The following is a 121,896-nucleotide window of genomic DNA, read 5'->3' on the forward strand; positions in this document are numbered from 1 at the left end:
GAATCAGGACAATACTCCATTGTTACATTGTAAAAATGAATTCCAGCTCACATAAAACTCGGTGTGATCTGGCGTGTCGGAATTGAAGTCACATGAGCCAGAAGATCAATGGAGCAGCCCTGGATACCAGAGAAGACAGCAATCAGTAAATAAATTACCGCACCTACACTATATTTACACAGGTTTAACCAATAAGAAGTTTCATGGAAGTGCTTCTCTAATAAATTAGGCAGATTTTTTACCAGCAGACTTTATATTAAGAACGGCACTAAAAAATATCGCTCTTAATAAATTGCACATCAATGTATACTTCATTTGGAAACAAAAAAGCAGATCCTCTCTCCTAAAACAAAGTATGAGGAAATGCATCATCCAAATAGAAAGCAGGAGTCGAGAAGCAAACCAATGTACTGAAGGAGGTTACTGGCAGAGGATCTGATCTACAGCCAGAGAAGGTGCATGTCAGGTGAAGGCAGTGGGGAGATGCAACACTGTACATCTAACATACAGGTGCTTCTCACTAAATTAGAATATCATCAAAAAGTTAATTTATTTCAGTTCTTCAATCCAAAGGGTGAAACTCATATTATATAGAGTCATTACACAGAGTGATCTATTTCAAGTGTTTATATCTGTTAATGTTGATGATTATGGCTTACAGCCAATGAAAACACAAAAGTCATTATCTCAGTAAATTAGATTAACAAAAACACCTGCAAAGGCTTCCGATGCGTTTAAAAAGGTCCCTTAGTCTGTTTCAGTAGGCTCCACAATCATGGGGAAGACTGCTGACTTGACAGATGTTTAGAAGGCAGTCATTGACACACTCCACAAGGAGGGTAATTCACAAAAGGTCTTTGCTAAAGAAGCTGGCTGCTCACAGAGTGCTGTATCCAAGCATATTAATGGAAAGTTGAGTGGAAGGAAAGTGTGGTGGAAAAAGGTGAACAAGCAACCGGGATAACCACAGCCTTGAAAGGATTGTTAAGAAAAGGCCATTCAAACATTTGGGGGAGATTCACAAGGAGTGGACTGCTGCTGGAGTCATTGCTTCAAGAGCCACCACACACAAACGTATCCAGAACATGGGCTACAAGTGTCACATTCCTTGTGTCAAGCCACTCATGACCAATAGACAACGCCAGAAGCATCTTACCTGGGCCAAGGAGAAAGACCTGGACTGTTGCTCAGTGGTCCAAGGTGTTGTTTTCAGATGAAAGTAAATTTTGCATTTCATTTGGAAATCAAGGTCCCAGAGTCTGGAGGAAGAGTGGAGAGGCCACAATCCAAGCTGCTGGAGGTCTAGTGTGAAGTTTCCACAATCAGTGATTGTTTGGGGAGCCATGTCACCTGCTGGTGTAGGTCCACTGTGTTTTATCAAGACCAAAGTCAGCGCAGCCATCTACCAGGAAATTTTAGAGCACTTCATGCTTCCCTCTGCCGACAAGCTTTTTGGAGATGGAAATTGCATTCTCCAGCAGGACTTGGCACCTGTCCACACTGCCAAAAGTACCAATACCTGGTTTACAAACAACAGTATCACTGTGCTTGATTGGCCAGCAAACTCGCCTGACCTTAACCCCATAGAGAATCTATGGGGTATTGTCAAGAAGAAGATGAGAGACACCAGACCCAACAATGCAGACGAGCTGAAGGCTGCTATCAAAGCAACCTGAGCTTCCATAACACCTCAGCAGTGCCACAGGTTGATCGCCTCCATGCCACGCCGCATTGATGCAATAATTGATGCAAAAGGAGCCCCGACCAAGTATTGAGTGCTTTTACTGAACATACATTTCAGTAGGCCAACATTTTGGATTTTAAAAACATTTTTCAAGCTGTTGCTATTAAGTATTCTAATTTACTGAGATAATGACTTTTGTGTTTTCATTGGCTGTAAGCCATAATCATCAACATTAATAGAAATAAACACTTGAAATAGACCACTCTGTTTGTAATGACTCTTTATAATATAGGAGTTTCACTTTTTGTATTGAAGAACTGAAATAAATTAACTTTTTGATGATATTCTAATTTAGTGAGAAGCACTTGTATGTCCAGTACATATTACCCAAATATTAGAGAAGAGCGTGAAAAGTTGTAAATCATGCAAGAAAAAGTGACATTTCCTTACCCATAAGGGTTGCCAGCAAACACAAGGAGTACATCTCCTTATCAATCTGGTCTTGAAGCTCCTTAGAAACAGACTTCACAGAGACAGTCGAATCCTCATCTGTGACAGAATGGACCGAGTGAGCAGACGTATGCTGGACTGCTTTTTCTTTGGCCTTTAAAATTTCTACAGTCACTCGGTCACCATGTTGTAGAGGCACAGGTTCGTTCGCCATGCCATCCTTTGGTGGTAGAAGCTCCTTCGGAGGAAATCCATAGCGAATACACTGTAAGTAAGGAGGGATATCCAACTCTTTATCTATTCCTTCCTGAAGCTCAGAGAACGTTGTTGAGAACTTCAGGGTAAGCATCGCCTGGCGGCCATCATTGGTGGTTATGCGGATTTTCTTTTCTTTGGAGGAGGTTGGGGAGTAAGGCGCTCTTGTAGGAGTTGAAGGCCCTGATGAAGGATCATCTCTGATTGTGCCAGGAGAGGACGATCTTACTTGTCCTTTCTGCTCCTGTTTAATCTTGTCGGATTTGCGTTTTTGCATTACAGACGCTTGCTCTGAAATGTTCTGCTGAATTTTCCTTTCGGTTTTGCTCATGTTTAACTCTTCTTTGTGCAAAGTTTTGGCCTTCTGGCCAGTAAGAATGATTTTTGTTGGTAACTGGGAGTCCGACTCCTGTTCTGGTTTGATATCTTCCACTCGTTGAATGTGAGCCCCGTCTATAGATACAGGGGTGTAGTCATCAGGATTCTTCTTGGCCGTCTGGTGTAATATGGTGTTCACCACCTTCTGTACAAGAATTTCGCTGCCAAACTCCCCTGGGAAGTGTTTAGTGACTAGTTTCATTGCAACATCATAGACATTACTATTCAGACTGGCGTCACTTTCATACTGGAACCAGTAGACGGTTTCGCGAACGACTCTTCCGCCCCACTCTAGTGTTATAGGGAAGGCTTCAGGCAAGTTGTCATATTCCTTACCATCCCAGTAATGTTTAAAGCCACAACCACATTTTCCCCCGTAAGACCTAGTGTTAGTTCTGTCTCCATCCAGATACACAATGGACGAATCGCTCCTCACTCTGCGCACGGAGTTCCCTCGACACCAATTGCAACTGGTTAAATTGCTCAAAGTAAAGTCAGGTACTAAAATATCATTCACGGCATCATAAGAGCAAACTATGTTATTCAGGGGAAAGCTGTAATTCTTATCCGGCTTCAAATGGCCATGCGTCGTCTTGGCCAGGTTATATAGCTTGCCACCCGGTGCCAGCCACTCTGGAGGAACCAGCAGTTCTGATAGTGCCCCACATATGAGGCATTTGTGAAGGCGATTTTCCAGCACTGCCTTCTTAGCGGCAGCGGTGACTTCTTCAGGTTGGATGCCAATGACTCCAGTCCGCCTGTAGAAATATTGGTGCACATCAGCTACCAAGCTGGGGTGGATGCCGTGCTTGTCCATGAACACCTCCTCCATAGCAGCAACCAGTCGCAGCAGATACTTGTCTTGTAGACTTCTGTCTCCTCCAATAACACAACCCCCATCCTCCTCCAACTTCACGTATTTTCGGATCAAATCCTGTGGTACCCCCCAGGCTTTGGGGAGCAATTTCAAGGGTAATTTTGGCAAAGGACCCCCTTTGATACCAACTAAGGGGATGTAATGATTGCGTCCGGAACTGCTCCAGGCGATGCAGATCGGCTTATTCAGATGCCCGTCTTTGCCTTTGCAATTCTCCACCGGGATTAATCCAGGAAGGAAAGTTGCCGAATAATCCCCAGAACTCCGCATGCCGCTCAGGGAGTCGAGCAATATAATGGGGCGATGAAGGACGTTGGCGAGCCCGAATATGTGAATGTTACGTAAACCTAGCGGGACACCTTCCGGGGGTACGAACCACGGGTCACATTCGTTGATGATGTCTTCCCACTCGGCCACGTCGATGAAGTCATGGAAGAGGGCTTTGTATCTGTCCAGGTTTTCTTTCAGGTGTTTCTTGAGATTCTCCCGTAACGCGTGCCAGAACAGTTCCCTGCCCACCAGCGCCCGGGACACGGCGTGCACCAGGCAGTGGCCATCGCCATCCACGTGCACCGGGATGAAGCACTCCAGGTTGCAGTTGGCCCTCTTGATATCCTCCAGCGTGTCATGCAGGTAGAGCAGGCTACCGGAGCGGTCCTTCCCGTAGCCCACCGTGTCCACGTGCTCCGGCTCGATCAGGAAGGCCCGGTCCCCCAGCAGGGAGCAGTCAAACACATCCCCCTGGTTCATGTCCCGCAGCAGCTTGGCCTTGCCCGTCTGCTTGTCCATCCCATAGCGGGCCAGGATGGGGGCCAGCAGCTTGCAGTGGTAGTTGGACAGCCCCATGACTTTCACCATGTCCGTGTTCCTCCGGGGGGTCCCCGCCACCCCGAGCAGGGCGTTCCTCAGCAAGTTGTGGAGCACCACGTCCGGCTCCGTCACCTCCTCCACCTCCAGCAGCTGCCTCTGCTCATGTCTCTGGCCGCAGTCGGTGCACTCGATACTGGCCGAGCCCTGAGCCGGGAAGAACAGCCGGGCCCTGCACTTCGGCTCCGGACAGGTCCCGGAAAAGATGCGGCGATCTCTCCTCCTCTGCTGCGCCTGCGCCGGGGACTGAGGAGGCTGCTGAGACATGGCTACACACCGCTCACCGCTGGCTCATCCTCCGGCGGCCCTGCTACCAGCAACGGTCTCCAATGCGGAAGCACAACCCCCGATCGCGGCCAGCTGCAGCTCCGCCCCTTCTGTGTCGGAGCCGTTGACAGACGTAACTGCCCCTTCTACAAGAAACCACGCCCATTGGACAGCCTAAGCATCACGGTTGTTGTAGTTTTAAGAGCGGCTTTACGCTATGTTCTGCGCAGTCGGGGAACTACAACATCCAGGATGCACTGCGAAGCACACCCGGAAGTGGAGCTGAAGCCTCTGCCCGTGGATGGGTAAGCAATGTGCTGCTTCTCATAGGCTGCGGAGGGGCTGGATGACAGCCGGTGGGAGGAGCCGAGGACTCTGTTATTGTTTCTGCTTGGTTAGGCTGTGTCATCTACAGGTGTCTCTGCCTGCGGCGGCCTCGGGCATGGTTCACACACTGCAAAGTGCAACGCTAGTAATGCTTTAGGGCGGATTTCCACCCTGCAGATTGTGTTGTAGAAATGTTTGCGACCCATTGATGTGAATGGGGTTGTTATAGAGGAAATGGTGCAGAGTCTGCTATAAAAGCGTATGAATTGACCTTGTAATAAGGGCTCAGCATTATATGACTGAAGTGGTGTAACTATCATCTGATGGGCCCGGTGCAAGAGTTTGACCAGGCCCCTCCATCCTGATTATATGTATGCCCTCCATACTGATTATGTATATGCCCTCCATCCTGATTATGTACATGCCCTCCATCCTGATTATGTATATGCCCCTCCCCATCCTGATTATGTATATGCCCTCCATCCTGATTATGTACATGCCCTCCATCCTGATTATGTATATGCCCCCCCCCATCCTGATTATATGTATGCCCTCCATACTGATTATGTATATGCCCTCCATCCTGATTATGTACATGCCCTCCATCCTGATTATGTATATGCCCCCCCCCATCCTGATTATGTATATGCCCTCCATCCTGATTATGTACATGCCCTCCATCCTGATTATGTATATGCCCCCCCCATCCTGATTATGTATATGCCCTCCATCCTGATTATGTATATGCCCCCCCATCCTGATTATGTATATGCCCTCCATCCTGATTATGTATATGCCCCCCCATCCTGATTATGTATATGCCCCCCCCATCCTGATTATATATATGCCCTCCATCCTGATTATGTACATGCCCTCCATCCTGATTATATATATGCCCTCCATCCTGATTATGTATATGCCCCCCCCATCCTGATTATGTATATGCCCTCCATCCTGATTATGTACATGCCCTCCATCCTGATTATATATATGCCCTCCATCCTGATTATGTATATGCCCCCCCCATCCTGATTATGTATATGCCCTCCACCCTGATTATGTATATGCCCTCCATCCTGATTATATATATGCCCTCCATCCTGATTATGTATATGCCCTCCATCCTGATTATGTACATGCCCTCCATCCTGATTATGTATATGCCCTCCATCCTGGTATATGCCCCTTATCCGGGGCCCCATCCTGGTATATACAATGGGGAAAATAAGTATTTGATGCGCTGTTGATTTTGCACGTTTTCCCTCCTACAAAGAATTGAGGGTTCTGTAATTTTTATCATAGGTACACTTCACCTGTGAGAGACAGAATCCTAAAAAGAAAACACAGAAAATCACATTGTATGATTTTTACATAATTAATTAGCATTTTATTGCATGAAATAAGTATTTGATACAATAGAGAAGCAGAACTTAATATTTGGTACAGAAAAATTTGTGTGCAATTACAGAGGTCAGACGTTTCCTGTAGTTCTTGACCAGGTTTGCACGCACTGCAGCAGGGATTTTGGCCCTCTCCTCCATACAGATCTGCTCCAGATCTTTCTGGTTTCGGGGCTGTCACTGGGCAACATTGAGTTTCAGCTCCCTCCAATGATTTTCTATTGGGTTGAGGTCTGGAAACTGGCTAGGCCACTCCAGGACCTTGAAATGTTTCTTACGGAACCACTTCTTAGTTGCTCTGGCTGTGTGTTTTGGGTCATTGTCATGCTGGAAGACCCAGCCATGACCCATCTTCAATGCTCTTACTGAGGGAAGGAGGTTGTTGGCCAAAATCCCGCGACACATGACCCCATCCATCCTCCCTTTAATACAGTGTAGTCGTCCTGTCTCCTTTGCAGAAAAGCACCCCCAAAGTATGAGTTTCCCCCACCATGCTTCATGGTTGGGACGGTGTTCTTGGGGTTGTACTCATCCTTCTTCTTCCTCCAAACACGTTGAGTGGAGTTGATACCAAAAAGTTCTATTTTGGTCTCATCTGACCACGTGACCTTCTCCCATGCCTCCTCTGGATCATCCAGATGGTCATTGGTGAACTTCAAACGTTCCTGGACATGTGCTGGCGTGAGTAGGGGGACCTTGGTGCCCTGCAGGATTTTAATCCATGATGGCATAGTGTGTTACTAACGGTAATGTTTGAGACTGTGGTCCCAGCTCTCTTCAGGTCATTGACCAGGTCCTCTCGTGTAGTTCTGGGCTGATTCCTGACCTTTCTCAGAATCATCCTTACCCCACGAGGCGAGACCTTGCATGGAGCCCCAAACCGAGGAAGATTGATAATCATCTTGTGTTTCTTCCATGTTCTAATAATTGCGCCAACAGTTGTTGCCTTCTCTCCAAGCTGTTTGCCTATTGTCCTGTAGCCCATCCCAGCCTTATGCAGGTCTACAATTTTGTCCCTGGTGTCCTTAGACAACTCTTTGGTCTTGGACATGGTGGAGAGGTTGGGGTGGGATTGATTGAGTGTGTGGACAGATGTCTTTTATACAGGTAACGAGTTCAAACATTTGCGATGAACACAAGTAATGAGGGCTTCTTAAAGAAAAACAAACAGGTCTGTGAGAGCCAGAATTTGTGCTGGTTGGTAGGTGATCAAATTCTTGTTTCATGCAATAAAATGCAAATTAATTATCTAATAATCATACAAAGTGATTTTCTGTTGTTTTTTTTTTATTTTTAGATTCTGTCTCTCACAGTTGAAGTGCACCTACGATAAAAATTACAGACCTCTCCATTCTTTGTAGGTGGGAAAACTTGCAAAATTGGCAGTGTATCAAATACTTATTTCTCTCACAGAAATTACAAATGGACAATGGGGGAAGGGGGGTGGAGGGGGAAAAGGGATCAATAGACCACCGAAGCAGAAATGCTTATTAGCCCTACTGAGGTCCCTAGAGCTGTCCCCCTCCCCTGCCTGATCTGCGCTGCCCCATAGAATAACATTCGCCCAAGTGCTATCCGACAAAACATCATATAGCCCTTGTCTGATGTACGCTCGTGTGAGCGAGGCCTAAGGGGCACACACAACTTGGACTGCCCGAGCACCACACACTGATATCTGCTCCAGCTATGAGATAATGTAGATTTCAGATAAATTTTAGGATCATTTCTGGCATAATTTTTAATTAATCTGTTTAGCTGTGCATCTTCCACTGAGCTGCACCAATTTTTTGTTAAAAAAGAGCCCAGGACAGGGCAAAATGAAAACATTGCAACCTTTTTGCACAAATGTGGTTTGCACAAGAAATAGTGACTTTTTTTCTCTTGAAAACTAATGCACATGTAATGATATCTATTCAACTAAGTGTACTTCAGAAAAATGCCACATTCTTTGCTTCCTTTATTCCTGGTTCTTTAAAGAATATTTATCACCTGCGAGCAGCTGCCCTTTATGTAAGAGAACAATTGTCAGCCGCACACAGGTGATTTTCGTAAGGGCTCATGCAGACATCCGATCACGGACTGCAATGCACAGGCTGGATGTGGCTCTCCCTAAGGCCACGGCCCCACTATCAGTATTTGTTCAGTATTTTCTCTCAGGAGTGGGAGCCAAAACCAGAAGTGGGTGATAAATGCAGAATTGGTGACTTGTTTCTATTATACATTTTCTCTGATTGTTTCTCATCTGGTTTTGGCTCCCACTCCTGAGAAATAATACTGACCAAACACTGATAGTGGGGCCGTGGCCTAACAGAGAATGACAGCATCAAAGAAATATATGAAGCGTTATGCTTGGATCAGGAGACCTGGGGCCAATCCAAGCATTGCGGGCCGTGCTCGGACCCAGATCCCCAGACGTCTGCATGAGCCCTAAGTATAAATCATACAAAAGTATCTATAACAGACCCTAATGACAGCGTAAAGGACCTAACTTTCTAGCAAGAGTCAGATGTGAACCTCTGGGCTGCAGGATCTGTACATGCTGAACAGGATCCCACAAACTCCACAGATGCCCTTAAGCAACATTCATCCGTGTGACACATCCTAGTGCCCTCTGTTTATTTCCCGGACAGCACACTGACCTATAGAGTTGCATTGATCTATACACCCATCTGTTTTAAAAATGGATCTGTGTCTCCGGTCCATGATGCTCAGGGCATGTCTTACTCTCTTCAGTTTTGTGTGTCAGACTTGCCCCTTAAAGTCTCTGGGGATACGGATAAAACACAGAAGACTTACTTTGTTACTTCAGGTCTTCATCTGTTCCATCCGTCTTTCATTGATCCATTCTTAAAGGGGTTATCCGGGACTATTTGACATTTTTTCTCATGGGGCTAAGAACTGACAAGCAGTTAGTTGCTAATTACCTGTCTGTTTTACCCAACTCTGGCTCAGAACAATCACAGACCGCTCTTCTGAGCTGCTCTGTTGACGGGACGTGACTACAGGCGTCATGCTAATTCATGCTCCTCTATACCTAACCTTGCAGTTAGGCAGTGGGGAGCCGGCTGTCAATCAGCATGACATCTGTAGTAACACCCCGTTAACAGAGTGGAGAAGAAGAGAAGCAGCTACTCTGCCGACGTAACGTCACTGGAAGAACTGCCGGCAGGAGCGGTCTGTGACTGTCCTGAGCTGGCAGAGATCAGCGCCGGGCACTACAGGCAGGTCATTAGCAACAACCTGCCTGTAACTTCTTAGGCCCATAAAAGAAAAATAAAATAGTCCTGGAAAACCCCTTTAAGAGTCAAGGTATAAAAAATATTGGATTCGCAGCTACACTGATCAGTACTGCTGTATAATATCCTCTATGCTGCTGCTTATTCTGAAATGTTACATACGGACAGGAGAGCAGGAACCCTTCATGTCTCTGTGTACTGTGTATCGCATTGAGAGAAGGCTGGGGGGACACAAATGTGCAATAGGGTGTTATCTGGACAATATCGTTAAATGAGGATGTGGAATTACTCACCTGGTATCATTGTGAGAAAACACAACACTTTATAGGCAGAAAATATAAATCCAGCTGCTGCTGCTCTGCAGGTGTGGAGGGTCCAACATAGAGATCAGTTGTCGGGATGTGGGTGTGCTGCTCTGCTGGTCAGTATGGAATAAAAGGCATCCAGAGAATCCAAGGTATAATGAAATGATAGCGGTTGTACTCTAAATCCGTTTTTAAGTATCTATAAATTCTTCATCAGTAGAAACCACAAGTTCTCCTACAACTGATCTCTACTGTATATCATAGCAGCTAGTCTCCACCTACTAGCTCAGAGATAACTGAAAATTAAAGATAGAACCTGCAGAAGGAAAAACGGGTGAAAATTGCAAGATACAAGTCACATAATGGCCAGAAATACTGCTATTCCTCATATACTCACGTGATTGCTTATTCTGAATCGTCACCTGAAATGACAGGTATGCTTGAAAGGGAATCTGTCAGCAGGTTTTTGCTACCTCATCTGAGAGCAGCCTGATGTAGGAAAAGAGACCCTGATTCCACTGATGTTTCACTTACTTTACTGGGTGCTGCAGTTGTGACACAATCAGAGATGTAGCAGAGCTGAGAAAGCTGCCCCCACCCACAATACAGCTCTCTATGTACATTGTCTATTGACAGTGAGCTGATTATCACAGAAAGGGGTGTGGTCGACCACTTGGTACAAGGGAGCTAGTCTGGGCAGTGATAATCTCCTGGTGATAAAACATTCACTGCATGGAAACAACAGCAAACAGCCTAATAAGTAACACATCCCTGAAATCAGTGTCTCAGCCCCTACCTCATGCTGTCCTCAAATTACATAGCAAAAACTTGCTGAACGATTCACTTTAAAGTATGTTTCTTCAATGTGAAATGTCAGTATAGGCAACACATCTTTAATAAATTATCCAGTGACCGAGAAGGTTAAAAGAAGCCGTCATTCATTATAATTTCCATTTATAGGAAAAGTGAGTCTGTAATGCGCTTTTTGCCTTTTAATATCATATTAGATTCCCTGATACCATCACCCGGTTGTCTCTAGCTAATGTTTGCAGTTTTAAGAATTGAAAGTTTTGATTGTCCATTAATAATTCATCCTTGTGAACATAAGTGCTGAATTGCTTTTTAGATTTTCTTTTAGAAACTCTTATTAAAAATGTAGGGGATGTAACCTGCCAATCGCACTGCTAGGATCATGTTTTTAAATACAGTAAATGGAATTGCTCATCAGACAGTTATTACAATACAGGGCTGTGGATCTGTGAGTATAATATGCTGTCATAGTTAAAGAGTAACTATCATTTTATTTACTTTTCATAAATCATTAGTAAACGTGAAAATAGGAAACCATGCAATGTAAAGTGGAGAAAATAAGTATTTGATACACTGCCGATTTTGCAAGTTTTCTCACCTATAAAGAATGGAGAGGTCTGTAATTTTTATTGCAGGTACACTTCAACTGTGAGAGACAGGATCTAAAAATAAAAACCAGAAAATCACATTGTTTGATTTTTAAATAATTAAATTGCATTTTATTGCATGAAATAAGTATTTGATCACCTAACAACCAGCAAGAATTCTGGCTCTCACAGACCAGTTAATTTTTCTTTAAGAAGCCCTCCTACTCTGCACTCATTACCTGTATTAATTGCACCTATTTGAACTTGTTACCTGTATAAAAAACACCTGTCCACACACTCAATCACACTACAACCTGTCCACCATGGCCAAGACCAAAGAACTGTCTAAGGACACCAGGGACAAAATTGTAGACCTGCACAAGGCTGGGATGGGCTACAGGACAATAGGCAAGCAGCTTGGTGAGCAGGCAACAACCAACTGTTGGCACAATTATTAGAAAATGGAAGAAACACAAGATGACTATCAGTCTTCCTCGGGCTAGGGCTCCATGCAAGATCTCGCCTCGTGGGGTAAGGATAATCCTGAGAAAGGTCAGGAACCAGCCCAGAACTACACGGGAAGACCTGGTCAATGACCTGAAGAAAGCTAGGACCACAGTCTCAAACATTACCATTAGTAACACACTATACCGTCATGTATTAACCCCTTTCTGACGTGTGACCTAATAGTACTTCACGGTGACCTGGGCCGATTGGACCAATGACATACTATTAGGTCATATGGCGATTGCGCCTGCACACAAGTGGTGCGGGGCGATCGCCGCCGGGTGTCAGCTGATTGTCACAGCTGACACCCGGTACTACATGCAGGGAGCGGTCCTGCACCACTTCCTGCACATTAACCCCCTCAATGCTGTGATCGAAGTCGATCGCAGCATTTCGGGGACAAGGGGAGGTGATCGCTGATACTCACCTCCCCTGCCGGCGTCCAACGCTGTCTGCCGCGGCTCCCGGATGTTGCCATGACGACCCGATGTCGTCATGACAACATCCGGGTCACCAGACAGCAGGAAGATACTTTGGTCATGCGCAGTGCATGACCAAAGTATCTTCTCCCTCTGCTGCAGTGACAGCCTGTATAGCACAGGGAGCTGCTGCTGCTCGCTATGCTATACAGGCGATCTGAAAATAAAATGTGAAAGTCCCATAGTGGGACAAGGTGTAAAAGTAAAAAAAAGAATCAGAATGTGAAAAAAAAAAATTGTAAAAATACTAAAAAAAAAAGAAAAAAAAATAATCCAAAAAAATAAAAATATATTGTACCCATAAATAAATATTATTGTGGAAAAAAAAACAGTAAAAGTACCCATATATGGTATCGCCGCGTCCGGAACGACCTGTCCTATAAAACTCTTCCACTAGTTAACCCCTTTAGTGAACACGGTAAAAAACAAACAAGAGAAACAAAGGAAAAAAGCATGCTTTATCATCATACCGCCAAACAAAAAATGCAATAAAGCGCAATTAAAAAGACGAATATAAATAAAAATGGTACCATTGAAAACGTCATCTTGTCCCGCAAAAAACAAGCCGCCATTCAGCTCCATCGGCCGAAAAATAAAAAAGTTATAGCTCTCAGAATAAAGCGATACAAAAAAAATATTTTTTCTATAAAATAGTTTTTATTGTGTAAAAGCGCCAAAACATAAAAAAATATATAAATGTAGTACCGCTGTAATCATACTGACCCGAAGAATAACGCTGCCTTATCAATTTTACCACACGCGGAACGATCTAAAAAAAAAAAAAAAAAAAAAAGACAATTCTGGAATTGTTCGTTTTTGTTAATTCTCCCACCCAAAAATCAGAATAGAAGGCGACGAAAAAATGTTACGTGCCCAAAAATGGTACCAATAAAAACGTCAACTTGTCCTGCAAAAAACAAGCCATCACATGACTCTGTCGGCCAAAATACAGAAAATTTATAGCTCTCAAAATTATGGCGATGCAAAAACTAGTCTTTGCAAAAAAAAAGCGTCTTTTAGTGTGTGACAGCTGTCAATCATAAAAACCCCATATGAATCTGGTATCTCTGTAATTGCACCGACCCGAAGAATAAAGTTGTCTAATCACTTATACCGCATGAGGAACGGCGTAAAAAATAAACTCTAGGGTTAGGGTTGTTCTAGGGTTAGGGTTGTATTAGGGTTGGGGTTAGGGTTGGGATTTTTTCAAAAGTTAAGAAAAAAAATGACGACAATATGGCGACTAATGTTGAGTGCAAGTGCTCGCTACTTGAGTTTGCATCGGGTGCTCAGGTATGCACCGAGTATAGCGGGTGCTCGGGTGACATGCTCAAGTCTCCTCCCCATATGTTTTGCAGCTGTTATACAGCCCAAAAAAACTTGCGGGGATTGCCTGCCATGCATGAGCGATCCCTGCATATTGTTTTTTTTTTGGGTGTCTAATAACTGTGAAACATGCGGGCAGGGACTCGAGCACTTCACTTGAGCACCCGTGATACATGGTGCATACCTGAGTACCCGATGCAAACTCAAGTAGCGAGCACTTGCGCTCATGACTAATGACAACTTATTCAATATGATGACCTAATGTTATCAAATTCTGTGTCGTACCTCTGGATTCAAAATGTTCACTATACCCCTTGATAAAATCCTTGAGGGGGCTAGTTTCCAAAATGGGGTCACTTGTGGGGGGTTTCCACTGTTTAGGTGCATCAGGGGCTCTCCAAAAGCAACATGGCGTCCGCTAATTATTCAAGCAAATTTTACATTCAAAAAGTCAAATGGCGCTCCTTCCCTTCCGAGCCCTGCTGTGCGCCCAAACAGTGGTTTTTCCCCACATATGGGGTATCGGCATGCTCAGGAGGAATTGCACAACAAATGGCATGGTGCAATTTCTCCTGTTACCCTTATGAAAATGCAAAATTGGAGGCTGAAAAACATTTTTGTTGCAAAAATGTGAAAATTTTATTTTTACGGCTCAATGTTCTAAACTTCTGTGAAGCACCTGGGGGTTCAAGGTGCTCACCACACATCTAGATAAGTTCCCTGAGGGGTCTAGTTTCCAAAATGGGGTCACTTGAGGGCGGTTTCCACTGTTTAGGCGCATCAGGGGCTCTCCAAAAGCAACATGGCGTCCGCTAATTATTCAAGCAAATTTTACATTCAAAAAGTCAAATGGCACTCCTTCCCTTCCGAGCCCTGCCGTGCGCCCAAACTTTGCTTTGCCCCCACATATGGGGTATTGGCGTGCTCAGGAGAAATTGCACAACAAATTTTGGGGTCCATTTTTTCCTGTTACCTTTGCAAAAATAAAAAAATTGGGGTCTAAATTAACATTTTTTGTGAAAAACGTTAAATATTAATTTTTTTTCTTCCACATTCCAAAAATTAATGTGAAGCACTTGAAGGTGTTAATAAACTTCTTGAATGTGGTTTTGAGCACCTTAAGGGGTGCAGTTTTTAGAATGGTGTCACTTTTGGGTATTTTCTGTCATAAAGGCCCCTCAAAGTCCCTAAAAAAATGGTTTTGTAAATTTTGTTGGAAAATTTAGAAATCGCTGGTCAACTTTTAACCCTTATAGCTCCCTATCAAAAAAAAATTTTGTTTCCAAAATTGTGCTGATGTAAAGTAGACGTGGGAAATGTTATTTATTAAATATTTTGTGTGACATATCTATCTGATTTAAGGGCATAAAAATTCAAATTTTGAAAAAAAAAATTTTTCCACAAATTTCCATTTTTTTCACAAATAAACGCAAGAGTTATCAAAGAAATTTTACCACCATCATGAAGTACAATATGTCACAAAAAACATTCTCAGAATCAGGGGGATCCGTTGAAGCGTTCCAGAGTAATTACCTCATAAAGTGACAGTGGTCAGAATTGTAAAAATTGGCCTGGTCATTAACGTGCAAACCACCCTCGGGGGTAAAGGGGTTAAAATCCTGCTGGACACGTAAGGTCCCCCTGCTCACGCCAGCACATGTCCAGGCCCGTTTGAAGTTTGCCAATTACCATCTGGATTATCCAGAGGAGGCATGGGAGAAGGTCATGTGGTCAGATGAGACCAAAATAGACCTTTTCGAATCAACTCCACTCACCGTGTTTGGAGGAAGAGGAAGGATGAGTACAACCCCAAGAACACCTCCCCAACTGTGAAGTATGGTGGAAGAAACATCATACTTTGGGTGTGCTTTTCTGCAAAGGGGACTGGATGACTGCACCGTATTGAAGGAGGATGAATGGGGTCATGTATCGCAAGATTTTGGCCAACAACCTCCTACCCTCCTTAAGAGCATTGAAGATGGGTCGTGGCTGGGTCTTCCAGCATGACAATGACCTGGAACACACAGCCAGGGCAACTAAGGAGTGACTCTGTAAGAAGCATTTCAAGGTCCTAGCCAGTCTCCAGACCTGAACCCAATAAAAAATCTTTGGAGGAAGCTGAAACTTAATGTTGCCCAGCTACAACACCAATACCTGAAAGATCTGGAGCAGATCTGTATGGAGGAGTGGGCCAAAATCCCTGCTGCAGTGTGTGCAAACTTGGTCAAGAACTACAAGAAACGTCTGACCTCTGTAATTGAAAACAAAGGTTTCTGTACCAAATATTAAAGGAGTTGTCCAGTACTTTTTACTATGGCCCAAATGTCCCCCAATGTATTTACCCTCTTCAGATAGGGGTTTTTGTAAATACCTCTCTTTGTCCTTCTTGCCTGTGAGCGGCGCTATTGCTGGCTGCTCACAGGCATCATGTGACTCCTGGCTGCAGCCTCCCCTGATCTCACGTCAAGTGAGGTGTGACATCAGTAAAGCGCTCCCCGCGGTGGATTCTGGGCTGTGGGTGGGGTTACCCCGCGCGTCACACCCAGCATCCACCGCGCTCTTTCCCAATGAATGGGGAGAGGGAAAGCGCGCGGTGGATGCTGGGTGTGACGCGCGGGGTAACCCCACCCACAGCCCAGAATCCACCGCAGGAGCGTGTCACTGATGTCACACCTCACTTGACGCGAGTTCAGAAGAGGCTGCAGCCGGGACTCACATGATGCCTGTGAGCGGCCAGCAATAGCGCCGCTCACAGGCAAGAAGGACAAAGAGAGGTATTTACAAAAACCCCTATCTGAAAAGGGTAAATACATTGGGGGACATTTGGGCCATAGTAAAAAGTACTGGACATCTTCTTTAAGTTCTATTTTTCTATTGTATCAAATACTTATTTCATGCGATAAATGAGAAATGTTACCCCTTAGATGCAATAAAATGCAAATTCATTATGTAAAAATCATACAATGTGATTTTCTGGATTACAGTTGAAGTGTACCTATATTAAAAAGTACAGACCTCTTTAATCTTTGTAGGTGGGAAAACTTGCAAAATCGTCAGTGTATCAAATACTTATTTCCCCACTGTATCTTATTCTAGAAATTTGGACTGATCTTTTATTCTCAAAATTCTCAATTCACAGTTACTTTTGTGTTTTCAAAACTTTTGTGTTTTCATTGGCTGTAAGCCATAATCATCATTAACAGAAATAAACACTTGAAATAGATCACTCTGTCTGTAATGACTCTATATAATATGAGTTTCACTTTTTCTATTGAAGAACTGAAATAAATTAACTTTTTGATGATATTCTAATGTAGTGAGATGCACCTGTATTATCTGCCTTCCGTAAATACATTACGGAGATAGGAGGTGACAATTAGTGTTCATAAAGTTCTATGTTGAAATGTAACGGTCGTTTCAGGTGAACTTGTAATAGAATGTCTGTGTCTTTCATATAGAAGTATATTCACTACAATCACCAGGAATAACTTTATCCAAATAATCCATTCATTTAGATAAGGTGCATACAGCATAAAGTGAAAGGCTTAGTTGCTTGTATATAAAAGATAGGATCGGTATCTGTGCATTGTGGCTATGTACATGTGGATTTCCTAAAACATCCAGATGTTAGAGTCTAAAAAAGCCCCAGTGGCCATTGTGAAAATTGCAAGATTTATAATTTTTATTTTTAATATAGTTTGTGATATAGGGAAAAAAAACAATGGCAACAATTTTAGAAGAAATACACAAAAAACATGTTTTAATCAATAGGTAATTTTTGGATAATACATTACCTTTAAAGGGGTTTTACAGAATATTACATTGACATCCATACTATTATTGCTACACCTGTGTCACTCGGACTGAGAATGTTTCAGGTGGAGAACTACAGGCACAGGTACATGGATGTTTCTATGCCATGTACTGCAGTGAAGGGGTCTCAACACTCCAGTGGGCACTGATTCTTCTTTTATTCTGCTGTGGGACTTTTCCTTATTTCACAGAGCCAATATAGATTTTTCCCCCATTTACATGCCCTTCGCACAGACATGTAGGAAGGAAAACAGCAGCATTGTCCCCTTTTGCTCTTCTTCCAGCCTTCAGGTTTGCAAGATTACGTTAGACTGTGTCTGCAGATCCTGCAGTTGTAGGTTGTACCCCAGGCCCATCTTGACAAATTGTTGAGTTATCTTTCGGTTGCCATTGCTACATATGACATAATCTTTAAGTTATGTTATTATCCCTTTAAAGTCAATGTCCTTGTTGTCTTTTTGCAGGTCTACAAGGATGGACTGAAACCCTGTTTGAGCAGTGCAGATAATGCTGCACCCCAGCACTTGTGATATGTGAATTATGGTGGGTTACTGTTCTTTTAGGAAAGAGAGGGTCTGTGCATATATGTCTTTGCAGCACCTATAGGTAACATCGTTTTTAAGGTTGAAGGAAGACTAAGTCCATCTAGTTCAACCCATAGCCTAACATGTTGATCCAGAGGAAGACAAAAAAAAACCCATGTGGCGAACACTAAGCTCCACATTGGGGAAAAAAATTCCTTCCCGACTCCATACGACAATCAGACTAGTTCCCTGGATCCACGCCCTATCATGGAATCTAGTATTTATAACCTGTAATATTATACTTTTTAAGAAAGGCATCCATGCCCTTCTTAAATTTTAACAGTGAATCACTCATTACAACTTCCTGCGGCAGAGAGTCCCATAGTCTCACTGCTCTTACAGTAAAGAATCCGCGTCTGTGATTATGATTAAACCTTCTTTCCTCCAGACATAGAAGATGCCCCCTTGTCCCCGTCTCAGGCCTCAGAGTAAAAAGATCAGTAGAAAGGTCTTTGTACTGTCCCCTCATATACTTGTACATAGTAATAAGATCACCCCTAAGCCTTCTTTTTTCCACAGTAAATAACCCCAAGTGTAATAACCTGTCTTGGTATTGCAGACCCCCCAGTCCTCTAATAACCTGTCTTGGTATTGCAGACCCCCCAGTCCTCTAATAACCTTGGTCGCTTTTCTCTGCACCCGCTCTAGTTCAGCTATGTCTTTCTTATACACCGGAGACCAGAACTGTACACAGTATTCTAAGTGTGGTCGCACTAGTGACTTGTATAGAGGTAAAATTATGTTCTCCTCATGAGCATCTATGCCTCTTTTAATGCATCCCATTATTTTATTTGCCTTTGCAGCAGCAGCCTGACACTGGCCACCAAACGTGACCTTGTCGTCCACCAATACACCCAGGTCTTTTTCAGTGACAGTTTTGCCCAGTGTTTTACAATTAAGCATATAATTATACATTTTATTTCCTCTGCCCAAGTGCATTACCTTACATTTTTCCCCATTAAAGCTCATTTGCCATTTATCAGCCCAAGCTTCTAGTTTACATAGATCCTCCTGTAATAGGTGACTAATATAACTTTGTTTGTTCAGCACGGTGTGTAACACACTATGATGTGGGCATCTCATATCATTTTTCACTTGATTTGTACAGATTATTGGTGACATTAAAGGGAAGTTGCCATAAATAAAAGTATTAATGTTTAAATAAAAAAAATATATTCTTTTTTTTTAATGGATTAAAATATCAAAAATAATTAAAAAACTGTTGATATTTTCCACTTTTAAACACTAGGGGGAGCAGCTGATGAAATTTGCCATAAAAACCTAGGGCAGTGCTGCTTCACATTGCAACTGCAGTAAATCTGGGCTGGATCTGCTCACATGTGTGTGATGTCCCATTCCATTTGCAAAAGGATAAGATAAGATGAAGTTCAGGATCACAGTGCAGAGCCATTTTGTTGGTGACTGCAAAGTGATACTGAGATGTGGACAGTGTCACCAAGGACGGCCGACAGCGCCAATTCTGATAGTTGTTTCTGCTCGCTGTATCATAAAACTTGGGTTAGATACATGGTGTGTAACACGCTGGGACTAGATACAGGGCTCAGTGTAGTGTATCACATGATGCGTTTAGATATTGGTCTCAGCAGAGTATATCACACAGGATGAGATTAAATACGCAATATCTAATGTATGTAATGTTTGAATCCGCTCTACACTACTGCTCCCATAGAAGTGGATGGAGCGGGGTCACACATTACACTACTGCTCCCATAGAAGTGGACAGAGCGGGGTCACACATTACATTACTGCTCCCATAGAAGTGGACAGAGCGGGGTCACACATTACACTACTGCTCCCATAGAAGTGGACAATGTGTGACGCCACTCTGTCCACTGGAGCAGTGGTCGGCATTAGATACATGGCTCTAGGCGAATCACGAGTGATGGCATTAGATACACTCTGTGGCATATCACAATTGATTAGCATTAGATATACTCTCTGGGGCATATCCCACATGATAACATTAGATACACTATCTGGAGCATACCACACATAATGGACATTGGATACACAGGTCTGGGGGGTATCACATGATGGCATTAGATACACATGTCTGAGGGGTATCACATGACGGCATTAAATACAAATGTCTGAGGGGAATCAGATGATAGCACTGGATTCACAGGTCTAGGGGGTATCACATGATGGCATTAGATACACATGTCTGTGGGGTATCACATGATGGCATTAGATACACATGTCTGGGGGGGTATCACATGATGGCATTAGATACACCTGTCTGGGGGGTACCACATGATGGCATTAGATACACAGGTCTGGGGGGTATCACATGATGGCATTAGATACACAGGTCTGGGAGGTATCACATGATGGCATTAGATGCACAGCTCTAGGGGGTATCGCATGATGGAAGATTAGATACATGGTCTGTTATATCACTGTAAGCCTACTACAGAGGCTTACAGTGATATAGCAGAGCTGAATCAGTGTTCAGAGCACAGCAGCATGATGATAACACTGCTATGCTCTGGACACTGCAGTGACAGCGGCAGGGAGCGGTGATCAGCAGCCTGGTACTATACTACTAATTCCAGGCTGCAAACACCGCTCACCACCACCGATACTCATCCCAGACCTTTGCTCGCTGCATCTCCCTTCCTGTCACTGCTCGCACATCGGACCTCCTCCTGTCACCGCTCGCACTGAGCAATGAGCGGTGGCAGAGGGAAATTGAAGCTCGCAGCGTAGCTGTAGGCTACAAAAAGCCTGCGTTCTTGGATGAGTGCTGGATACATCTTTTCTACATTCTGTAGGACCAGCTGCCTGCTCCATTCCATGCATCATCTGGCTCATTAGACCATGGTCTGTGTCTCTATAGAAGGGTGAGCTGAAATTACACCTTTTTTCCTATGGGGAAGCATACCTGTACTTTAAACAAGTTTTAATCCCTTACTGCCACAGACAGTTTTATCCTTTGTAAGGAACTTTTTTTCCTTTTTTTTTTTAATCTGCTCATTTCAGGAAGCATAACTTTTTGAAAATGTATCCACTGATGTAGCTGTATGGATAAGTTACCATTTTACCATACATATAGCTAACTTTTTTATACCCCTTTGGGGAACAATATAAAAACAGCAATTTTTTAATTGTTTTCTTTATATTTAAAATGTTTCAGTATTCTTATGCTGCACAAATAAAGTGTTTATTTTTTAGGCCAGTACGATTACGGCAATACCAATTTTATATAATTTTATTTATGTTTTATTACTTTTCAACAATAAATGTCACCATATTCTGAGACCCATACTTTTTACATATTTTTTTTTCCACCGTTGGAGATGTAGGAAGGCCTAACATTTGGGTCACACACTGTAGTTTTCATTGGTACAATTTTGTGGGGTTTTTTTACTTTTTTTATCACTTTTTTTTATCAATTCTGGATTTAAAAAAAAACATATACACAACAAGGTATATGGCTTCATACGATTATGGTGCCACTTAATTTAAATTGTTTTTTTTTTTTATATTTTACGACATTTGCAGAAGAAAATCTTTAATATATATATATATATATATATATATATATGTTGTTGTTTTTTCCAAGGAGGTGGGGGTCTTCATATTTTGAGAGCAAAAACTTTTTTAATATCTATTTACAGAGTTGCTTGAGGGGCTTGTTTGTTTTTGCATAACGAACTGTAGTTCTCATTAGTACCATGTTTTTAGAAATTACTGTATATGATTGTTTGATCGCTTTTCATTGCATTTTTTGTGAGGCTGGATGAGCAAAAACATTTATTCTTTCAGGGCAAATAATGACACAGCAATAAGATATATCGTTGGTGTTTTGAAGGGGGTTGGATTTTTCCATAGTAAACGGATTTTTATTGCTAAACCTGATAGATAGCACGCTCCTGTGCCCATGCCATCCTGAGATATATACTGTATGTAAGCGTTGATGCATTGACGTCATCACATCAAAACAAACTCTACAAAAGTTACTGATGAAGTTAATTCACTGACTTTCCCCCCCAAAACAATAGAATAAAACAATTAGATATAAATTCATCATCTTTTTCAAATGATAAAAGAATAAACTTTTTTTAGGGTAACTTAATATTTCTTTTTCCACTTGGGGGCACTGTTGCAACAGATATTTAACAGAAATGTTATTACCCTCAAAGTTCGGTCTTTAGGAGAGAAGACATTTATCAGTGGATTGACATAATCTGTATGTGCTATCATGATAATTTATTTCAAAATCGAAATATATTTTTTTCCTTTATGCAAACATATTGACATTAAGATTTGCATTAAAATATGAGGTTAAAGGGAATCTGTCACTTCGGAAAATGCTATTTACCTGCAGGTATAGGGTTAATCCGCAGTGAAATAGCATTACAACGCTGCCAGGAAACACGGATATGTGAACGAGACCTCACAGTGTAGGAAATAAGTTTATTTTCTACCAGAAGCCGTGCTTTCTGTAAGACGGCCGGGCAGCATTTACCTGTTTACCTGCGGATTGACCCTATATATGGCGTTTTCCAAGGTGACAGGTTCCCTTTAAGACAATTTTTCACATTATGCCAGAGCCTTCCATTGCAGGTATACATCAGGAGGCTTACCCAATGTATACTTCTGATGAAGGGCTGCAGCATATGCAACTGTATTGGAATACAGAATGAATGTAAAACTTAAATATATGTGGTACTTCCTATAGATTGTAAAATCACATTGAATTCCCTGTACACAAGTAATAAACAAAGTAATAACAGCATTGGGGAAAAAAGCCAACATGTTGGAACAGGCTCTAAAACAGCCCACATAATGATGTGCATGCAAGGAATTTTCTGCTACAAAGACATAAGAGAGGAAAAAAATATGTGAACGCAAATCCTAAAGTGATGTCACAATATATCTGCTCTTGATCATCAGATTTCAGTAAGTTTCTTCCCCAGACTACAGTAAATTTCCTTTAGGGCTCCTGCAGACAACCGTATTTTCAGTTTGAGTGTGAGCCGACAAAACATTGGATCGCACTCGGACCAATGTTATTCTATGGGGTCGTACACAAGTCCGATTTTTTGTCCCAGACTGAGCCTGTCCGAGGAAAAAATTGCAGCATGCACAACTGCATCTGTAAATCGGATCACACTCTGATCAAACTCTGATCAGAGTGTGATTAGCATAATCGGACCGATTGTCTTGGACGAAAGAAAACACGGTTGTGTGATCATTGCCTTAGAGGGCTTGTCTCACTTTCAATTTTCATTCGCACTGCCACCAGGCTTCCTGCTTAAAAAGGGTATTCTCCTTCATACTAATGGCATAACTGAGCCGCAGACCAGAACTATGTGCTTTCAGATGCTGGAAGCAGAGGCATCTTTGTCTTTCCAGCATCAAAAGAGCACAGGTGCACTTGTAAGGTGTCATGAGCAGAAGATGCATCCACTCAACATCCCACAACATTTGCAAGTAAATGTCGCCATCTGCTGGTTGGACAGTCAGGAACTGAAGGACGAACAGTGTGTTGCCCAAGGGAAAAGTTTGAAGAGGGCGCTGGGTCAGGTGACAGCTGTGGCACAGTTGCTAAATATAAAAGGCCGGGACGATGATGCAAGGACGCAGTTGGCACCAGGATGTGACAGGAAGAGTTGCATGAACAGCGGAACGGGCTTGTGGCCGACTCTGCAGTAGAAGTACTTGAGAGAGATCTGATCTTGGAGAAGACCTAACGTCATAGGTGAAGCCCCGCAAGCAGACGCTGATCACTGGAAAGAGAGGAATGCCTGTCATCCCTAACAGGCCGTTGCTTCCTATTCAAACATATGGTACTACTTGTGAAAAGTTGCTAACTTGAACTGGACTTGGGCTAGCAACAGACTGTACCATAGCCTCGAAAGGCCCTGTATCCTGGTATTGTGGAAACAGTGATTTTTACATTGAATTGTTCCTATACGGGGTAGTGGTGACCGGTTAGGGTATATTGACGTTCCCTTGACCAAAAGCCCGGGACCTAGTAACGTAGGTAGTGTCTGTAAATGAATATCCTAAGTAACTGAACACAGAAATCTTGTCTGTATACTTTGTATATTACTGACTGTGTATTGATCCGCTTGTACGCCTTGTATCACGGGTAACCGTTTTATTTGTCTTATAACATAAATACCCGTTTGGAGTCCCCACTAAGCCGCCCTTTCTGCGCCGTTGCATTCTCAGATCTTGTTTACACACTCAGCTGGCCGGATCCAGCAATCTGGCCACTTTTAGAGCAGCGCTTGCAAGCTGGATAGCAAGCACCTTACAAACCGACCACCTCTGAAGTGAACCGAAGCCTTGGGAATGAGCTGTTAAATATGGAGGTAAAATCCCTCTGTTGTTGTGAATAATAAGAGGTAAATTGCAAAGTTGATTGACTTTATAAGCACTTTGCAATTATACTACATTAATAAGATGAGATAACTAGATATCAGAATGCAAACTCCATATATTATTAAATAGATCTCTTTCCCCTGATGATACTGGTGTACTTACTTTATAAACCCATGACAGCATGGCAGCATAATCTTTTATGAAAGTTTAACTCATTCTTTGCCTGAATGAATGAGCTCCTCAGTGTCTCTACTTCCTGCTGAGATCTCACATTGCTCAGAACAAGATGCAGCTGTCAGGCCGGATGGTTGGAGACTGAATATGGACTTGTGAGCTATTTCATTTTATATCTGGATTCATGAATTGTTCAGTTTAATATCAGGATTATACAGTGACACTGATATGGATTTTTTAAGCAAACACACCTCATCAGGTCTAAAAAAAAAAACAACAACTATTATTATTTGCATTGTGAACTCTGATGACGGATCCACTTTAACAGGAGTTAATGGGTTATTTATTATGCTTTGCTTAAATAGTGCCATCACTTTACAGACATCATCGCTGTCCCCATTGGGGCTTACTTTCTAGATTCCTTATCAGTGTGTCTTTGGAGTGTGGGAGGAAACTGGAGAACCCGGAGGAAACCCACACAAACACAGGGAGAACATACAAACTCCTTGCAGATATTGTCCCTGGTGAGATTTGAACCCAGATCCCCAGCACTGCAAAGCCACTGTGCTAACCACTGAGCCACCGTGGTGATGAAATATACTTGGTTGTAGAAAGTCATCAGAAAAGTATTAAGCATCACTCATAAGTGTATTTTCATGTTACATAATTGCTGCCGAATATCCACATGGATTTGCATTCAGAAACTCCACAGTGTAATACAATACCTGCTAAGCAAATAAGGTTTCAACAAATCACAACTACACTTTAAAGGGATTATCCACTGGCTTGTATTAGTTTAAAAATGGGCTCTACCGTCGCCCTGCTGCTCCTCCACACTGCTAGCGCTGGGTCTCCCACTGCCGCCAATGAGTGGCCACTGATTTGCTGCAGCAATCACATTCCTTTCGAGTCAACGATCATCTATCTATCGCCTCTCCTGTGGATGGGGGATATACTGTATGTTACTAATGGGACATCCCTCTTTAACCCCTTTCTGACATTCACCATACATGGGGTAGTGATGGGTGCTATGGTGGTTGGGAGCTGGGGTGGATTAAGAGTAGCAAGGGCCCCGGGCAGTTTAGAAGGCGCGGGCCCCCCACCCCACACACACATACCTGATGTATCACGTGACCATAGGCAGATAACAATGAGGGCAATCCGGGCTACCGCCCGGGGCCTCGGCTCTCCAGGGGGCCCGGGGCTCCGGGGGGGCTATGGCCGGATTGCCCTCATTATATGTGTGGCCCCGCGGCACATACCGGCAGACAGTGGCGGGGGGGGCCCCCGGACCACTCCTCCAGCAGCGGTGCACGGCCGCTGCTTCTTCTTCGGCTGGGCCAGCACTGCAGCAGTTAACTTCCTTGTGTGCTGGCCCGGCCGTGTCACTGCTAGCAGACACGGCCCTGTGCGCGGCCGTGTCTCCTAGGTGTGACGTCTCGCAGTGCGCGCCCGGCCTGCACTGCTACTTACCACCGGAGAGGAGCAGGAGCCAGGAGGACTGGAGTCGAGCCGGGGGATGGTGAGTGTGTGTGTGTGTGTGTGTGCAGGCAGATATCATTGTGTGATGTCTGTTTATATGTATTTTTGTGTTTCAAATGTGTTTATGCGTGTATGTATATGTCTGTATATGTTTGTGTGCGTGACTGCGTGCGTGACTGCGTGCGGCCTCCTGCTGAGTATAGATGGCGCCGTGCGGCCTCCTGCTGTCTCTGGAGGGGGGGCCGTGCGGCCTCCCGCTGTGTATAGATGGCACCGTGTGGCTCCCTGCTGTGTATAGATGGAACAGTGTGGCCTCCCGCTGTGTCTATATGGCTCCGTGCGGGCTCCCTGCTGTGTATAGATGGCACAGTGCGGCCTCCCGCTGTGTCTAGATGGCTCCGTGAGGCCTCCCGCTGTGTATAGATGGCTCCGTGCGGCCTCCCGCTGTGTATAGATGGCTCCGTGCGGCCTCCTGCCGTGTATAGATGGCTCCATGCGGCCTCCTGCTGTGTATAGATGGCTACGTGCGGCCTCCCGCCGTGTATAGATGGCTCCGTGCGGCCTCCTGCTGTGTATAGATGGCTACGTGTGCTCAATATTGAGTCATACAAATAATGTAAGGCTATGTGCCCACGATGCAGAAATGCTCCGGATTTTTTTTGAGCGTTTCTGCATCTCCCTGGCAGAAAAAACGCATGCGGATTGTACATGCGGATTGTACATGCGTTTTTCCTGCCAGGGACATGCGGATGTGAAGCGTTCTTCACATGCATTTCCGTATGCGGGTTGACAAGCGCTTTCCAAGCGATTTTAGCATCACTTGGAAAGTGCTTGACAACTTGGTCACACTATATAAATCCATGCAACCGGCATGGATTTATATAGTGTGACCGTAAAAGAATGGTAAAAAATAAATATATACTTACCTTCTGATGGCCTGCCGACGTCAGCGGTCGCGTGACAGCAGGAGGCCGCACGGTGCCATCTATACTCAGCAGGAGGCCGCACGCAGTCACGCACGCAGTCACGCACACAAACATATACAGACATATACATACACGCATAAACACATTTGAAACACAAAAATACATATAAACAGACATCACACAATGATATCTGCCTGCACACACACACACACACACACACTCACTCTCACACATACACATACACACTCTCTCACACACACACACACACTCACCATCCCCCGGCTCGGCTCCAGTCCTCCTGGCTCCTGCTCCTCTCCGGTGGTAAGTAGCAGTGCAGGCCGGGCGCGCACTGCGTGAGGTCACACCTAGGAGACACGGCCGCGCACAGGGCCGTGTCTCCTAGCAGTGACGCGGCCGGGCCAGCACACAAGGAAGTTAACTGCTGCAGTGCTGGCCCGGCCGAAGAAGAAGCAGCGGCCGTGCACCGCTGCTGGAGGAGTGGTCCGGGGGGCCCCCCCCCCGCCACTGTCTGCCGGTATGTGCCGCGGGGCCACACATATAATGAGGGCAATCCGACCATAGCCCCCCCGGCGCCCCGGGCCCGCTGGAGAGCCGAGGCCCCGGGCGGTAGCCCGGATTGCCCTCATTATAATCCGCCTATGGTTGGGGGCCTACTGAAGGCACCAGTCACCACCATTTTCCGAGCTGCATAAGTACCGCAAGTATTATCAAGTATATATAGTTTATACTGAGATCTGATTGCCACGTGTGTTTGGCTATTTTCATAACTCCCAAAATAAGCAAATGGATAGAGAGCTATGCTTGAGCGTCTCCTCTCCACTGACAGCTGCACTAGACAGACCATCGGGAAGAGAGGACCTCCCCTATCTCCAGACTCCTCTCCTGCAGATATTCCTGGCTGTGTACATTCACAAACACTGCCACCATTGACTATGGGATGTGTCTGGTATTGCAGCTCGGCTTCATTCACCTCATTGTGGCTCAATTGCAATACCAGACACTGCCCATGGTCCGGGATGGCGCTGTTTTACATGTTTTTCTAACCCTGGACAGCCCATTTAACCTTGGGAAAGCAATGGTGAGCTGGGCAAGTCAAGCCTTGTTTCTCAGCAGTTCCGCAGCTACATATTAGATAAATGTTAGTGGATTCAGACAAATGCCTGACGACAGCTGCTGCGTAATTAAACAAGAATAAGACATTCAAATATCGGAAAAAAGTGGGGCAGGTGCTTTATTTATATACTGGCTGTCCCAAATACCATATTTGCCATATTATTACACCAGGTAACTGATAAAAATACATTGATAAATCTCCCCCATGCAACTCCAAAGCCTCTGCTTCCATTCAGAATAAAATTCTGCATCCACCACTAGGGGGAGCTCAATGCAAAGCATTTAGGTTAGGGCCACAATTTGCCACAGCACAAGTCAAAGCAGGTTCTATGCAGCTGCTACATTGCCGCATAATGCAGGTGAATGGAGTCACGTTGTGACTCCTAGGGTATCGCGACAAGCCCTAAAGAGCTGGAGCTAGTTGGATTTTTGTCACAGTCGTTGCACCCTAGGCGTCGCAATACAACCTCGTTCACCAGCGAGGTAGCAGCTGCATAGAGCGGTTCTTGGATGTACAACCTGTGTCATGGCCAAAATCACCATGTAGCCCCAGCGTGAGGCTAAGTTCACAAGCGTATAAAAAATCGTCTGTTTTTCTTCCAAAAAATAGATTTTTTTTACCTGTATTCTCATCCGTACGGCATCTATTTTTATACATCAGCTCAACAGTGAATCAAATTTACAAGACCAAAAATGTTTCCTATTTTAAGAATTACAATGTATCCATAAAAATCAGATGCTATAAGGAGGCTCCGTATGGAATCTGATTTTTTTTTTGTGCAGCAATAGAATTGAATGGACGAAACGCATCCATAATACGGAGGAAAGGGGTGCATGCTCCTATTGAGTTACATTGGTACGAGTGCAGTCAGTTTTTTCCACGTACAGCACTGACGCTGAAGATGCAGTAGTATGAACACAGCTTAAAATTACCTTCCCACCACTGAGTTTTTGGTGAATTTTGTGTTTTTCACAGATAGTCTATGGGACTGTTCACTTGTCCGATTTTTTACTTGGACATGTCTGATTTTGATCTGGGGGTCCGACCAAAATCAGCAATGCAAGTCTATGGGTCTATGAAAAAATTGTACCACATACCGATGACATTGGTGTACGGTCAGATTTTCACAGACTGTCACAAAAGAGAAGGTGGAGAAAAAATTTTTTTTATCTCCACGTGTGAGAAAAACTGATGACACTCTGATCAAAGCCTGATCAAAATAACTGGTTCATTCTTCTCATATGTGAGAAAATCGGACGTCTGAATAAGCCCTTATACTTTGTGACAGTTGTAACCAGCGAGTCCCCTAGTGGCAGCTACAAGAAAGCTGTGGGGAAACATAAGAAGCGTTTCAGTGTCCTTTCACCTCTAACTTTAGGCCCCTAGCAGACACTTGGTGGCCACCATGATAGTGCACTTCTGTAAAACCCACTGTAAAAAAAAATAAATAAAATTTTGTGAACTTGCACGGCTGTTTACAGTGTGCATGGATTTTTACAAACCCTATTCAGAGTGAGAAAGAAAGTTGCTAACATTTATACAATAAAGGGCAATCAGACCAATGATCACGGACATCTGAAAGAACCCTAAGGCTAGGTTCAGACATGTACAAACCAGTGTGCCTGGATTAATTGTGTTTTCTCCTGACTTGATCTCACAGACAGATATATGCCTGTCAGGCTTTAAGCCCCCGTCTCACATAGCGAGATCGCTAGCGAGATCGCTGCTGAGTCACGGTTTTGGTGACGCAACAGTGACCTCACCAGCGATGTCGCTATGTGTGACACTTTGCAGCGATTAGGCCCCTGCTGTGAGGTTGCTGATCGCTGCAGAATGTCCTGGACCTTTTTTTGGTCTTTGCCCTCCCGCTGGTTAGCACACATTGCTGTGTGTGACCAGCGGGACCAGCGATCAGGCTGGTAACCATGATAAACAGCGGGTTACTAGGGGCACACGCGCACTTAAACAGCGGGTTACTATCATGGTTACCACTCTGCTATGTGAGCGGTAACCTCCCGCTCACCGTAGCAGAGTGGTAACCATGATAAACAGCGGGTTACTAGGTGCGTGTGCCCCTAGTAACCCGATGTTTATCATGGTTACCAGCCTGCTCCTGCTTCAGCAGCAGGCTGGTAACCAGGAGCAGGACATCGTGGAAAGATTCTTTCCACGATGTCGCTGCTCCCCTGATCGTTGGTGAGCCTGCCTGTTTGACAGCTCACCAGCGACCACATAGCGACGCACCAACGATCCCTGACAGGTCGTATCGTTGTCGGGATCGCTGTAGCGTCGCTAAGTGTGACGGGGCCTTTAAAGGAAATCTGTCACCACATTTGACTTATCTAAACTATTAATATGGGCATACAGGTTATAGACTGCTGAGGAGAGTGATCCCTGAATGCCTCATATCAGATGTCTTGTTGCTGAGAAATCTTTTATCACTTTATGTAAATGACCTCTTCCAGGCTTTGGGGGAGGACACTGCCTGGAAGAGAACTCTGCCCCCAGAGATTATTATATATGAAGGGGGAGTTACCAGTGTGAGACAACTAACACAGGAGAAATGAAATTTGTCTTCATGCAAACACATTTTTTGCAGCTCTGCTGTGTTGTAACAATATTACACCTTGCCTACCTGTCAACTGGAGGCTGAAGCTGAGAGGAACCTGCAGATGTGTCAGGTATAATCACACACAGCTCTGCAGTGAGATCAGGAGAGCAGAGAGCCAAGTTAAGAAGAAAAAGAATACATCTAACAATGTGCACACCCAAAATAAGTAATCAAAATTTTATTACAAGCAAGACAAATAGGACATGATTAAAACCTGACATCAAATCAACACACGGTGGCAGATGAGGAATGCACTACTACACAGGAACAGGATAAAGTTTACACAAATTGCACCAGGCCCAAATACATTTATGGTGGTATTAACACATAAGGAATATACATATATGTATCAGATCTAATATACACCAAGTGTGTGGTCACAAATAAACAATCAATATTATTCCATTGTTATTGTTTTTTTGCACTGTCACTTTACACTGATTATGCACCATCATGTCTTGTAATATTATTTATTTGAAAGATTATGTATATTATGCACTTTTCATGTAATTGCTGCTGATTACTATTGTAATTAGATCGTTTTAAATACTCTGCACTTGCACCTTACCTATGCTTGAGAAAGGTCCACAATTTTGGACTGAAACGTTTCCACATGGGCTATTAAACCTTATCACTTTATTCTACTTTGTGTGCTGCCTCCATTTTTGCATGGATAGATTATTTTATATATATATATATATATATATATATATATATATATATATACACAGTACAGACCAAAAGTTTGGACACACCTTCTCATTTAAAGATTTTTCTGTATTTTCTTGACTATGAAAATTGTACATTCACACTGAAGGCATCAAAACTATGAATTAACACATGTGGAATTATATACTTAACAAAAAAGTGTGAAGCAACTGAAAATATGTCATATTCTAGGTTCTTCAAAGTAGCCACCTTTTGTTTTGATGACTGCTTTACACACTCTTGGCATTCTCTTGATGAGCTTCAAGAGGTAGTCACCAGAAATGGTCTTCCAACAATCTTGAAGGAGTTCCCAGAGATGCTTAGCACTTGATGAGCTTCAAGAGGTAGTCATCGGAAATGGTTTTCACTTCACAGGTGTGCCCTGTCAGGTTTAATAAGTGGGATTTCTTGCCTTATAAATGGGGTTGGGACCATCAGTTGTGTTCTGCAGAAGTCAGGTGGATACACAGCTGATAGTCCTACTGAATAGACTGTTAGAATTTGTATTATGGCAAGAAAAAAGCAGCTAAGTAAAGAAAAACGAGTGGCCATCATTACTTTAAGAAATCAAGGTCAGTCAGTCCGAAAAATTGGGAAAACTTTGAAAGTGTCCCCAAGTGCAGTTGCAAAAACCATCAAGCGCTACAAAGAAACTTGCTCACATGAGGACCGCCCCAGGAAAGGAAGACCAAGAGTCACCTCTGCTTCTGAGGATAAGTTTATCCGAGTCACCAGCCTCAGAAATCGCAGGTTAACAGCAGCTCAGATTAGAGACCAGGTCAATGCCACACAGAGTTCTAGCAGCAGACACATCTCTTCAACAACTGTTAAGAGGAGACTTTGTGCAGCAGGCCTTCATGGTAAAATAGCTGCTAGGAAACCACTGCTAAGGACAGGCAACAAGCAGAAGAGACTTGTTTGGGCTAAAGAACACAAGGAATGGACATTAGACCAGTGGAAATCTGTGCTTTGGTCTGATGAGTTCAAATTTGAGATCTTTGGTTCCAAGCACCATGTCTTTGTGCGACGCAGAAAAGGTGAACGGATGGACTCTACATGCATGGTTCCCACCGTGAAGCATGGAGGAGGAGGTGTGATGGTCTTGGGGGTGCTTTGCTGGTGACACTGTTGGGGATTTATTCAAAATTGAAGGCATACTGAACCAGCATGGCTACCACAGCATCTTGCAGCGGCATGCTATTCCATCCAGTTTGCGTGTAGTTGGACCATCATTTATTTTTCAACAGGACAATGACCCCAAACACACCTCCAGGCTGTGTAAGGGCTATTTGACCAAGAAGGAGAGTGATGGGGTGCTACCCCAGATGACCTGGCCTCCACAGTCACCAGACCTGAACCCAATCGAGATGGTTTGGGGTGAGCGGGACCGCAGAGTGAAGGCAAAAGGGCCAACAAGTGCTAAGCATCTCTGGGAACTCCTTCAAGATTGTTGGAAGACCATTTCCAGTGACTACCTCTTGAAGCTCATCAAGAGAATGCCAAGAGTGTGCAAAGCAGTCATGAAAGCAAAATGTGGCTACTTTGAAGAACTTAGAATATAAGACATATTTTCAGATGTTTCACACTTTTTTGTTAAGTATATAATTCCACATGTGGTAATTCATAGTTTTGATGCCTTCAGTGTGAATGTACAATTTTCATATTCATGAAAATACAGAAAATTCTTTAAATGAGAAGGTGTGTCCAAACTTTTGGTCTGTACTGATATATATATACATACAAACTTACTGCAGCTCCCTGCATATTTAGTGAATGGCATAACAGATGGATGCAAATAAGCCACCCAATTTTGGAGTCAATATGCAGCAGAAAACATCATAGTCAGAGGGAGCAAGATAAACTAGTGCACTATGTATGCTACCAGCGGGGCCCACCCCATGCATATCATAATAGGCTGTAAGAAAGTCCTCAAATGAACCACATGGAAGCCCCCATCCCATCTGCAAACACAACCTCACAAGCCCACGCGTATCGCTGCACTCAGCAGCTTCCTCAGGGAAAGTGTCAGGAGAGCAGAGAGCGGCCATTACACATCACACTGGTAACTCCCCCTTCATATATAATAATCTCTGGGGGCAGAGTTATCGTCCAGGCAGCGTCCTCCCCAGAGCTTGGAAGAGGTCATTTACAGCTCTGGCAAAAATTAAGAGACCACTGCAAAATTTTCAGTTTCTCTGATTTTTCTCTTTAGAAGTATATTTTTGAGTAAAATGTACATTGTTGTTTTAGTCTACAGTATGAACTACTGACAACATGTCTCTGAAATTCAAAGCTAAAAAATTTGTATTTATTTGCAGCAAATGATAAAGCGTCAAAATACTAAAAAGAAACCGTGCTTTCAGACCTCAAATTACTCATGTTTTAACTCAGAAAGAGTTCAGAGATCAATATTTGATGGACTAACCATGAATTTTAATCAGAGTTTTCATGTGTCTTGGCATGCTTTCCACGCTTTCCAATAGAAAACTGTTCAGTGGTCTCTTAATTTTTGCCAGAGCTGTATATAAAGTGATAAAATGTGATTTTTCAACAAAAGCACATCTGATATGAAGCATACAGGTATCATGCTCCTCAGCAGTCTATAACCTGTATACCTAGATTAATACTTTAGATAAGTCAACGGTGGTGACAGATTCCCTTTAAATCTGGATCAGTCCAGACATTGTGGGCTGTATGTGGACTGTGAAATACAGCCATCTGAACCCAGCCTTAGGCTGCGTGCCCACGTTGCGTATTACAAGCGTATATGCTGCGGAATTTCCGCAGCGTAAACGCTTGTAAAACGCATGTATATCCGCACCCCATGGTCCCCAATGGCATTCCGCAATGTCAATGCCCATGCTGCGGATTTTTCCGCAGCGTATATGCTGCGGTCAAAAATCCGCAGCATGTTCATTAATTTTGCGGAAGCGCAGCGGAATCAATGTGCGGATGGTACCCAAGTCTGGATGAGAGGAGACTCTCATCCAGACCTGGGTACCAAAGAACCTGTAAAATAAAGTTTATACTTATCTTCTGATGTTTTCCCTCTGTCGCGCTGTTGTGTGAAGGACCTGCCACGTCATTGAGTCATGTGACCCATCACATGACTCAATGACTTCACCGCAGGTCCTGCACACAACAGCGTGAGCCGCTGAAGACTCCGGACGGGGCAGAGAATGCATCGGAAGGCGAGTATAAACTTTATTTTTTACCATTTTGATTCTTTTTTTTAAACTATTACTTGGTCACACTATATAAATCCATGCCGGTTGCATGGATTAAGGCTGTGTGCCCACGTAGCATTTTTCAAGCGTATATGCTGCGGAATTTCCGCAGCGTAAACGCTTGAAAAACGCATGTATATCCGCACCCCATGGTCCCCAATGGGATTCCGCAAGTTCTATGCACATGCTGCGGATTTTTCCGCAGCGTTTATGCCGCGTTCAAAAATCCTCAGCATGTCATTTAATTTTGCGTTTCCGCAAGCGGAATTGCCTTTGTCCAATGCATAAAAAACGCAAGGCAATTCCGCATGTGGAAAACGCGTGATAAACGCGCGAAAAATGCGCGATAAACGCGTGCGGAATTCCGCATGCGTTTTTCCGGGAGAGGACTTGCATTTATGCAGCAGAAATTTTCTGCTTCATAAATGCAACGTGGGCACATAGCCTTACATAGTGTGAACAAGTTGTCAAGCACTTTTCCAAGTGATGCTTAAATCACTTGGAGAAGTGCTTGATAACCCGCATGCGGAAATGCATGCAAAGACGCTGCAAAGACGCCTCACAAACGCTTCTACCTGGCGGGAAAACCGCATGCGATTTTCCCGCCAGGGAGAAGCGTAAAAAATATGCTTCAGTTCCGCAACGTGGACACTTAGCCTTAAGCCTCATTCAGACGTCCATTTATTCACGTGTGTGTTGTGCGCTGTTCACAGCTAGCACACGTCCCCATTAGGCCACATGCACACCTTCAGTATCTGGTCAGTTTTTTACATCAGTATTTGTAAGCCAAAACCAGGAGTGGAACAATTCGAGGAAAAGTACAATAGAAACACGTCACCACTTCTGTATTTATCACCCACTCCTGGTTTTGGCTTACAAATACTGATGTAAAATACTGACAAAATACTGAACGTGTAAATGTGGCATCATGACGCTATTCACATCTGTGTTTTTTACACAACACAAAAATCACAGAAATGTCCATTTTGATCTGCATCATGGATCAAAATTCCCCATACAAGGGGTGGGTCTATGAAAATCACGGACAGCACACGGATGGGGTAGGTGTACTGTCCGTGATAACTTTGTAACCTATAGCAGAAGCTTTGCAGTATACTTATTTTTTCATACGTGAAAATCATTGATGAAACACTGATGTTAAAAACTGAGACTGACCAAACACTGATCCATGTTCTTATGTGCGAGAAAAGTCCTGAATGTCTGAATGAGCCCTTAGTGTGACCACCTATTAAATGATCCAAGGAATGATTTCCTCCGCTGTGCTGCTCCGCAGTCTACTAACCCTCGGGGCACCAACTTCTACATTTCCATTTCCAGTTCTGTAACCCCCTTTATGCTTGAAGCTGTGTAAGCCCACCTGTAAATGAATCACAGATCTAGTTTAGTAACTGATTTATTCAGCTCCTTGTTTTTTTTTTTTTTATTTTACTTTTAAATGAACCTTCTTTCTAAAATCTTTGCCTACGCCTGCTTGGAATTTCCGAACAGCTAAGAGTTAACGTGAAATTCCGGACAGGTTTTATATTCTTAGCTCAAACTTCCTGGACATGGAGCCAATGTAACAGGAAACATGAAATACTGACAGCATAGACGACCCGGCGGGCGGCAGCAGCAGCACTATAGAGTGCAGCACTGGAGGGCTCAGCCTGCTCACAGGAGGAGTCTGCTGACATCAGAAAACACACTCCTAAACACATAGCAAGCAAAGCCCAGGAAAGAGGAAGACTGCAAACCTCACAGCGCCTGCATGGTATGTAATGGCCCATCTACCCTGTCTGCTCCATGTAAGTCACCACTGGGAGAAGCTTTGTCCTACAAAGGAGCAGAGGAACAAGTAGGAGGCTGCTCCTAATATCAGATGAGGGAGGGTGATCTACTGCAAGTTTGGGAAAGTTATGGTGGGTGTAGAAGGAGCCGACAGCTCTTGGACTGCGAGACATTTATAGGGAAAGTAAGAAGGGAAAAGCGGCTAGAACCGCAGGGTGTAAATCCCATGCCGTGTTATACGCTAATAATCTTTATATGGCGTGAAAAGTATATAATCTACCCAGAGGGCTTGTGTCGCTTGTATAAAATGTTCAAAGCTGCACCATTCGTCGTCCTTATTCCTCAAAATGTTACAGCAGTTAGTGCGAAGACCGTCTAATTCACTATGACACATTTGGATTACAACTATCAAATTGCAAAAATATTAGGAACTTCTTCCTTCATCTGGTGCATGTTATCGGCACTAATTATTTGGGTGTGATAGTATTGCGTGAGTTACACCAGGTTTTCCTGATATCTTCATCTGAGTTTCTGGTTATCGTGTGATGTATTTTTTTTGTGTTCCACCCAATATCTCAGAATAATATATACTTTAGATATAAAACATCCGGCGGCTGTATTATTCCTATAGATTGTGGCCGCTGCCATGGGCAGAGTTACTCTGCGGAGCTGTACCTTGCCTTCTATTCTCCGCCGGGGATTCCGGCCTCATGTGATGTCAATGGGAGAAGAATGTTTTCCTCATTGGCACAAACACTGGATTACAAATAGATCTTACAATTTTTTTTCTTGCTGCAAGCAAGGGTGGGAATAGTTACTATGAATTTATGATTCACGTTGCATGATAAAATCGTTTCATAATAGTGTAACAGTTTGTTTAATCGGCTTTTGTAGCCATCGCACATACAGCAAATAAGGACAGAATCTTCATGGAAATTACTTGTGAAGTGTTTGTAACCACATGGTGGCAAGAAGAACAGGCACTGTGTATTTTGTAACAATTATGAGGCTGGATTCACACACAACATTTTTATTGGCATTTTTAAAAGCTTTCTTTCACTTTTCTTTTTGTCCTGGTGCATAAAAAGTGTGAGACTAAGCGCAGCATAAATTGACATGTTTCAGAGCTCAAACCCGCAGCTCCTGTCAACTTACACTGCGGATATATTTCTAGGCATGTCCATTAGATTTATTAAAAATCTCATGCGTTTTGCTAGAACTGTAAGGCTATGTGCCCACGATGCAGAAATGCTCCGGATTTTTCCTGAGTGTTTCTGCATCTCCCTGGCAGCAAAAACGCATGCGGATTGTACATGCGGATTGTACATGCGGATTGTACATGCGGATTGTACATGCATTTTCCTGCCAGGGACATGCGGAAGTGAAGCGTTCTTCACATGCATTTCCGCATGCGGGTTGACAAGCGCTTTCCAAGCGATTTTAGCATCATTTGGAAAGTGCTTGACAACTTGGTCACACTATATAAATCCATGCAACTGGCATGGATTTATATAGTGTGATCGTAAAGAATGGTAAAAAATAAATATTATACTTACCTTATGATGGCCCCCGGTGTCTTTATTTGATGCGTCTCGGCTTGCCGGCAGCTCGCAGTACACTGAAAGGACCTGCCAACGTCAGCGGTCGCGTGACCCGTCACATGACTAAATGACGTCATGGCAGGTCCTTGAGTCCACCGCGATATGCCGGCAAGCCAGGACAAAGACACCGGGGGCCATCAGAAGGTGAGTATAATGTATATTTTTTTTTATTTTATTCTTTTTTTTTACAGGTTCTTTGGTACCCGGGTCCGGAGGAGAGTCTCCTCTTCTCCAGACCTGGGTACCATCCGCACATTGAAACGCATGTAATCCACATGTACAGATCCAGTGTTGTGGATTACATGCGTTCCAATGCAAGTCAATGGCGGCGAAAACGCAGCGCTTCTGCAAAATAATGGGTAGTGTTGCGTTTTTTTCCGCAATGATAATCCGCAGCGGAAATTTCCGCAGCATGTGCACAGCACATGCGGATTATCATTGGGGAACATGGCATACCAAGCGTTTTTTAAGTGTTTCTGCAGCGGAATTGCCGCTGTGGAAACGCTTAAAAAACGCGTAGTGGGCACACAGCCTAAAACACAGTAAATCTTCCACAAGCTAATACTCAGTGGGACATCTACATTGTTTCTGCACCTAGGGAGCATAGCCTTAGACCTCATTCAGACATCAGTGTTTTTTACAAATGCAAAAAAATGGTACTGGTACCCTCAGTGTTTGGTCCGTGTGTCCATTTTTACAATCAGTGTCTCATCAGTGTTTTTCACGGATGGATAAATGACAAAACTTCTCTTATCCTTTGCAATGTTAAACACGGACAGCACGCTGATGCCATCCATGTCCTGTATGTTTTTTCCACAGATCCATAGACTTTTATTGTCACTTTTCATCCATGGTCCTTGAAAAAAACAGACTTGTGAATAGCAGCCTAGATTATAATATGTAGATGTTGCCTGTGCAGATAGAAAATGTTCGTTGAACATGGACTTCTGGATGAGGTCCTAGGATTAGGCTCCATATTAATGGAAATCCTACTTCTTCACACTGCTAACATAGAATACTGAATTTCGGTCTTTTTATTTTATATGTGAGGAATTACAATTTATCCATAAAAGTCAGATAATACAGCTGATCCCTATGGGATCCAATTTTCATCTTTGCGTATTCATAGACTAGAATGTGTGAGTCTCATCCCACAAATGGAACAAGATAGTACATGCTACAAATTTTTTTTGTTCACACTCCGATTCGGTCTGTAAAAAAAAAAAATGCCATCTGAACAGCCCATTTGAATAACATCTGTCTGAGTGTTGCTGTTTTTTCACAGACCAAAAATACAGTAGTGTGAATTTGGCCTTAGGCTATGTTCACACACTGCATTTTTTTCTGCAGGCAAAGCCTCCTTTCTTGGCAGTGAAGAAGCTGCTTACAAAAAGCAAGTTTTGCTCCATTTTTTTGCTGGGTTATTTGGTGCAGATTGTATGTGTCATTTGTCTACAGCACATGTTCAATAAAGTTAGCTTTATTCACACAAAAAAAGCAGCAGAAACACAGCAAGAACCTATGGTTACAACTTTTTTTTGCAAAATTTTTGTACTTTCTCATGGCATTCTATGGTGAAAAACACACTGAAAGATTTGACATGCTGCAAATTTCAAAAACCCTGGCATTTTTCCAATTCAGTCAGAAAAAAAAGCAAGTGTGTGCATGAGCTTTCTGAAATCCCATAGCTTTTGCTTTGCAGCTTTTAATCTGCATTAAAAAATGCATCAAAAACGCAATGTGTGAATACAACTTAAGGCCTGTTTCACACATCCTGATATTTCCAGTACTGGAAAAAACAGTACCGGAGATATCCGTGTCTGTGTATACCTGTGTGGCAACCTTGTGCCACATCAGGATCACACATACCGGAGCCTGGGAATCAGTGGTATAGTTAGCACTGTTCCAAAGCACCGGCTGCTGAAGGCATTGGTCATCATTGTCCCCTGCTTGTGCAGCGATCAGCGCCAGCAGGGGACAATGTTGACTGTTGTATTCTGCCCCGCTATGTCCAGCTAGTCTTAAAAATAAGAATAAAATGTAAAAAATCCTTATTCTCATCTGTCCGAAATTGAAAAAAATCCAGTGTCCCTCGCTTTAAGCCATCTGACCGACAGGGGACCGCACACTCCGAGGAGCAGGGCAGAATGACTCGCTGCGGGCCCCTTACCTGCACTGAGCTCACTGAGTGACAGGACACCGCTCACTGAGCAAAGAGCAGGTTAGGGGCCCACTTGCTGCATTGAGTCATTCTGCCCTGCTCCTCAGCGTGTGCGGTCGCCTGTTTGTCAGATGGATTATGGCATGGGACACTGGATTTTTTTCAACTTTGGACAGGGGAGTATAAGGATTTTTTTATTTTATTCTTATTTTTACATTTGCTGGAGACAGCACCAGCTGCATACTACTCTCAACATTGTCCCTTGCTCACACAGATCTCAGCGCCAACAGGGGACAATGATGAGACTTGCCTCCAGCATCGGGAGCCGGGGAACAGCGATAACTGTACTGCTGATTCTCAGGCACCGCTCCAGGACACACAGATGACATTCATGTATCAGTGTGGGACGTTTTGCTGCCCGTGCTGCAGGTAAAAAATGGACATGTCAGCGTGTTTTGCCCATGGACACACGGTCTGTGGAAAGTCACTGAGGTGCGCAGACCCATTCATTTGAATGGGTCTGCATGTGTAAGTGTCTCCAGTACATGTGAAAACTGTTACCACACGTATTGGAAACACTGACATGTGAAAGAGGCCTAAATGTGATTTTAAAACATACAAAAAAGTGAAGTAGCAGCCAATTGCATTCCAGCTTTCATGTTTTAGGACTTTTAAGTGTTCTTTTCGGGGGTCATTACTTTGGTCATTGTGCTTTCCTTTTGTTCAAAGGACAGTGCACTGATCCAATAATTACCACTGTGCCTATGCACGCTGTGAGGAGCTGACCTTGTTCTAAAGACTATTGGACCAATGGACGTAGAGCGTGATTTTCAAGCACGGAGCACCGGTTACGTCAATGTTATTGTAATGTTTTATTAGAGATTTGCTTGCTGTGTTTTATTAGTAATTTGTTTGCTCGTCAGTCTCAGGAATCAATGTTTCCATTCAGTGACATCATGCATAGGAAGACTTGCAGGATGGATCTTATGCATACATAAGGCCAGACCCAAGATTGGTAATCAGGAAAAGCAATCATTCCATTAATCTCCTTAGTGTCTCATGGGCCTTAAGCCTTTCTTCTCCCAGCCACTAGTCCCATTATGTGGATGGGGATAATAGACCCAGTGAAGCCGTCACCACAGGGGGTCTCACATGCAGTCCCAGGTGAAGGGGGCGCCGCCTGAGGAAAATACCTCCACCAATGCACAGTTAGCTGTGGAGGGGGTAAATGGTGTGTTTCACTAGGGCCGGGCTCAATTCCGGAGGGACGGCTTGGGCTATTTAGGACACTGAAAAGGAGATGGAGGGGTTTTTGCTAGCTGGAGTTGTGAATGCAGACTATACTGGCGGGAGATACAACATCTGTGGGCCAACCAACAGTTGGGAGACAGTGGGTATCTCTTGGTATGGGGGCAGTGGAACTACCGATCCCGTGTTGGATTCTTGTGGACTGGAGACATTGTATTGTGACCATCTACCCGGAATTGCTGTAAGACCATGGGCGTAAGGAATAAAAAGTTACATTGTTAACCTTCCTAAAGCCCCCGTCTTACATAGCGATATCGCTAGCGATATCGCTGCTGAGTCACGGTTTTGGTGACTCACCAGCGACCTCCCCAGCGATGTCGCTGTGTGTGACACTTTGCAACGATCAGGCCCCTGCTGTGAGGTCGCTGATCGTTGCAAAGTGTCCTGGACCATTTTTTGGTCGTTGGCCTCCCGCTGGCCAGCACACATCGCTGTGTGTGACCAGCGGGACCAACGATCTGGCTGGTAACTATGGTAAACATCGGGTTACTAGGGGCACGCACGCACTTAGTAACCCGCTGTTTACCATGGATACCACTCTGCTACGGTGCGCGGAGGCTCCCGCGCACCGTAGCAGAGTGGTATCCATGGTAAACAGCGGGTTACTAGGGGCACACGCGCACTTAGTAACCCGATGTTTACCATAGTTACCAGCCTGCTCCTGCTTGCAGCAGGCTGGTAACGGGAGCAGGACATCGTGGAACGATTCTTTCCACGATATCGCTGCTCCCCTGATCGCTGGTGAGCCTGCCTGTTTGACAGCTCACCAGCGATGTATTAGCGATGCAGCAACGATCCCTGACAGGTCGTATCGTTGTCGGGATCGCTGCTGCATCGCTTAGTGTGACGGGGCCCTAAGTGATTATTACAACCCACAACCTCAGATCTTCACACACGCCAACACTTTTTTACACAAACCAAACTAGTGCATGTCAATAACTGTCAGCTCCTGTGCTCATCCACTGTGCGGACAAACAAGTAGCTGCACACAGCCAGCCACGTGATCTGATTGTGAACAATTTTTTACATGCCTTGAAGTCACGACGTGTATTCTCTATCCTTTATATTAGTGATCGCAGTAGCTTTGCAGTTTTGCAGTCTTCACAGAATCCACTCTTTGCAGTGTCAGACCCGACAGCTGGCCCCATATTAGTATTGCATGATGTCATTTATAGTATGCACTAGGTGTTGACTCAGGTATGGATTTTGCACCCGGGTGCAGGAGGTTCAAACTACACATCTGCTTGTACGTCGCGTGAAACAAAATAATTGTCTGTTCCTTTGTATCTCTTGCTGACCAGAAGGCATCTATCTGCTTAATGATTTTGTAAAGGTCAAAGTTTAAAGAAAATTACATTTAAATAAGAGCCAAATAGTTCTATCTTACTAATATAAAGACAATGCTGTTCTACAAGTTCCTCGCCAGCCAACCATCCCTCCTAATTAGATTGATTGCTGAGTTATGCAAATACATTTTTTCTGCTATTAGAACAGGATGCAATTAGAAATTTTCTGTTCCTCTTCGTTGGTGTCATTCAATAGTTGTCTATCTTTTTGGCTGCTTGCAGTCCAAGTCTTGTGGGATTTTTATGTAAGACAATAAGATCTCCTGCATATGGCCATGTTAAGACTCAATTTTGAAATGGAGCCAGAATAGGTCTCCAATCCAAGATTTTGTGGCTCTACTGTGTCCCTGAATGGCTTCAATTTCATACAGGGGCGTCCGACTTTTCTATCATATGTAGCATGTACAAATCTCTTTGCAATCACAAGCATGGCTTCTAAAGGAAAATAGCCCCCAACGTAAGTCTAGTATATAGTGGGCACTAATTTCTGTAAATTTCCGACTTTTTTTTACAATATAATATAACCTATGGGCCAGTGAGCTGGGTGTGGATCCATAAATATGTGAACTAGCTTAAGACTAATGCCAGCATCCTGAAGTCATGGCCTAATAATCTGTACCCATAGACGCCTATGTCTTGTTGATGGGGTACATTAAACTTCTTTTTGGGGGGCCTGATAGACATTCCAGGAGAATTTAGCTAGGCAATACAAGAAGAAGGGAAACCATTGATCATTTTGTTGCCAGGTTTAAAATATCTTGCAAAGTCTTATGATTTTATCGTTGTGAAAGAGGAAATAATCAAAGATAAAGATATAAAGAAATGTACCTCTCTGCATCTTCGCCTATGTTCAGTGGTTTTTTTTTGTTTTGTTTTTTTTTTGTAGGAGTTTTCCTCTACAAAATCTTTCTCTAAAACCACTTCTAAAATTCTTAGAAAACCCATGCAATTAATTTCTATGGGAAATCCACTTTACTGTTCATCTGAGGAGTTTCTTGATTTTTTTTTTTTTTTTTTGTCGCCTGAAGATTATTTGCACAACTTTTTTTTTTTTTTTTTAAATCCTCTGCAAACACTCCTCAGAAATGTAGCTTTTCTACTCAGTTTTCACTCAAAAAGACTGAGGGCTACATACCTTAAGAGGTTTTTTAAAAAGCCGCCTTGTGGGCCGGGGGGAAATGCCAATCGTTTCTTTAAAGCAGATCCTGAAACTTCTCCAAATCAAGCACTGTTCAATCAAAAGGTTTAAAATAAAACAAACAACATTTTTTTTTCCAAAACGGCCCCAAGTTTCCTGAACTATTTTAAACTCCGTCCACACATAGCCTTTTGGGCTGTATACATGATAGATAGCTGTTATTCTGATGACTGATTTCGGCCGGCAGCTATATCTCTCAACCTGACTATGAGCGCTCTGAGGGCTCACCAGAGAGAGAGCCGCTATTAGACTTTTCTTCCTAAAGACAAAATTATTGTTGGTCCAAAATCTGACATGGTGACATCTTCCCTGACATCATCTGTCTGAGGAACGTCAGGAGGTCACCATACATGTTAGACTGCTGGCTGAGCCTGCGATATCAGCAAGTTTGGCTGACGTTAAAGGAGTTGTGCGGTACTTTAGATTACCCCCCCATGTATCCCCCCCCCAGGTCCCTAAGACTTTTTGTAAATACCTTTTGCTGTTGATAATGCCTGTGAGCGGTGCTATCGGTGGGCGCTCATAGGCATCACGTGACCCCAGCGCCGACGTCACGACAAGTTCGGCGTGACTCAGCGCTGGGGCCCCCGCGGTGGCTGCTGGGTTGTGGGCGGGGTTACCCCCCACGTCACACCCAGCATCCACTGCGCGCTTTCCCAATAAATGGGGAGAGGCAGAGCACGCGGTGGATGCCGGGTGTGACGCGGGGTGGTAACCCCACCCACAGCCTGGCATCCACCTGGAACGCAGAAGAGGGACCCCCGGCTGCTGCCAGCACTTGTCGTGACATCAGCGGATGTCAGAGCCGGCTGCAGCCGGAGGTCACGTGATGCCTGTGACCGGCCAGTGATGGCGCCACTCGCAGGCATTATCAACAGCAGAAGGTATTTACAAAAAGTCTTAGGGACCTGGGGGGGGATACATGGGGGGGTAATCTAAAGTACCGCACAACCCCTTTAAGCCCCCCCAACACATTAGACTAATGTGGGCCAGACCAACCAATATTGACAGTTTTGGAAGAACTTTTTATATGTAGGGAGAGATGTTGATCGTGCATGTCAGATTTCGGAATACTAATCGCTTTGGTCTTCTGGAGATGGACTGCTACCTGACATGTCTGATTACAGCTCTCTCGTAGAGGACTCCTATGAATGGTAGAACTGTCCGATATGGCTGCCGGCCGAACCATCGTTTGGCCAACAGCCATCTAATGTGTATGGGGGCTTATAGAAGGAGGTCAATTATAAAAGCCAATTGAAATTTCCCAGTTTGCTGCAGATTGCAGGAACCATTGAACTGTCTGAGGTACAGACTTTGCATATTGAAACCTAAGGGGTAAATTCATTAAGACTGGTGTTTTCTGCACCAGTCTTGAACCAGAGCCCACTGTAGTAAGATGAGCTTCTTAATCAATTTGGCATGTTTGTCTGATGCTCATTCACCAGCGTCAAAAAAAGTATTCCAATTGTGGTCTGAAGTACATTTCTGCTATAATTTATGCCATAAAACTGTAGTGACTCTGTTGGCTTTTGATAGACCATGCCCCTTTAGTTAAGCCCCTGCCACTTTTCAAAATTGTGGCTTAGCTTGCATTAAAAAAATACAAAAAACATTGTACAAACTTTGTGTGACTTCAATCATGTGTTGCACAAAAATGTGCAACTTTTTGATACCAGAAAATTGGTAGTGAAAGGTGAAGTAGAGGAGGGTTAGCAGATTATGTGACTGCTATTTAAGAAAAAAACAAAGATGCAAACATCAGGCGATATAAACTTTTCCACTTAATCTAATAGTGAAAAATAGATACATATAGTCCTTTTTTTTTATTATTCAAATGGATGCGTCCATGACCCCACAGAAGCATGACGTAAAACTAGCCTAAATCCTGTAGTGCAGCCAGCAGTTTGATAAAACCTGTGAAGCGTAGGCTTTTTGATCTATAAAGGCTGGGTGCCCACGTAGCGTTTTTCAAGCGTTTATGCTGTGGAATTTCCGCAGCGTAAACGCTTGATAAACGCTAGGTAATCCGCTCCCCATGGTCCCCAAGGGGATTCCACAAGTTCTATGCCCATGCTGTGGATTTTTCGCAGCGTTTATGCTGCGTTCAAAAATCCGCAGCATGTTCATTAATTTTGCGTTTCCGCAAGCGGAATTGCCTTTTTCACTGCATTAAAAAACACAAGGCAATTCCGCATGTGGAAATCGCGCGATAAACGCGTGCGAAATTCCGCATGCGTTTTTACTTGCAGAAATGAAGCAGAAATTTTCTGCTTCATTTCTGCATCGTGGGCACATAGCCTAAAACTTGATATTATTGAACCAGTTTAAGGATCTTCTTCACGGGTGTACTAACATTCAACTCTGTTGATCTGAGATGTGATTATCAAACTGCATCAAGAACGGCTCTGAACACCATTGAAAATGTTGGATTTGAAATGGGGCTATCATCAAACTGAATTGACCTTAGCTTCTATGCTTGCAGTGTTAGTGAGCTATAAAGGTCTTTTTAGGTACAAGCAACTGATTTTTGGGATATCCTGAGCACATTAGCCCTATCTACATGCAATCCTTCTAGTACTACTGAGCACTCCCAATATGTAATGGCTGCAAAAGATTATTATTATTATTGTTATTATATGTTTGAATTGAGGTCATCATCGTTGGAGCAGAAAGTGGAGACAAGTAGCGAACCGAGGAAGCCCCCGAAATAGAGCAATGGGGGATTATTACGCTATGCTTATATAACGCTGTCATATTTCGCAGCACTTTACAGACACTATCATCGCCATCACCATTGGGGCTCACAATCCCCTATCAGTATGGTGGGTAAAACCAACGCAAACACAAGGAGAACATCCAAGCTCCTTGCAGATGTTTTCCTTGGTGGGATTTGAACCCAGGACCCCAGCGCTGCAAAACAGTGTAAAGCACTGAGCTACTGTGCGCTGGTTGATACAATGAATACAGTTTCTCTTGTTATTCTAGACCAGTCTGACCATTATTCTTGAGCTGCATTCACATGAAAAAAGAATTCTTAAAAAATGCTTGTTTTATGATAATCTTCCCATGTAGACAGGCTGCTGATCGCCCAATGAATGAGTAAAACTCTCGTTCATCGAGTGGAGTGATCTTTTGCGCAGTACAAATGATCATTGAGATGCATCGGCCTGTGTAAGCCGGACTCGCAGTGTCAAGGACCATGGCTGCCTGTGTGCACGGATTGTCCTTCTACAGATTACTCCGCGAACATCATGTAGTTACACAGGTTGAAAAAAGACCTAGGTCCATCAAGTTCAACCTGCCTCCACCAGTTATAAATCCTTTGTCACTAAATTATCTAGAACTCTCACATCCCTGTTACTTTGGTCTGGTAATGGTTTACCAATCGGCAGTTGCATCATGCTGTTGGTTGATCCGTGTAAACCAGGGGTGCACAATACTGAACCAATGCGTGGGACGCACTAAAAATTAAAGGGGTATTGTCTTCTCTGATATTTATGGCATATCGAAAGTATATACCAAAATTGTCTGATAGGAACAAATCAGAGCTGTGGAGTCGGAGCCCATTTTGGTGGAGTCGGTATAAAATAGACCAACTCCGACTCCTAAAATATATAATAAATTGGGTACAGTAGTTCAATGTAGTTTGTGGGGAATATTTTTCATAAGAATTTGGGAAAGTTATGAAATGTCCTATAAATGTCTGTCCTATTCCTGATCTAAGGGTCTAGACTTTTAGCTGAGATGAATCTGTGCTACAGTAAATTTATCACTTAAACATGAGTCATGTATGAGGGAGTCGTGGAAATGGAGGAATCGGTTGGAGGTTCCTACCTCCTGGAAGATTAATCCGGTGTTTCATGTTTCCTTATTGAAAAAAGCTGATGTTTCTGATAGGGACGCCACTGTCTCTGTTCCTCCGGTGGAGGAAGAGGGTGAATATGAAATTTCTCGCATTCTTAATTCTGGATGGCATAGAGGGAGATTGCAGTATCTCGTTGCTTGGAAAGGTTACGGTCCCGAGGATAACTCCTGGGTAAGGGCGGATGATGTCTCTGCTCCTAGACTTGTCGGAGCGTTTCACAGGAGGTTTCCTGATAGACCTGGGCCTGGAGGATCCGGAGGATCCTCATAGAAGAGGGGGTACTGTTAGAACCCTCCTGTTAGTTTTTTTCTATTTTGCTGGTCACATGATTTTTTCCTATTTAATCCAGCTCCGCCCTCCTGGCCTTGCTGGACTTCAGTGTTACATTTACTCTTAAGCTAGCCAGGTGCCTTGTACCTTCTCTGTTGTTTGCTTGGTCTTTTGACCACTAGTACTTCTGTTTGTTTGTTTGTCTTTGCTCTGCTACAATTTCTGCTAGGAGGTGTCCAACTATATCCCAGTCCTTTAGTTCTTGTAGGGACCCCTCCCTTATATCTATAGGTCTGCTTTCAGACTAGCCAAGGACTTAGGCAGGTCTGTTCACAAGGAACAGGTCCCCCGCTACATCGTAGGGAATCAGCTTAGTCCTATTGTAGGGACAGTTTTCCTATCTTTCCTTAGTGTTTGTAGCAGTTCATAACATTGTCATGCTGAAAGACCCAGCCACGTTTCATCTTCAATGCCCTTGCTGATGGAAGGAGGTTTGCACTCAAAATCTCATGATACATGGCCCCATTCATTCTTTCATGTACACAGATCAGTTGTCCTGGTCCATTGGCAGAGAAACGGCCCCAAAGCATGATGTTGCCATCCCTATGCTTCACAGTAGGTATGGTGTTCTTTGGATGAAACTCAGCATTCTTTCCCCTCCCAAACACGCAGAGTTGTGTTTCTACCAAACAGTTCTACTTTGGTTTCATCTGACCATATGACATTCTCCCAATACTCTTCTGGATCATCCAAATGCTCTCTGGCAAACTTCAGACGGGCTCGTACATGTAATGGCTTAAGCAGGGGGAAACGTCTGGCACTGCAGGATCTGAGTCCCTGGCGACATAGTGTGTTACTGATGGTAGCCTGTGTAACTTTAGTTCCAGCTCTCTGCAGGTCATTCACTAGGTCCCCCCATGTGGTTCTGGGATTTTTGCTCACCGTTCTTGAGATCATTTTGACCCCACGGGGTGAGATCTTGTGTGGAGCCTTGATCGAGGGAGATTATCAGTGGTCTTGTATGTCTTCCATTTTCTAATTATTGCTCCCACAGTTGATTTCTTCACACCAAGCTGCTTGCCTATTGCAGATTCAGTCTTCCCAGCCTGTTGCAGGGCTACAATTTTGTTTCTGGTGTCCTTCGACAGCTCTTTGGACTTCACCATAGTGGAGTTTGGAGTGTGACTGTTTGAGGTTGCGGACAGGTCTTTTATACTGATAACAAGTTCAAACAGATGCCAGTACTACAGGTAATGAGTGGAGGACAGAGAAGTCTCTTTAAAGAACAAGTTACAGGTCTGTGAGAGACACAAATCTTGCTTGTTTATAATTGACCAAATACTTATTTTCCACCAAAATTTAAAAAAAAATTATTTCCAAATCAGACAATGTGATTTTCAGGATTTGTTTTCTCATTTTGTCTCTCATAGTTGAGGTCTACCTATGATGTCAATTACAGGCCTCTCTAATCATTTTAAGTGGGAGAACTTGCACAATTGGTGGCTGACTAAATACTTTTTTTTGAGATTGCTTCTGCTCCTAACTCCACATAAAAAAAATAGTCAAATACTCTAAGTTTCCAACTGATCTTAATTGCAAAAGCTCCTATAATGCACACAGTGCTGTTTTTCTCACGTTATTTTGAACATTTCCTAGTGAAACCAGCAGAAAGCTTATTCGAATAGTATTTCAAGCATTTTTTTATGTGTATTTACAATAAATACACTTCTAAAGCCTTGTAAAAAAACTTTATGAATAGGCCCTAAAAAGGATGAAGTTAAGATTGCACATGGATCTCTACAATAGGTCATGGGTTTTGTGCTTACTGCCTAATACTTCACAATTCCTATAAACTACAGTGGAGCGAGTCTCAGACACGGAGACCACCTGTCTAATTCACATACTACTTTCTGGAGAGGCGAGCGGATGATGAAACCCCATTTTGCTGATGTATGAGGTATCCAGAGATGTCTACACTGTGCACCATTAGTACTTGCCAGTCCCTGCTCCTCAGCTGCTGCCACTACTCGTGTATGTGTGTGTCCGCTCACATATGCTTAATGGTTGGGGGCCGCACAGAATGCCATTGCAGGCCGCAGGTTGTGCACCCTTGGTGTAAATAGACCCTTACTAACATACAGTACATTTGGTAGGTGTGCAAAAAGTAGGGGACATAGCCTTATTAAAAAAAAAAAATAAATACATCAACAGGATTTTTTTTTAATATGATAACTTTGAAACAAGTATGATTGACAGCATTAAGAGCTTTAAAAGCAGCAGCAGAAACACCATTCCTGTTTTATTACGGGAACATGGTCCTTAGAGTATTCTCACATTGCGTTTAGGCATTAGTAGACTGTGTCTGGTTGTCCACCTTTAGTAGGCGTATACGCCCTAAAACGATGAGCGGTAGAGTGCACGTTCGCTCTGTCGGCACCATTATAGTGTATGGTCCCATCGTCGGCGCATACGTCCAAATCCTGTTTTGTGGGGGATTCGACAGGGCCACTGAACGGGTGCCTGAACGCAATGTGAAAGCCATCTTAAAGAAGTGTACTCCTCAAAGTTTTTATCCTCTTAATATATTGCAATCATCATATTATATAGCACTGTGTACTTACAATTGCTCATTTTGCCTTTCTACCCAGTAAATTATTCTCTTTGCTCTAGGTACAAACAGGAAGTCTCTTTTCCCTGCATTTATCATTCCCCTTTTCAACTCCGGACCCAGCTGCTCTGTTTCTCTCCCCTGTCAGTTACTTTTGCAGTGACTTATGACTCATACAGGGAAAATGGACCTCCTTCTTCTACACAGAGCTTAGAAGGATTCAGCTAGACAGTTTTTAATCACGTGATATCATAGATCTAATGGAAAAGAGAAGAATTATCTTGGTAGAAAGGCAAAATGAGCCATTGTAAGTACACAGTGCTGTATAATATGACGATTGCAATATATTAAGAGGAAAGAAATTTTGATGGGAGGAGGAGTGCTTCTTTAACCTTGTGTCAATGAGGATGTTGTCTGCTCTGCCGGTCAGCTATGACTCAACATGCAAAGTGTTTCATTCATGTGGCCATTTGTACAGCTGGGTTTCAATATTTTGCTGGGTTACTAAGCAGTTGCTAAAATAAAACTCAAAATGGCTTGTGTTAAGGAAGTGTGCACCGATCTGAATGAAGAATACCCATGTTGTGTAGAGATAATATTTAGGTTAATGATTCATTTCTTTTTTTCACGCTGCTCTAGTTTTTAAAGATCATGTACTAAATGGAAATATTAGTACGGGTTAAATATTTTAAGTTTGCTTCCCATTTCAATTAAAGATATTTTTTTATTATCTTGAAAAATATACCCTAGGGTAGGAAATATTATAAAATAAAGAGCCAATACTTACCCTCTGAATTCCAGGCGGCCTCTGTACTGCCGTTCTCGCTGGCATACGGACCTCAGTGCATCACTCCTGGTACCGTCACTGATCAGAATGGCATGGGATGTAAATGGTAATTAAGGCCTATTTATTTTATAATACTCCCTACCCTAAGACAAATTTTGTAAAGTCATGGAAACACTTGACCTTCCTAACAATTGCGCGGTGCACGACCATGAGTGGTATGAACCTCCCTTTGCAAGAGACATTACTCATTATAACATGGGTAGGTGACTCTTATAGATATAGGATAGAAAATTCTGCATTTAAAAAATAAAAATAAAAAAAATTATTCTCTGTACTTGACAGTCAAGGCCATGTGAAAGTCTATGGAGTCTCATGAGCAAAATAGAGTGGGGCTTTGTTGCTTTTGAAAGGAGGAAAAAGGAATATAGTTAAAAAATCAGGCTAAAATTATCTTCATATAGTGCCCCAAAAATACCTCCACATAATGCTATATACTACACCGCATAGACCGTGACACACAGATGTGTGAATGGAGTATTGAGTCTCGAGCATGATGCACACACTGGCCGCAGGTTTCTCAACCCAAACTTGACAGCCTCGTACTGTAGATGTCAATGAGGCTGTTGAGTTCAGGTCTGGAGACCCTCGGCTGGCCTGTGTATCATGGAAGGTGACACTGATGTGTGAATGCAATTAAATACTTAGTGATCCTAATTCTGGACTTCTATTTGTCTATGTGGGTCTTAGATGTGTTACTAGGTGGTTTTATGGTGGAGAACGTCCTTCCTTTATTCTATGACCACCAGAAGGTCTCTGCATGTGGATGTAAATATGTAAAATATTTTCGATCAGATGGCAACGTCTCATACTAGGTGTACATAGTAAGCCTATTTTGCCAAAGTGTGCAATGAAGAACTTTCTTTTTACCATGTTACTCATAAACAGGTGTCCACAGCTCTTTTAGGTATCATTGCCTAGTGGTTTGTTCCACATCATTCGTGTAATGCATGGACAATACATACTAGATCTTGCAAAGTGGTATCCACTCTTAAAGCAGCTGCCTGCTCTAATAAAGGGTGCCAAGCTAGCAACCTTTCTATTTTAACCCTTGGTGCTGTAATAGGACTTAAAAAAAAAAGTAGTTGTCTAACCAGATAGGCAACCCGTTTAACCTGTCAGCGACCCTTCTACTTTTACATATCTAAATAAGAAACTGAAACAGATTCTTATCCACCTTTGATTTTCTGAGTCCAGAGCTAATGAGTAACCTGCTAAATGCTATGCAGGAGGAAAGCTTCAGCCTGTACTTTAACCAAGAAGAAAGCTGAAATTGGAGGATAGTGGAAGTAAATACATTAGGTTTACTTATTTCCAAAGTTCATACCGTACAAAGGCAATTCAGATGTATAAACATAAGCCTAAGGAAGGGTGTACAGCTCTGGAGAACTCGTGCAGGGATCCACCTTCCAGAGACCATATAGCATTACTCATTTTTCCTATGTGGCTCCTTCACCTCTATGTGGGCCCCTAATGTCTAGCGAATAGCCACGAAATACGGATTTCCAAATAAATAACATTGGCCGCCTACCCATCCCTGTCACATCACAGGTTGACACTTACAGATATATTCTGGCACTCAGAGGCTCATTACAGATAAATGTGTGAGATGAACAAGAGATGTTCTTTAGATGAGAAATTGACAATTTTGTCTTCTACAGGTATTGTCCACTTTCAGGGAAATCTTTCGCTTCCTGAGTTCCTTACAATTTTTCCTGTAATTTGTATTTAGTTCAGTGGAATTTGACATCAGCTCGGAAACATGACTTTTGTAGTGTGCTGAAAACGCAATGTACCATTTCTGGAGTCAGAACAACGTGAAATGAAGCCAAATATTTCTCGCATGTAACAGAATGCCAAAAAAAATGCATTCCACAAACCTTCCACGCTGGGTAAACGTGAAGGACTCATGCTGTATTCCCAGATATGGTGTAATGCTTTCCGGTGTTTTTCATGATTATCTGACATTTTGAGACTCATTTTATTGTATTTGTTTGCTGATCACTGTTAAAACTACAATTCAGCAGCTATGTCTGCTTTAAACTATTGCATACCTATTGTGTTTACTATTGTATTGGAATATTAAACATGTCATTTTGTAACATACTTCGAAATTGAGGATAGGTGATGATTGCTATATATTTTTTTTGTGTAGATTATTCCATTTTCATACCCAGTTTAGAGACAGCCTATTAATGTATTAAATTAAGCATTATTTTTCTGTTGAAAGCTCTGCTGCTCCTGCGCAGCCTCTTCGCTCCTCACCGGCCGTCTTTATTTACTGGACTGCAGCGGTAACCTCCAGTCTGCAAAATGTGAAGCCTGGAACCAATCAATGGTTTTGTAGATTGCACAAGGTGCGGAGGTAGACGGCACAAGACCACTGAGGCCAGTGATTGGCTGCAGCATTCACATATTCTAAATAAGATGTTACCTCAGCAGTCCTAAAAACAAAAACTTGTGAATATCAGCAGAGAGATTGCACTGGGGTGGATGGGGCATTAACAGAAAAATGACATTGGTTCGGTATTTCATCCAGCTTCACTACAGAAGTACATGTGCTTTCAGTTGGAAGAGGGAAGTAAGTCTTTGCCAGACCCCTCTAAAGGCACTAATCTACAGATGAAACAAAGGATTGGGCATGTTCAACTCCAAGGTCTCCATATGCAGTTGACTAAAGTTGGCCAAAGCCGCTGATATCTGTGGGATCAGCTGACATTCTAATGTGTACGGGGGCTTCCCAACTCTCTCCAAATAGATGATGTCAGGAGAAAGGGGGATCCAGCTGTTGGCATTTCAACGGATGATCCTTTTGTTCAGCAGAGAGATAAGTAGCTGTCAGAAACCTGCTGACCACCGCTTTCTAGTAGAGAACTCGTGAATGCCCTGTCAAGTCAAGAATTGTTGTGTTATGGATGAGTGGTGGAATATAGACTCATTCGGCAGACAGCCAGGTAATGGGGGTCTTATAATGTGTGGTCCATCTTCCCCCTGAAATATGCATTTAGGGGAAGACAGCCAGGACATAGGACATCCCATACACATTAATTGGCCATCCCACTGAAATCGGCAAGTTCGGCTGAAGTACTGCATATGGGCACCTTCTAGGTTGGGCATTGTGGTCTCTAACTTATTTAGGGTTTCCTGGCTTGAAGAGGATTTGTATCCAATGCTTTAAGACATTACCTCAATTTCAACCATTTTTGATCAGCATATTCAAGCATATTTTTACATTATGATGCACAACAAGAAATAGAGGAACATTGCTCCTTTTTTTTATAATGTCATTTATTACTGTTGCTTGGAGACTTTCCGAATCACATAATTAAATTTCTTCCTTGTTAATGTGCAGCATGTGATCCCTCCTTTACAAAAATGTACATGTGGCGTGTGATTTTCATATCTCTTTATAGTAAAAAAAAAAAAAAAAATTGGCTCATTGGTATGAGACACTAAGTGTATAATATTCCTTCATTTTTAGGGAAATTAAAATAGCCTTTTGTTTTCAGTGTGCCAGCTATGTTATGCTTTGTTGTCTAAATGGCATCGGACATCATTCAAAGACAGGCATTAATTTATTGGAAAACAAAGGCCCTTTTTAAAACAAATTGTGTTGTATCGTTGCCAAGAATTCGCAAATTATTCAACATTAATCTGAGAACAGAGACATGCTTGTAAATTTAGCCAATGTGATTTTACTTTTGGAAAAGGAAATTTTATATTTTGACATGATTATTTTCTTTTTTTTTGTGTTGAATCATTTCTTGCAAACAATGGGTAATTAAGATACATTCTCTTTAAATATATAAAGTCTCCTAACTATAGTAAGCTGTCATATTTTTTTTTTCTTTTTTTGCACCAAATCTTTTTTTAGAGGGAACCTAATGGCTTCCCCAGATCTTCTAAACCACAACCATCTATTTATTACTACAATTATACCATTCCTAAGGAGGCCATTTTATTCTCTTATTGATTACTGCATATGTGAAAAATCATTTCTGGACATGCGCAGGGCAGTGATGGAGCCGGGTTGCGTGCTCATGGCTTACTGCACATTGTCAGGAAGGAAGAGATTTGCAACAAGCTGGGAGTGACACCACTTTTGCAAATCATGTTACTCGCTCCCATTAGCAAATCGCCACTGCAGGTATAACAATGATTTCTGGCATATGCAGTGATCAATAAGACAATAAAATGGCCTAGTTAGAAAGGGTATAATGGTAGTAATAAATATATGGTGGTGGCTTGGGAAAGACGTCAGGTTCCTTTTAACTTGTGCCTATAATGAAATCTATTTGTTACTTTTTTGTATGTTCGATATTGTGGGCATGGTTTTGTAATTGTTGTTGTTGTTTTGTTCTGTTTTTTTCTTATGCCCAAATTTTTATTCATCTGTTAGTGTTGTGTGCAACTTTTTTGCTTTAAAAGGGTGCAAAAAAAAAAAGTAAAGGCTGAAAAGCATTTTCTATTCTGCGCAAAATTCAACTAATTTGCGCCATTTTTAAGTATTTAAAACTGCAGCGATTACCACAAGATAAAAAAAAAAAAAGTAATTAAAAAAAAAGCACACATAATTGGGGTCCTGTGTGTTTGGATGGCTACATTTACATAATTGTTCACCAGACATTCCTTGGTTTAGTAGTTGTTCAAACATCAACCTGCTTATGTTTATTGTGCATGACATCTACAAAAGCCATGACCTAATGTCATGACCTGCAATAGCCATCAGTTATGTGTGGACATTAAAATACTTACCTGTCTTTGTATAAAGTGTCTGAGGACGGTAGCCGTGGTTGAGCTGCTGCTCTATGTCGCTCTGGCACTTTACAGGAAAATCGTGTCCTAGTCCCAGTGTGCTGTCAGGTGTGGGGTGCATCACACTCACTTGTAGGCCACAGGCCTCCGTTGTTTCCAGGCCTCCGTCTTCAGGAGACCACTCAGGGGACACCCAGTTCATTTCAACAAACAAGAGTTTACTGTACAGTTCTAGTTCATCAGATTGTAACACGCAGTATTGGGCACAACACTTCTTATTTCTTTTTTCCTTAATACAGTACGTTTTCAGCATTACCAATTATTTTGCGGAAACGCTGCGTTTTCGCCGCCATTGACTTGCATTGGACCGCATGACATCCGCATCACTGGATCTGTACATGCGGATTCCATGCGGTTCAATGTGCGGATGGTACCCGAGTCTGGAGAAGAGGAGACTCCCCTCTGGACCCGGGTACCATAGAACCTGTAAAAACAGAATAAAATTAAAAATAAATATTATACTTACCTTCTGATGGCCCCCGGTGTCCTTGTCTTGGCTTGCCGGCAGCTCTCGATAGACTAAAAGGACCTGCGGTGACGTCATTTAGTCATGTGATGGGTCACGCGACCGCTGACGTCGGCAGGTCCTTTAATCTACCGCGAGCTGCCGGCAAGCCGAGACAAGGACACCGGGGGCCATCAGAAGGCAAGTATAATATTTATTTTTTACCATTCTTTCGGTCACACTATATAAATCCATGCTGGTTGCATGGATTTATATAGTGTGACCAAGCTGTCAAGCACTTTCCAAGTGATGCTAAAATCGCTTGGAAAGCGCTTGACAACCCGCATGCGGAAATGCATGTGAAGAACGCTTCACTTCCGCATGTCCCTGGCAGGAAAAACGCATGTACAATCCGCATGCGTTTTTTCTGCCAGGGAGATGCAGAAACGCTCAGGAAAAATCCGGAGCATTTCTGCATCGTGGGCACATAGCCTTAGGCTCAGAATGAGGCTCTCAAGGAGTTGCGCTAAGTGAGGCACTAACTGTCCACTATGTGATCCGGAATCAGAACTACGGTCGTAATAATGGCATTTTCTACTCAAACTGGGTGATCTATGGTAGAGATTGTTCCACAGAACATTGATAGAAAATTAAAGGACTCCAAAATTGCAGATAAGACATGGGGCAGGGCTGTGGAGTCGGTATAAAATGAACAGACTCCTAAAATATATAATAAATTGGTACAGTAGTACAATGCAGGATGTGCTGTAAATGTTTTCATAAGAATTTGGGAAAGTTGTGAAATGTCCTATAAATGTCTGTTCTGTTCCTGATTTAAGAATCTCGGCTTTTACTGGAGATGAATCTGTGCTGCACATTATGTACATGCTCAGTAGTGGGGAGTCAGGGAAATTGAGGCGTTGGTAAGCCAAACCTCCAACTCCACAGCCCTGCATGGGGAGGATTTCATCAAGAACGGCCATTCTTTTGCCTGTCTTGATTAGGGGGCGTGTTGGAGCTGAGGCTCCTGATTCATTAAGAGCCATATCTCTTAGTGAATCAGGCGAGGCACGTAGTGGTGTGTTCCGCTATCTGTGCCTTTCTCCGGATTCTGCTGGAGCAAGATTTGTGGCGTAGCAAACGCCGCAACTCGTCATGAATTTGACAAGCGACAGTTGCCACTCCTGTCCCATGATGGCTCAGTGGTTAGTACTGTTGCTTTGCTGCACTGGTGTCCTGGATTCAAATTCCACCAAGGAAAACATCTGCAAGGAGTTTGTATGTTCTCCCCGTGTTTGCATGGGGGTTTCCTCCAGTTTCTCTGGTTCCTCTCACACTCCAAAGGCATACTGATAAGAAGATGGCAAAAGAGTTTTCAAGTTGCCCTTTCCTCAGTTCGAAATATAATTAAGAAATGGCAATGAGAACTGCTCGTAGGATTGCTAGAGAGGCAAATCAGAACCCCCACTTGACTGCAAAAGACTTTCAGAAAGATTTATCAGACTCTGTAGTTGTGGTACATTGTTCTACTGTTCAGAGACACCTGCACAAATATGGCCTTCATGGAAGGGTCATCAGAAGAAAACCTCTCCTGCATCCTCACCATAAAATTCATCAGCAGATGTATGCAATAGAACATCTAAAGAAGCCTGATATATTTTGGCAACAAGTCCTGTGGACCGATGAGGTTAAAATAGAACTCTTTGGCCACAATGATCAAAGGTATGTGTGGAGAAAAAAGGGCACAGAATTTGAGGAAAAGAACATCTCACCAACCATTAAGCATGGGGGTGGATCAGTCATGCTTTAAAGTTGTGTTGCAGCCAATGGCATGGGGAACATTTCACGGGTAGAGGGAAGAATGGATTCAATGAAATTTCCCTCTGTAAAAAAGCTGACGTTTAAAAGAGGATGGCTTCTACAAATGGATAATGATCCTAAACACATGTCAAAATCCACAATAGACTACCTCAAAAGGCGCAACCTGAAGGTTTTACAATGGCCCTCACCATCCCCTGATCTGATCATCATTGAAAATCTGTGGCTAGACCTCAAAATAGCAGTGCATGCAAGACGACCCATGAATCTCACAGAACTGGAAGAATTTTCCAAGGAAGAATGGATGAAAATCCCTCAGACTAGAATTGAAAGACTCTTGGCTGGCTACAAAAAGTGTTTACAAGCTGTGATACTTTCAAAAGGGGGTGTTACTAGGTACTAACCATGCAGGATGCCTAAACTTTTTGCTTCAGCCAATTTTCCTTTTTTATAATTGTTAACATGTAAAAAATTATATATATATATATATATATATATATATATATATATATATATATATATATATATATATATATATACAGTACAGACCAAAAGTTTGGACACACCTTCTCATTTAAAGATTTTTCTGTATTTTCATGACTTTAAAAATTGTACATTCACACTGAAGGCATCAAAACTATGAATTAACACATGTGGAATTATATACTTAACAAAAAAGTGTGAAATACTGAAAATATGTCTTATATTCTAGGTTCTTCAAAGTAGCCACCTTTTGCTTTGATGACTGCTTTGCACATTCTTGGCATTCTCTTGATGAGCTTCAAGAGGTAGTCACCGGAAATGGTTTTCAGTTCACAGGTGTGCCCTGTCAGGTTTAATAAGTGGGATTTCTTGCCTTATAAATGGGGTTGGGACCATCAGTTGTGTTGTGCAGAAGTCTGGTGGATACACAGCTGATAGTCCTACTGAATAGACTGTTAGCTGCTTTTTTCTTGCCATAATACAAATTCTAAGTAAAGAAAAACGAGTGGCCATCATTACTTTAAGAAATGAAGGTCTGTTAGTCCGAAAAATTGGGCAAACTTTGAAAGTGTCCCCAAGTGCAGTTGCAAAAACCATCAAGCGCTACAAAGAAACTGGCTCACATGAGGACCGCCCCAGGAAAGGAAGACCAAGAGTCACCTCTACTTCTTAGGATAAGTTTATCCGAGTCACCAGCCTCAGAAATCGCAGGTTAACAGCAGCTCAGATTAGAGACCAGGTCAATGCCACACAGAGTTCTAGCAGCAGACACATCTCTACAACAGCTGTTAAGAGGAGACTTTGTGCAGCAGGCCTTCATGGTAAAATAGCTGCTAGGAAACTACTGCTAAGGACAGGCAACAAGCAGAAGAGACTTGTTTGGGCTAAAGAACACAAGGAATGGACATTAGACCAGTGGAAATCTGTGCTTTGGTCTGATTCCAAATTTGAGATCTTTGGTTCCAACCACTGTATCTTTGTGCGACGCAGAAAAGGTGAACAGATGGACTCTACATGCCTGGTTCCCACCGTGAAGCATGGAGGAGGAGGTGTGATGGTGTGGGGGTGCTTTGCTGGTGACACTGTTGGGGATTTATTCAAAACTGAAGGCATACTGAACCAGCATGCCTACCACAACATCTTGCAGCGGCATGCTATTCCATCCGGTTTGCGTTTAGTTGGACCATCATTTATTTTTCAACAGGACAATGACCCCAGACACACCTCCAGGCTGTGTAAGGGCTATTTGACCAAGAAGGAGAGTGATGGGGATGCTACGCTAGATGACCTGGCCTCCACAGTCACCAGACCTGAACCCAATCGAGATGGTTTGGGGTGAGCTGGACCGCAGAGTGAAGGCAAAAGGGCCAACAAGTGCTAAGCATCTCTGGGAACTCCTTCAAGATTGTTGGAAGACCATTTCTGGTGACTACCTCTTGAAGCTCATCAAGAGAATGCCAAGAGTGTGCAAAGCAGTCATCAAAGCAAAAGGTGGCTACTTTGAAGAACCTAGAATATAAGACATATTTTCAGTTGTTTCACACTTTTTTGTTAAGTATATAATTCCACATGTGTTAATTCATAGTTTTGATGCCTTCAGTGTGAATGTACAATTTTCATAGTCATGAAAATACAGAAAAATCTTTAAATGAGAAGGTGTGTCCAAACTTTTGGTCTGTACTGTACATACATACAGCCATACATACATACAGCCATACATGCATACATACATACAGCTCTGGCAAAAATCAAGAGACCACTGCAAAATTTTCAGTTTCTCTGATTTTTCTCTTTATAAGTATATTTTTGAGTAAAATGTACATTGTTGTTTTATTCTATGAAGTACTGGCAACATGTCTCCGAAATTCAAAGCTAAAGATGTTGTATTTATTTGCAGCAAATGATAAAGCGTCAAAATACTAAAAAAGAAACAGTGCTTTCAGACCTCAAATTACTCCTGTTTTAACTCCGGAAGAGTTCAGAGATCAATATTTGGTAGACTAACCATTTTTCATCATAGCTTTCATGCGTCTTTGCATGCTTTCCACCAGTCTTTCCATGCTTTCTAATAGAAAACTTTTCAGTGGTCTCTTAATTTTTGCCAGAGAGATATATAACACATCCTAGATCTGAATGAATGAAATATTCTCACTGAATACTTTGTTCTGTACAAAGTTGAATGTGCTGACAACAAAATCACACAAAAATCATCAATGGAAATCAAATTTATTAACCAATGGAGGCCTGGATTTGGAGTCACCCCCAAAATTAAAGTGGAAAAACACACTACAGACTGATGTAATGTCCTTAAAACAAGTCAAAATGAGACTCAGTATTGTGTGTGGCCTCCACGTGCCTGTATGACCTCCCTACAATGCCTGGGCATGCTCCTGATGAGGTTGCGGATGGTCTCCTGTGGGATCTCCTCCCAGACCTGGACTAAAGCATCCGCCAACTCCTGGATAGTCTGTGGTGCTACATGACGATGGTGGATGGAGCGAGACATGATGTCCCAGATGTCCACAGATGGGGGTTGTGCTCACAGCCCAACACCGTGCAGGACGCTTGGCATTTACCACAGAACACCAGGATTGGCAAAGTCGCCACTGGTGCCCTGTGCGCTTCACAGATGAAAGCAGGTTCACACTGAGCACATGTGACAGAATCTGGAGACGCCGTGGAGAGCGATCTGCTGCCTGCAACATCCTTCAGCACGACCGGTTTGGCAGTGGGTCAGTAATGGTGTGGGGTGGCATTTCTTTGGAAGGCCGCACAGCCCTCCATGTGCTCGCCAGAGGTAGCCTGACTGCCATTAGGTACTGAGATGAGATCCTCCGACCCCTTGTGAGACCATATGCTGGTGCGGTTGGCCCTGGGTTCCTCCTAATGCAGGACAATGCCAGACCTAATGTGGCTGGAGTGTGTCAGCAGTTCCTGCAAGATGAATGCATTGAAGCTATAGACTGGCCCGCCGTTCCCCAGACCTGAATCCGATTGAGCACATCTGGGATATCATGTCTCGCTCCATTCACCAACGTCACGTTGCACCACAGACTGTCAAGGAGTTGGCGGATGCTTTAGTCCAGGTCTGGGAGGAGATCCCACAGGAGACCATCCGCAACCTCATCAGGAGCATGCCCAGGCGTCGTAGGGAGGTCATACAGGCACGTGGAGGCCACACACAATACGGAGTCTCATTTTGACTTGTTCTAAGGACATTACATCAAAGTTGGATCAGCCTGTAGTGTGTTTTTCCACTTTAATTTTGGGGGTGACTCAAAATCCAGGCCTCCATTGGTTAATAAATTTGATTTCCATTGATTATTTTTGTGTGATTTTGTTGTCAGCACATTCAACTTTATACAGAACAAAGTATTCAATGAGAATATTTCATTCATTCAGATCTAGGATGTGTTATTTGAGTGTTCCCTTTATTTTTTTTTATATGTGTGTGTGTGTGGATAGATAGATAGATAGTGTAACGGGTCTGGGAGGTGGAACCTCTGAGCAACTATACAAAGGGGCAGTCCTTGTAAGGAAGCGGGTGGCTCCCAGGGAAGGCGGGCAGGTAGTCACGGCAAGTGACAGGGACAGTCTCTGGGTAGAAGGGGCAGGAAGTCACGGCAAGTGACGGGGACAGTCTCTTGACAGGCGGATGGTCACGGCAAGTGACAGCAGGGTAAGAGTCTCTAGACGGGCAGGTGGTCACGGCAAGTGACAGCAGGGAAGAGTCTCTAGATAGGCTAGCAGGTGAGCTCTCCCAGGTGAGCGAGTAAGAGTCTCTGGACAGGCAGGTGGTCACAGCGAGTGACAGCTAAGCCTCCAGGTAGGCTAGCAGGTAGGTAGCAGGTAAGCGCTCCCAGGTGAGCGAGTAAGAGTCTCTGGACAGGCAGGCAGGTATCTGGCAGGTACTTCCTGGTCCGCAGGCGGACTGATCCATAGACAGACTGGCAGGTGCTGGTAGGCAGACTGTCGGACCACAGGATAGCAAGCAGGTAAGCAGATATCAGGCAGGTATCAAGCAGGAATCTGGCAGGTGACTGGCAGGTAACTGGTAACGGGACCTGAGGGCTGAAGTAGAGTTGAAAGGCTTTGCAACAACATTGCTCGGGCACCTCCATTTTGGAGGAGGTGCCTTATATATGGTGAGGTCCTCTGGCCATTGGCCGGGGACTCCTTAGGATGGCGCGCGCGGCCCCTTTAAGAGAGGGGGAGCGCGCGCACCCTAAGCACAGAGGCCGGGAAGCAGCGCGCGCTGCCAGCAGAGCGGGAGGAAGACGCCGGGCACGGAGCAGAGAGGTGAGGGGAACGGCGTCCCTGCCTAGCAGGAGGCAGGGACGCCGACGCTACAGTACCGCCCCCCCTTTTTTAGGCCAGACAGAAATTTACCAAGGATGAGCGGGGCATGGATGTTCTCCCGGGGCTCCCATGTTCTCTCCTGAGGACCAAACCCCTTCCAATCCACTAGATAAAGGTCCTTCCTCTTACCCTTTTGGTGGCCAGAATGTTCTCTACCTCAAACTGTTTTTCAGCGGAAACCGGAGCAGGAGGCGTAACTGTAGACTTGGAAAAAGAGTTAAGTATCACGGGTTTGAGTAGAGATACATGGAAGGAGTTAGGAATCCGCAAATTAGCCGGGAGTTTCAATTTATAGGCCACCGGGTTGATTTGTTTGATAACTTCCAGTGGGCCGATGAACCGAGGCCCTAACTTGTAGGAAGGAATCTTGAGCCGGACATATTTGGACGAGAGCCAGACCTTCTCTCCAGGACGGAATTGTGGTGGATCCAGACGTCTCTTGTCAGCCTGTTTTTTCATCCGCTCGGATGACTTAAGAAGTGCGGATCTGGTACTTTCCCAAATGGAGGAAAATTCGCTAACGAGAGATTCCGCAGCCGGATTGTCCACCGAGGCGGAGACGAAACGGGATCAGAGGATGCTGACCGAAGACTACAAAAAACGGGGATTTGGAGGAAGATTCGCTCTCGTGATTATTGTAAGAAAATTTGGCCCACGGTAAAAGATCCACCCAGTCGGAATGGTGAGCATTAACAAAGTGCTGGAGGTAACTGGTTAAAATTTGGTTGATCCGTTCTACTTGGGCATTGGACTGTGGGTGATAAGCAGAAGAAAAGTCCAAGGTGACCCCCAGCAGTTTACACATGGCTCGCCAAAAACGAGAGGTGAACTGAACCCCTCGGTCGGATACGATGTGGAGAGGAAGACCATGAAGACGGAAGACATGATGGATAAAGTCTTTAGCTAACTCTGATGCAGACGGGAGACCCGGCAGGGGAATTAAGTGAGCCATTTTGGAAAAGCGGTCAGCGACCACCCATATGACCGTACAACCGGCAGAGACAGGGAGGTCCGTTATAAAGTCCATAGCTATATGCTGCCATGGGGCAGCAGGTACAGGAAGTGGAAGGAGACGGCCGGCTGGCAGATGTCTCGGAACCTTGTTGCGGGCGCAGGACACACAGGCTGAAACAAAGTCTATTAGGTCCTTGTGCAGAGTAGGCCACCAGTAATGCCGGGTAATAAGCTGGAGGGTCTTTTTCTGACCAGCGTGGCCAGCTAGCTTGGACGAGTGTCCCCAGTGTAGAACCTTCTCACGATCAGGAACAGTTACGAATGTCTTACCGGGTGGAAGGCTATTTAGATTCACGGGGGCCACTTGCATTACTTTGGTGGGGTCGGTGATGTGTTTAGGCTCCTCCTCAAGATCAGAGACCAAAAAGGATCAGGATAAGGCATCAGCTTTGATGTTTTTGTCAGCCGGGCGAAAATGAAGAATGAAATGAAAGCGGGCGAAGAACAAGGACCACCGGGCTTGGCGCGGGTTAAGTCTCTGGGCACTCTGGAGGTAAGCCAAGTTCTTGTGGTCCTTGTAAATTATTACCGGGTGAAGAGCCCCCTCAAGCAGGTAACGCCACTCCTCCAGTGCCACCTTAATGGCCAACAATTCTCGGTCTCCTATAGAATAATTGCGCTCAGAAGAGGAGAAGAGTTTGGAGAAGAAGCCGCAAGTTACCATTCTTCCGGAAGACGACTTTTGGGTAAGTACTGCTCCGGCTCCGGAGGAGGAAGCGTCGACTTCTAGAAAGAATTGTTTGTTGCCGTCCGGACGATGCAGCACAGGGACGGAGGAAAAAGCTCGTTTTAAGGAAAGGAAGGCATCCTCTGCTTCGGGCGGCCATTCTCTGGGATTAGTGCCCTTACGTGTGAGCGCCGAGATAGGGGCAGTCCGGGAAGAGGTGCGGAATGAAGAGGCGGTAGTAGTTGGCGAAGCCCAGGAACCGCTGAATAGCCTTCAACCCCTCTGGTCGGGGCCACTTCTGGATGGCAGACAGTTTCTCAGGGTCCATTTGTAGGCCGGTCTGAGAGATTATGTAGCCCAGAAACGGAAGCGAGGTCTGTTCAAAGAGGCACTTCTCATATTTAGCGTAGAGGTGGTTCTGCCTGAGCCTGAGCAGGACCTGACGAACGTCCCTCCGGTGAGTGAGAAGATCCGGAGAGAAGACCAAGATGTCGTCCAGGTACACCACCACGCAGGAGTAGAGAAGGTCACGGAAGATGTCATTGACCAACTCTTGAAAGACGGCGGGAGCGTTACAGAGACCGAAGGGCATTACAAGATATTCATAGTGGCCGTCCCGGGTGTTGAATGCCGTCTTCCATTCATCCCCCTGACGGATACGGACCGGATTATACGCCCCACGGAGGTCCAGCTTGGTGAAGATTCTAGCCCCCCTCAGACGGTCAAATAATTCAGGAATGAGCGGAAGGGGGTATTTATTCTTCACTGTGATCTGGTTAAGGCCTCTATAGTCTATACAGGGATGGAGTGAGCCGTCCTTCTTTTTGACAAAGAAGAAGCCTGCTCCCGCCGGGGAGGTAGATTTCCGGATAAATCCCCGGGCCAGATTCTCCTCAATATATTCAGACATGGACCGGGTCTCAGCAGCGGACAAAGGGTAAATACGCCCACGGGGAGGAGTAGCGCCGGGCACCAGGTCAATTGGGCAGTCGTATGGTCTATGAGGGGGTAATGTCTCTGCTTCTCTTTTATTAAAGACGTCCGCAAAAGACCAATAGGGAGCCGGTAGGCCGGGTAGATTGGCTGGGGTAGGAGAAGGACGAGCAGGATGAACGGGAACTAAACAAGTCTTATGGCAGTCCTGTCCCCAGCGAAGAACTTCTCCGGTCTGCCAATCAAGCACGGGAGCGTGTCTCTGGAGCCAAGGTAGGCCTAGCAAGAGGGCGTGAGAGAGTCCAGGCAGAACATGGAAGCAGATGCTCTCAGAGTGCAGCATTCCCACCCTCAGAGTTATGGATTTGGTGATGAGTTGGATGGGATGTGGTAAGAGGCCCCCATCCATGGCAGCGACAGATAAGGGTACAGCCAGAGGTTTGGTGGGAATGCGGTATTTCTCTACCAGGGACTGAGAAATGAGATTTCCGGCAGCTCCAGAGTCAAGTTGAGCCAGTTCAAAATAACGGTTCTCCCCGCAGATGATAGAGACCGACAGCATTAGAGATGGAGAGGGTTTATTTCTGTCTAGGGTGACCTCTCTGAGCGATCCTAGACACAGGCGTTTCCCGACCTCTCCGGGCAGGAACGGATACGGTGCTCCTTACTGCCACAGTAGAAGCAGCTCCCCTCGGCACGGCGTAATTCTTGACGGGTCTTGACCATATTGGTCTGGTCGACCTGCATAGGCTCGGGTGAGTGCGCCGGAGGAGTAACGGAGGAAGTGACGGGTCTCTGGAAGGTAGGGGCAAGGCGTGGAAACCTCCTATCACGGGTGACCTCTTTGGTGCGCTCCTGAAACCGGATGTCAATCCGGGTGGCAAGTGTAATTAAGTCGTCGAGCGTGGTAGGAATGTCCCGACCGGCGAGTTCATCTTTAATACGGCCGGACAGACCCTCCCAGAAGACGGACACCAGGGCGTCATTATCCCAGGCAAGCTCCGAAGCAAGGGTACGGAACCGTATGGCATATTGGCCCACGGTGAGACTTCCTTGGCGGAGGCGTAGCAGAGATGAGGCGGATGAGGTCCTCCGTCCTGGTTCGTCGAAGACCTTCCGGAAAGCCGAGAGAAAGGCTGGCAGATTGGTCACCAGGGGATCTCCTCTCTCCCATAGAGGATTTAGCCAAGCCAGCGCCTCCCCCGTGAGATGGGTCATGATGAGGGCTACTTTGGCTCGGTCGGTGGAAAACTGGTGTGCCAACAGTTCGAAGTGCAGAGTGCACAGGTTGATGAAGCCCCGTGCCTGACCAGGATCTCCGCCAAAACGAGGCCGGGCGGTGAGGCGGGGACCGGGAAGAGATGCCATGGAATTGATGGGCAGCGGCGCTGCCGGGGTAGGAGTCGTGCGACTGGAAGCCGGTCCCGAAGATGTAGTCAGTGTGTCCAGGCGGGAGTTAACACTACGCAGGTGGCTCACGATGGACTCCTGTTGGGACCTCTGATGGGACAGTTCATGGCATAGGTCCGAGAGCGAGGGAGCTTGGGTGCCACCGGGTTCCATAGCCCGAGCAAACTGTAACGGGTCTGGGAGGTGGAACCTCTGAGCAACTATACAAAGGGGCAGTCCTTGTAAGGAAGCGGGTGGCTCCCAGGGAAGGCGGGCAGGTAGTCACGGCAAGTGACGGGGACAGTCTCTTGACAGGCGGATGGTCACGGCAAGTGACAGCAGGGTAAGAGTCTCTAGACGGGCAGGTGGTCACGGCAAGTGACGGCAGGGCCTCCAGGTAGGCTAGCAGGCAGGTAGCAGGTGAGCGGGCAAGAGTCTCTGGACAGGCAGGTGGTCACAGCAAGTGACGGCAGAGCCTCCAGGTAGGCTAGCAGGCAGGTAGCAGGTGAGCGCTCTCAGGTGAGCAGGCAGGTGGTCACAGCGAGTGACGACTAAGCCTCCAGGTAGGCTAGCAGGTAGGTAGCAGGTAAGCGCTCCCAGTTGAGCGAGTAAGAGTCTCTGGACAGGCAGGTGGTCACAGCAAGTGACGGCTAAGCCTCCAGGTAGGCTAGCAGGCAGGTAGCAGGTGAGCGAGTAAGAGTCTCTGGACAGGCAGGCAGGTGTCAGGCAGGTATCTGGCAGGTACTTCCTGGTCCGCAGGCGGACTGATCCATAGACAGACTGGCAGGTGCTGGTAGGCAGACTGTCGGACCACAGGATAGCAAGCAGGTAAGCAGATATCAGGCAGTATCAAGCAAGAATCTGGCAGGTAACTAGTAACGGGACCTGAGGGCTGAAGTAGAGTTGAAAGGCTTTGCAACAACATTGCTCGGGCACCTCCATTTTGGAGGAGGTGCCTTATATATGGTGAGGTCCTCCGGCCATTGGCCGGGGACTCCTTAGGATGGCGCGCGCGGCCCCTTTAAGAGAGGGGGAGCGCGCGCACCCTAAGCACAGAGGCCGGGAAGCAGCGCGCGCTGCCAGCAGAGCGGGAGGAAGACGCCGGGCACGGAGCGGAGAGGTGAGGGGAACGGCGTCCCTGCCTAGCAGGAGGCAGGGACGCCGACGCGATAGATAGATAGATAGGATAACTAATCTCTATCCAGACAGCATAAACAGGCTTACTTAAAAAATCTTATTTCTTGAAAGTGTTGCCGAGAACAATGGTATTCTATGTGCACAGAACGATGGTGTTGGAGGTATTCCTATTTCCAATAATATGTAGTACATGTAATAATAATATTAGTAAAAACCTCCCTATAGAAATATAGTATAGTAGTTCTGATTTGCTATGTCTCTTACCCCATGTACAGGGCACTGTAGAAGCTTAGGTATCCATGGTTACGACTACAACTATAGTGACAGCTGTTAGTGATTGTAATCATGGATACCTAATCTACTGCAATGCCCTGCACATGGGGTAAGTGACAAAGCAAATCAGGACTACTATACTGCATTTCTATTTGTTTTTTTTGCTAATATTATTATTATTATTATTACACTTACTACATATTGGGATAGGATCTTTGAGATGGGAACACCCCTTTAACTTTCAGTGTCGATGAAAGTGCAGTTGGCCTTTCTAAGCGGGCTATTAAACAACCTCCGATCGTCTTTCATGTAGCTGATTGGCAGTCGTTTCATGGCTTCCATCACCTATTGTTACGCACCTTTTGAATTGGTACTGTACCACCTGATCATTTAATGATAATGTCGCTGCTCCGTGTCTTCACAGTTTGCAGTATTGTAACAAAACATAAGTCGAATGATTGAAAACAAACTAAGACTTAATGCTACAAAGCAAACGTAGTGTTAGCTAACAGAACGCTGACTTAGTTCTGCTTGGGTAAATCCCATGTCATGCTTCTTGATTCCCTTTTTACTTTCACATCCACAAAGAGACCATTCACCGCTAATGGGAAAGAGCTGTAAAAGTAGCATTCCGTGTACCTTCCAGTTGGATGGTTATTAATGGATATTCACATTAAGCTCTAAATATCTTGGTCAACTACTAAAGAGGAAGACCTTGCAGACCAATGGTTTATAGTCCTATAAAAAGTCCAGCAAGACATTCATATAAGTAACCGGACTCTGTGTACAGTGTAGATTTATTGCAGATTGATTACCGCACTAATATACACTGATGACCTCTTCTAATGAGTGTTTTTTATCTATAAGCATTGTGCTGTTCCTGGGTTTACACTGCAAGATCTATGGCATGAAACGACTGACCACTGACCTGCTACAGGTTTGCCAATCGGCTGGCATTTAATAGCCTGTTTAGACAGGCGAATCACGCTCATGATGCACACAGAACTATCGGTAATGCATCGTTCTGTGCCCATAGGTTGTCATTGCATTCACAGCACATGTTGTTTACACACGTGCTGCCGTAAAATGATGATTTTTAGTTTAAAACACTCGTTCATCAGGTGAAATGATTTTTATTAGATCGTCAAATGATCGGCAGCCTGATTGTGCAGTGTAATCGTCTGGAAACAAGTGTTCCTAGGAACGCTCCTTCCCGATAATTGGCACCCTTATACCGCATAGAAATTTATAACTAAATGGACAACGGAGTTTTACCATTCTCATTGCTAAATGGTTGTCTCTACAGAGTCCGAAACAATCAGCATTCATTGTATAGTGTGATTGTGTACAGGGACAACCCCAACTGATAACCCTACTAAAAGCTAATAATATAATTGAAAAGTTAACAAAACAGCATAACAAAGAGATGATCCAGAATTTCTGCATTAGTAAAAACCATTTTTATTTACTCTGACATGTCAAGAGAGCTGAAACATTCTCTTTAAAAACAAATGTGTATGTGACTAATACGTATGGATCTACTTATGTACTTTTATGTATGGGAGAAGTGTAGATACACAGATAACAGTTATTGAAGTGCTTTTGAGTAGCAAGAAGTGACAAATGCTGTGTTTATAGTTATTAATAGCAATGGGAAGATCAATTTTTCCCAAATATTAAATTCACAGCAAATAAATTTGCACCAATCTCAATATTGGAAAGCTTGTTATTGCTCAGAAAATACACAAGGGGAAGAGGAAAGAGAGAGGACCCCGCTGGCCAAAAGAGCTTATACTGTACAGGTGAGGGAGCAAGTGGGACCCCGCTGATAAAAGCTTGCAAACTACAGGAGAGACAGGACCCCGCTGATCATAATAGTTTACAGTCTACAGGAGAATAAGAATCACGCTGATCATAAGAGCTTAGTCCCACTCTATTTATTTATTTTTTTGCAAATCAAATCTGAGTGTTTGAAGTTGTCAGACTGCAAATTTTAGGAAATTAAACTCAAACTCTATTCTCTTTTGGATTGAGCCGCTCATCTCTAGTTATGATTTTATAAAGCACGACCCACGTGTTTTTGCAAAGAAAATTGATTGACAATCTGAAATACTTCATAGAATTTTGCAAAGCTGCAAAGGAATTGGGCATAGAGCAACTTTGTGGGAACTTCTGCAGAGATCAAGAGCTTTTTCTCTAGTTTAAGGAATTCTCTGAAAAGATATGCCACGGTAAATAAAGTAAAACAACCTGTTCAGTTGCAAAATATGTGCCTTATTTGGTGAAGTCCCACTGACAAAATAGGCCTTACACTTCCTGTTCTTCAGAGATCAATTCTCAAAAGTCATCTTAATATAATCAAAGGCAGAACTACAATGAAAGACATCACATATACCAGTGATGTGATCGTATACAGATACAGGTGCTGCTCACAAAATTAGAATATCATCTAAAAGTTAATTTATTTCAGTTCTTCAATACAAAAAGTGAAACTCCTATATTGTATAGGGTCATTACAAACAGAGTGATCTATTTCCAGTGTTTATTTCTGTTAATGTTGATGATTATGGCTTAGGGACCTTGTGCGATCCCGAATCCAAACTGTAGCAGATAGGCTATGTGCCCACGTAGCGTTTTTGTAGCATATTTATGGCCGCGAAAACGCTTGTAAAACAGTCTGCCATGCAAAGCAATGTGAATTCGGATGTGTTGTGCACATGATGCGCTAATTTGCGCGCTGAATTCGCATTGGTTTTCAAAACGCAGCATGTGTGGTACCTGGGATGAAGAGGAGACTACAACTCCTCTCATCCCCGCTACCACGCGGTGAAAAAAAGAAATAAAAAAGTTAAAAATAAACAAACAAAACCTGTATATTCACCTCTCCAGCGGCCCCCAGTCTGCTCCCGGCCGCATCTTCTCTCTTCAGCGTCCCGCAGTGTACTGTCAGGACCTGCGGTGACGTCATTTGGTCACCTGATGGTCACGCGACCGCTGACGTCACCGCAGGTCCTGACAGTACACTGTGGGATGCTTACTCGGCTGGGAGCAGACTGGAGGAGACCGGAGAGCAGACCGGGGGCCGCCGGAGAGGTGAATGTACAGGTTTTTTTTATTTTTAACGTTTGAATTCTTTTTTTTTTTTTTTTACTATAGATGCTGCATTTAAAGCATCTAAGTTGTTCGCACATTATAAATCCAGGCCGGTTGCTTGGATTTATATTGTGCGATCACCTTGTCAAGCACTTTTCCAAGTGATGCTCAAAATCGCTTGGAGAAGTGCTTGAAAAAAACGCATGTAAAAACGCTTCTCTCTGGCAGAAAAAACGCATGTGTTTTTTTCTGCCAGAGAGAGGCAAAAACGCTCTGCATCAAATCTGCTACGTGGGCACATAGCCATACAGTTTCATTTTAAGTTCTTTATGATGCTTGATCGTATTATTTAAAGGACCTTTTTAATTTTACTTGCAGCTACAATAAAGTTGTAACTTTTTAAATTCCAAGGTGCTAAAAATGTGAGCACAATGGTAATTCTTGTATGCTCCACTCCAGTCCTTGGGAGGAGGGGCAATACTCTTTGCTGTACTGTTCCACACTATTTGGGTTGCAATATAGGCCTTGTAGTTGGCTTTAGGACCTCTAGCCATGGCTCATTGTGTCCCTGGACAGGATGACTTTCTCACCATAGCTGTGGACAGGCCTTCTGCTCTGCAATACATGCAGCATCTGCGTGATCTGGGTAACACAAGGCTTACCATCTCTTTGCACATTGTGAGAGTCTGTGTGAAAGCAAGATATCAGCATTTTTTTATTAAAAAAAAAAAAAAAAGTGACTTGAAAAGTAAAAAAAAAAAAAAAGTATGAATGAAAGCTGAATTGTGACTTTTGCTCAGACTGCTTCTAGCCCATTGTAATCGTAGTATAATATGTGGCACTGCGGCCCATTTACTAACCAAGGTTACTATATTTGCACCCGGACATAACCAACTCGCCTACGTTTGGGTGCTGTTAACCATACAAAGTGCACATTACCCCTAAGTCCTACAGATTTATTTACGGTACTCAAAGGAGATTTACCTCATTAAATTTCATCGCTCACTTCAGCTACATTGGTGTAATTGCAGCTGCTTTAGAGGTTTCCACCATTTTTATTTAGATTAATATATTTGCCAATGTATCTATTGATTTGCGGTAATCATTTATGGCAAGTACAGCCATATTGCGACTAAAAACTGGCTATGATTTGCACATTCTTTGGATTATGGGCTTCCCAGTTGTTACAATTTGTCTATTTGTAAAACCGATTTTTTTTATTATTTTTTTTACATTTATTCCTAATGTTCACGCTATTTCAAAGCAGTCTTTAGCTTTCCAGCATTACACCTATTTGTCACATGGTTCAAGGACCTGGAAGAGGTCTAAGATGACAAACGAAGGGTTAAATGCGGAGGAACCAAACAAAGGGTTAAATGTAGTCCTTGAGACCTTTGCAGATAAGTAGCCATTGTTTATTTTTCTGTCTTCTACAGTTTTCCAGATGGACAGACTAGCACCTTAAATGCTGGAGTCTTCCTCTCAAGCGTATATGAAAAAACTGCCGCTTTGGTACACGGCTATTGTGAGCAATGGATCAGAACATAAGCTGTCCTAGTGTCCGTATTCCCAGCCACGACGAGCATCGAGAAAAGAAAAAAAGATTTACAGTGAGTACAGAATTCTTGCAATTGATATAATCCATATTGTGTGGTATTCTGGGTTACCCAAAATAATTTAATTATTTAATTATTATTGGCCAAAAATCATTGTCGTACTGTTGCCAAGACAAGCAAGACGCGCAAAATGTAACCGGGTTGACGTTTTGCTACTTGCTTGTCATGGTCACACTACCGTGTGGGTCACAATGTCGCCCCATTCAGCTGCAATGTGCTGCAACGTGGCATCGGTGTAGAGTGATGTTTGGTTACACGATCTGTATCTCAGCCAAAAACCGCTTGTAGCCCCAGCCTAATGTAACTTCTCCTCAATATGTCCTGCCATCTATAATTCTTATATTGTTGAATCCAGTAGTAATATGAAAATGCTGCTGTATTCCCTTGGACATTCTTTCAAAAGTGTGTTCAAGACAAGTACATATGAAAAGATTTATTGCAGAAATTTTAGTTACTGCCCCATTCATCTAAGCCTGCTGTAGTGTGGACATTACTGCAGTAAATCCACCATGTGTGAACATAAGCCAATCTGGTATAAAAAGAGATTGGATCTGGACATAAACGTACATTTTCCATTTCCTCCTGGTTTAATGGTTTTTGTAAAGTGGAAGTATCATAAGAATGTGTGGTAATTCTGGGTCATTACATTTTAGGTCGCCTGAAATTACCCCATCCGCAGTAATATATTCGGGCAGGACATCAGCATTCCCCCTCTACAATTTGTTATAAGGCCACGGCCCCACTATCAGTATTTGTTCAGTATTCAGTCAGTATTTTTTCTCAGAAGTGGGAGCCAAGACCAGGAGTGGGTGATAAATGCAGGATTGGTGACTTGTTTCTATTATACCTTTTCTCTGATTGTTCCTCACCTGGTTTTGGCTCCCACTCCTGAGAAAAAATACTGACCAAATACTGATAGTGGGGCCCTGGCCTAAAACTAAGGTTGGTGTTCTGTGTGTTGGCTTCCTCCATCCTCCTTGTAACATAATTGAGGTGTCTTGTAATTCAGTGACACATTGGCTTTGATCTATGTTTAATCCTTGATTTTAATCCTTCTTGTATGTACAGAGGGTAATTTGCCTCTGATGTTTAAAATCTGTTATTGTAAAATATTCCAACCTGTTGTTCTGAAGGGTTGTGTCACAATCCTATCTTATCACCTACTCACAGGATAAATGATGTGTTGCTGATTGTAGGTTGTCCCACCCATAGACTTTGAGTGGAGTGGGACATGCAGGATCACCCTCCATTCAATCCACTGGTGGGACCCCCAGCCACCAGCTGCCGGTAGGTGATAAGATACTATTGTGGTACAACCCCTGTGAACAATGGTTAAGACAAGCAGGGCTGTCTGGAGTTAAAACCCCTTTTGGATAGTTTATTACTATTTGTGTTTTGTTATTTTATTACACGTATGGCCTATAAATGCCTGTGCATTTGTAAACCCCTGATCTCTATTTTTTCTCACAACTTAATAATTATTTTCCTTTGACAGGTTTATAAAGTTTTAGTTTCTGTTGGAAGAAATGAGTGGTTTGTCTTTAGACGATACGCAGAGTTTGATAAACTGTATAACACGGTAAGTGTGATAGATTTACTGTCTGCTTTTGATTAGAAGTACAGCCTATTAAAGGGGTGGTCTGAAATCCAAATAAATTTTCATCCTTAATACTTATCCATTTGATGCCATAATCAAAACTGTTTTCTAATACACTTGAATTAAAAATTCCCTATCCTTCCCTCACTACACTAACTGCTTTTCTCTTTTTCTTTTTTTTGTTTTATTCACTTCCTTTTTTATCACACTTTGTTTGAGAATCCCCAGTGCATGCTGGGATGCTCAAACAAAGTGTTACTGCCGCAGTCCCTACCCCCTCCCTGAAATGAAGCATTATCCGTGACGCTCGTTTCAGGGACTGCAATGTGCACAATCCAGCATGCGCTCTGCTGTCGGGTCAGATCAGCAGTAACGAGCCGGCAACAGAGCGCACTGTCACAATACCCAGCGTGCAGAGACCGGTGATGTCACTTGCGGGGGGTAGATAGCTGGGAGTGACGCCAGGGCAGTTGAAAAAAATAAACCAAATATGTGCCCCCCTTCGTCCAAAAGAACGATGGGGTACCTCACCATTCATAAAGTGATAACATATCCTATTGATATGTTATCACTTTGGAATTAAATGGGCATCTTATAAAGATATGTGAGCAGCACGGTGGCTGAGTGGTTAGCACTGCAATCTTGCAGCACTGGGGTCCTGGGTTCAAATCCCACCAAGGACAACATCTACAAGGAGTTTGTATGTTCTCCCCTTGTTTGTGTGGGTTTCCTCCGGGTTCTCCGGTTTCCTCCCACACTCCAAAGACATACTGATAGGGAATCTAGATTGTGAGCCTCAATGGGGACAGTGCCCATAATGTCTGTAGACCGGTATGGAATTAATGGTGCTATATAAGTGAGTAAAAAAAAAAAATAAATAAATATGTAACACTACATTTTGTCTGAAATTACTCATTTCCACAATGAATAAGGTTTAGAGAAGGCAGATCTGCTGCAATCAGCTGATGGCTGGCCTGGCTTCTGCTTGTCTTCATAAAACAATTCCTTTAATGTAACACACTATACATATACTTGTAGGTAGATATTCCCCTTCTATATGTAGGAAGCTGTTGTGTATATGACATTATAGCACTCAGTCTTGACCACTTTGTCAGAAGCTGTTGCACTTGTCAGTGATGTTTAGCACTGCTCTTCCATCTGCCACCTTTACATGCCCCTGCTAGTTGCTTTTGCAATATTACAATGCAGTCTTTTATGGGACGAATCCACTTTAAAATGTGTGTATATATAATCAAGTCTGTGATCTCATGTCTTGGGTTTGCTGAATTTTGTGTAAACAGATGATTAAATGTAATGACTTTACAATGGCACATACCTAAATATAGCAGCGAGCTTATCTGTGCAGCAGCGCTCCTGATTATCTTTTATTACTCCCTTAGCTTCGAAAACAATTTCCAGCAATAAACTTGAAAATACCTGCCAAGAGGATCTTTGGAGATAATTTTGATCCCGGTAAGAAAAATGCGTAATGTTTTTATTTGTATAATAAAACCTGTTACATAGCCTTGCTCCATGGGTAATAGCATTGTACACAGCCGCATAACTACAGTGACTTTAGGTCCTACAGTCACACGCACTGTGCAAGACATGTGGATGATGCGGTGCACATACAAGCAGAAGGGCTCATAATGAACAATTGTTGGCTGCCTTGGCAAAAATAACAATGGATTGTTTTTACCAATGGCCAATAAATGGACGTTCATTATCGTTCAAAAGACTGATGGGGAATGTTGGATCGTTAGCGGATGAACATAAGCATTGGTTGTATAATCAGATAACAAAAAAATCCAACACAGCAAATGTAGTCGGAGATGATATTTTTACCTACCGAAGAACAACCTGTCATCCATCCAATGGATGGCAATTTGTTGGTCCACATTTGTCTATGTATAGGGGCCTGAAAGGGGTTTTTCCACAAACAAAGGACATTTTAATCACTAGATCTTGGAATAATAATAACTTCCACAATTGGATGTGATTAAATAAAATATTCCTGTGCTGAGATAATCTTATAAATGTGCCCCTGCTGTGTACTGTGTAATGGCTGTGTCTGACCGTGCAGGAACATAGTCTGATCATACCACATCTCCTGGGCAGGGGAGGAAGGAAAAGAGTATACAGACAGGACAGCATGGGATCACAGCTGATTCTTTTCACTGCCTGTTTTACCTCAAAGAAAGTCAACGGTGATCCCCCTGCTGTAATATCTATGTACTCTTTTGCGTCCTTCCCTGCCCAGGAGCTGTGGTATGATCAGACCATGTTCCTGCACGGTCAGACACAGCCATTACACAGTACACAGCAGGGGCACATTTATAAGATTATCTCAGCACAGGAACATTTTATTTAATCACATCCAACTACGGAACTTATTATTATTCCAAGATCTATTGATTAAAATGATGATTACAATTAACTTTGTTCATGGGAAAACTTTTTTTTAAGCTTTACCTGGAGCTTTGTTTTAATGGCCAAAGTTTTAAAGACTTTATATTAGCTGTGCGTTACATGGACAGCCTACTGATTTCTGTATTCTGTAGGGATTGTATTAGGTTTTGTTTTCTCTGTGGTGGCACTGCAGGGAAATATTTGCTACCAGCTCCTTTATGCCAAGTTCTCCTGCAGATGATACATGAAAATCCTTATAGGGCACAAAGAAGGTCTGTAACTATAGAAATGCACAATAGGCATTACTGTTATGTCCTGCAGCTGTACTAAATAACACACACCGCTGAAGCTGCTGCAGAACCTACTGACATGTAGCCATCTTGTTACCATTGGTTAGCACAGGAGAAGGAACTTGAGACAGAGCGCTTTTACAGAAATAATTAAAAGCCTATATAACAAATTATTGGTACTGATATTTGTACATTTATTATATACCAGTCATGGCTTAGAGGCTGTCCACTACTTTTTCATTGATGGCCTATCCTTAGGATAGGTCACCAATGTTTTATTGGCCAGGGTCCAACACCTGGCACCCCCGCCGATCAGCTGTTATCTGTGGCGCCGGCGGCCGGCCAGACTTGCTTACTTGCAGAGTTTGCCGTCTTCGTCTAGTGTCCACAGCTGGGTACTGCACATCCACCTCCTATTGAATTGATTAGGAGGCAGTTGTGCAGTACCCAGCCGTGGCCACTATTAGAAGACTGCCAGCTCGGCAAGTGAATACCGGCAGCTGACACCGATAACAGCTGATCGGCGGGGGGTGCCAGGTGTCGGACCCCGGCCGATCAGACATTGATGGCCTATCCTTCGAATCGTCAATGAAAAAGTAGTGGACAACCTCATTAATACTTTTCTTTGTTTCAGAATTTATACAGCAGAGAAGAGCAGGGCTGAATGAATTTATCCAGAATTTACTCCAGCATGCAGAATTATGCAGCCAGTAAGTATCTGTTATTATAATCAGAGTGATTGTTTATAATATATATTTTTTTTAATTCAGCAATTTGTGAAATGTGAAGGTGTTAAGGAAAATTAATCTTTGCCTGTTAAAGGGAATCTACTACCAGGTTTTTGCTTCCCCATCTCCGAGCAAAATCAGAGAAATGAGTAGGAACACATATTGTTATAAATGCAATGTGTAGGTGCACATTCACACCGTGGCCATGAACAAACATAACCCAGGATAAAGACAATGAGCAAATACCCTGCAGTGCGTAAATAGTAATAGTACATGTAAATAACATTAGTGCTTAGATGACACTATTTTGATCAAAAGACCGTAAAAGGCATCCCTGCCCGACAAGAGGTGGCCAGTCAGAATGGTCCCTATCTTTTGCAATTCACCATGCTATAGGTCTGCAGACCTCAAAATAGAAGGGGGACAGAGCAGGACCTGGGTTATACACTGCTTATAAATAGGCTCATAAATATGGAGGACTACATGGCAGCAGGTTTACTTGTCTTCTAGTGATAAAATCACGGTTTTATCAGCAGGAGATTTTCAAAATAATAATAATCTTTATTTTTTTTATATAGCGCTAACATATTCTGCAGCGCTTTACATACATTATCGTCTCTGTCCCCATTGGGGCTCACAATCTAGATTCCCTATCAGTATGTCTTTGGAACAACACTAAGCAGCCCAGTAAGTGACACATCACTGGAATCAGGGTTTATGTCTCAACATTATGCTGCTCTCAGATTAGCTTCTGTATATTAGTGGCTATCACATGAAAATCGCACTGTTTTCACTGGTTAATACCTCAGTCAGACTTCCATGATTTGTCTTTGTATATAAAAAGACAGGAATGCTTTTCGACTTCCCTAATAGAGGTCAGGGGAGAAATTGATCAGGCACTTTGAATTCACATGTCCAATCCTTCTGCTCTTTCTGAAGATAAACCGTCTCCTGAGGTGTTTTCCAGCGGCTTCGGCTGCCCGTACATATGAGATGGCAGCTGCATAACATTCGTCCAGTCAAAAGCGAACACTTCCAAACCTCCATACATAAGTGCTTGGCTCGGCATTCCCGGCAGTGGCTTATTTCCCCTAAAAACAGAAAGGATTGTGTGTTGAAATTACAACTGTCCGATCCTTCTCTTCTAAATCTTCATCTGTTGAGAGGCCCCTGTACACATCCTAGTCAACAGGTCCAGCTGACTTTCATCTGCTGTGTATAGAGGGTGGGGGGGCTTCATTTATATAGGCAATCGTTTCCCGATAATCAGACAGTGTAAGCACTGACCATCGCCTGACGAACAAGCAAAACGCTCTTTGTCCGGTGAATTTTATCACTTGCTGAAAAATAATTGTTCTAGGCAGCACATCGACCTTTGTAACCAGGACACGCGGACTGTCAATGTTCTTGGCAGCACATGTACATCAGCGATTGTTCTGTTCAGATCGGAAGCGCGGGTTAACCCCTTAACGACATGATGTACTATGTCCGTTATATGCCGTCTCCTTGACTTTGATGCAGAGTCGCAAGTTGAGCCTGCATCTTTTCCAGCAGATGATGGCTGATTAAATCAGCCATCATCTGCCTCTAACAGCCGCAAGTGGAGCAGAGCGCCTGCGGCTGTAAACTGTCAAATGCCACTGGGAGAGCGCTGTGCTACGCTCCCATGACGTGATCGCGGAGCACCAATCTATTGCCATGACAGCCAGGGGTCTGCTGAAGACCCCTGTGCCAATCCTGACTGTACTAATGTGAAAGTCAGCTTGTGGCTGGCGTTCATAGAAGACTGTGATTTTTGCTATACACAGCAAAACTGCAGCATTGCTGAATATATTACAATCAATCAGACAATCACAGGTTCACGTCCTCTAAGGCAGTGGTCCCCAACCTTTTTTGCACCAGGGACCGGCTTGAAGCAAGATCATTTTTCCATGGCCCAGCAAGGAGGGGGTGGGGTGGGCGGGGCTTTGGTCATATGGGGGCGGGGTAATGGAGGGATTTGGAGTTTAGTGCATACTTATCATATAGTGTAGACCAGGTCCCCGCCAGGAGCTATGCCAGGAGCCCCACATAATGTGCTGTGCCAGGAGCCGCATCACTGAGGCCCCATCACGCCCTGCAGCAGGACAGGGCAGCTGTCCTGACAGCTGCTGTTCAGCTGCATTTACTTCATCCCAGGGGCGGACACAGACTGTAGTGGGCCCCTGTGCAAGAAATTTTTGGGGGCCCCCCCCGCCCTTCATAAGGCAACAAAGTTATGTAAACATAACCCCCCCCATGTGCATCTCTCACCCCCCCATGTGCAGCTCACCCCCGTGCATCTCTCATCCCCCTCCGTGCATCTCTCATCCCCCTCCGTGCATCTCTCATCCCCCTCCGTGCATCTCTCATCCACCCCCCCGTGCATCTCTCATCCACCCCCCCGTGCATCTCTCATCCACCCCCCGTGCATCTCTCATCCCCTCCGTGCATCTCTCATCCCCTCCGTGCATCTCTCATCCCCTCCGTGCATCTCTCATCCCCTCCGTGCATCTCTCATCCCCTCCGTGCATCTCTCATCCCCTCCGTGCATCTCTCATCCCCTCCGTGCATCTCTCATCCCCTCCGTGCATCTCTCATCCCCTCCGTGCATCTCTCATCCCCCCCGTGCATCTCTCATCCCCCCCGTGCATCTCTCATCCCCCCCCCGTGCATCTCTCATCCCCCCCCGTGCATCGCTCACCCCCCCGTGCATCGCTCACCCCCCCGTGCATCGCTCACCCCCCCGTGCATCGCTCACCCCCCCGTGCATCGCTCACCCCCCCGTGCATCGCTAACCCCCCCGTGCATCGCTAACCCCCCCGTGCATCTCTCACCCCCCCGTGCATCTCTCATCTCTCCCCTCCCATGTGCATCTCTCATCTCTCCCCTCCCTCCCATGTGCATCTCTCATCTCTCCCCTCCCCCCATGTGCATCTCTCATCTCTCCCCTCCCCCCCATGTGGATCTCTCATCTCTCCCCTCCCCCCCATGCGGATCTCTCATCTCTCCCCTCCCCCATGTGGATCTCTCATCTCTCCCCTCCCCCATGTGCATCTCTCATCTCTCCCCTCCCCCCCCATGTGGATCTCTCATCTCTCCCCTCCCCCCCATGTGGATCTCTCATCTCTCCCCTCCCCCCCATGTGGATCTCTCATCTCTCCCCTCCCCCATGTGCATCTCTCATCTCTCCCCTCCCCCCATGTGCATCTCCCATTCCCCCCACTCCTAGTTAATTGTATTTAAAAAAAAATAAAACTTGTTATACTTACCCCCATGCGATCCCTGCAGAATCCTGGCGCTCGTCCAAATCGCTGACACCAGTTTCTCCTGACTTCCGGCCATGTGACGGCGCCGTCACATGACCGGAAGTCAGGGGAATCATGAAGGTGCTGCCGCAGCAGCGCAGCGCTAAGATGTCCCGGACCCGGCGCTTAGCATGCGGCCGGGGGCCCCATGAGGAGAGAGACGCACAAGAGGGGGGCTCCGAGGGGGCTCCTACCGGCCAGGCCCCATACTGGAGTCAGGGCAGTCATGCCCTGATGGCGGCCCTGCTGGAGGCTGGAGGGGCCCCCTCTCCCCGCGGACCGGCTGAAAAACCCCAACGGCCCGGTCCTGGTCCGCGGACCGGCGGTTGGGGACCTCTGCCCTAAGGGACCAAAAAAGTATTTTTCTTTTTTATCCAATTTAAGGAGACTAGTAGAGGGGGAACCATGCCCCGGGACAAAAGCTTTGCTATAATTTAATGAAGTTTACAGCTCGCTGCTACATTAAGAATAGATTGTAATAAAAAAGGAACGCCTTCCCTAATATGGGCCAGGAAGTAGGCATGAGCTTTCACATGGTTCAAGTGTCGGGCACATTGCTTTTCTGTATATGATAAGGCGTTTGTTGCATTTTCTAATACAATCCTTTTTTTTTTTTTTTATAGCCCTGATGTTCAAACCTTTTTAAAACTGGACTGTGCCAGACATCACTCAGATCCATCAGAAGATGAAGACGAAAGGGCTGATCAGAAGGTAAATCAGCCAGAATTGTATATTAGGACAAAACATAAAATGTTCATATTGGAGCTGAAACTTCTAGAAGTCATTGTGGTTCAGTAGAGTTACCAGAAGTGACTGGTTCACTGCTTCTACACTCCGTGTATCCTCGAGTGCACACAGCGCAGTGGTGGGCTCACGGTGTTCACTACTTGGCTCATACTCCATGGATTAGCTGAGAGTTTCTTTTGGATTGAGTGATCACTGGGGGTTCTCCAGACCCGGACACTGATCAACACTACTAAACTGGCTACAACATGTCAAAAAATGTTTAAAACTTCAAATACCTGCTGTAACACAAGAACATGTTTAAATATGAAGAATTATAAAGGGAGGGGTGTCGCTCAGCCGTTTCGCCTTCAGGAGAAAGCACCTGTTTCCCCAGGGTTACCAGTCACAGACTAAACATGGCAACAAAACAATGCTAACAGTGAGATTACTGTACAACATACACTACCTGTTCAGTCACCAGGAGAGTTTGGGTAATTGGCTTTGCTGAGACTTGCGTACAGTATTGATGGCAGGGTTGTCAATTGTCCAAAAATTCCAGGACAGTCCGTAAAAACATGGCACTTTTTTTGCCCGGTCTCTAGAAAAAAAAAAATTCAAAAATATCACAGACGCCTTAAATTTTTTTTAAGCTGAAGAAACTTATACAGATTATTTTAACTGTAGTTATCATCAGTTTACGGTGAATGTAGCTGATGTCATCTTATCAGAATTATGGGCTGTAGACATGGATCACTGATGATTAGAATGATTTATTATAGTTTTCTAATGTGTCCATAAAAAAATATTGTCTTTCCATGATTTGTTTTGATACTGTCCAGAAGAAATAAAAAGTCAAGTTGACAACCCTGATTGATGGCTTCTCAATAAGACAGGCCTTCCATATACCTGCTGATCAGGAGACTGTGCCTCTGTAAGTGATGAATGGGCGTGATGTGTGCAGTGTGACCCTTCATTCTGCGGATCAGTCTGGGTTTTTGCAAAGTTAAAGCCTCCTAATTAAATATTGATTACTTACATGGAGAATGGTCTATTCTTAGAATATGTGATATTAATGACATATCCTAGGAATAAGTCAGCACTATCAAATCCATGAGGGTCCGGTACCCTTACCCATCATAAGTGACTTGATATAAAGATTGAATGGAGCTGTGGAATTCAGTTCAATGTGTAGTGGCCGTAGTCTGGTAATGAACATCATCTCCTGTTGTGTTGAATAAGAGCTGATCTGCAGTACTCAGCAGCCGCCACTACACATTGAGCGAAGCTGCTCCACTCCATTCCATGTTGACGTCTGACTGTCGGAGGCCTGACACCTGGCACCTATGCCAATCTGATTATTCTTGGGATACGTAATCAATTTCCTCTAATATTTGGGTCAGTTTGAACTCCTTTAATTTATGATACATAATGAGGTTAATATTGTATATGTGTAATTACAGTCCAATCCACTGTCCTTCCTTTTTATTATTCAATCATCTATTGTTTCAATGGAGAAGTTACAACAGCAAATGTTGTGTGTTCTGAAATCGGAGGGGACCGAGACTTGTCCATTCCTCGGATAAAATTGTTTTTGACTAAAAGTAGAACTGAAACCCACTAACAGAATAGTGGACAAGAAGAAACCAGATCTATTTTTAGTGTTTTAGTTTCATGTGATCCAATATTTGCAAAACCAGTTTTCAGAAATCTCTCCTAAAATACTCTAGGTATGTCTCGGGGATGAAAGTAGTTATGACATTATTGGACCTTACTTATATCTCATAAAGAGTAACTAAACTTCCATTTTTTTAATTTATTTATTTAATAATTTTGTGCAGCATGAAATGTTAGAAAACTTTCCGAATTACTTTTTAGGGGATTTGTCTTCATTCTTGAAGAAAAAAAAAAAAAAAAAATTGCAGTCTATTTGCCTGCATTTAGCTGCATTTATATCAGATCGTACTCATTTGGAGTACAGATGATGGCAGTGAAAGGGTCAGCACCTGTCTCCTCTTCTGGGTGTTGTGCTTATCTGAACAAGCTCCTGCAGCTGCTTATACCCAGAGTTAGTGAGACATGGGTGCTGAGCATTCACTGCCATCAAAGTCTTTAGGTTAAGAGAATAACTTTTCTTCCATCTTTTTTCTTTATAGAATGGATCACCGATGCAAAATGTCAACTTGGGACCATCTGTAAATCCTCAGTATGTCCAGTTCTGTAATTACAACCCAAAGTCAAAATGTTTGCTTGTTACTTTATATAAGATAAAAGTAAAAAAAAAATGGTTTGCTAAAAGTCCTTTTATCTGACATCCTGTATACTAGACACCACTGAGAGCCAGGCACTCGCCTCTAAAAGCAGATCTGTCTGGTAATCCACCTTGTGATCCACCATCTCACAATTCTAGGAGAGAGAGACCTGGCAGAGATAAAGTATATATGCAATATTGTGTTGCACAGAAGAGTTTGCATTTAAAGGGGATTATTTCACAAAAAATATTTACACCCTAACCAAAGGATACATAATAAATATATGCTAGCTGGGAACCCCACTACTTCTTGCAGCGTGAAACTTCCTTCACTGCTTTTTTAGCCCTGTATCTAATTATATTAGTGTCTCCTCTGCTAGCCACAGCTTGGCTGGTGCTCCCCAGCTACTCTGCAGTTATAAGCATTCATTTAAAATAATTATTCAAAAGTAATACCAGTTTGCTTAGATGCTGTAAATATGTTTTTTGAAGGGGCTGTCCAGATTTTCACGAAAGTCTGCAGTCACTCTGTGACTGCAGACTTGTGAATCCTCACGTTATGCGCATAGTACATGCTGTGAGGATTCTCCAGTCCCGGTGGTGTGACCTAGCGGTCATACGACCACAAGTATTCGATATGCATACTTCCGGACACATTCCGACTAGACGTCAATTGAGCAAGCGCAAGCACGTCTAGTAGGAATGTGACCAGGAGTATGCATATCGCATGATTGCGGTCATATGACCGCTGGGTCTCGCCCTTGGCATCTGGGAATCGTGACAGCACGCGCTGCATGCGATGTAAGGATTAACAAGAGTCTGCAATCACCTAGTGACTGCAGACTTTCATGATAAACCTGTACAACCCCTATAATAGATGCCAATACTTCATCATTGAGTAAAGAATAACTATCGTGTGACAGTGAGTCCATGAGTCTGCACAAAGATTCATTAGGAAACCGCAGATATTCAACTGACATTACACTTAAAGTAACTGTATACATTGCAGCCGCTCTCCTTGGTTATTGCAGTTCAGTAAAGGAAGTGGTTCCCACATACAAAACAGCACAAAGTTTCAAAATTGACTTCCTTTATGCTGTCAAAATATTACCATAGTATAAAAATACCGTAAAAATATTGAAATAATACATTACAGTGAAGAACCAAGATTTCATGGTATTGTGCAAATGTTGTTTTAGCATTTGTGGAAGAAATGTACACTTACAAAGTATACAAATCCGCCTGTAGAATTGTCGTGTAGGTATGCTGCCTGATAATTGACATGGACATTTATTTAGCCTTGTGGAAATAAAAAGTATACACAACCCTGTTAAAATGCCTGGTTTGTGTCATGTAAAAAAATCATCAAAGAAGAATCATTTCAGAACTTTAAAGGGAATCTGTCGCCAGGTTTTTGCTACCCCATCTGACAGCAGCTAAATGTGTGAGCAGAGACCCTGATTTCAGCAATCTGTCACTTGCTGTCATTTTGATAAAATCACTGTTTTCTCTGCTGCCAGATCTCTGAATGCTGAGCGCTGTATAACCCCACCCACACCACTGATTGGCAGCTGTCTGGGAACTTTATGCCTATGCAAAGTGCATACAGACAGCTGCCAATCAGTGGTGTGGGTGCGGTTATACACAGCTCATGAATATGCCTGACTACCTGGCACCAGGTTTTCTAGTCCTCCTAATGATCTCTTGCTCATAAAACAGTGATTTTATAAAAATGACACTAAAGCCTATTATGCCTAGTGACAGATTCCCTTTAATGGTAGAAAATCTTTAGGAGAACAAAAGCGCACAAGACCATCAGGTGATACCCTTTTGGGTATAAGGAAGGTGCTCACCTGAGCAGGTTGTGTGCACCACAACTCCTATGAACACAAGAAAATATCAGCTGCTGCCTCTTGGCTGGGGATGATCTCCTCCAGGATAGTTGATCAATTTGGACAATAAGACGGTATCAGGCTGCGCTGCTGTAATGAAGAATCCTGAGGACTAATCCTATTAGTTTTTTTCACTTGAAAACGATGCTAGTCCAGGATTGAAATGCATTGTGGAAATAAAAAACATTCAACTCATCTTGGTCCAAAGGATTCTTCATTACAGCAGCGCAGCCTAATAAGGTTATCGTCCAAACTGGTCAAGATTCCCTTTTAAGGTCTCTTATAATCTGTACGATTCCTTAAGATAATGCTTTGTTAAAGTACCCTTTCAATTTATGACAGCATTCAGTCTTTTTGGGTAGGAGTTTATCAGCATGGTACATCAAGAATTGGCAATCTTTGCCCACTCTGTCATATTGCTAGAGCACCTCCTGTGTACAGCGACATCTTCAGGTCACCCACAGATTTTCAGTTGGATTCAATTCTGGGGCATTTCAAAACTTTAATCTTCTGGCAAAGCCATTCTTTTGTTGATTTGGATTTGTGCTTAAGGTCATTGTCGCACTAAAAGGTGAAATTCATTTCAGCTTTTAAGCAGAGGTCTGAACTTTTTAATGCAAATTAACTGATATTTGGAAATGTTCTTATTTCTCTCCACCTTGACTAAAGCCCCAGTTCCACCATGCTTCACTCCGGTCATGGTGTTCTTTTCGTGATGTGCAGTTTTGGCTTTGTGTCAAACATACCTTTAATAATTATGGCCAAAAAAATCCACTTCGGTTTCATCAGTCCATAACCCATTTTCCCACATGCTTTTGGCAGACTTAATGTAGGTTTTGGCAAAACATAGCCGGGCTTGGATGTTTTTCTTTGCAAGAAAAGGCTTCTGTCTACCCTGTCCCACCAGCCTGACATATGAAGAATACGAGATATTGTTGTCACACACAGTACACAATCAGAACTTCAAAGAAATTCCTGCAGCTCCTTTAATGTTGCTGTAGGAATCTTTGCAGTGTCTTGCACCAATTTTCTTCTCTTTTCAGCAATTTTTGAGGGACGTCCATTTCTAGGTAATGACTGTAGTGCCAATTTTAAGCCACTTCTTGCTGACCATCTTCACAATGTTCAATGTTATATCTAATGATTTGGAATTTTTTTGCACTCTTCTCTTGACTGATAACATTCAATAATGATATCCCTTTGCTGTGTTGCAAGATGTTTATGAACCATGGCTGTTGCTGTAAAATCTAACTAATATAATGTTAGGAAAATCTTTCTAGAACCTCTAAACTTTATATAGGGTTAATCAGAATCGCTGTAAATGATGGCAGCTGTGTACTGACTATTATTCACCATGAGTTTAAATGTGATTGGCTAACTCTGAATAGAATCACATCCCCAATTATAAGAGGGTATTTACACTTATACAACCACATTATTTTAGTTTTCTTACTTTTAATTCCCCCCTCCACAATGATTTAATATTTGCATCTCAATGGATTTGTACCTTAGTGATTTTAAAGGTGGAACAAGTTCTGAAATGTTTCTTCTTTAGTATGGTTTTTTTACATGACAAAACAATGGCATTTTAAGAGGTGTGTAGACTTTATTTACGTGTATATGTGTATATATAATTAACAAAAGTATCATGGAAATGTAGAATATACTCATGTTATTGATTCGGTGATCACTCATGTTTGCGTTCTTTTCCATTCCAAAGACTGACTTCTAGGGAATTTAGATCATGAACCAGATGGGGATGGTAACAACAATATTTGTGAAGAGCTGCTGAATATGTTAGCATTATATAACCAAGCAAAATGAATTATTACATCATTACATGTAGTTCGTTAATAGAATGCACTGGGGTTAAGCAGGGACAAATAGTATGTGAATGCTGCAGAATCAGAGTAAATATGCACATTTTTTCCTAACTGTAAAGGCCCCGTCACACTTAGCGACGCTGCAACGATCCCGACAACGATACGACCTGTCAGGGATCGTTGCTGCGTCGCTATGTGGTCGCTGGTGAGCTGTCAAACAGTCAGGCTCACCAACGATCAGGGGAGCAGCGACATCGTGGAAAGAATCTTTCCACGATGTCCTGCTCCTGGTTACCAGCCTGCTGAAGCAGGAGCAGGCTGGTAACCATGGTAAACATCGGGTTACTAGGGGCACACGCGCACCTAGTAACCCGATGTTTACCATGGTTACCACTCTGCTACAGTGAGCGGGAGGTTACCGCTCACTTTAGCAGGCTCGTAACCATGATAAACAACGGGTTACTAGGTGCGCGTGTGCCCCTAGTAACCCGATGTTTATCATAGTTACCAGCCTGATCGCTGCTCCCACTGGTCACACACAGCGATGTGTGCTAACCAGCGGGAGAGCAACGACCAAAAAATGGTCCAGGACACTTTGCAGCGATCAGCAACCTCACAGCAGGGTCCTGATCGCTGCAAAGTGTCACACATAGCGACATCGCTGGTGAGGTCGCTGTTGCGTCACCAAAACCGTGACACAGCAGCGATCTTGCTAGCGATCTCGCTATGTGAGACGGGGGCTTAAGGCTGGGTTCACACAAGTGTATAAAAATCTTCCGATTTTTAATGAAGAAAAAAACTGACCATTTTACATCCATATGGTGGTCAGTATGCAATCGGTTTTTACATGAGCTGTTCATGTTAACATTTACAGGACCAAATACAGTTCCTTCTAAGAATTGCAATGTATCTCTGAAAAATGGATGCTACACAGATGGATTTTTTTTATCTTTTCTGCACATCCATAAACGTGAATAGTAGAATCTCCCGACATACGGAATATTATAGTGTATGCTGCCATTTCAAGAGCAGATTCGTCTGTGGGAAAAATAAAACTTTCATCTGAACAGCCCAGCTGAATAACATTGGTCCTAGTGCTGTCCGTGTGATATTCTTTTTTTTTTCATGGACAGCACTCAGACTGAAAATTTGCTCATGTGAACGTACCCCGAGTTCTATCCTGAAAGAAAAGAAACTTTATCAAATAAATAATCTTTGATCTATCTGGACTTTCCTATATGCACTTTCCCTGAAGTGGAGTTATGCTTGCCAGCATATTAGAAATTGTACATTTTTGTTTTTCGAGCAATATTTAATACAGATGGGACTTAGAGAAAGCTCTGCTGGGTGGGTGGACAAATAAAACTGCAATTTGAGTCTGATTTCCAAATGGTCTGAACATTTAGCTGACCGTTCATGAGCGGCTCGGTGATGTAACCCACATCTGCAAGTGTACACAATGTACCAGCATGACTCCATTGCATCACATACATCTGGACTGGGAGTCCTGGTAAATATTTCTGCCTCTTGTCAGGAAGTTTTGTGTCACTTAGACATAGTGTCTCAGATGTTGTTAAATAAGCTGAAGTTTAATGTAAATGATAAGCACAAGGGGAATTAATTGGTAAATATAATTTTACTGAAAGAGTAATAGGTACTTGGATCAAACTTCCATCTGATGTGGTTGGAACATCCATAGTAACTGAATTTGGGCCTAGGTCTAACCTGAGGCGGGCCTAGGTCTAACCTGAGGCGGGCCTAGGTCTAACCTGAGGCGGGCCTAGGTCTAACCTGAGGCGGGCCTAGGTCTAACCTGAGGCGGGCCTAGGTCTAACCTGAGGCGGGCCTAGGTCTAACCTGAGGCGGGCCTAGGTCTAACCTGAGGCGGGCCTAGGTCTAACCTGAGGCGGGCCTAGGTCTAACCTGAGGCGGGCCTAGGTCTAACCTGAGGCGGGCCTAGGTCTAACCTGAGGCGGGCCTAGGTCTAACCTGAGGCGGGCCTAGGTCTAACCTGAGGCGGGCCTAGGTCTAACCTGAGGCAAGATAAAAGTAATATGGGACAACATATATGACAAATAGACCAGGCAGTCTTTTTCTACCATCATTTCTGTTTCTAATGAAAGAAAGTGCTGATTGTGTAATGTTCTCTCCCATAACAGCGCCAAGCCTTCAGACTTTGAATACCTCAGACTGATTGGGAAAGGAAGCTTTGGCAAGGTGAGATTCTTCTCTGCAGATAAGTATACATTTTGTTAGGGGGTTTAATGGCAAAAAATATCACTGCAATAATAATAAAAAAATATTATTTTTACTTTGAAACGAGTATGGCTTTCTGCTTAGCATTCAGATTATGAGAGGGCTATAAAAGCATTTATCTAGGGGCATTTACCACCTGTAGACCTTCTCTCTAGAGAAGACTGTAACATAACCCAACAATATAAAAAATTTTATATGTGCAAAAAAATATAATTTTGTATATATCACTACTGGTCAGAGCGCCATTCTCCTCGCCAGAGCCTGCACTGCTAAGGATGAGTTCACATGTCTGTATGGAAGTTCTGTTTATCTGTTTTAATTTTAGGAATAGACAAGCAGAATATATGCCAAAAACTGATCTGTTTGCTAACTGATACAAACCGAAGCCAAGGAACCCCATTGATTGTAAGGGGTCCATATAGATTTAATCTGTTGTCATTTTCTTAGCGCATAATGCAAAACGTTTTATTCTGAACTGATAGCAAACAGAAACCAGACTGACACCATAACAATAACTGAGGCTCTTTTGCTCCTGTTTGCATCAGTTAAACAAAAATTGACCCGTTTGTTGGTTCTCGGGTCTGATTCAGATGACAGGTTTTTTCATACAACTTCAATTTGTGTTTTTCTGGGATAGCACTTGTACTTGTGAAAGTCTATGGAGCTGTTCACGTATCTGTGTGTTTTTTTGTGGACCAGGTGGTCAACACAAAACCACGGAGCCATGTCAGATATTGATCAAAGTGTCTGATCCAAATCTGTAATGCAAGTCTGAGTCCGTGAAAAAAAATCTGACAGCACTCCTATTTCATCCAGGTACAGTCTGAAATTCCCAAATAGATATATCAAGTTAACCACGATACAACCTTCTTTTTTTAAGCAGACACTGCGGATTTTAGATTTTTGTACGGTTCTGTCAAAAATTGGTGGATCTACTGATATACAATATTTAATTTAGATGTCCAGTCTAAATTTGCTGCTGGCAACCCCACCTCATGGATGTTAGGGGTGTAAGTGGTTGTTCATCAGCATTTTTCAGCTGTACTACCTTTGCCTTTATCATGTGGGGGCTGTCTGCGTCCTGCAGTATATTGGTATTGTGACCAGGTATTGGTAAGTATGGCCTTTTTTTTTTCTGTGATGTGGATGATTAGCAAAGATGGGGAAAAAAAAAAAAAAACACATGGTTGCTTTTTCACAAAAACGGCATCTCTTCTTTCCATGGGTTGGGTGTGGTATGGCAGATTAGCCCCATTGAAGCGAGTGTAGCAAAATTGGAATATCACGCACAACCTGTGGAAAGGTGTGACACTGCTTTTGGAAGAAACCAGACATGTTTTTCTTAAAACGTACAACCACCTTAAGTTAGTAATGAATAATGTCTCTTGCTTTGGCCCTTTTTTTTTTGCACAGCTGTAGTGAATAGGGCTTTGAGGATAATGCGGATTTTCACAAGTAGTGTGCTACAAAATCTCTGTGAAACTACCCACAGGCTGTCTCCCATTGTGTTCAGTGTAAACAATGGTGAAAGTTTTGTCACTGATGTGTGACAGATTCTGCATCAATGAATTAGCCGTATTACATGGCGCTGGCACCGCCCTGCTCCGCACACGGGTCCCATAGCGTGCCGGGATGCCCGATGGCGAGTGGACCTCCCCGCCTGCTCAGGGCCCCTGCACTTGCCTGGGTGCGCCGGGTGCTGACGCCAGGCCTGCTTACTAGTAGTTTACCATTCTTCAGACACGAAATACAGTTTATATTCTTCTACATTACATGAGAAATTAAAAACTAACCCCAACCTTAAAATCAATATTTTTTTTTTCTAGGTCGTCCTTACAAGAGGGAAACTTGATGGGAAGTATTATGCTGTAAAGATTTTACAGAAAAAAGTTATTCTGAACAAGAAAGAGGTGTGTGGGGTTAAAGTACAGATTTATTTTGTATGGAGTCTGAACCTTGGATCCAAAACCTATAGTTAGATTTCCCACAAGTCTCCTATAATTTGCAAACTAATGTATAGAAAATACAGCAATAAACAAACTTGTAGTTGTTGGACTCTATATCTTACTGGCTGTGTGCTATCGTGTGGGGGAATTCAGAACTAGACAGCATTTATTTCCTAATAATGGGTCATACACCAACAAATTATTGAGGGTCCAAGCTGCACATAAACACAAGAATTACATGCAATACTATCTCTAAATTAAACATTGCATAAACTAGGAAAGCAGTCTAAATCTAATTTGATACTGTTAAGATTAATGATTTAATACAATCTTGTTGTATTGTTGTATTTAAGATCTATACATTATATTTTATTTTTTTGTAGCAAAAGCACATTATGGCTGAGCGAAACGTGCTGCTAAAAAATGTACAGCATCCATTTTTGGTGTGTCTCCATTACTCATTCCAGACCTCAGATAAACTGTTCTTTGTTTTGGATTTCATCAATGGTGGAGAGGTAAGATCTTGATATTGTCTACAGCCCACCTCAATCAGCAGCTCTACCTGACAGCAGTTACATAGTTTCATAGTTACATAGTTTATAAGGCCGAAAAAAGACAAGCGTCCATCCAGTTCAGCCTATTTCTTGTGCACTGCAGCTATTCCGCAGCGTTGATCCAGGGGAAGGCAACAAAAAACGATGCGGTATAGACCAATTTACATCATTGAGGAAAAATTCACTTCCCGACACCAATCTGGCAGTCAGATTAAATCCCTGGATTAATTAACTAAGCATAAAATGTAATTTTATTGTTCTCAAGAAAGGCGTCCAGGCCTCTCTTGAACTCATTAAGGGAGTTGGACATCACCACTTCCTCTCCCAGAGAGTTCCAGAGTCTCACGGCTCTGACCGTAAAGAATCCCCTTCTATGCTGGTGCAGGAACCTCCTTTCCTCCAGACGCATAGTGTGCCCCCTCGTCTTTGTCACCATCCTTGGTATAAACAGGTCATGGGAGAGATCTCTGTACTGCCCCCTGATGTGTTTATACATGTTTATGAGGTCTCCCCTAAGCCTTCTCTTTTCCAACGTAAATAGGCCTAATTTTGACAACCTTTCTGGGTATTCTAGTCCCTCCATTCCCTTTATTACCTTAGTCGCCCTCCTTTGTACCTATTGAAGTGGCTATGCCATTTCAATAGGAGCCCTGAGTTATGGCCAAATCTCTGGCTACAATATGACATCCACATTGTCTAGACCAGGGATGTCAAACTTAAATCCACAGAGGACCAAAATTAAAAACTTGGACAAAGTTGCCGGTCAACCAGAATACAGAATAATGGGCCCCACATAGTCCTCCATACACAATGATGGGCCCCACATAGTCCTCCATACACAATAATGGCCCCACATAGGGGTGGCTGTTCTGGTGTCGGGGGCTAAATACAACCACCATGCGGGCCCGATTTGGCCCACGGCCCGGAGTTTGACATGTGTGGTCTAAACCTATACTAATGCCCAAACACTTCCAATTTAAATGGTATAATGGCAGCTTGTAAGAATTCACACTAAAATATTTATCAGCAAAATAAAGATATTTATTTGTAATTTCAAAATATTTTTCCCTGTGTGTGTAACTTTTTTCATACTGTTGAATATTGCTCACAAGGTGCAAAAGTTTGGAGACCTCTCCTATAAGCTAAAAAGCTGAAAATCACAGACTTATTTTTTCTTTCCTTTTTTTTTTTAGTTTTTCTTTTTTAAATTCTTTTCAGCAATGTCATTTTTATGTTGTTTTTTTTTCTCCACTATATCACCCACACGGATGTTGCATTGTATCACCCACACGGATGTTGCATCGTATCACCCACACGGATGTTGCATCGTATCACCCACACGGATGTTGCATCGTATCACCCACACGGATGTTGCATTGTATCACCCACACGGATGTTGCATTGTATCACCCACACGGATGTTGCATCGTATCACCCACACGGATGTTGCATCGTATCACCCACACGGATGTTGCATCGTATCACCCACACGGATGACGTGTGGCTTTCCCAAGCTCCTTTGTAGGTACAGTGAAGCAAAGAAGTATTTGATCCCTTGCTGTTTTTGTAAGTTTGCCCACTGACAAAGACATGAACAGTCTATAATTTTAAGGGTAGCTTAATTTTAACATTGAGAGAGAGAATATCCCCAAAAAAGTCAAGAAAATCACATTGTATAAATTATAGAAAAATATTTAGATTTGAGAGTCCTCAGTAGTTGATACCTTTTAATGGCTAACTGAAAAGATGGTAACAAATTGCAAGCTTTCGAGACTACGCAGGTCTCTTCATCAGGCTAATATACCACAAAATCTGAAGAGTCACATATTTATACACAATAAGACACACAGAAAAATGCAATAGGTAAGACAGGTGATGGAAAGCAGAGTTATTATGGAAGAGATAAACAGTTCTGGCTATAAATATTTTAGCAGTTAATAGATAAGGAGTGTGAAGGTTTTATTGTCCTGTGACTAGGTCCAGTGTTATGATGGCCTCACAAGTCTGAGGGGCACATTCCTTAGTTGATGTAGAATAACATAAATCCATGCGACACATTCATTCCTACTCTGAAAGTGTTAAAGGTCACCATCAGTTTATATTCTGAGATTCTTCTTTCTCTTTGAGATTTGAAGTTACCTTTTAATACCAGTAATTTCATGTCTTTTATGCTGCGATCAGGGGAGCAAAAATGCTTGGCTACAGGTAGATCTATTCTTTTTTCTTTTATTGTGTGGCGATGATGTGAAGAGTCACATATTTATACACCATAAGACACACAAAAAATGCAATAGGTAAGACAACGCAATTATGTATAAATATGTGACTCTTCAGATTTTGTGGTATGTTAGCCTGATGAAGAGACCTGCGTAGTCTCGAAAGCTTGCAATTTGTTACCATCTTTTCAGTTAGCCATTAAAAGGTATCAGTCACTGAGGACTCTCAAATCTAAATATTTTTCTATCTACGGGCTAACACGGTACAAGAATATATATTTCCCTATGTATAAATATATAAATTTATTAGCATTTTGCAGTGAGAAATAAGTATTAGATCAAACAACACTTAATACTTGATGGCAAGCACAGCAGTCGGACGTTTTTTGTAGTTGATGAGGTTTGCGCACATGTCAGGAGGAATTTTGGTCCACTCCTCTTTGCAGATCATCTCTAAATCATTCAGATTTTGAGGCTGTCACTTGGCAACTCGGAGCTTCAACTCCCTCCATAAGTTTTCTATGGGATTAAGGTCTGGAGACTGGCGCCATGACCTTACTGTGCTTCTTTTTGAGCCACTCCTTTGTTGCCTTGGCTGTATGTTTTGGGCCATTGTCTTGCTGGAAGACTCAGCCACGACTCCTCTTCAATGCTCTTACTGAGGGAAGGAGGTTGTTGGCCAAATTCTCGCGATACATGACCCCATCCACCTTCTCTTCAGTACGGTGCAGTCGTCATGTCCCCTTTGTAGAAAAGCACCCCCAAAGTATAATGTTTCCCCCACAATGCTTCACAGTTGGGACGATGTTCTTAGGGTTGTACTTGTCCTTCTTCCTCAAAACACAGCGAGTTGCGCTCCATTTTTGTCTCCTCTGACCACAGCACCTTCTCCCAATAACTCAGACTCATCCAGGTGTTCATTGGCGAACTTCAGACGGGCGTGCACATGTGCCTTCTTGACCAGGGGGACCTTGCGGGCACTGCAGGATTTTAAACCTTTAAGGCGTAATGTGTTATCAATGGTTTTCTTGGTGACTGTGGTCCCAGCTGCTTGGAGATCATTAACAAGTTCCCCCTGTGTAGTTTTAATCTGATCTCTCACCTTCCTCATGATCAAGGATACCCCACGAGTTGAGATTCTGCATGGTGCCCCAGATCGATGTCGATTGACAGTCATTTTGTATTTCTTCCATTTTCTTACTATGGCACCAACAGTTGTCTCCTTCTCACCCAGCGTCTTACTTATGGTTTTGTAGCCCATTCCAGCTTTGTGCAGGTCTATGATCTTGTCCCTGACATCCTTAGAAAGCTCTTTGGTCTTGCCCATGTTGTAGAGGTTAGTCTGACTGATTGATTAATTGAGTCTGTGGACAGGAGTCATTTATATACAGGTCACTATGTAAGACAGCGGTCTTTAATGCAGGTAACGAGTTGATTAGGAGCGTCTAACTGGTCTGTAGGAGCCAGAACTCATAATGGTTTGTAGGGGATCAAATACTTATTTCTCACTGGAAAATGCAAATAAATTTATCTAATTTATACAATGTGATTTTCTTGATTTATTTTTGGATATTATATCTCTCAATGTTAAAATTAACCGACCCTTAAAATTATAGAATGTTCATGTTCAAATACTTATTTCCTTCACTGTATCTGTATCCAGTAACACCCCACTTCACTCATCTTATTGGCTATCTGTTGAAGAAACAGTTGAATAACATTTATAACAAACCAATATAAACATACAATGTATTATATTACATGTGGGTTATTTAGTTTTATTGGGGAATTTTACTGAACAAATACTTGTTTTATCGCATACTCAATATTGTTACACTGCATATGGAAGAGTTGGATACAGTTTAATTCCTTTTCCTTTTAGTTATAAGAGAGGAAGAGATTAGATGTCGAATTTCACTTCCTCAGATGACTTCCCTGTTTTATACCTTAGTAACCTTTTTCAGTTCTAGGAAGTACAATATGCAGCAGAGTTGTGTAATATCTGTGTCTTGGTGTATAATGAACTGAGAATGAGAAAACACTGCTCACAAACTATATCTGTGAAGGTACTGTAGACAGTGGTGTGGATTGAAACTTGCGGGCCCGAATCAAAATCCCCAACAGGGCCATCAACTATCTTGGTCATCATATATGGGCCAAAGATGCTTTTTGGGCCCCACTAGGCTACAGGGCCCAGGAGTAACTGCAACCCTTGCACCTAATACAGTTATGGCCCTGACTGTATACTCAACCTTAGCATGACAGAACTGAGGGTATCCGTAGAAAGCCCCCTAGTATTAATTTGGCTTCCAATTTTAGAAACTGTATAAAAAGATCCATTTAGTTCCATCAAACCTTTTGACATAATCAAAATCACACTTTGCATTATAATTTGTTTGTTACTTAAAAAGAGTTATTTGCTGAACTAAGCCCATTACATAATTCAATGGGAAATTCCCTGCTTGGAATGTTAAATTTATATTTACTAGAACTTGAAGAGTCCCTCCACTCACAGTTCTGGAGGGATGTCCTTTTTGTTATACATGGTGTGAGGCTTCAGAGACTTCTCACACAGTGGCAGATTCCCAGCAGCAGGATCTTCCACTATCTGCTTGTCTGTGGAAAACATAGCAATAAATACCCTGCAATAGTCTGTATTTAATGCTTACTGTCTTTTGAAGGGAGACAGTTACCATAAAAACACTAAAGAGGACTTGCACTTTTTTATTTAAATTGAGTCCATCTTCCAATTGCTGCTTCACTGATTCTGGAATAGTTTTTTTGTGCCTCTCCGGTCCAAAGTTGTACTTCCCGGTAATACAGATGCAAATTTTCCCTTTAACAAACTCTGTGCATACCACAGAACCTCTGTGTTCATTTAAGTTTTTACCTCTATAATGCTGCCTATCAAAACACATCCATGCCATGAAGGGGGGGAAGCAAACACCACCAGAGAAGGTCAGCATTGCCGCCTGGCAAGAGATTTGTCTCATATTAAGGCCATGTTCACACTTTTTCGTCAGTATTTTACATCTGTATTTGAAAGCCAAAATCGGGAGTGGAACAATCAGAGGAAAAGTATAATAGAAACACGTCACCACTTCTGTATTTTTGACACACTCCTGGTTTTGACTTCCAAATACTGATGTAAAATAGTGCACATTCAGTATTTGGTCACTAACACGCTGAGAACTCTACCGCTGCGGCATCCCTTTTGCTATTGGAGAGCTGGAGCACAGGAGAGCAGCAGTGCTGGAGAGCCTGAGCACCAGATTGAACAGTGCTACAGATGATGCCATTCTGCTCTCCAATTGCTGGAAGGGATGCAGCTACTGCTGAGTTCACATGAGACAAATCTCAGGAGAATACACTGAGCCAGGCTATAGCTGGGACCTTCTCTGTGGGCGTTTGTTTATTCTCCTCTATGACACAGCCGTGTTTTGATTGGCCAGTGTCATAGAAAGGAAAAATCAAATACCCACAAAAAAGTCCTGTGGTATTTGCCCAGTTTTTTTGTGGGGAAAATTTGAATCTTCATTACCGGGGGGCATAATTGGAAGGGCAACGGGAAAAAAAAGAAAGACTGTTCCAGAATCTGTGAAACATTAGCTATTGGAGGGGGTTTTCTATTTTAATTTAAAAATGTAGTGAAAGTCCTTTTTAGACAAACCACATGGTCAAATAGGGTACATAGCCCCTGGAAAAAAACACCATTGGTGTAATAAACCTTGTGTTTGATGTGCATAAAAAAGCAGTTTGTGCCATTTGCTAAAGAGTGTGTTCGGTGCCTCCATAGCATGACAATAAGTGCTCAGTGCATTATCCCACCCGTCAATGTCCCATGTAGATTGACACCTGGCTGGACTGAGTGATGCCTGAAAAGAAAACTCAGATGGGCAATTTCTCATCTCTGCTGCTGCAGCTGTTGTATCAGTGTATCCAGCTTTCTTCTCAGGCAGCACTCACTTTGGCCAAGTGAGTGCAGTCAGTCATAGGGGGAGGTGAAGCAGCATGCTAATAGAAGAGCAAAATGGTTCACCGAGTGATCCTGGCTGTGCCAAGGGTGTATATAAGCTCTTGTTTTCATATGGGGCAAAAAAAATTTATGCACTTTAAAGGCAATGTTTGCTACACCGAAGATATAATTTTTTTATACGGACTAAGTTCTCTACTTGACCATGTGGTTTGTACAAGTAGTGTTTTTGCGGTAACAGATTCCCTTTAAAACATATTTTTAATTCTTATTCTCTGCTGTAGTGTTTTTACCCTAATATGGCACTCTTGTATGTTCTGACACCCTGCCTATACACATAATGGACACATCAGTAGTCACCATAGTGGCACTGAGAGTACTTCTGTTATACCCCCCAGCTGGCTGATGACACCTCCGCTTAATGATTAGTCACTGTATGGTGCTGACTCCTGGGTTACTCATCCCGTGCTTTATTGGTATAGCTAAATCCGTTTTCAGCTTTGGTCAAATATAGGACAGTAGAGGATCTCCACAATGACTTTTCTGAAGTGAATTAAAGGGCAAAAATAGGTTTTTAAAAGGGATTCCCACTTTTGACAATTATGACATATTGACAGGATATGCCATACATGTCTGATGGTGCTGGTCCCATAGGTAGGACCGGTACCCATCTCCACGAGGGGTCCCCCTAATATTCATGCCATAATAAGTAAAGAATGAATAGAAAGGTTCTCTTCTAAGGGAGTCGGCTGAGCACATTTACATAAATGTCTTAGGCTGGTTTTTATCGAGTTCAAGCTATACATTTATGGCTGTTCTTTCTGAAGCCCTGAAAAATGTAATTCGGATGGAACCCCTGACCTGGCCTTTCACTATAATGCGCGTCTACCACACTTTTGTGTTACCCTGAAGCACAGGTACTGCTGAAACTGAGGCCAAATGGAGCACAAAAGTGACTCCGTCCATCTTATCATGGTGAATGTCTCCATCAGAGGTTCCGACAAAATGCAGTTTTTCAAGGCTTCAGATGGAGCACAAACGTGTGGCAAAAACCTAATGTGCATATAATATAGCCTTAGGTAAAAATATCCATCCAACTATGGCCCAAAGCTGAATCTTCAGGTTTTTTTAATCTATTTTTGACCTAAACTTTGCATTTTGTAATTTAGCTTTAACATACACCTATTATTGACTGTAAATCATTGTACTGGCAAAAATAAAACTAAAAGTGGATTTCCAGACGTATGATATGGATGACGTATCATTGGGAGTCTATTAACAGTGTGTAGAGCAGTGGAGTTTTAGTTCCAGCTCCGCATACAGTTTACACTAATCCGCCCCTGGAATTGCAAACGTCTGATCAACGGGTGTCGGTTGTAAGAACGCCCTATCGTAATGATGGGTCATCAGTAAAAGCTGGACAACCTCTTAAATCTTCTTTTAGATTGAGATTAGTTAACAATTATGTAATTAAAATCTAGAGACTTGGACCAATGAGATTTTTTTTTTTCTCCTTCGATCATAACGGTTTAAATTTAAACCTGAGTTTAATTAGCAATTCTATCCTAGAGAAAGCATTGTGATCAGTGACCCTGACTTGCCATTGCTAAAGATATCGTGTCACCCAGCAAATCTTTGAGCAGCTAACCTCATAGGTGTTTAGTGCATTCAGCTTTGGTACATTTTACATTGTGTAATCGGCGTTGTGGCCGTGGTTGCAGGTCATCCTCCAGTTGTCTTATCAGTATTCTTTCCTGTTTTAGTAAACCACACATGCGGTGAAGCTATCGGGGCATCTGACCTGCTTGCCAAACATCTAGAAGCACTGGGTCAGCACTGATTTGGGCATGATTGCATTGCAGTTTTATGTTGGTCAGCCAATGACTAATTCCACATTTTATTCTTCCAGAATTCTGACATTTGGTTTAAGCTTTAAAAGCCAAGTGTATACATTTACGTTTACATACGTTTTCAATTTCTTGAGTCTTTGATAAGTTATGTTTTAAGTAAAAGCAAAAATATAGAAAATTCATTATGATAAATTTAGAAGATTACATTTTATGACTGGCTAAAATATTGTACAATAAAATAATATACATTTCTCTTCTAGCTTTTTTATCATCTACAAAGAGAGCGATATTTTGCTGAGCCGAGGGCACTATTTTATGCTGCAGAAATTGGTAGTGCTTTGGGATACTTGCACTCAATTGAAATCATATACCGGTATGCTATTCCTTCTATTCTGCAGTGACTCCTCATAAGATGTATTTATAATGGGACGCACTTCTAATGAAATATTCCCTTTATTGACAGGGACCTAAAACCAGAAAATATACTGTTAGACTCAAAGGTAATAAACTATTCTTAATGTATATTATATTATACATATTCTTATACATATGAGGTAGCTTCGGACAGAAAAGTTGCTTTAATTTATGGTTGGGGCTACACCGTGACTTCGGACCGTGACCAAGGTTGCGTGGCCAAACATGTCTTTATGCCAGTGCTACTTCACAGTGAAATGCAGGTAAATGGGGTAGGATTGTGACCCACAAGGTACTACAATGGCAAAGTCATTAGATAGCCACAGCTGTTGTGACGAGCACAATCTGTTTAAAGGGTTTGTCTGGCCTTAGGCTACATGTCTGCAGTCACTCTTATATGACTGCAGACTTGTGAATCCTCACATCGCATGCTCTGCACGCTGTGAGGATTCTCTTACGCCGGGAGCAGGCAGTCAGGTGACCTCAGGTATGTGATTTGTATCTTTCCAGCCACATTCCGACTAGAAGTGTTCGGCCTCACTCAATACACTTGCATTGAGCGAGGCCACAAATGTCTAGTTGGCATGTGACTGCATGTATACAAATCACATACTTGCGGTTACATAACTGCCTGCCCCCGGTGCCAGAGAATCCTCCCAGCGTGCAGAGCATGCGATGTGAGAATTCACAAGTCTGCAGTCACATAGTGACAATGGGTTAAAATGGAAATATCAGCAGAACTCAACCGAAAACATTCAGATTTACATGTAAATTATCCTGCGGATTTCACCTTTATATTACAACTGAGCAAAATTCTTAATTCTGGCAAAGTGTTGAACTTATTTCTCCCTTGTGTAGTGTTTCATATAGTCATTAGCAGGTCGCATACTGCATTGATATGATGAATACGATACAGGAGTAAAATTACTGCTAGGCCAGACCCGTAGTTGTTTTCTAACACTTTACAAAGTAGAACAGTGGTAAAAAATGTAATAATTGAGTGACGCGGCGTGCTACATTATAGCTGTACCCACTTTATTCCAAGGCATTCTGACATATTCAGAAAAGTTGTGTGTTGGGCCCTTTCAATATGGTACATGTTGAATCATCATATTTTTTAATGAAGTTACAACGGAAAACTGGAGCAAATCAACTGATTAAACTGATCCCTTGTGAAATACATAACATTTTAGGTAATATTTTTGCACATAGAGGAAATAAATAGAAAAATAGAATTAGGATAGAGGAGACCTGGTGATGGTGAACATTATTAGGAAAAAATGCTTTTATTGTAGTACAACCCCTGGCAAAAATTATGGAATCACCGGCTCGGAGGGTGTTCATTCAGTTGTTTAATGTTGTTGAAAAAAAGCAGATCACAGACATGGCACAAAACTAAAGTCATTTCAAATGGCAACTTTAGGGCTTTAAGAAACACTAAAGGAAATCAAGATTAAAAATGTGGTACTCAGTAAGGGTAATTTTTTTCAGACCAAGCAAAGGGAAAAAATTATGGAATCACTCAATTCTGAGGAAAAAAAATTATGGAATCATGAAAAACGAACACACAAAAGAACACTCCAATACATCACTAGTATTTTGTTGCACCACCTCTGGCTTTAATAACAGCTTGCAGTCTCTGAGGCATGGACTTAATGAGTGACAAATAGTACTCTTCATCAATCTGGCTCCAACTTTCTCTGATTGCTGTTGCCAGATCAGCTTTGCAGGCTGGAGCCTTGTCATGGACCATTTTCTTCAACTTCCACCAAAGATTTTCAATTGGATTGAGATCCGGACTATTTGCAGGCCATGATATTGACCTTATGTGTCTTCTTTCAAGGAATGTTTTCCACAGTTTTTGCTCTATGGCAGGATGCATTATCATCTTGAAAAATGATGTCATCATCCCCAAACATCCTTTCAATTGATGGGATAAGAAAACTGTCCAAAATATCAATGTAAACTTGGGCATTTATTGAAGATGTAATGACAGCCATCTCCCCAGTTCCTTTACCTGACATGCAGTCCCATATCGTCAATGACTGTGGAAATTTGCATGTTCTCTTCATGCCGTCATCTTTATAAATCTCATTGGAACGGCACCAAACAAAAGTTCCAGCATCATCACCTTGCCCAATGCAGATTCGCGATTCATCACTGAATATGACTTTCATCCAGTCATCCACAGTCCACGATTGCTTTTCCTTAGCCCATTGTAACCTTATTTTTTTCTGTTTAGGTGTTAATGATGTCTTTTTTGTAGCTTTTCTGTATGTAAATCCCATTTCCTTTAGGCTGTTTCTTACAGTTCGGTCACAGACATTGACTCCAGTTTCCTCCCATTCGTTCCTCATTTGTTTTGTTGTGCATTTCCTGTTTTGGAGACATATTGCTTTAAGTTTCAGGTCTTGACGCTTTGATGTCTTCCTTGGTCTACCAGTATGTTTGCCTTTAACAACCTTCCCATGTTGTTTGTATTTGGTCCAGATTTTAGACACAGCTGACTGTGAACAACCAACATCTTTTGCAACATTGTGTGATGATTTACCTTCTTTTAAGAGTTTGATAATCCTCTCCTTTGTTTCAATTGACATCTTTCGTGTTGGAGCCATGATTAATGTCAGTTCACTTGGTGCAACAGCTCTCCAAGGTGTGATTACTCCTTTTTAGATGCAGACTAACGAGCAAATGTAATTTGATGCAGGTGTTAGTTTTGGAAATGAAAATTTACAGGGTAATTCCATAATTTTTTCCTCAGAATTGAGTGATTCCATAATTTTTTCCCTCTGCTTGGTCTGAAAAAAATTACCCTTACTGAGTACCACATTTTTAATCTTGATTTCATTTAGTGCTTCTTAAAGCCTTAAAGTTGCCTCTGTTGCTAGGCAAAGTTTTAAAACAAAAAAAAAGCAACCACAACAAATTTCTTTACTCACCGTCCCCAGGTCCATCGATGAGTTTCTGCCACTGCTCCCAGTGTTATTGTCTGCAGTGCTGATATCACACTGACAGCGCTGCAGCTAATGACTGAGCTCAGCGGCTCCTCCCGCCTTCCTTAGCTCAGTTACTGGCTGCAGTAGTTGATGTCCGTTATTGTCTGCAGTGCTAACATTACAACGGGAGCAGCGATGGAAGCTCTGCTCTAGACGCACGGGCTAATTAAAGCTTAAATTTATTATAATTTTTTTTTTATGTGCCCGGTTAATGGGATTAAGGGAAAAATGAGAAGAATAATTGTCACTCTTAATTTCTTTTCATCTAGGGCCATATTGTTTTAACTGACTTTGGACTTTGCAAAGAAGGAATTTCAAATTCAGACAAAACCCTAACCTTCTGTGGGACGCCAGAGGTAAGCTCGTGCCCGCGTACGGGTGACAAGGATTACTTTTATAAAAGGAACTCTTGTGATCCCACTGAGGTCTTTATGCCCTATGTGGACCGAGGGAATCTTATGCTATAAACTCCTCTTAGGAGCGTTACTGAATGTAGCATGAAACCAGCTGCTGCCCTTTTTGGACTGTAGTGTACAAATGTGAAATTTGCCTACACAATGTGAGCAGATGAAGTAATGTAACTATGTCAACATTAAGCTGCTGTGATGTCTAAGGAAACAAGTTTGTTCTTGCAGCCACTTGCCTAAAGGAGCTTTATATATTCAATTGGAACCAGTCTTATGATGGATGGTGCCCTGTGCAGAACCTTTTTTGGCATGCTGCTATACAGTGCACAAAATGCCATGCTAAATTATAGGCTCCATACAGTATGTTAGCCTGAAGGTGGAAAAAATAAAAACTAAGTCTACCCAAATAAAATTGATATTCATCAGTAAAATAACACTTTCATACAGTTGCTTATATAACAGTGCTATGTAGTGCTGATATACACTAAAAAATAACTTACTGTAAAGTGTCAATGACAAAATAGATTACCAGGTATTGATAAAATATAGTGACCACCTGACAACTGTGCAAATAAAGTAATGTAAGAATACCACTTTACAAATGATATTTATCAGGTGTTCCCATCTCAGTCATCAAAGGAAATCTGTCACCAGGTTATCGCTATCCCATCTGAGAACAGCCTGATGTGGAGGCAGAGACCCTGATTCCAGTGATGTCACTTATTGGGCTACTTGCTGTAGGTTTGATAAAATCACTGTTTAATTGCTGCAGATCTAGCAGTTCTCTTAATGCTGAGCTCTGTATAACCACAACCCCACCCCTGATTGGCAGCTTTCTGTGTACACTGTGCATAGGCACTGTGCATAGGCAGAAAGCTACCAATCAGGGGTGGGGTTATACAAAGGTCATGAATGTGGAGGACTACATGGCCACAGGTTTACTAGTCCTCTAGCGATGATAACATGCTGATAAAGTGATTTTGTCAAAACTACTGTAGCGCCCCGAGGGTTCGGCCGCTACAGGGGTATTGCACCTCAGACCAGAGGTGTGATATTCCACTCCCGGGTAAGGATGGAGTGTGGACCAGGACTCAGTAAGCTGCATGCATCACACATACCCCATTTCCGAGGGACAGCTCAACGGTGCTCCCACTAGACAGAAGTGCAGGCACGACAGCATCTGTCCCTGGCTGGAGTGGGGCGGGGGGGTGGAATACCCAGTGGTGTAGGAGCAGATAGGGGTGGGTCTCTGGGCATAGGTAGGAACCCATTGGTTGCAAGTCACCTGGGCTCATACACAGAGAGGGAGGTATATAAGGTGGGCACCATCTTAGGACAGTGGTTAGTTCAGTCAGGAGGAAAAGAGGAGAGAAGGAGCTCAGCCAGAGAGGGCTGACGGGGAGCTGTGGCTCAGTCTGGGCCCAGCTCCACGAGGCAGGCCTGGAGTGAAGGCCAGAAACAACAGAGAGGACAGGACCAGCAGAGAGGAACAGAAAGGAGAGGAAGAAAGGAACGGAACACTAAGAGAGGCCCAGAGACACGAAGGCAGAAGGAACCCCAAAGGCCCAGGAGATTGCGGGTGACGGGTTGGCAGAACAGGGTACCGGATCCCAAGTTGGTGGAGGCGACTAATCCTCAGCCAAGGACCGGCGGTCGTGATCACATCTTGGTGCGACCCCTCACTACACCTACTAGAAAGGCATACCACATAGGGTCAGGGAAGTGGACATCCAACGTCCCAAGAGAAGGCCCGAGGCAGCTGGACAAAAGTAGTGTCACTTGTGGGGCACGGACAGAGAAAGGAATCGAAGGGAGTCCTGTGCCACACTCTGGAATTGCCTGGGGGTTGACCAAGCCCCTTGCCTGGTGGACGCAGCACGGCTTGGGCAGTCACTACCGGTACCGAAGTGATTTGGAATATAAAGAACTGTGAGTAAAGCCTTTGAACTGCAACCCCACGTCTCTGTGCTTCATTGCCGCGCCAGCATTACTAGTGCTGGGACGCTCGCACCATCACTCCCATCATCTACAACACTGCCCTGGGGCTCCACTCTTCCCGTGGGGAGTCATACTACCTCAGCTGCACACACCATCGGCCCCAGCGGTCTGCCTTGCAGCGGCGGTCCGCGCTGACTGCAATTCACGGGTGGCGTAGTCGGACAATTAACCTAAAACCCCCACAAAAATACCTCCATCGGCCTGACCACCCTGAGCCACGGGACCGGGTCACCGCCACGGATACTACAACCCCCAGAAGCCCGGTTCCAGGTGCCCCTCGGCCCAGGGGGCGAGTCACTGCCACAATCAGCCTAGAAAGTGACACATTACAATGCTCAAAGTGGAAGCTGTACAGCTACGAAAACTATCAACAAAGTCCATAATTGTATGAAAAGGTAGAAATCTTTATTAAATACATAAAATACATACAGTAAATGGAGAGGGTGCACACGACAGACATAAATGGATAAAATGCGCAAAGATGGCACCAAACATGGGAATACAATCTCTACATAATTCCAAATAGTGGTATAAACAAAGTTTAAGCGGTGGTCATCCGGTATCACTGAAAACACACTCCATATGTAGTATATAACGGGCAATGCATAATAACAATATCACTCTTTCTATTCATATCCTATATTTACTACATGTATAGACTGGCGGCCACCGCAAATGTCCCAAGTGGAGCACGCCACCCCAGAAAACTACAACAAGCAGCCTAGAGAGTGACACATCAACTTTATCTCTACATTATGCTGCTCTTAAATTAGGTGACAAAAAGCAGGTGACAGATTCCCTTTTAATAGCTAAAATGCGAAAACCACTCTATATGAGGCTGCTGGTGTTGGCTGGGCTTATGTAAGCAGGCTGATCTACATGGTTTTCATAATTTCCATACAAGTTATTAGGAGTTATGGAGTCAGTTATGCACAGCAAGCTATGGTTTTTTCAGATCTCCCATTTGCTGGTATTGAACTTTCTGAAAAGTAGATTGCTCTGCTAAATCTAACTATTATATTCAAGGCATCCTGCCGCTTGTAAATTTTGCTCACATTTTGCAACCCAAAACTGCAAAAATAAGGCTACTCTACCCATAATAATGTTGCCTGGAGAGCCTCTCTAAATTTAGGTTACGTGTGTGTGTGTGTGTGTGTGTGTGTGTGTGTGTGTATATACGGAATAACCCAATCCAGTGTTGCTTTTATATTGTCTGTATTATATGTTTCTCTTTAATTTTTTCTGGTATTGAAGCCATACCTGCAGAACTCTACCATTTGTGTATTGTTTTCTGTATGGCACTGTTGTTTTACTGTATGGTGCTGTTATTATACAAGTACAATACTTAGTACAGCTGTGGAACTTCCTTTATCAGTTATTCTCAAAATATACCTGCACCCCTAGAAGTTCTGGCTGAGCCATAAATTCCCTTAGTAAATATACAGAAGAAATCCTGCAACTGAGTCATATAAAAACATCATGTTTGAATAGAAGTTTTATCATTTGTGTCTTTCATGAAACTTACTGTTTAGTTTAACCCCTTTGCTGTGCCCAATATAACACTTTGGCACTGTTATGTTGGGCACAAAGGCATCTGTTTTTACATTAGTCCTTCTGATGCGGTCAGAAGATAGTCCTTATGTCTTGAACAGTGCAAGGATCTCTACTTAGTGCTTGTTTTCTAACTGGCTATTTTCACTTATGAATTTGTCTGTGCCACAGTTTTAATATTTTGTTCTGCCATCAAATCAGTATGGTACTTGACATGATTGTGATGAAGTCAGTGCCGGCTCTATGCATCACATCTGTAAGCACAAAAATAACTCTTGGAAAGTTCCTTTAAAATAGGGCGAAAAACTTTCTTGACTTGGTGAAAGATTGCATTAAATGTACATACTGTTTTTTTTCAGTACCTAGCACCAGAAGTGATAAAGAAACAGCCGTATGACAACACTGTAGACTGGTGGTGTCTTGGATCTGTCCTTTTTGAAATGCTGCATGGCCTGGTAAATATCAGTTCTGCATTTATTGTATTAGGAATATTGTATTGTATGTAATATTGTAAATATGAATATATTATTCTAATTCAGTATCAATAGCTGACCTTTTTGAATGGGGTTCACCTGTTGTAAGCCCCTTACTAGTGTACTGTCTGTAACAAAGGAAAAACAGATTTAGTTGCTTAGAACAGCAATACAATATACGCACCTTGCAGTGCTGCTGTTCTTCTTTGTAATGGGGCTAAATAGATGACAGAGGATCATTAAGTTTCCCTCACATTCATCCACTGTAACACTGGGAGTTGCTCTGATTCTCAAGATGTACGTGACTGCAGCCACTAAAAAATCTAAGATATCTGATACACATGCTGGACCCAATAATCACCTGTTATATAAAGGCCTAGAGTTAGCATAAAGATGGTAAAGCCTCAGTCACCATTTATAATATAAAACATACATGCACTCTCCACCCAGATAATAAAGTACATTAGGAGCGCCTGTCCCGCACATGGAAAGCATAGGAAAATCCTCAAGCATGCCTTCAAGCATGAAACCTAAATGTCATTTATTTGTTGTAGTTTCCTTCTTTGCAGTAGCGTAACTAGAGTCTGATGGGCCCCGATGCAAGATTTGGTCTGGGGCTCCCCTACCCCCCCATCCTGATATACTGTATATGCCCCTTTTCCTGGGCCCCATCCTGATATACACTGCTCAAAAAATAAAGGGAACACTTAAACAGAATATAACTCCAAGTAAATCAAACTTCTGTGAAATCAAACTGTCCACTTAGGAAGCAACACTGATTGACAATCAATTTCACGTGCTGTTGTGCAAATGGAATAGACAATAGATGGAAATTATTGGCAATTATCAAGACACACTCAATAAAGGAGTGGTTCTGCAAGTGGGGACCACACAGCTTTCACACTCATGGTAGCATGAGATGGACTCTACAACCCACAGAAGTTGCTCAGGTAGTGCAGCTCATCCGGAATGGCACATCAGTGCGAGCTGTGTCTGTCAGCGTAGTGTCCAGAGGCTGGAGGCACTACCAGGAGACAGGCCAGTACACCAGGAGACGTGGAGGGGGCCATAGGAGGGCAACAACGCAGCAGTAGGACCGCTACCTCCACTTTTGTGCAAGGAGGAGCACTGCCAGAGCCCTGCAAAATGACCTCCAGCCGGCCACAAATGTGCAGGTGTCTGCACTTACGGTTAGAAACAGACTCCATGAGGGTGGTATGAGGACCTGATGTCCACATATGGGGGTTGTTCTCACAGCCCAACACCGTGCAGGACGCTTGGCATTTGCCACAGAACACTAGGATTGGCAAAGTCGCCACTGGCGCCCTGTGCTCTTCACAGATTAAAGCAGGTTCACACTGACCACATGTGACAGAGTCTGGAGACGCCGTGGACAGCGATATACTGCCTGCAACATCCTTCAGTATGACCGGTTTGGCAGTGGGTCAGTAATTGTGTGGGGTGGCATTTCTTTGGAGGGCTGCACAGCCCTCCATGTGCTCACCATAGGTAGCCTGACTGCCATTAGGTACCGAGATGAGATCCTCAGACCCCTTGTGAGACCATATGCTGGTGCGGTTGGCCCTGTGTTCCTCCTAATGCAGGACAATGCCAGACCTCATGTGGCTGGAGTGTGTCAGCAGTTCCTGCAAGATGAAGGCATTGAAGCTATGGACTGGCCCGCCCGTTCCCCAGACCTGATTCCGATTGAGCACATCTGGGACATCATGTCTCGCTCCATCCACCATCGTCATGTAGCACCACAGACTATCCAGGAGTTGGCGGATGCTTTAGTCCAGGTCTGGGAGGAGATCCCACAGGAGACCATCCGCAACCTCATCCGGAGCATGCCCAGGCGTTGTAGGGAGGTCATACAGGCACGTGGAGGCCACACACAATACTGAGCCTCATTTTGACTTGTTTTAAGGACATTACATCAAAGTTGGATCAGCCTGTAGTGTGTTTTTCCACTTTAATTTTGGGGGTGACTCCAAATCCAGGCCTCCATTGGTTAATAAATTTGATTTCCATTGATGATTTTTGTGTGATTTTGTTGTCAGCACATTCAACTTTGTACAGAACAAAGTATTCAATGAGAATATTTCATTCATTCAGATCTAGGATGTGTTGTTTGAGTGTTCCCTTTATTTTTTTGAGCAGTGTATACAGGGTGGTCCAAAAGTAGGTGGACAGAAAGTGTAATAAGGTTATGAAGGGGGAGATTTATCAAACATGGTGTAAAGTGAAACTGGCTCAGTTGCCCTTAGCAACCAATCAGATTCCACTTTTCATTCCTCACTGACTCTGGAAAATGAAAGGTGGAATCTGATTGGTTGCTAAGGGCAACTGAGCCAGTTTCACAGATCTAGTTTTTCCAGATAGATCTCCCCCAAATCTGTTTTCTTTTCAGATAATTCAGATAACACATAATGGCAAATAATTTAAATACAGATCAAAGAAAATGGATTTTAACAGAGTATTGGAAATCTCAAAATGCTGAAACCGTTAGAGCAAATTGGGTTGAAACATTTGGTTCTCAAGCCCCAAAGAGACAACCATTTACCACATTCGTGACAAATTCAATGCCACTGGCTCAATCCTTAATGCTCCAAAAACTGGTCGACCCAAAACAGTCTGTACAGAAGATAGTAAACAACTTGTTGCTGAAACATTTGTTCAGAGTCCAAAAAAGTCCACCAGAAGAGCCTCTTTGGAATTGGGAATTTCACAAGCTTCTATCATGCGAATCCTGAAATCTATTGGGTGGAAAGCTTATCATCCACGTCTAATTCATGGTTTATTGGAGGATGATCCAGACAGGCAGCTGCAATTTAGTGTTTGATAAATCTCCCCCTTCATAACCTTATTACACTTTCAGTCCACCTACTTTTGGACGACCCTGTATATATTCCTCATCCTGGTATACATATATCCCTCATCCTGGTATATTTTTCTCTGTTCTGCCGCTGTTCTATAATGTATAGAAAAAATAAACCATTATACTCTACTCCCATCCACTCCCCTCACTGCGCGGCATCCTCTTCTGAAGCCGGCAGCTGACTTCAGCGTGCTTGACGTCACTGCCATGTGCCCTCAACCCACGTGCACGCCAGCGTCAGCTGCTGGCCTCTGATTGGCCAGCTTCGTGTATTGTCACGCATGGACCCGATGGGTCTGTGCGGCAAAATACACTTCAGCTGAATGTGCGTCCGAGGACTCGAATCCAGGTGAAGTATTTCCTGGCAGAGCCAGGTCCCTCGTCCACCAGGTCCCGTCATGGTGGCGACCTCTGCCACCGCGATAGTTATGCCTCTGCTTATTTGTTTAGAAAGGGTCAGATTTCATATAGATATCCCATATCGGTGCAGCCACACACCTCACTTTTTTAGTTAAATTCAGAGAATGAGGGTGCACAATGGAGACCCTTTTAACAGTGAAATGTTATTTCAGAATCTCGTCACCCTTATTCTGGCTGCGGATACAGATAAACTATATGTCACAGTGTAACGTTAAACATTTCTGACATTGCATGGTAAATCATCTTTTGTACATTTGCTTGGTTTCATGTTTTCTCATCAATAATTTTACTTGTTTGTTTTTGCAGCCTCCATTTTATCATCGTGACACTGCAGTCATGTATGAAAACATTCTGCACAAATCCCTAGTTACACGGCCTGATATAAGCATAACTGCATCATCTATTTTGGAAGAGTTACTTGAAAAAGATCCAAAGCAGAGACTTGGATCAAAGGATGATTTTGTAAGTGTTGCTCAAACTTAAAATAAAAATATAATAATACCGTTTTCATCTTCACTTAATTATTGCACTCCAAAAATTGTGACGTTTTCTTTATGGTCCAGATGAGACCAACACATTCAGCGGCAGTGTGCACTGTCATCTGTCCCACAGTTCTGTGCATATTTATGAATTATCAACCTTCATGAGGTGTGCAAACTAGCTACTTGTCTGCAGTTCCTTCACACGTGCCGTGTTCTAAAGGAACCATAGCAGCTAAGGCCCAATACTAAAAGCAACAAAACCCTGAAACAATAATACCTCAATACTTTGAGCATGAATTTCCTGGAATGACTTTGTTCCAGGCTGTCATTGTATGAATCATTGTAACTTCCTTGTCCTTTGTTCTGTAATTTATCACCAAGCCGTACTGAGAAAAAAATATTTCCCTTTTTCTTGCTGGCATAGAATTACCTTTCATTTTTGTTTACTTTATAGAATGAAATTAAGAATCATCCGTTTTTCTCATCTATAAACTGGACAGATATGGTTGAAAAGAAGATCTCTCCACCATATGATCCTCATGTGGTATGTAAATAAGCCTAACAATTAATAATTTACATATAAACCTATAAAAATGACTACCACAATCAAAATGTGATGCAAATGATCTTTATTGTACACCAGGTTCCAAGTTATTTTTCTCTGATTTTCCTAAATGGTCGATGCAAGCGAGTCAGTTGTAGGGTTTGGTACTCACTCAGCCGCGTTTGAGGTAGACACAGGATACTGTTTATTTAGAAATGTCCAAGGCGGATTTATTATGCCTGCATAAACCGCACTTTTAGAAGTAAACAAAAGACAGCCTTGTCCGGCACAGTGTAACAAAACAGAAAATAATTAGTCCATACAATATGGCGGGTTCGCCCGCTCACAGTCAGTGTCCTTTAGCACAAACACTCTGGAGGTCTCCACAGACACTGAATGAGGCACTCGGTCTCCATTTTATACACACACCCTGGGGTAGGGATATGTGAGCAGCCAATCCCACCCGTCTCTTATGACTGCTTGTAAAAACCGTCCCTGATACGCCCAATTAACCCTCTCAGCACTATGTGTGCTAGAGCATGCTTTCCCGGTTTTACATCACTGACACTACCAACCTCAGCGATACATACCTCCCCTCAAGGACATGTCCGACACCCATCTTACACGGTATAATGATCAAATCGTCAACCGTTAGAACATAAATCAAATTTTAGTGGAGAAATCTCCCAATGATATCAGTATTTTTTCCAAAACTAAAACACTCAAAATGCCATGTTCCAAACTATTATGCACAGAGATTCCAAACATTTTATAGGTTGTGAAGAACTGAAAATGGTAATATGTTGAATTTCCAGCATTAAGAGGTCACATTTACTGAAATCAAAAGCTTTTTCAATCAAAAACATCTTAACGGGCCAAGTTACATGCTAACATTGGACTCCTCCTTTATCACCTTCACAATTTTTGCACCCATTGAACTTGAGAATTTTTGAATAGTTTCTGCTTGAATTCCTTTCCAAGATGTCAGAATAGCCTCCCAGAGCTGCTGTTTTGATGTGAACAGTCTCCCACCATCTTTAGCTCTTTTGCTTGAGGATACTCCAATGGTTTGCAATAGGGTTGAGGTCAGGGGAGGATGATCGCCACTCCTTGAGTTTCTCTCCTTTTGCGCCAATAGCAGCCAATGACTTGGAGATATTCTTTGCAGCATGACATGGTGCATTGTCATTCATGAAGATGATTTTGCTACAGATGGCATGGTTCTTTTTCTACCATGGGAGAAAGTGGTCAGTCAGAAATTCTATATAATTTGCCGAGGTCATTTTCACATTTTCATGGACCCTAAAGGGGCCTAAAAGCTCTCTCCCCAGGATTCCGGCCCAAAACATGATTCCGCCACCTTCTTGAAACATGGTGGCCATCCACCAACCATCGACTATTTCATCCATCTGGACCATCCAGGATCGCACAGCACACTGTTTCTGCTTATGAGCACTGTGTAGGTCCGAATAGTAGGTTTATGCACAACTTCAAGCCTCTGGAGGATCCTACACCTTCAGGTTCATGGGACTCCAGAGGCAGCATTAGCTTCAAATACCTGTTTGCTGCTTTGTAATGGTATTTTAGCAGCTGCTCTCTTAATCCGATGAATTTGTCTGGCAGAAACCTTCCTCATTATGCCTTTATCTGCAGGAACCCGTCTGTACTCTGTATTAGTCACAAATCTCTTCACAATATGATGATCACACTTAAGTTTTTGAGAAATATCTAATGTTTTCATACCTTGTCCAAGTCATTCACTATTTGATGCTTTTCAGCAGCAGAGAAATTATTTTTCTTTCTCATATGGCTTGAAATATGGCCTGCTTAATAATGTGAAACATCATGCGTAAGTAGTTTTCCTTTAATTGGGCTCATCTGGTAAACTTATTATCACAGATGTTTGAGATTGATTTCAGTGAATCAAAGAGCCCTCACGCACAATGGCATCCATGAGTTTCTTTGAAAAACAAAAAGATTACATCTTTATTTATGTTACTCACTTATATAGCGCCATTAATTCCACAGCGCTTTACAGACATTATCATCACTGTCACCATAGAGAATGTAGATTGTGAGCCCCAATCAGTATGTCTTTGGAGTGTGGGAGGAAACTGGAGAACCCAGAGGAAACCCACACAAACACGGGGAGAACATACAAAGTCCTTGCAGATGTTGTCCTTTGTGGGATTTGAACGCCAGCGCTGCAAAGCTGCAGTGCTAACCACTGAGCCACCTTGCTGCCCTGTGACACTTAAATCCAATTTGCATAATAAGTTTGAACGCGATGTAGTATTAGTTATGTGATTTAAAACCAATTAATACATTTAATAGTCATGTTAACAAAAATAAAAGGGGAGGGGGGGTGAATACGACATAATTATTGTCTATACTTAGTAATGAAGCTCATATAGCAAGGGCTCCATTGGGGATGTTGGTATAGTTTAGAGCTTAATCATTGTTACACAAGTTATTTAAATAAAGTATAGATGCATACATGCAAATTATTAAAAATAATATAATTGATGAGGCCACATACAAAAAACTATAGGTGCCAAGTGCTTCCATATATAGAGCCACATGCAAAAGATGCAGGAAGCGCAAGGATATATGTGCCACAATGGTTGTCATTAAATGTTTAACAAATAAAGTCGCACTCTGTAGCACTAGGTATGCAAACATGAAATATATGAAATTTGAATTGCATTACTTCTCAGGAAAATAGAAATAATTGAAAAATCTTAGCGGTAACCTCGATAAGAAATGGTAATCAGGTACACATGAATTGGCCAATTTATGCGCTAAGATTTCTCAATTAGTTCTATTTTCCTGAGCAGTAATGCTATTCAAATTTCATATATTTCATGTTTGCATACACAGTGCTACTTTATTTGTTAGTTTTACATGGAGATGTCTACTCTTAGTAAGCACCTCTACACACCAGTTTTTTGTTTTGGATGTGCCAGTCAGTTTTTTCGTCATTAAATGTTTGACATAAAACCAGGCACCGAAGACTCACAAACAAGATAGAGTATGTAATAATAACCTGAGCTACATATGGATCGTACTCCCACCACATATGGGCAGCAAGACGTCAGGCACATAAGTGGGGGAGGACAGTCCATATGGTTTATTATAACGTATGAACAATAATGAAATGTCCTCCCCTATGATATTTTTTAACATGACGATTCTCTGTATTTTTAATTAGTTTTAATCATATAACTAATACTACAATAAAGCTTGATTATTTGTATTATAGTTTGTTTATGGTATGAATAAGTGCCCTCCTCTTCATGCAGTTGGAGCATCTGACGAGTGGCGTGCGCCTCACCAGAAATCTCACTCCAGTCAGATACTGGAGTGAGAATTCTGGCATAGGGAACGCCGCATCTCGCCATGAATTACACCAACTGTGGCGTCATGCTTCTGTCCCAGCCCATTTCCTCCCATTTCAGCAGGGCTGGAAGTAACTTGCGTGAAGACTCCAAAAGTCGCAAAATTTAGTCATAACTCCAAGTTGCACTTCAATTTTGCGACTTTTCAAAGCTTTTACACCAGAATTGTGGTGTGAGCGCTTTGATGAATCCAGCAATATATGTTCAGTTTATGGTGACTACATGCAGAGCTGTATATTTTGTCACATGTAGCTCTGCGGCTTTGGCCTTTTTTTGTAGGGGATTAATAATTTGTACTATGATTTGAATTCATTTTCTAATATGTGTTTTTTTTTTTTTCATTTTAGGATGGCCCAGATGATATCTCAAATTTTGACACAGAGTTTACAGATGTCATGGTTCCCGATTCTGTCTGTATATCTTCAGACTATTCCATTGTTAATGCCAGTGTTGAAGAAGCAGATGATGCTTTTGTTGGATTTTCTTACGCGGCCCCTTCTGATGACTTTTCGTTTTAGAGAATGAATTTATGAAAAATATTCTGTGTAGGCTTACGTGAAGCATAACCTTACAGTATATACACTTTATTCCATGAGACATGTCTGAAGATGGCATCACTAGCCGTCCATGAGTGTAGATCTTATCACTAGAATAATGGGAGCAGGTGCACCACCAAGTGCTAGCCCCTTAAAATGCACGCACCCCATCAATCTTACGTTGGTTCTGAATTCTGCACTGATTGTCACTTATTATATTTTATAGTGCCTGGAGCACTGAGACCGAGTTATAAATCACTTGTATAGACTGTAGATTAAAAGTGTAACTTTTACTTATAGCGAGAGATGGACTCTAAATCACAATACATAGCAATTTTGCTCGCAATTAGCAGCCAAAACCAGCGGTGGTCTGTGCTGTCTCCTAGGCTTATGTCTCCAGCCCTAAACAATCACATTATATTCTACAGCATAGGACACCGCATGGACCATGGGCGCACCATACTACTATAATAAGCTAAATCATTAATGAAAGTGATGTAGAAAACCTATTATAGTGCAGATTCCTGCTCTGTAATCATTTTTCTGTATAACTGGACGTACATCGTAAAATGCACCAAACTTGCTGCCTGCAACCACCACTAACTAGAGGGAGCTGAAAAAATTCCACATACTGATATACTGATCTCACCATGAATACTTTAGGCAGTAAGCTCCTACGCTCCCTTTAGTGGTTACTGCAGACTAGCATGCTATCGTTAAAGGGAATCTGTTAGCAGGTTTTTGCCACCTAATTTAATAGCAGCATGATGTGGAGACATAGACCCTGATACCAGCGCTGGATCACTTACTGGGCTACTTACTGCAGTTTTGATAAAATCACTGTTTTATCAGCAAGAGATCAATAGAGGATGAGTAAACCTGCTTCCATATAGTCCTCCACATTCATAAGCTTTGATTAGATGCTTTCTGCCTATGCACAGTGTACGCAAAAAGCTACCAATCAGTGTTGTGGGCAGGGTTATATAGAGCTCAGCATTCAGAGAACTGCTAGATCTGCAGCAGATATACCTGTAATTTAAAAAAAAAAAACTGCAGCAAGGAGCCCAGTAAGTGATACATCGATGGAATTAGGTTCTTTGTCCTACCTCATGCTGCTCTCTGATGTGGTAGCAAAAACCTGCTGGCAGAGTGCTTTAAAATCTATGTCTATGTAGGAGAGTTAGAGCTCTGTAAAATGAAAAATTGAGCTAAAACTGCTATAAATATATCAGAAAACAATCAGAGCAGACTAATTTTGATAAAAAAAAACAAAAAAAAACATGCAGGTTAAGATAAAAAGTTACTTTAAGCTTATGTCTGACGTTTCAGTGTCTAGGTCTGTGTTCCAGCAGACAAATTGAGATGATTATTCGCACAGATGTTGTTGGAGTGCTGTGAGTATATCTTGGCCTGTGTTAAGCAGGTGCTCAGTAATCTTTTACCATCTTCACTCTAGTGTTGATCAAAGAAGTTGTCCACTACTTGGACCACCCATGTTCATCCCCCACACTTGGCCCCAATTAAAATAATATAACCTATACTCTCCTTCCGTGCTGGTTCCGTTCCAGCGGTGTCAGCACGCGTGGTCCTGGGGCTCCCGTGTGGTTGTTGTGACACATGATCCCGGCGCCCAATCAGCGCTGGCGTCACTGTTCCCACCTACGTATGGATGGAACACGAAGAGGAAGTTAAGAGAGCGCCCGCAGCCTGGATTTCCTCTTCATGTTCGATTTGTCCGAAGGCAGGGACAGTGATTTAACAACCGCACGGGAGCCCCGGGGAGAGCGAGTGCGGACCTCGCGGGAACGGTGTCGGCACGGGAGATGAGTATAGGTATTTTTATTTTATTGGGGCAAAACATTTAGATGAAGAAGGGGTTGTCCTAGTAGTGGACAACCCCTTTAAGGATCTAAGTTGGTACCATCTTCCGAAATGTCTCAATGAAGTAAAGTGGAATATATCCCTTAAACCTGTGTATGGCAAAGCAGCCTTTTATTTGGACCAATATACACAAAATGTAACCCGAATATTCAGTAAAACAGAAGCTTGTGACATCACTGTGCCAAGGTTGGCCATTTTGTGTCACGGTATGGACAGACACTGCGGTACTGATGCAGTAAAATAAACGTGTGCATCTTCTTGATAAGCAAAAGTGCTTAGAGGCTGGGACCTCATGTAGCGTTCGGCATGACTGCATTGTCTGTCCGAAATTCAGCTGCTGAGTAACTTGTTTCCTAAAGCCCAACCGCTTTCCATTACGTCAAATTTAATTTCAAAATGCTTTCTGTTAATGGTCGCATGATTACTGCAACACCCCGGTGCGAATAATAATAAGTAAGCCATTTGGAATTAATTCCTACAAGGGATCTCAGACCCACAGAGATGGGTTAACTACATGATCTAAATGGTGCACTAGTATTTGTGACCCTTCTAAACAACATGTAGTCAAAAATCATGTTGCACAGGCAGCACCTTACCCTAAGACAATGAATGATGTTCGATATTTTTTTCACTGCTTTTATGCAAGTGATGTGCCAGGTATTAACCCATGTCAGTATATACTGTGCTTTTTTTTTTGCACATTGTCCAGCAAAACATTTGAAGGCATGGAGACCCCAGAACTGCACCCTCCAGCATTAGCCAGTTTCCACATGATTTCAAAGCTGGAGAGTCTTGGTCGTGTGCGACCAGCCGCTCATGTGCTCTGGACCTAAAGCTTTACACTGAAAGCCGTGCTACCTTTCACCAGGTATTTCAATTCATCTGTGAAGAGCGCGTTGCTGAAACTGGACATTGCTACATAAAGCGTGTTTTGCTGGCATCGCGCAGTGCTATCTAGTAACTTTACACCAGTACATTCCATTTATTTTCGGAAATGTTTTTTTATAATGTTCTTTAAATAGAATTATAATGGCTGCTGTGCAAGCCTACTTTCTGCCTTTGTTAGAATATTGGTCATCTGTTGCATATACAAAGATCCCTTAAAGTGTATGTTCACCTTTTGGCTTTTGTACTTTTTTTCTTTTTTAATTCTAATGACTTCATAGTTACCACCATACTTCATGATACAGGGTATACACAATGTTTCATTAATAAATTAGTTTTTTATTCTTCTATATGCATTGTTTAGTAGGCCGTAAACAGAGAGCTTAAAATAATGACCATTAATTCTCTTTTATGTATCCACTCCTGGTTTTGACTGAAAAAAAAGGTCTAAAGGTGCATTGTGTGAGCAAGGCCTTATGGTTTTCCAAATCCTAATATGTACAAATTGAAGTGCATGCCTGATGGGCAATCTCATTGCATAGTTCACGTAGAAAGCACATTATGTTGTTCTTGCTAAGTATTCTGTCAAAGAACTACGTACTACTTTGATTCTAGATATTTTCTCAAACACCGTTTAAAAGACTTGAAATTACTTTATTATTGTGTGTTCACTTGTATGTACTTGTGTAGGAAAATACTTCAGAGCGAAAAGCACACGCCTGGTTCATAAGATAAACTTTACTCTATAATGTAACACACACTTGTAACCATAAGGGAAGGCTAGGCAATGAAAAAAATTTAATATTTTAGCATTTTTTTACAAGACTTTTACAATTTTTTTTATAATTTTACATTAGATGGGTGATGATACACCTTAAAGCAAACCTGTCATTACGTTTTCTCTTATTAAAGGAAATCTGTCACCTGTTTTTTGCTATCTCATCTGAGAGCAGCATGATGTAGGGGCAGAGACCCTGTTTCTTGCGATGCATCACTTACTGGGCAGCTGACTGCAGTTTTGATAAAATCACACTCCTGCAGATCTAGCAGTTCTCTGAATGCTGATCTCCATAAAACCCCACACACATCAATAATTGACAGTGATCTGTATACACTGTGCGTAGGCAGAAAGCTGCCAATCGGTGGTGGGATTATACACAGCTCATGAATGTGGAGGACTACATGGCAGCAGGTTTATTAGTTCTCTAGTGATACTCTCCTGCTGATAAACATTGATTTTATCAAAACTACAGCAAGAAGCCAAGTAAGTGACACATCTCTGGAATCAGGGTCTGTGTCCCTACATTATGCTGCTCTCAGATAAGGTGGCAAAAAGCTGGAGACAAGTTCCCTTTATTTGTTATCCCTCTAAATGTGTTCTCATATCACCACAACA

General features: G+C 43.0%; 2 protein-coding genes across 3 annotated transcripts in view; one reads left to right on the forward strand and one right to left on the reverse strand.

The window, feature by feature from the left end:
* VCPIP1 (valosin containing protein interacting protein 1) overlaps positions 1-4,912 on the reverse strand; it is a 21,211-nt gene extending 16,299 nt beyond the window's left edge. Inside the window, exon 1 of the mRNA XM_073679396.1 lies at positions 2,135-4,912. Coding sequence (XP_073535497.1) covers positions 2,135-4,778 — 2,644 coding nt within the window. The 5' untranslated portion in view covers positions 4,779-4,912. The remainder of the gene's footprint in view (positions 1-2,134) is intronic.
* Positions 4,913-36,333: 31,421 nt separating this feature from the next.
* Positions 36,334-120,848, forward strand: SGK3 (serum/glucocorticoid regulated kinase family member 3). Of its 2 annotated transcripts, none has more exons than XM_073679398.1 (17): positions 36,334-36,577; positions 73,624-73,797; positions 75,299-75,382; positions 76,801-76,873; positions 78,734-78,809; positions 82,777-82,864; positions 85,033-85,082; positions 91,002-91,059; positions 92,925-93,008; positions 93,428-93,559; positions 101,898-102,010; positions 102,101-102,137; positions 105,317-105,403; positions 109,363-109,458; positions 113,081-113,236; positions 113,711-113,800; positions 117,546-120,848. In XM_073679398.1, exons 2-17 carry the CDS (start codon positions 73,720-73,722, stop codon positions 117,714-117,716), a joined length of 1,473 nt encoding a protein of 490 aa, XP_073535499.1. In that variant the 5' UTR covers positions 36,334-36,577; positions 73,624-73,719; the 3' UTR covers positions 117,717-120,848. The 2 variants fall into 2 exon arrangements, with proteins under 2 accessions (XP_073535499.1, XP_073535498.1); XM_073679397.1 differs by having other exon boundaries at positions 36,334-36,543.
* Positions 120,849-121,896: the final 1,048 nt, after the last annotated feature.

This window comes from Phyllobates terribilis, unplaced genomic scaffold (assembly GCF_046119375.1).
Source record: "Phyllobates terribilis strain yellow unplaced genomic scaffold, ASM4611937v1 Scaffold_4__5_contigs__length_816908805, whole genome shotgun sequence".
Classification (NCBI taxonomy): Eukaryota; Metazoa; Chordata; class Amphibia; order Anura; family Dendrobatidae; genus Phyllobates; species Phyllobates terribilis.

What these genes read in the sequence shown, in the direction of transcription:
- SGK3 (XM_073679398.1), top strand. Translation starts at nt 73,720, where the DNA reads ATGGATCAGAACATAAGCTGTCCTAGTGTCCGTATTCCCAGCCACGAC. An exon ending in GGACCATCTGTAAATCCTCA is followed by an intron (nt 85,083 to 91,001) that starts GTATGTCCAGTT and finishes CTCCCATAACAG; the next exon opens with CGCCAAGCCTTCAGACTTTG. An exon ending in ATTTCATCAATGGTGGAGAG is followed by an intron (nt 93,560 to 101,897) that starts GTAAGATCTTGA and finishes TTTCTCTTCTAG; the next exon opens with CTTTTTTATCATCTACAAAG.